The sequence below is a fragment of the Erithacus rubecula genome (assembly GCF_903797595.1).
Source record: "Erithacus rubecula genome assembly, chromosome: 5".
In the NCBI taxonomy this organism is placed as follows: Eukaryota; Metazoa; Chordata; class Aves; order Passeriformes; family Muscicapidae; genus Erithacus; species Erithacus rubecula.
Genome location: NC_136687.1, coordinates 59,532,340 through 59,643,391, shown reverse-complemented (window position 1 = coordinate 59,643,391; position 111,052 = coordinate 59,532,340). Strand labels below are relative to the sequence as shown.

General features: G+C 40.4%; 6 protein-coding genes across 9 annotated transcripts; 2 read left to right on the top strand and 4 right to left on the bottom strand.

Annotated features, from left to right (window-relative positions):
* Positions 1-3,375: 3,375 nt before the first annotated feature.
* MGARP (mitochondria localized glutamic acid rich protein) lies at positions 3,376-23,570 on the bottom strand. Of its 2 annotated transcripts, none has more exons than XR_013774337.1 (6): positions 23,415-23,570; positions 21,975-22,078; positions 20,845-20,947; positions 16,442-16,741; positions 6,681-6,809; positions 3,376-4,984 (listed from the first exon to the last, which is right to left on the bottom strand). XR_013774337.1 is itself a non-coding variant. In XM_079306312.1 (6 exons), exons 1-5 carry the CDS (start codon positions 23,497-23,499, stop codon positions 6,763-6,765), a joined length of 639 nt encoding a protein of 212 aa, XP_079162438.1. In that variant the 5' UTR covers positions 23,500-23,570; the 3' UTR covers positions 3,376-4,984; positions 6,761-6,762. The 2 variants fall into 2 exon arrangements, 1 of the variants encoding a protein (XP_079162438.1); XM_079306312.1 differs by having other exon boundaries at positions 6,761-6,809.
* A 1,070-nt stretch (positions 23,571-24,640) lies between these two features.
* On the bottom strand, positions 24,641-27,630 carry NDUFC1 (NADH:ubiquinone oxidoreductase subunit C1). Its single transcript, XM_079306320.1, has 3 exons — positions 27,135-27,630; positions 26,486-26,589; positions 24,641-25,652 (listed from the first exon to the last, which is right to left on the bottom strand). The coding sequence occupies exons 1-3, from the start codon at positions 27,271-27,273 to the stop codon at positions 25,521-25,523; spliced, it is 375 nt and encodes a 124-aa protein (XP_079162446.1). The 5' UTR covers positions 27,274-27,630; the 3' UTR covers positions 24,641-25,520.
* NAA15 (N-alpha-acetyltransferase 15, NatA auxiliary subunit) lies at positions 27,599-60,814 on the top strand. The gene is made up of 20 exons (XM_079306290.1): positions 27,599-27,743; positions 40,695-40,779; positions 41,621-41,725; positions 42,251-42,408; positions 44,129-44,263; positions 44,421-44,574; positions 44,958-45,077; positions 45,637-45,732; positions 45,867-45,973; positions 46,376-46,448; positions 47,032-47,201; positions 47,731-47,883; positions 49,546-49,674; positions 52,067-52,280; positions 53,065-53,258; positions 55,275-55,383; positions 55,720-55,818; positions 56,503-56,646; positions 57,084-57,181; positions 59,338-60,814. Exons 1-20 carry the CDS (start codon positions 27,690-27,692, stop codon positions 59,536-59,538), a joined length of 2,598 nt encoding a protein of 865 aa, XP_079162416.1. The 5' UTR covers positions 27,599-27,689; the 3' UTR covers positions 59,539-60,814.
* Positions 60,815-69,654: 8,840 nt separating this feature from the next.
* On the top strand, positions 69,655-76,490 carry RAB33B (RAB33B, member RAS oncogene family). The gene is made up of 2 exons (XM_079306311.1): positions 69,655-69,952; positions 73,615-76,490. Exons 1-2 carry the CDS (start codon positions 69,710-69,712, stop codon positions 74,056-74,058), a joined length of 687 nt encoding a protein of 228 aa, XP_079162437.1. The 5' UTR covers positions 69,655-69,709; the 3' UTR covers positions 74,059-76,490.
* A 9,055-nt stretch (positions 76,491-85,545) lies between these two features.
* On the bottom strand, positions 85,546-89,849 carry LOC306802741 (uncharacterized protein). Of its 3 annotated transcripts, none has more exons than XM_079307273.1 (6): positions 89,668-89,849; positions 88,743-88,802; positions 87,983-88,114; positions 87,042-87,188; positions 86,136-86,196; positions 85,742-85,968 (listed from the first exon to the last, which is right to left on the bottom strand). In XM_079307273.1, exons 1-6 carry the CDS (start codon positions 89,830-89,832, stop codon positions 85,871-85,873), a joined length of 663 nt encoding a protein of 220 aa, XP_079163399.1. In that variant the 5' UTR covers positions 89,833-89,849; the 3' UTR covers positions 85,742-85,870. The 3 variants fall into 3 exon arrangements, 2 of the variants coding, with proteins under 2 accessions (XP_079163398.1, XP_079163399.1); XR_013774449.1 differs by having other exon boundaries at positions 85,869-85,968; positions 86,074-86,196; XM_079307272.1 differs by lacking the exon at positions 86,136-86,196 and having other exon boundaries at positions 85,546-85,968.
* A 1,866-nt stretch (positions 89,850-91,715) lies between these two features.
* SETD7 (SET domain containing 7, histone lysine methyltransferase) lies at positions 91,716-109,753 on the bottom strand. The gene is made up of 8 exons (XM_079306309.1): positions 109,637-109,753; positions 106,294-106,423; positions 101,966-102,167; positions 100,013-100,202; positions 99,409-99,490; positions 98,664-98,781; positions 98,217-98,374; positions 91,716-97,712 (listed from the first exon to the last, which is right to left on the bottom strand). The coding sequence occupies exons 1-8, from the start codon at positions 109,674-109,676 to the stop codon at positions 97,532-97,534; spliced, it is 1,101 nt and encodes a 366-aa protein (XP_079162435.1). The 5' UTR covers positions 109,677-109,753; the 3' UTR covers positions 91,716-97,531.
* Between the last annotated feature and the right edge of the window lie 1,299 nt (positions 109,754-111,052).

Here is a 111,052-nt window from a genome sequence, read left to right as displayed (position 1 = left end):
GGATCTCTCAGAACTGGTATAAAACACAAGACTCTGGGAAGAGACATGCAGAAAGGGAGTGGGGTAGAGAGCAAGCCATTAAAGGTTTCTCATAAAATAACAGAACGTCCCTTTCTGTTGGTTTATAGCTAGAACTGAGTACTTTGTGTAACTTCTGCTGCTGCCAGTACTTGCAGTAAGTCAAGAGAGGGGTGAGACTGCCATGGTTTTGATTTCATAGAACTTCATAAATAATTTATATTATAATAAAGACATTCACATCCAGCCTCATTGTGTTCCCAGAGGCAAGAACTGTCAAGCCTTGAACACTTACTCCAGGTTTGTCTCCTTTCACTTCATAAGACCCTCAGTACCAAATATGCTCCATTGGAAATTAGTCACTTACTAAAACAGTGGAATGAAAAGTATTTGTATGACTTGGATTTTCTACAAGCAACAAATACATACAAACAAACAACAACCCCCAAACAAACAAAAACAAACAAAAACTCAAGCCAATTTTTCCAGTGGAAGAAAAGCATTATTGATTTATTCCTGTATTGTTCAGCTCCAGGTTTTGGGGATGAGGGATTCTTTCTCTGTCCCAGGTTTTAGTAATCTTACTGCTTTTGATTTACTGCCCTCTTCTGCTTGATGATGTGAGTTGTCCAATGGTTAATTATGCTCAATTAGCCCTCACTGGAGAATAACATTTCCCACTGACTACTCAGAAAGAAGATAGCTGTATGCAGGAAGAAGGAAGCCAGAAAAAAAAATCACATTGTGGGGGTGAATAATGAATCTTCATGGGCCTCAGTAACTTAATTACATTATAGAGACAGAAAGAGGAAATATTATTTAAAACATATTACTGTCTCTCTTCTTCCACTTCTCTGTATTTCCCTCTCTAATTGGTTTGCATACCACAGTCAATGCTGAACTGAGAAGAAGCTGCACAGGCAGCTGAACTTCCTGAGATAAAACACAACTGTTATACAACGATGTATAACACTTTTCCTAGGGCACAAGCAGAGCTCATGCATATTTTTTTAAAGATCCTCTGAGTCATGAAGGTTTTTAAATAAAGAAAATTATTTATCACTAAAAAAAAATCAAGATTTTTAGGTAATTAAGAGACTGCCTGTCAAATCCTATACAAATAATTAACCAATCATACAAAGAAGAGTTTTCTACTGCTCAGAAGTTTCCCACTTGTTATGCAGGATCTGCTGGGCATTAATCAAAATCAGCCTTTCAGAGCTTACTCTAGCCATCATTTCAGCTGGGTAAAATACCAAAGGGAAGTGGAGAACATCTGCAGATAGAGAAACGTCCTGTCCTGCTGCAAGGGGAGTGGGGAAGATTCTTGATAGACTTGTTGGATGACATAAAGCACAAACATAGCAATATTATATCTGAAAACTGTTTATTGATAAAGAAAATGTCCCTACCAAAGAGGGACAGAAAAGAGAGCAGAGAGAGAAGCAGAAGGACAGCAGGTTCCCTCTGAGCCCCAGGGTGCTCCTTTGGAGTCAGCAGATGGAGCTGCCTCTTGCATGTGGCAGGTGTTAAAGATCCCCACATGTGTACAGCCCCTGTTGTGTCTTTTACCCCATGCCAGAAAATGGATTTGTAACATATGCTGAGGCATAAATAAAAATTAAATTGGTTTCTCTCAATAGACCACAAGCAAACCACGCTGTTTCAACACACTCTTTAATTACCTGTCATTCAAGCAAGTAGCAGGAACAACTCCAGAACAGAAACTTACCATTTTAGCCCTCTTCCCCCTCCAGTAAAGCTGGAGGAGGCAAAATCTCCTGCAGCATCCCAAATAAAGGAGTAATTCCCAGAATGCAGGAGAATCCAGTTACCCATGGTGATGTTGATGCCTGTTGCTTGGGAATGGAATTAACTTCCATCATCCTGCACAGCCTCCATCTTCTGCAGAAGGTGAGCAGGGCAAGAAAGAAAAGCACCCAACCAAGTAATACCATTTCAAAAAGCAGAATTATCTGTGTCACAGCAGGGATGGCACCCCATGGAAATGTGCAGCACACAAAGTGAGCTCCAATGTCCTTTTCTATAAAATTCCTTCTGTCCCTGGCTGTCTTCCCTCACCCTCTGTGTGCCTCAGTCCTCTCAGTTTTTCCTAACCACCCACAGGGAGGAAACAGCACCTACAGTAGCTGATTGCAGCCATAAAAATGCCACAGAGCTGTATCATATATTTGCTTATCTGCTGACCATCACTACAAGTAACTTATTTTAGCTACTGGTCTCCTCATTCATCACTCAACTTTTTGCTCCTCCCACCTGCCTGGTAAAGCAGAAGTTGTGGTGGCTAGTTGCCTCAAAATTTTTGAGGGAAAGAGCCCACCAGGTGAGGAAAAGAATCACAGCACATTCTTGGCTGGGTTGGAATTCACTGGAATTTTGGTTTTGGTTTTGTTTTTTTTTTTGTGTGTGTGTTTCCTTCTTTTCCAGAAAAACAGATTTAAAAAGTAGTACCACATCATCAAAGCCTGTTGCACAGACATAGGAAATCTTGATTAAAGTATTTTCCTCTCAGATTTTAGAAGCAGGCTGTCACCCTTCAGAGAGGGACTAACTGGCACTAGGGGGAGGTGAAAATCCTTGCTAGCTGTTTTCACAGATAGCTGCTGACAGCAATGTGCAGTTTGGACAAATTCTGGAATCTCAAGCTTTGAAATCTCTGGCCTGTGAAGTGGATGCATTCTCAAGACCAAACCTTTCCTCCAGTTTCCTTTAGTCTTGCATTATGTCTGCTCTCTGCTGTGGCATTGTTCTCCTTAAGGATCCATTTCATCAATATCTTTCAACATATTTCATGGTTCATAACAGCTTTTGTGTGGCAACTCAAAAATTCACTTTTTTGAAAGTGATGGACAGAAAAATATTAATTTGTGTGGTATGCAGACTCCATACTGGCAAGACTGAGGCAACAATGGCCAGATTTCTGCAAATTGCAAAATATGACTTGTTACTCTAAGAGAATCAAGTGCTGAAGCAGACCATGCTGTGCTGCATGTCCTCTAGTTTCTTTTTTTTTTTTTTTTAATTAAAAAATCCTAAACAAAACAAAAGAAAAAAAAAAAAAGAGAAACTCTGGCATAAAGCACGTGTACAGGCTATTTCGGGACTCACATTTTTTTGAAATTGAAAGGATGAAAAGCTTTGGAAATCATAGTTTGTGATTCAATCATTCAGGCAGCTGTTCCAGAGGGCAAACATATTTTGCCATGTACCAGAGCAGTTCCAGAGATAAAGAGCCATTCAGAAAAGCCTACCATTTCAGAAATCCTACTGTTAGATGCAGTTAAAATAACTTTTTTTACTAGGAATCAGTGAGAATGAAGAAATAGAACATTTAAGTGCATACATCCATCACAGCATGTTTAATCTACAAGATAAATAAAAATAGACTCTTATCCAACAAAATATCAGTCTAATATTTTTATTCCAGTAGCTTTGTCTACAAAAATTGCTTTTCATCACAGAGGCTTTATCCTTTAAGCAGAAGGCTGTGGTTTGTCTTCTTGAAGTTCAGGAGCCTGCTTTTGCCTCTGCATTATTCCAGTTATTCCTAAGTAGGTCCAGAAGCAACAGGCTGTATTTTTGTTGGAACACTATTGTAATTTGCTTTATGATGGAGGAAGGAGCACGTGCTGCTTTGTGCTGTGGGTAGGAATGTCAGAATGCTATCATTTCCCTTTCAACATTTCCCAAACTTCTGCTTGAAAAGAAAGGAGTCAGACACACCTTATTAAACACACTTTCTATATAAATAGTGCATAGTATACCTTTTTTGGCTCTGCTTTAGATTTATTGCCATTCTCTGATGGCTGCAGTGGGGTCTCAGTGTTTTGTCTTAGATGCACACTCATGCACGTAGCACAATGGGAGCACAGTGGCAAACAAACCTTTTATTCATAATAAATGTATTTTTAATTAAGCTAACACTGAGAAAACAAGGTTATTTAGCCATTCAGTTCTTTCTTAGCCCCTAAGAATGCCTGTCCATTTCAACACCTGTTGCACAGCCCTTCACAGGGTTTTTTCTCTCTGTGTGCCTGTGCTTAGAGACAGGCTTTGCCATGGCATAAGAGGCTTGTGATTTGTACCAGTCTGAAGGTTTATACCAAACCTTTGTGCTGTTACACTACCACTACATGCCACAGAGCAACACAGAAAGACCCCAGCAAGCTGAATGAGATTTGGGAGGAGCAGAGCCCAGCACACCCAAGGCAGGAGCCACCACTTTGATACACCATAACACCTCCAGTGCTGTTTTTTGATTGCCATGCTACAAAGTACCTACTCCTTGTGAACAGGTTTTCTTCCCAAAGCAGGACCCTTGAAATGTTGTTATTAAATGTTATTGTGCAAGGAATGGTAGTATCTGAAATGTTTATGCAGGGGGAAAATTGATCATGTGCAGCCAGATGTTTTATGCTTACAATCACAGGAGCAAATACATTGTTATTTTGCCTGTGATCCAATTTAAAAATGCTAACAGGTATAATATTTTGTATCATTTATAATGTATAATATTTTGGCTTGATTTCAAAACCTTTTGCTTACATTTTAGCACGGAATGTTACACAGGTGTAACTACGCACAACAGTTTGGACCAAAGGTAAGAAATCACTGTACATATCAAGACAATAAAGACATAGAAGGAGTTTTTCTGGCATGGTTTAGTTAAGTCTACTGCTTCTCTTAGCACATGTATTTAGGACATGCTGAGTGGCTTGGCTGGATGCTACTTTCTACAGCAGAGATGTTAGTCACAGAAGCATTTCTCTAGGCAGCAGATATCATCTCTTGCAGCACTGGATGCTGCCTGTGATGACCAGTGTGTGGTAGGACAAACTGCACAGCTTTATATCTTCAAGGAAGAGTATGAGGTTTCACACAGGAATCAGCTGGTTGATCGCCACAAATATTTGCATTAAATTCCCAAAGGCATCCGCACTGCTTACTGGGAAAAAAGAAAAAAAAATCCGATTTAGAGGAAGCAACAATAAATGATGTTTAGCAACAGACACAATTCAGCAGGTCATTTTCTTTGTAAGCACTCAAAGCTCACTGTGAATTTGCCTGCAGGTTACCAGTTAAGTGAATTACAGAGCACACACAGCACTGATGTGTAAATCATGCTTATCTGATGGCATAAGTGAATTCCCCTGCATGCTGGACTTCTACAAATAGCTACATGCTTAACTTTAAGCACAAGGTAAACCAATTGTTTTTGCTGAGATTACTGGTACAAGTAGTCCATAGCAGCATCAGTCTGGGCCCAATAACCACACTCAGTGGAATGGCTGAATATCTTTACTAAGGCATGCTCTGAGCATCAGCTTAGGGCTTTATCTGAGGATTTAATCCATTATTACTTCCTCTATCCCTTCACCAATAATTAGTAATTTTTTTAACTAGATAATGATTTCATTCTCACATCAATATCCTTTTAATTCCATTGTATTTGTCTTGAAATCCTTAAAAGTATAATGTGTTTGCAAAGTCAGAGTTAAGTTTCATACTCTAAAGTGTTTACAATCAAAAGACACACACACAAACAAAAAACAAACAAACAAAAAAACCCCAACAAAACAACAACAAAAAAAAACCACCTGGGAATTCAATGTGGTTCTACACTCATAAATTGATCAAATCACAACCAGTATTCTTCCAGCACCAGGTAGTAAAATATTTCATAAAACTTTTCCCCCCTGCCAACAATATCAAATTGAAACTCAGTAAGAGGCCCTTTTGTAAGCTTGTGTTGTTATACTCATATAAAAAGTAATTTTTTTTTGCCAAAAAGAGTCCAAACAGAATTGAGTACACTAGTAGGAGATGAATCTATTTTTTCATCTATTTTCAGTCTGTTATATTAAAGATGTTTCCTACAGCTTGCCTTCACTTTTTCAGTTACTGTCTCTGCCTTCATTTAATGAGTTGGCTGTAGAGGGTTTGTTGTCTAAATCAAAATCTGGAATAGCAACCATTTGTAAGGTTGTCAGATGTTTACAAGGAAATAAAAAATATTCCTAACTCAAGATTCCTAACTCAACTGCCTTCTCTAAACCACAGCATTTCTGTGTTCCAGAAAAGATGGAATTTCTTGGTCATTCAGTTTTCTGATGTGGTACCTTCAGGTATCCTTAGTTATCAATTTGAACAAAAATAAAAACCTTGAGAGGCACACACTTGCAAATTTTCTGACAATAAAAAATAAAGTCACAAGAGAATGACACTAGCAAAATAGACAGAATATTATATTCAGTATTTTTCATTAGCACAAACTGAAAGTGCAGAGAGACTAATAATGAAAAAATTTATTTAAAATAAAACAGTCCAGAGGGCTATTGCTTTATTGTATAGAACAACAATCTAGAAGTATATATATATATCCAGCATAAAATTTAAACCAAATATCCAAAGAATATTTTTTGCCTGTAAGAAAGCTGCAACTCTCAGGTCTTTATCCAGTTTGCATGGGACTAAGATAAAGCTATAAATAAATACACAGCACGACAATTGACATAGGATTTGCTCCCTAGGCTCTAAAAGATGCCAGCAATGGTTCTCCAAAACTAAGAAATACTTCGATAAAGTTCTTTTTTGTTGAGAGCAGAAATACAAATTCACCATAACAGTGCATGTGCACTTACCACATGCTGCCATTGCCACTAACTGAGAACAAAAGATAGGTGAGGAGCAGAAAACCACATGCTGCAACTGTACTGTGTACCTTTAGGGCTCCTTGGCAACTTCTTCAGGTGTCTTCTCCTCCTCAGAAACTGAAAATGGAGACAAAACACCAGTGAGAAACACTGGAAATTATTTATCCAATGACATGTAGTCAAATAAGTTGTTTCCCTCAGCCTAAAGGATCCTTGGACTAAAGAGATAGAATTTACAAAGCTGTATTAGGTATGCAGACATTTTTCCTTTTAGTTTTTAAATTCAAATTTTCAAGGAAAATTAAAATCTCCACAGTGATGATTTTAACACGATTTTTTTTTTTGCATTCAGTTACATAATTCAGCTTCAATAGCAACATCAGATTGTTTATGGTTGCATCAAAGCACTGCAAGCTTTATTAATACCACATGTGCTGTCTTTTTCTTTGCACCAATGCCATTTAAGAAAATTCTGTCTTTCAAATCAAGACAGATGTTGAAAAAAATGTGTTATATGCAGCACAAGGAGAATTTCAAAGTTCACATGCAGCCACTTACTGAGCAGGGCACCACACTACTGCACACTAGTTTTCAACCCTGGGGCAGAAACCTATAAACTGGAGCTATTTTCATGTATTTAAACACAGGCAGATATTCTCTAATGTATACATTATCTCTTGCAGATATTGCTGCTTTATTTTCTGATTTCTGTCAAATTCATAGGACATTACATTTACATAACCTTGGAAAGACATCAGGGGCAGCTTTAATGTAAAAATATTCTGCAGATTCAGGCTGCAATTCCATGATTGCCACTAGCCATTTTTCAACACTCCCTTCAGCATAAAGCAACCTGTCTCTATAAAAAGCCTGTAATAGGTAATATTTAGTAACAGGCAGTCCCTACACAGATACACTCTGCAGGAAGACAGAACACATCACCCAGCAGCTGCATGTTAAATTTTACTTGAATAAATTCTCTCATACCCTGTTCTCCTAACTTTCCTGTCAGAGGTCTCCATCACCACACTCTTTTACTGCTCAGTAGGTTTATCTCTGACTTTCTGGTTTCATCCTGTACTAAGCTACATTAAACACAGCTAAGTAAACAGCTTCTTTCAAAAAATGCAGCAAATAGCAGTTTTATGGAACTAGCATCCCATACCTTTCCTCAAATATCACCTTGCAGCTAGTTAAATATAGCACATTCTGAACATCAGTTATTTAACTTTACTTTTCAGAGTGTTTGCTGGAGTTTGAAAAAGCAACAGGAAAAGAAATGCTCAGGAATTGGAATTTTGCCTTTATAGGGAAGGGCTATGCAACAGAAATAGTGCATTTGAAATTTGGAACTTTAGATATTTTACAAGCAATACTTGATGAAATGCCATATATTCTTTATGATAACAAGCTGCTGGGTTTTAGTTTGTAACATCAAATATTCAGCTTATATTACCAAAAATTCCTTCTCTGGCTGACAGTATTTTTTTTTTTTTGGTGAGTGTTTTAATTTCTTTTACACAAAGAAGATATCAGTAGGCAACAAGAGGGAGCAACATGGTCTTTTCTGCTTTTTAACAAAACCTCATTTCCTTTGGATGGGAATAGTGTTTCTTTGTCATCTACATGAATACCTGCTGGTAGCACAAAGCCTTACAAAGTTTAGGCATTTCTGCTTTGTGTTTCCCTGGATGTTAAATTTAACCCCAGTGCTATTCACACCCTGGGTTTTATTGTTGAGTTTTTTTGTTAGTTTTTTGTTTTTTATTGTTTTTTTTTTTTTAATCTGCATGCATTACATATTTTTTCAATCCAGTTTAATCTCTTGCAGTTGCTCCATGTAAAATCCTGCAGTAACACCCTATTTCATACAAGATATTTTAATCTCTGCCTGGTTCAATGGTGACTCATTTTCCATAGTCCTTGGATGAAGGATTTTCTATCTGTTCAATTATTGCAAAGTTGTTAATAAGCCTGTCATGAACTTCGCAGCAAATAATCCATGTAACTGAAATCTTTCCTAATGTTTGTTAGTTCAAACACTAAAATATTCATCTTCTTTATTTTATTCAGAACAGTTGTAGAGGAGTTACAGCATCTTCACTGGTTCTGTGTTGCTTCCTGAATGATGATTACTTTGAAAACCTGAAGTCCCTGCATTTCTTCATGCAGTGATGATTATGATCCATTTTGTCTATTTGTGCCACATTTCTTACAATTTCTACAGGCTGTAACTGAACAAAATAATCTGAATTGTGCAAATGCTTCTCTGCAATGAGGACACATGATATTTAATATTATGCTTTGCACTGAATGCCCAGCTGCTTTATTATCCTTATAGAACAATACCACTCCAGCTCCTTAACATCTTTACCAAAACAACCACTTGCAGCATTCCTGCCAAATGGATCCCAGTCAAGTGGTAATTCCATCCTGACCTATATATTTAAAGCTTGCCAAAAATTTTCTTGTTTCCCTTCATATCCACAAAAATGGGGTTCACTGAGCTCTTCCTTAATTCTCTGGGGGGAAACTTCCCCCTGCTCACACGAATCCTTCATCAAAAGCACTGGAGTTAAATGGTTTTATAATTTTCCTGATTCATTTGGAGTGTTGTGCTTCCCCCCATCCTAGTAGGATATACTACTCCACAGAATAAACAGAATATTACTCTACAGAATACACACAATATTACTCTACAGTATACAGAAGGTATAATTCACAGTTTCATACAAGGTATTATACTGGTAGCAAAAATCTCAGCCTGTATGTATATAATTAGGTATTTTTTTTTCTGAAAAGTTGATTTTCTTTTTCCTTAAGCTTTTTCACTGGTTATTTATCAATTTGCAGTTTTCTCCTGGGATAAGTAGCTGCATCCCAGTATTGTTGGCTACAGCTTTCTCCAATTTTGCCAGATATTTATATATGCACCATAGCACTTACAGGTCTGAATTAGGAGCTTATCTTTCCTGTGATTTCAACAAAAAAAAAATATAAAAGGACTTCAAGCCTCAGAGGAATCAAAGTAATCACATTTACTAACTGCAGTCAAGGGGCTTTGCAAATTGCATCACCAGCTGTTGCCAAAGCTGAAGGATTTTAGACACACCAGGGATTTTGAGGGCAAGCATCCCAAGGTTAGTTAGAGCCACAGCATACATCCACTACACAACCACCAGAGAACAACATCTGTGCAATACCCACTGCTGATGTGTAACAGGGAATCCCAACCCAATCCCAAAATACTTCCAGCTCCTGCCCAGCACAGCCACAGGCACTCCCAGGCAGTCCTCAGCTCCTCTGCTTTAGGAGATAAACATTTGGAGAAGAAGTGCATCCTCCCAAATTGCCCTTGCAGGAACAGAACATGACTGGACAGCATTACACATGCACCTAATGCAACACCAAATCATTTCTGTTGTGGAAGCACATCTGGCTTGAGTTGAATAAATAGAGAAAAGGAAATTGACTTTACAGACAAAAGAAAATTGTGGATTTGTTTTGAAAGCTTGTGTTCAGTTGTTTGCCTTTTTCTTTTTTTTTTTCTTTTTTTTTCTTTTTTTTTTTAATAAGGCAGCAGATTTAAGAAGCTCCAGTATCTTCTTAGCACAATATCCAACACTTCACCTAGAATTAAAATTTTAGGAAATCATCTCTATTATTTCAATGAAAAAAAAAAAACAACCCACCACCAAAGACTGCTTCCTGTGTAAAGTAGTAATACCTGCAGTCTTTAAAGACAATTTTTACAAGTTCTGAACTTGCAGCCCTGAGAGTGAGTGCAGAACTGTACATTCCTGTCCTCTTACAGTAGAAAACTGCCCAAAGACAGGGTGACTCTGCATGATCATGATGGTCAGTTTGAATTGTGTGGATATTTGTGAGCTCAGCATTCCCCCAGCAGAACAGAGTGGCAAGATAAGCAGGGACTTGTGTCAGGCCCTGTGTGACTGACTCATCACTGCTGCAGTTGATTGATAATAAAAAATAACACACCCAGATTGATTTTCCCCTGCTAACAATAAAGGAAACTCCCATGCAAGTGCATTGACTTCCAGAACTCAGATCTTACTGCTTGCATAGCTTCTTCCCCCAAAGCCTTCAAGCTTTTGAAACAAGACTTTCAAACTTTCCTGGGGCAGTTTTTATGTAGAATCAGCCTGGATTTTTTTTCTCTGGGATATAAATATCTAGTGCAAAATTTGGCTTGGAAGTCATGTCCTACCACCTAGCAGAAAACATGCTGTAAGATGACCTTGAAGGAAGGAGGTGGAAGAGATATAAACTAATTTGTATATTGTATTTTTTAATCTTACTGGATTTTAAACTTCCACCTTGTACTTTTAAGTGTTTTTCTGTTTTCTATATTGACAATAGAGATGAAGAAGACAGCTGATTTTAAAATGAAAGCAGTATTTAGTCTTTTCCTTGCTTAGGGAGAGGTGGGGGTTCCTTCCAGCAGGACAGAAGTTTATAGCAAGACCATACAAGATAATCCTAACCTTTTTAGGAGTAGGGCCTGTATTCTTCCCTCAGTTTTGCATTTCCTTACCAAGACATTTAAAGCTAACATACTTTTATTCTAATTCTAATTCTTTAATTTAAAAGTGATCTTTTCAGATAGAAACAACAAAACTTAAACAGGCACTGGTACCTTGCAATTTTTAAAAGTATTTTAAAATACACTTTTCTAAGTGAATCACTTTACTTAAAGAAGTATCCTTCATATGATCTTTCTTTTTTTTTTTTTCTAGGCAGTCAAGATGAGGCTGGTATCTGTAATGCCAAACACCAGGTTCAATTACTTCAAAAACATTCTTTGCAGAAGAATTTGGTTTTATAAAGCTAAAATAATACAAGTTAGCCAGCATGATACAAATGGAATCCACCTGGAGCACGCAAACCAAAGCTGGAGTGCAAAACAAGTCCTTGATATTTCAAGCTGCCTATAACATAACCAATGTCACACATAAATTCCAAAGTGGGGGGGGGGGAAGGGGGGAAAGTCAAATTGAATTGTGAAATTAGAAACAGTATTTTATTTACTGTCTTTTAGAGACCATCTTACATTAAAACAGGATGCTTTTGTTTACAGAAAGCTTCCTCAGTCAGGTCCATTGAAGGTCTCAGGGTGTCCCCTGGAATGTTAAGATAAGCAGAGCAAAATATTCCCAGTTCCTTTTCACAGTTTAAAGTCCTGATAATGAAAAACTGGCAGTGGAGTAGAAATGACTTTTTAAAAAATCAAATTCTGTCACATTTGGAAAGCAATTCAACAATTTATTTGAGAAAACCTGCAAAACACAGCACAAGAAGCAGAGGTACTTGGCTCACTCAGATCTAATCCATGGGAGAAGACAGCAGTAGCAGCAAGAAACTGTGATTCCCTTCAAGAGCAGCCTCACATATTTTGGTTCAATCAGCCTTAGGGAAAATGGAGAGGGAAATTGTCCCACCAGGAACATCACAGCACCTGGAATGTGCTCAGGACCATTTGAAAAGCTCTCACTCTCCTCTCTGGCATTTTATGCAGTGAACATTTAGGATCCCAACAACTAGAGCAAGTTACCCAACTTACTGCTTGGAAAGGGAAAACACTAACCTAAACATTCAGCTTAAAAAAGAAAAAAAATGTAGGAGGTGGTTGACCACAGACTAATGCCTATCTACAACACTGTGAAATCAGCACTTGGAAAAAATAAACTTTTTAGTTCCAAGCAGAGTCAAGGAAAGAACAATCACTCAGAAAAGCACAGATTATTTTTCACCCTGATCGTTCCTGTCCTTGAACACAGGACAGGAGCCAGTGGCTGGCAGCTGATGAGCTGTTTGTGGAACTGCCCTGGCCTGATCCTGCTCTTACTGGGACACATCAACCTCCCCCTCCCTCACCAGAACCCGTGGGCACCAGCACTTTAGTCCCTCTGGCATTCCAGATATTCCATAGGATGAACACAAACCAAAGGCTCGGTGTCACAAGGTCTTTGGGAAACTGATGAAGGAAGGAAAGCTGGGATTTCTAACAAACCTGCCACTAAACAAATATGACATCTTTTCGTTTTTGCAAGCTAGCCACAAGCAATCCAGACAAAAATCAATGAGGTCCAGCTGAGAGCTTAAACCATGGCATTACAAAGCACATTATTAAGAATAAAATTTTTCATCACTCCATACAGAGAAATATGTTCAATCAGCCAAGCACATCACAGGTTGTTTGTGCCTGATGTAGGTCACTAGCTCCCAAGAAAAGCCTCATTAGTTCCTACTAATGACCAGAAGACTCCCTTGAAGAGAGTTTATTCTACAATTCTAAGATTCAGAGATGCCTCTAATGGTCACAATAAAAGCATAACAATGAATGTCAAATTAATCCAGAATGCTTCATAGTACCTCATAAAATTTCAAGAAAATTGTTTTATATTCTGTGGAATTGCAGCAATGAGAAGCAAATCTGTTTGTTTGTTTGTTTTAAACATACATCAACCTTCAGTTACTGATTGGAATGGATCACAAAGAAAACTAGCACAAGTTAATATAAATGGTGTGTATGAAAACACCCCAATAATTTTATGTATTAAATCCTTCAGGAGTTCTAAAAAAACTTCTAATTAAGACATTTTCTTTAACATTCCTCGTACAAAGTAATGCACCAAATTTTATCCACTTACACAGCTTTTAAAGGAGCAAAGTTGTTGTTTGAAAAGATGCTTTTCTCTTATTTGGGAAATAAGAAACATTACCTAAAAATTAACACCAAAATCCTCATCATTCCCATTCTGGTTTGAACTGCCACCTCAGGAAAACAGCAAGGGGAGCCTGTTGCTGTCTCTTCTCTAAAGCAGGAGACTGACAGTATTCCTGTGGTTATTGCATTTACAGGAAAAGTTCAAACTCAGGTAATACTATGTGCAGTAAATTAAATGCTAACAGATTTTGTTGCCCAAATTGAGTTGTAGCTTTCCAATTTAAATATATACAGTTATTTTAAGTTTCTTTTTAAGTCCTGACAATGAGCTATTAATACTAGCAAAAAGCAGTGCATCTATTTTCTGCTTAATAGTGACTTTCATTCAGGCATTATTATTCACTGTATGTCCTTCTACCATTTTTGAGAAGCTACTTGCCCCCTTGTTCTAGAATAGACAAATAGGAAGACAAGTTATTTTAGGCAGTTCTCCCCCACTTACTTGTTTGCACTCTTAGCTGGGAATTTCTAGGGATTTTTCTATTTTACCAAAATCTTCCTCCCCATCCCAGTGCATGCTGTAGAATTCTATTTTTGGCTAAGCTGATGAAAACTGAACAGTCTCTCCATGCACCAACTGGGGTCTTAATAAATTTTTTTCTCAATATTATTCACTTTCTTCCAACAGAGATTTTCCAGTTATGCTGTGATGACTGATGTAAAATTCAGTTTTATGAAGGAAAAACAGGAGAAACAAGAAGAGACTAGTGGCCAGTCTATGGCAATCAGAGAGATGTAAGTGCAGCAGTCCAAGAGACAGATAAAAGAAAGTGATAAATGTGAAACAGAAATACCCAAGAGAAGGTCCTGGTACAGCTACTTCCCTCATAGAATAATATTTATGTAATTCAATTTCTTGGGGCTGAATTTAGCTAGATCAGTCTATCATAATCAGTAAAAAATCCTCATTCCTCCATCTCACACAAACAGATGCCTGGAAGGATATGTCTGCTCCACTGAGCAACATCATTCTGAAAGCCTGTGGATAAGTATGAGCAATTGCAAATCACTCTGAGGACTCTTCAGCAATTTCCTAAGTGCTAACAGTGTCAGCACCCCCAGAATTTGGTAACTTACCAAGCCAAGCCAGCGTGCACTGATTCTATCGGGTGCTTTTGTCTGCTTGGCATCACTGTGTGATGGGGTCAGCAAAAGTCCTGTCCCAAAAGCAGCAGCTCCTGCCCAGAGCAGCCTCCATTTGTTTCTCTAGGCTGCAGACAACTGGCATTGTAGTGGGTTTGAAGCTTAGCATGGAAAACACTGGCACATTCACACACTAATCCTCCCCAAACCCAGTCACTCACTCAGATGGCCTTGGAAATAACAGAGAAGAGACCGTGCCCTTCAATACTTTCAAGGTTAGGGGAAAAAAACTATGCTACAGAACTCAGGAAGAAGTCTTGAAAAGCACAGCCTAGGGACACCTTCCATTAGATCAGATTATTCAGAGCCCCATCCAACCTGGTCTTGAACACTTCCAGGGGTGGGGCATCCACAGCTTCTCTGGGAAACTGTTCCAACACCTCACCACCCTCACAGGGAAGAATTTCTGCCTAATACTTAATCAATTTATGCTCCATGTTTCTCAGGGAAGACCCTCTTCAATAAAATGGCAGAAATATTTACCATACAGAAGATCCCACCTTGTTCAAAAATTAAGTTATTCGTAGCTAAGCATTGTGAAAGGAATATACAACCACTTCCAGACACAGTCAAGTGCTAATGAAATTAAAGGGAAATTTTGCAATTGCTCTAAATACTGCAAGACATTTTTAAACATATCTCTTAATGGCTCTAATTCACCCAATTTAACATACAACAGACTACTCCCTTTCTAAATGAAATGGTCTAAATATTCCATAGAAATGGAAATTTTTAAGGCTCTAGGTATTTTAATTACTACCTTATAAATATTTCTGTATGTAAGCAGTAATAATCACTGCCAAGGTACTTACTTCTTTCTATAAACTGTATTACAGCAAATCAGATTATGTATTGTTTTAAAATGTTATTTGTAATAGATTGTTTCACAGATAAGCACAGGAACTATTAATATTTGAATTAAAATCACATTCATACCTAGACCTTTCATAAAACTCAGCAATTAGAACTGCTGCACTATTTCTCAAGTTTATTTGTTAAAAAGGCAATCAAGATGCACCCATTCCTCATTGGAGTCACCAAGGAAAAAAGTGAAAATAATTCCAAATCTGTTAACACCTTTGACAGTACTATGATAAACACCCATAATGTCAAAATACTTTTAATCTCAGTTTGATCTGTGTTTTAGATATATCCTCTCAAGATCAGTGGTAAACCAAAATTTAAAAATACTTTAAATACTTCAGGATTAAATTATAATCCTGTATCTTGTGCATTTTATGGATAATTTTGCATTTGTACTATTGCAATTTTTTTTAAAAAGCACAATAAACCAAAATATTTCAAACACCCTGACTGCTCAAAATACAGAATGTTTTACCACTTATAAATTTCAGTGTTTAACAACAATTTGATGTTTTATTGTGCTATGAAAATTTATCCTAATACATCCTTAAGATTGAGACCATGCCATCATTTTCTTTGCTATGGAAGAGTCTGTTTAAGTTATATTGATAGAACAGATATAATTATTCAGTGTATCTTTGGTATGGGTAGTGAGCTAAAGTGTTTAATTCCTTCACAAACCCTTGATCACTGAAACAACTGTTTAACTGATCACATTATAAGCTCAACTCAAGAAATAGGATGGGGTATTAAAATAAACATTTGACTCTACTTGTTTTAGACAGTAACTCTGGTGCCAGAGGCAGGATGCTTTCAGATACACTGATTTAATAAACTTAATTACCTTATGCTCATGACAAGTCAATGCCTGAATTAGCTTTCACTGTAGGACAAACTCCACTAGAAACACTGATGCTCACTCTTAACGTTCTGTAAGAGGCAGAGCTTTAGAACCCACAACACACACACTCAAAAACCACATTCATAAATTAACCTTCAACTGCAGCAGCTTCTGAATTAGCAGCAAGCTCCAAATTTGCAGCAGCTTCTGAATCAGCAGCAGTTTCTGAATCAGCAGCAGCTTCCTGCTGTGCTTCTTCCACAGCTTGGGATACCTCTGGGGGCAGTGAATCATCCTCCCCTCCAGCTTCTGGGGATGCTCCAGCACTGTCATCCTGTGCTGTGGGTCCAGCACTCTCATCCTGTGCTGCAGGTTCACCAGCAGCTGCTGCATCAGCCTCTTCCACGGCCTTCTCTGCTTCAGGGACTTCATCCACCTCTTCTCCATCACCTTCTAAGGATTTATTCAATACAATAAAGAGAGTAAAATGCATGCATGCAGCAAAAATTTCACCAACTGTTTTTTGTCATCATCCTCATTTAAATCTAAAATGGGAAGCTAAGATTTGGGATTGGAATTAACTAAAAAAAATCAGTAATTAATCCCCTGTATTGCTAACTTGGCATCAAAAAACTATGTTTATAAGTTGAGGAAACCATATCCTTAATTACTGAGTTCCATAACATGTTTCAGTGTGGTAAGAAAAGAAACTGGCTTAAAGCAAGTGTTGGAGGTGCAGGGCAGGATAACAAAGGACCTTGCCAAGTGTTGCTTCAAATCCCTCTGCTGGAAGGGCCAGTGATGGTACACACAGGTGCCAGAGGGAGCATGACTGTGGAATTACCACGTGGGGAATAAGACATTTGATCTTATATAAGTAAGAAAATAACTCATTTTAAGTGGTCAGAGCTCACTTGCTTAGAGATATGACCACTTATGACTGACTGTTTTCTTTTTACACTCAAAACTCTCTTTTAAAGACTTGTTTATACCACTCTGGGTCCAACTCCTTAGAACCTGAAAAACAGTGTTTCCCAGTCATGCATCAAATTCAGCTGAGGCAAGTTCATGAAAAACTTACAGTGCAAAGCAGCAAAGATGCTCAACCAGCATGCAAACATGCACTAAAATCAAGTTCACAAAGAAAAAAGTTATACACCAACTGTTGTCGCAGGTGCACCACTGGAAACAAATCACCACGAGAATAAAAAAAATAGAAACAGAAACAGAGTTTGTAATACAATGTAAACTATGTGAGAATTGAAACAAAATAGCTTAAAGAGACATAGTCAGAGTTTGATTGTTCTGTGTCTGTTTATAAACAAAACAGATCAATTTATTAATTGGTCTTCTTATGCCAAAAACCCTATCATTTTGTGTTCAGGTTTCAAGACTAGTCCATTCATTGCTAAAAATCAAAACTTTGCATTATGCAACTGATCATGTCCCTTTAAGAAAAAAACTTTAAAAAAAAAAATAAACTGAATCCATTACACAAAGAACAGGCTAACAGCCAAGCTCAGCATTCAGTACACTTTATTGGACAGTCAAATATAGAGTGCATTAATTCAGAACAGCCAGCTTCTCCATCTCAGAACTGCCTTCTACAAAGCAGATTCAGTAATAAGCTCAATATGGTTTGGCCTTGCAAACATAGGTAGTTGTTTTAAAGTCTCACAGGAATGGAGTTTTACAATAGAAGATATAAAGGCATCCCAAGGTAGGCTGCAATGTAAACGATTGTCCTTTGTTTGTATTTAACTTCCTCAGGTTTGGAAAGAGATTTCCCTTGTGTCTGGAAAGTGTAAAAGCAGAGTATATATTAGAAAGTCTGAAAGGTGTAAAAGCAGACTACAGATTAGAAAGATTGAATCAGCTTGTGACAAGTTAAAAAGAAAAATCATAGCTAAAATAGAAGGAAATCAGGAACAAGTTCAAGGAACACAAACAAATGGAAGGCAAAACTCAGTATTCACTAAACAAGCAAGCAGAATATCCTGCAAGCCAAACATCATTTTACATTTCAAATGATGTCCCAGATTTTCTACTGCTACTTTGAGTCAGGCTTCTTTTTAAATCCCTCCCTAATTTGAGAGTGGCTATCAGTTAAAAAGAGCCACAGAAAATTTGCTGTCAGATCTCTTTCTAAATGTCTGTTATTATTAATTAAAATACCACTAAATATAATTTCAACACTAATAAACAAAGAACCCTGGAATGATTGTTTCTCTTTTTTTTTGACAGACTTGTTCACCAAGTACAGTTCTCTTCAACAGACATTTTGGGTTCAGGCATAAGGGCAGAATCTTCCCCCATAAGAAACCACAAAAATCCTACCAAAAGAATCTTTGTTCAGCTGCTCTCTAGTATTAAGTTCTTCCACCTAGAAAGTTTTTTTACCACAGGCAGCAAATATGCCATGGAAATGCTGCTTGGCATACTGCTTTTCTATCCACCACTTCATATGGTTATCAGCTCTGGTTTAGAGCTTATTTTAAGCTTGATTTAATGTGCCCCTAAAAAAAATCCCAGAACACTTTGAGAACAGAAATTTTAACTGCTCCTATCAGCAATGCCTGCTGTGAAAAAGTATAAGGATTGAATCTAAAGAATGCAATGGCACTTCTGGGCAAAGCAATACTATGCTAACACTCTGTGACAAGATAAACACAAAAATATGACTATGCAGGGAACAGGAGAAAAAGGGGAGGAAGAGGGGTGTCAACTCTTTTGAGAATGCACACAGAGGATTCTGTAGGAAAAGTAAGAACAGAACTGACACTCATTCTTAATGTTCTGTTCTTTTGGGTGTACACAGCCGGGAATGAAGAAGGATTTTTAAAAGGAGCTGATTCAACTGTGGTTTTGTATTGTGAATTGGAATTAGCTACTCAGAAGTCCAGCTAAAAACTGGCTTGAGCATTTGTTCAGGAGTCAAATGTTGAAAATAATATAGGAGACAAGTTTCAACTGTATTCACTGAATGGCCTTAGAAACATTTTGGACTTCCTATTATCAATAAAAAGGGAGGCAGCAATCATCTGCCACTGGTTGTGACATTTTTGTGACTTATCAAGCAGCACAAAGCAGCAGATGATGGGATGTCTGGAGAGTGCCCAAGCCCAGCTCTGAGCACTCAGTACTACAGGTATTTCACTCCAGCAGGTGGGTAGGCCAGGGCCAAAACTCAGTACCTTGCAGAAGTGCACCTAAAGATAAAAAAGGGAATACACTGACATCACTGGGAATATGTTGGAAGGTTTGCTTAATGCTTCCCCATTCTCCCAGCTATGGCAGTCAGAATGTAATCAGGATAATCCTCACTTCTGCCCTGAACAGCAGGAGACCAGGTCCCTAGGAGAGATCTACTTTGGTCCTGGTCACACTTTTTATTTTAGGGACAATGAAGGATTGCAAATTGTGGCTGAATTCTCAGCATTTACTTAAACAATTGAGATTTTAAACTACATAGTGTTCAGCTGCTTTATTTTTGGAAATGAAGGTATTTTACTACTTTAAATCTTAAGATCTGTAATTTTAAAGTTCTGAAACTAAAACATGTACTGTAGAAGTTCAAGGCTAACAACTAAGGAAATAATTATAGAGGCAATTTAAACATGTCCTCACACTGAAAAAAAATTTTAAATTGAATCTACTTTATTCAAATCTATTATTTGTGTACACACAAATATACTAAATCAATTCCCTAGATGCCAACATTAAAAAAAAAAAAAAAACAAGGAAGAGCTTCAAGTGCTCTGGCTTCACTACTTTATTTATTTTTTTTAAATAACAACCAAATAAAAATATATAAAGATCCTTAAGAAATTTTCCTAATTGCTTTTCCTAGCAAGGCCATGCTTGCCAAAGTTCCACCTTTTACATTAATGCTATAACACTAATTGATGTAGACAGGGACAACATTCCATTACAAGTATTTGAACTAACAAGGTCTAATTATTCAAGCATGAAGAGATAAGTAAGGATTTGCTATATATTTAGGTAATGCCTGCATTTCATTTAACCCCAAATTAGAAAAGACAAAATCAAAGTTGTAGGACAAAAAATTGACCCAAGTTAAAACATTTTTTAAATGTAGGGGTTTTTTTTCCCTATTGAAATGTATTTCCTGATGGCATATTGCCTGAAGCCAACCTGTTGACTGAAAGATATTATCTTCTCCCCCCCCCACTGAAAACAAAAGAACAAAACTGATTTTGACAGCATTATGTACTCAGTCAAGTTTCATTAAGCTTGCAGTAAATCAAATGCCCATTATACAATTAATAGCATTCACACATCAACTCTTTCTATCCAAAGAGACTCCACAGGTGGATCAAAGACCAGATTCACTGCCTGAACATTAAGGCCACTACCAAAATTTTGTGCAGCAGCAGCTTTGCAACAGAGCAGCACCACACAACCACCTCTGTCTTCACTCCCACTCACACAGTTCAGACAAGGACTTGGACAGTGCTAAAGCCTGATTAAACAATCCAGAAATCTGTTCCAAATCCTCATGTACAGAGGGAAAAAGAGAGAAGAGCTCAACTCACCCTTCCTGGACCAAAGATTGCTTTTCTGCTCCTCGTCCCTCTCACGAAGAGCATTTGTGTGTTCAATATATTTGCTGCGTGATGAACTGACTGCCCTGTAGGCCTGAAAGAGAATTATACCTGAATTTACAGCTACATCCCCATCAATTTACCAAACACTAAGAGGGGAGAGGGGAAAAAAGGGATTTTAAGCAAGTGCTACTGCCTGTCTTAAAGTGCATGTAAAATTCATCCTAAGCAAAGTTAAAAAATTAACAATCTGCTATACTAATATTTTTAAGCTTTTCATATTTCTCCATTGTTAGAAAGCAAATACAATATACCATGCAGCTTTTGAAGTGCTGCAATGGTTCAGGAGCTGAATTCAGTGTTTTAAAAGATAATTACAATAAGATTTCTATTTTTGTAATGTGGTAAAAAATCTGACAGCAAGAGAATATGTTATTCATCCAGAAATGCAACCATACATGTTTGATATTTTGAACAAATAGCTACTTACCATCCAAGAGGATTACTTTGTGGGACAGGGAAATATGTACCTCTCTGGGGTGTGCTAGTCACTATCTCAGATCTTGGGGGAGAGGGGAAGAAGTAAGCTATAAAATGGAGGATTTAGGGATGTGAAGCACAGAATCAGATATATTTAAAAGCAGGGAAGAGAATGGTTACCAAAAAGCTTAACAAAAGCAGATGCTTACAAAACTTTAACATGCTTTCTTGAAGTAACTAATGTTCTTCTTTTGTGCCCAAATTAACAATCTTATTTCACATCTGCCTTGCCCACTTTGAGATATTGCTAATGTTTATAGAGAACAAAGACAAGGCAAGGGGTTAAAGACAGATGCCTTACTCTATCTTTGGACACACTGATTTCACATAGTTTTAAATGTGCTTTCCACTAAGAATGACCCAGCACAACTTACCAAAGTAACAGTGAAACAGGCAAGCAATAAGCTTGCAGCTTCACCAAATTCTCTTAAGCTGATTCCTAAATTAGGCTGCACTTGGCTATATGCTACAGTATCTACTTTTATTTACAGTTTGCATCTTGACCACACTCTTAAACCCAGAACACATTTTACACCATTCCAGCTCAGAAAGCACAAACAGCTCCATCCCCAAACACTTACATAAAATAAACCACCAAAAGCAGCAACACCAGCAAGGAGATAGATCATCATGCTGTCTCTAGAAGAGCCAGGAACATTCCCAGTTGACATCTGGCGAGGAGGTGCTACAAAAACCATTAGGTAAATTGATGCAAAGTGCTGCTAAAATATGATCACAAAAAAAGAATGATGAAATCTGAATCTGTATGGGAAAGGATGATTCAAAAAGGTTATAAAACAGAGAGGTACAGTTTATTAGTGAATCCTATGACTGAGTAACACAGGGTGTGGTTCTCAAATGAACTGTCCATGGCTGAGCTCTTCTTAAGAGATGTTTTTTTGTGAACTACATTGTCCACCATCAGCTTCCAAGTACTGGGCACAGTCTATAAAGACCAAGGAATGTCAAAAAAAAAAAAAAAAAAAAAAAAAAAAAGGGAATGTAAAAAAGTTCCTGACTAAGGCAGGTAAAATAATTAATCTGTCCTTATTCCTTATGATCAGCAGAAGTAACGAATTCTCTCTTCAGGTTAACAAGACGATTTTTTTAAAAAAAGCTTTTTTATTTGAATTTAACTCTTTCAGTCTCAGACTGCTGACTTTGATACATACCCTTCACCTTGTGAATTGGCCAAGAGGGCAAAGAGGTAGCATTACACAGTTTTTTACCTGAATGGGTACATATGAACTCTAACAGCAGTGCTACCAATTTATTTGTTATAAACTGATTCTTACTAATCTTGGATTCCATCTGTATATCTCAAAAAGAGACCTATGAAAACCATGTAATTCTCTCGGTCAACAAAGCTTTCTTGCTGAATTTTGTGACTTGATTCCATAGAAAAAATGCCTCGTTGAAAAAAAAAACGCTCATGAAAAATAAAATGGCTGTGAGCATTGCAACTGACAGCTGCAAAAATAATCGCAACACCAGAACATTGCCATTGTGCTCCAGATTATGTTTAGCATCATCTGTCTCATGACACATTTCTCAGGCTGCTGTCCAATAGTCGGGCACCCTAATGGATTTCCTACATCTATATTTTCCTTCAGCGGCAGTGTGTCCTCAACCCTCTCCCCCAGGGCTGCCGGCTGCAGCAGGACAGCGGGCAGTCAGCAAGCTGCCATCGCCCAAACACGGCCGGCAGATTTTTTTTTGCCACTGGTTACACAACCCCTGATGCGCCAGCAGCCGCGGATGCGGCACACCGGGTGCGCTCCCGCTCCTGCCGGCGCCGCCAGCTCCGGCTGCTGCACCGGGGGATGCGTTCCCCGGTGTTCCATAGGGAAGGGAAGGCAGCAGCGTTTTGCCGCGGGGTGAGGATGGGGGGTCGCGGGCGGCTGGGCTGCCCCGCGGATCGCGGCGATCCGAAGGATGCCCGAGAGCCGCGCCCAGCCCCCGCCCCTCGCCCGCGACCCCCGCGCCGCCCCGGTGCCCTCCGCCCGGCCCGGCCCGCGTACCACGCTGCTGGAGGCGGCTGGCGGCGGCGGGAGCCCGGCTCAGGCGGGAGGCCAGCGCCTGCGAGGCGGCCCTGCAGAAGGACATGGTGCTGGCGGAGCGGCACGGCGGAGCGCAGCCGGCTCTCGGCTGCTCGCGGCGGCGGCGCTGCCGCGGGTACCGCGGGGCGGGCCGAGCCGCAGCCCCGCCCCGCGCACCTGCACCGGGCTGCCCCGGGCACGGAGGGAGCCGAGCCCCTGCACCGGGCTGCACCGGGCACGGAGGGAGCCGAGCCCCTGCACCGGGCTGCACCGGGCTGCACCGGGCACGGAGGGAGCCGAGCCCCTGCACCGGGCTGCCCCGGGCACGGAGGGAGCCGAGCCCCTGCAGCGCAGAGAGGCGGCTTTCAGCGCACAGTACCGAGGAGAAAACGAAGAACATAAGTTCAGTATCTTGGCTACTGGCATTCGGTACTGACTACAACACGGAGTAACAGCGCGGGATTTGCCAAGGAAGATAGGGAGGAACTACTGTTTTACTTAAAAAGGAATTTCTCCAACAGCAAAAAAAAAAAAAAAAAAACCCCAAAAAACCGAGAAATCCACTAAATTCACGGCGAAGGGCAGTCGGGTTGAGCCCCGTGCCAAAGGCGTGCGGTGCTGGCAGTGAAACGCTGGCTGGGAATCGCTGCTCTGGGATCACGTCCACTGTCAGCTATGGGTGGCTCCGGGTCAGAACTGTGCAGCTGTCCTTGTCCCACCTACAGTTAGGCAGCTGCCCTGTTTCCACTCCTTTCTCCATACAGAGCCCCTTTGTCGCCTCCATGATCCAGTTAATGCCATGTGCCATTTTCCCAGCCTTTGTCCTTGACTGACCTTGATGCACAGAAGTGTTCGGAAGGCAGGGCTCACACCCACGGCTGACACGGGCTGTGCTCTCCCACCACTGTGGGCACCTGTCAGGCACAGCCAGTTCCCAAAATACTCACAGGAAAACTCATATTTTAGCATTTATACAGACCCCATCCCTATATTTGTTTATTTCATAACTTTAGTAGTGAAAGTGATGGCAGAGCAAGAATACACTTCTGGAATATTTACTGAACTTCATCTGAACTGATGTCTAATTTTGTAATATACCTTCCAGAATAGCAAAGACAGTTTTAAAAAGAAGACTGAAAAACTGTGAAATGGAAATGCCACATAGAACAACTTCAAGACCAGCAGAATGAAATATTGATGCAAAGAAAGTAGTTCCAGGTTTCTTCTAGACTTTATAATTTATTTTTAATTATGCACATGAAATGTATGAACATACAAGTAACTGGATAACTTTTAACTTCTTCTGTGCTCATTCATTTGTAGGACAACAACCATGTATACACTTTGCCCTGTAGTGCACATCTCTTTGTGACCATGTCATGAGCCTAAGAAAGAAGAGAAAAAATTATTAGCAAAAAGAAAAACAGATGTGATGGAAGTGGTCAGAAACATCTCATAACATTCTGCATTTTTATCTGGAGAGGAATGTTTGTGGGGTAAAATAACCACAGCACCACAAGCATTTCTGTAGTATGAGGAATATTTTCATGTGGCATATTAATTGCTCTGAGGCCATAATCCCCAAAGGCTTCTTAGCTGGCAGAAACACAAATTATGGTTTTTATACTGAAAAGGGACAATAACCACATACACTGCCCTATAGTACACAACTACAGGGTCAATGTAAATTTAGTGTACATCATTATATGTGTAATACAGAGGTGTAACTGAGAAAAAATACCCCACTGTATACAAGTTAAAATAAAACACAAGGTGAAAAGATAAGCTATTGGTAGTCACTCTTATTTTCTTGCCACTGAGCCATTTATAGGTATTCAGTTTACAACCTTGATTTATTGAAAACACTAAGAGATGTGTCATTTCCTAAGAGTCTGCATATTCAAGACAGAAAGCTGAGAGGGAATAGGCACACAAGTGAATATATGAAAACACAGATCAGCCACTTTATCATTTTAAAACTGGGAATGAGTTACAAGAATAGCAAAAACCAAAATGCAAAGTATTGAGGATAAAAAGAAGAACACAAGTCAGTTCAGTATCTTGACTCCTAAAAAATGTCAAAGTTCTTCAGAATTTGTGTTGAGCCAAGTCAAAAGCAATTGTATGTGCACACTTACATGAACATCCCTCACTCTTATGTCTTCTCTCTCGCTTTCTTCTTTCATATTCCATCTCATCTTCTGCATGCTCCTTGATAAGCTGTAAAATAGCAGCAATTATAAACAGCTCTACAATTCACAGCTGGATCCAGACAACAGAGTTCTACAGAATATAAACCAGTTGTTATCAGAATGCAAACCAGTATGTAATAACTGGATCCATCCAGAACACAACACATGTAAATTAACAACTGAAAAAGGTGTGGGAACAATGCCTCATAGGACAAACATTTTTTCCTGACCAGATGGAGGGGCTCCCACTGCCAATCAATTCACCACCCCTAAAAAAGGGGAAAATCCCAAAGGGAATCCATCCCACCCCAAAAGCATTGTGCTGTTTATCCAGCATGATTTTTCCTGAGAGCTACTACACTCTGCTTACTTTAACAGCATAAAGTCTGTGAGTTCTCTGAAACAGAGAATACCTGCACTTTGCTCAGGAAAAAGTGGTCTTAATCTATTGAAATCAGCCAAAACCACCTTAAACAGCTAAAAAGTAAGAAGGAAACGCATTGGTAGTCTGGTAAACTCAACATTATCTGTGCACATCCCTAGGTCTTCTTTCTCTTTAGAAAGACCACAGGGAAAATAATGCCAAAGCATTAATCCAACAGGCTTGAAGAATTTATTATGTTGTGGCTGTTTTAAGTTTGCAACAGAGAGAAGCTCAAGAGGCTGTTCATTTCTTAAAATAAGACTAGAACATAAAGCTGGGACAACATAAGTAATGAACATAATCATGCTTTGATCTTGACACCTGCTATGACCACCCATTACCCAATACACTTAGTAGGTTGCAGTCACTGCATTCTTACCACTATTATGATCTTTAAGGAATAATTAAATTTAACAAAACCAAATGAAAACACTTACAAAACCCCACAAGGCAGCACTGGTGCCAAATGCCATGCCAACTCCCAGCCAGTTTGGTTGGTCATTATTTGCTTTTTTCACCACAGATGCAGAACGAGTAAAAGCTAAAAAGGCACAAGTTACAAATGCATTAACACTCCTCAGGGTTACTCTCATAAAATCAGGAAAAAAAAAAAACCAAACCACAACGCAAACCCCAAAGGAATGCAATTATGAAATGGTCTCCATGACATTGTTACAGCTAAAACCTGCAGGATGCCCACAACTCCCTGATCCACCAGAGAGGAGACAGGGACTGCCAACTCAAAAGCAGTGCTTTTTGCCCGTTGCCCAGCCACAATAACTATTTCCACCCGCACTTTCTGCTCTATAAGGCTGCCCCTCACTGTCCCTGCCTAAAGCCTTCCCACCTCCCGTGCTCCGCTACCCAAGGCGCTCCGGGCAGGCACCACCGCGCCGAGACACGGCGAGCCCGCGGCCTGGAAGCAACGCCAACTCCAAACAGATAAATAAAAGATTAGAGCTCCCGCGGCCCCAGGTCCATGGGCCGGGACAAATCCCACCAGCCCACCCAGAAACGGCTGTCGCCCCGCCGCCGCTCACCAAGGCGCGGTGGTGCTGCCGCCACCGCCAGCCCCCAGCGCCGCACCGCCCTCAGCCCCGCCGCCATCTTGTCGCCAGGCCGCGGCTCCGCCCGCGGGGGTGGGACCAGCCCGCCCCGCCCGCGCCCCGGCACCCGGGCGGGCGAGCTCCGCCGCGCCGGGCCCGCCACACCCGCGCAAGCCCATGGCTCCCCGCCCTTCCCAGCAGCGCCGCCGCCGCCGCTCGGCAAGCACGGCGGGCCGGCCGCGGCCGGGCGGCGGAGCCCTGACTATCGGCGGGGCGGGGCCGGCGCGGGGCCGCGGCGCATGCGCGGGGGCGCCGTGACCCGGCTGGGGAAGCGCGGCGCTGCCATTTTGGCGGCGGCTCGGAGGCCGCTCGGGACCACGTGAGCGCGCCCGGGGCTGGCGCGGGGAGCCCGGCGCGCGCGGCGGCCGGAGGGGCCGGGAGGCACCGGGAAGCGCCGGAAGGGCCGGGCCCGCGGCGGCGCTCCAGCGGGGAGGCTCACGGCAGCGGCCGAGCGGCGGGGACGGGACGTAGCCCGCCCGCCCGCCCACTCACTCGCTCTCCTGGTCGGAACCCCTCGGCGGCGGCGGCGGCGAGGATGCCGTCGGTGAGCCTGCCGCCCAAGGAGAACGCGCTCTTCAAGCGCATCCTGGTGAGTGGCGGCGCGGGAGGCCCGGCGGGGAGCGGCTGGAGGAGGGCCCGGCTCGCAGCCCGAGCCGGCGGGGAGCGCAGCCCCGGCGCCACCGCCCCGCTGGCGGCTCCTCCGGGCCGGGGCAGCGGCCCAGCGCCGGCCGGTCCCGCGGGCTGCGGGCCGGGCTCCGCTCCCCGGCGCGGGGAGGCGCCCCGGGCTCCGCGAACGCCCCGCGGCCGCTTCATTCATCGCTCGCCCTTGCAGCCGCGACCTGCCCGGCCACCCGCCCTCGGTCCGCTCCATTCCTCTTTTTGCTTTGTTTTTCTTCTTTTCTTTCTTTTGCAACTCATTGTTTTGCTGTAGACCTTAACCGTGTTTCTTGGGAAGATGGCTTTCGAAGGAGGAAGTGGAGAAAGGATGAAGGTTTTTTTGAAGTCTTCCCGAAGTTTTAATTTGCAGCCGACTCCTGGGGAAATTTGTCAGTCGATTTTGCTGGCGTGTGGATGAGAGAACGTTCAGTGGGATTTAGGCAATAAGCCTGGTTTTTAGAATGGGGTTAAGACGCTCTGCAGTCCAAATACCAGCAAAGTGTGCCCAGTTCAGCTGCATCTTAAGGAACTTGTTTCAGCTTTCATGCGCTGTTACAGGAACTCTGTGTTTGTGAGGACTTGGGTTGAATTGGAATTGTCTTGAGTTTGTTAGTGAGCGACTTCAGTTTGTTTTTTTAGAAGATTCTGTATCAAGACCGAGATATCTGTATCTAGACTGTTTTCTCTCAGAAGAAGCCAACTTCGTCTAAAAATCTCATTTTGTCTTGCAAGTAGATTTACACTACTATTTTTAAGTCATTCAAAAAATCAGAAATAAGACGAGTACTCTTGGGGCAACAGCACTCTTAAGGTTCTGTACATTTCTGCCGCTTCAGTGGGAGGGATGTATGCAGTCTTCTGTCACTTCTGTTTCCAAAATATTTTGTGAAAATTGAGTGTGTAGAACTAGAAAACCCTATGAGCAGGTATGTGACCATGAGACACCCAGTTTCAGTTAGGGTTAGAAGTTAAATATGATGAGCTATAAATCTGATTTCTGCTTTGAAAGATTCAGTCATGCTTCGAGTTGATATGACCTTGTACTGAGTGTGTAGTTTTTGGTGTGTTGTGGGCTGGGAAGGGTTTAGCCTTGCTGCTCAGTGATCCATCCTCCTTTGCACTGAGGATAGTTTGTGTGATTACAGGGCACACTGAATCAAGGAGCTTGCTGCGTTTAAATCTGAGCGGGTTTGGTTGGTTTTTTTGTTTCTTTCCTTTTTTCCTTTTGCTTGGATGTGTCTGACTATTTGTGTGGCGAGCAGGAACAAACGAGGAATGAGTGTCTTTGGAGAAAGTGCTGGCTCAGCACCCTTGCATCCATAACTTGATTCAGATTAGAAGAGGTGTGCCCCAGTGCAAGCAGATTTCTGTACACTTTTTTTTTTTTTTTTTTTTAACTGAAAATCTTTAATAAGAATCGAGGAGTTTGAGGTATCTGGTCAGGCTAAAAGCAGTTGTGTCACTGTGATCTTTTCCTGTGTCTCACAGGGATGAGCCTGTGAGACAGATGTGTAGTCTGGTATTTAAGACTGCCTTGTGATGAGGTATCTTTGTAACACGTGGTGAATAGAAAAGGCTTGAAGCTGATTTTCATCACACTGACAATTTTGCTAATGGGCTGCTTGTCTGCCTGGTTATGGATAATGACTGTACTTTGTGAAGTTTTGCTTACGTGTTTGACTTGAATTAGTGAGACATCTTTTAGGAAGTCCTAATAAAAATTATTTCCCTTCTCCTGTGCCTTCACACTCTCTCATCCTGCAGCCTCTCCTGTTCTGCTGTCTGGAGCTGAGGTCTGCCTGTGCAGCTCTGAGCCCCCTGCCAGCAGAGAGCTGGTCCTGGGGAAGCCCATGCTGCTTCCTGGCCCAGCCAGGCACGTGTGCTGATCAGATTCCTTCAACAGGTGCTTTGGGAACTGGCCCCAGTGTTATTGAAAGCATGCAGTACCCTACAGATATGTAGGTACACAGGCTGTTAATAGAAGTATAAACCCATTCCCATTCTGATTTTCGTGGAGATAATAAACACAGGAGCTAACTGGATAACTGCCTCGTATTTTTTGCAAGTGAAGCATGAAATTGGGGTTTTTTCAATCTGTTTTGTGTGTGTTTTCAATTCCCATGGCCTAATTTCTTTTTTTTTTTTAAGATGTATACCTGTAACACAAACATTACCAACCTGCCCAGCTTTGCATAGCAAAGGGCAATAATTAGCTTTTAGAGTTTGGCTTTTTTTGTTTGTTTAGTAGTAAGCATCCTGCATGGTCAGTACCTTTCTCATGTGTATGGGTTTGCTCATAAGTCAGCATTTCCACTTACCTGACAAATTCTGAGTTCAGGAGCGTGTACACATTGCATGTTCCAACACAGTGTAACTAGACTAACCTCTTCTAGTTATTTTACAGGCACGTGGAGGCTCTGATAGAAACATTTTTCCATTTGAAAGGCATTTTACAATTCAGAGTTCCTGTAGTACAGCAGGAAAGAGATCTACATGATTAGCTTGAATAAAAAAAACACCCACAGGATTAGCAATCACTGTTCTCCTTAAACTTGCACTTCCATTTTAAAAAAGTGTCTAGCACATATAATTTTTATGCTTTTAACTATTTGCAGTTATCTCTATAAGGAGATGTTCTACTGCTCAGAGATTTTGAGGAGTTTAAAGCAAAAGTGAATCTCAACATCTGAACATTAAAGTAATTGAGTCCTTATGATTATTTTGAGCACACATAGTTTCTAGGCAGTGGAGAAATTACTGGAGAAGAATTCAGGTGGAGGCAGGGGAAAGGGTAGAATAGTAAACACAGCATAGTAATGGGCAAGTTGGCATTTTGGAAAAAGTAGTTTACTCCATTTCCTTCCCCACACTCCTTACTATCAACTATAGAACTAATAGTTATAGAAAGTATGAATTACTGATTTTTACTTTATTTTTAAATAAGTGTAACTGATCAACATTCCTTGACCATTCCTGGCATTTTGCCACATTATTAATCTGCTGTATCTAGTCAGGTACAGTTCATCAGTGATGTTCAGTTTTATTTCACAAATCCCAAAGATAAATATTCAATTAAGCTTTCCTTGGATGTAGAAGTTAAATATATTTATTGAAATGCTACTGAAGAAAAATTAAATGCAAAGCTGTTAGAGGTGCCATGTATTTTGTGGAAGAGTTTTTTCAGTCCCTTGAAATATCAGGATGAAGTTCTTGGAATTCTGGCAGACTAAGGTGGTGTATTTTTCACCATGCATAGTGAAGTTAGCCTTTAATGAGCAAAGAGAAAAAAGTCTATTTAAGAAGTGAAACATCGTTGTATTTTATGTTGGAAACAAGCAATGCAGTTGTGTAAGTGTGTTCAGTTCTTGTTTAAACAGTTTCACTGACTCACAACTCTTGGTGTGCTGAGGAAGAGGATGCCTTCCTGCTCTGAGCTGGTGAATATTGCCTTGTGTGAAGATCAGAGTTTGCTCTTCAGGACTGGGGATTAGCCATGGCCATTTGGACACACGGAGGCTGTTCATCTTTCCCCTCCATCAGTTTCCTTAGGTGCTGGGCACAGCCAGAGCTGTGCTCCAGTGGGGAATTGCAGCAATGGGGTGTCTGCTGCAGGGCAGGGATGTGCCACCTTCACTTGGTCATTTTTACCTGAACCTTGCAATGTTTGAGGGCATTGTCTCTGAGCTGGTGGTCTTCCTTTCCATGCTGGCTTTAATAACTGTTCTGCCAAGGGGTGTAGGAACTTCCCTGTGATAAAAAGCCTGTTGAACAACCTCTGTCCAATGCCTCTGCTGTAAATATGCCAAGTCCCTCGTGCTGGGCCATCTTCCTGTTTCTTCATTCCAGAATCTGCTCCCTGGCCCTGCACTTTGAAACTAGACAGACCAGTGCTTCTCCTTTACTAATACCTTCATCAGCATGAATCCTTTAAAAAGAATGTTCTGTCCATAGAGATTCAGGCACTGACTTCAAGATTGCTGAGGTGGCAGACTTGGAAATCTCCTCTTGCATCATCTTAATTTAAGACTTGATTTCCAGGATTTCACTTTTATCAGTAACAAAGTAAATTGGTCTGTTTGCAATCTTTGTTGCATTTGTATGGCTGTACAGTAATCAGGAATTTTACCATGTGCTCTTTCAGTTGAAATATGTAATTGCTAACAAGCAATTTTCCAATAGCTTGTCTGTTGAGATGCCAATCCACTGGGTTTTTCTTTGCCAAGAGGAATACCCTGCTTGGTCAGTAGTAGTAGGAAGAGAAATGATATCTTGGCAGAGACATTGGAATGGAAGTACAGGATAGACTTGCTGCTTTAAGCAGAATTCCTGATCTTATTTTTCACAACTATTTCTCAAAGCTGCTTAAGAAATTAATTACTGTTTGAGACTTTAGGATGACACTGAGGATTCACTTGGGCAATACATGTGTTACTAAAACCTGTTCATGAAATTAGGCCATTTTTTGTCACTGGGGCTGTCAGAAATTGTAGAAACATGAATAACTGCTGTGGATTTCTGAGGAGCAGCATAATTTTACCTGTTTAGTTGGTGAAAATAAAAGACTTATTAACAGAAACATTCTCAGTTTTAAGATTATCACCAGTCTAACATTGTTGTGGCTATAGATAATCTTAATTGAACCCAAAGTGGTTTTAATTGGGGCAATGGAGTTAAAGGGCAGAAACATATAAATGGGATTATTTTGGTTAGAGTTGGATGAAGCTGTGTTTATTTCTGGTTTTTAAAGGTTTTCTTAATGAGATTTTGTTGACTGCACTTTTTCTGGATGTCTTAGGTTTAAATCTCTTGTCTGCAACAGCACTGTGACAATGCAATGGGAGTGGGCCTAAGGAATAATTTTCTGATTTTGCTGATAAGGAATTTAGAGAAAATTAACAATTATTCATTGCCACCCTTAAAAGTGAGGCCAGTGAGACTTGTTACAGTGATTCCTGTTTGCTTATGTGATACCACAGAATCAGCTTAGCGAACCTTGTAATGTTGAACAACCTTTCTTATCTTAATAGACCCATTTAACAATTTCTCAATGCTCAGTGCTAGCAGACCTCACCTTGCATACCTCAGTGCTGAGGGTGAGGAGTATTCCAGGTGTAATGCATGAGTAGCAAGTGCCAGTAGCCTCCCCATGTATCTTGGATTATTTTGTGAGATACATGGACACTTCAACTCAGGTCTGAGTCCAGAACAACTGAGGCTCCTTTAAGAATTTTTCTGCCAGGTCTTGGAATTTGAATTGATACCCTTAGTTGTTTCAGATGATCATTAAAAACCAAATGTATCCTGTGCATACTGGATCTCTTGTGAGGTACAGTTAGTTTCTTGATGAGTTCAGGGGTGAAAACCTGAATGTAGGGGTTCCAGGGTCATGAACATGAGTCAGTGTGTTTTAGTTGGCAGGGCCAAATTCATGGTAATTCTCCCCAAGAAGAGATTAATTAGGCAAGTACAGGCCAACAGAACTGATGTTGAATAATGATTTTTTTTTCAGCAAGTCCTGTCTTCAGTAAGTGAGGATTTCTAGTCTTCTAGAAGAGTAGTTAACTATTTGTCAGCCCCTGTTTCCAGCTGAATTTTGTTAAATATAGGAATGAGACCAACTCAAAAGCATAGACATAGCATAGATTTTTTATTTTTTTTCTGCCTTAGTATTATATGAGAAGGTACACATATTTTTTACATTTTTCCTAACCAATTTGAATTTTGACTTTTTTGGTTCATCTGGTTGTATGCTAACAAGCACTGCTAGTTAGGAAGATATCAGTGGCTTCCAAAAGGCAAGGCATGCTGTGCAGAGGAGGATTTATGAATCCTTTGAACCATTGCTGAAGCTGTTTGTTACACTGAGCAGTTCAATTAATTAACACTTCAGAGCACTGAAAGAAAATAGTTGATTTCAGTTTGACAGCAGAAAACTATGCAAGTTTGTTCCAGAGTTTTTCAGCATTAACATAGCTGAAAGATTTGTGTGGTTCCTTCAGTCCTTGGTTTATACATCTTGTGTTTTTTATAAAATTGAATCAATGTGGTGGAATATCTTTTGCCTGGAGCTCCTGAGCTATTTGGTATGGTTAGTGCTCAAAGGAGCCACTAATTCATGGTGAGTAGTAGCTCCTAATGCTTCCAGCTTTCAGAATCTTCTTTACTACATTTAGCTTGAATTAGTGCACCTTAGTGACTTGACCTGATCTCGTCTACCTGTAGAGAGAGATGAAGTGTGAAATCAGCCTTGAGCTGCCCAGCACCTGAATTTACTGTCTGGTGAGTGCTGCATCTGAACTGTGCTGGAAGAAATAGATAGAATCAAGAGTGGCAGATGTGCATATCCTGTGATGTAAGTGCACACCTTAGGTAATGCAAAGGCCAAGGATTCCAGTGCTTCCTGCTGCTGCAGGTCTCTGAGCATGGTTGGCAGCATTGCCCCAAGTGTACATCCATGACTGCCCCTGGGAGAAGCTGTGGGGTCCCCTAAGAGCACACTGCTGTAGCTGTAGTTTGTCAGAGAATCATAGAGTAATTTGGGTTAGAAGGGACCTTTGAAGGTCATCTAGTCCAGCTCCATGTCCACCATGGAGTGGCTCAAGCCACAAAACCCTAGGGAAGAGAACAGCAGTGTCAAATCTGTGAAATGTTTTGTTTGAGCAGCCCCTTCATTCATTCATTCCCCATTCCTCCTGGGGTCTTCAGATACAAGTAAAACAAACCTATGCCCATGTGTAGATCATCTGTCCTGGTAACTCTTGTATGTGATGGGGAATAGTCTCCAGTGTATTTCCTCTGGCTGAGGGAGAGGAGCTGAATACAGTGAACCACAGAGAAGTTCAGTTTGCCACTCTGTCTTTTGGGGTTTAGTCCCAATTTTGACACTCATTTGGTGAAGAACATCATACACTTCAGCTGGTCTGTCACAGCATTGGCTAAATTAGGATGTTTGCTTTTACAGCATTACTTATGGGTGAGAAGTGATTTCCTGTGGGGGTTTTGGTGGGGCTTTTTGTTTGGTTGGTTGTTTTTATAGGGGCATTAGGTAGTTTCCATTCATTTTACTTCAGTTAAATTGCAGATGTGGGGTGTTACATTGGAGTGAAAAGCTTGACCTGGTAAAGCACAGTCTTAGAAAACAGTTACAAGTTCTTCATACTGTTTTTGTTAAATTCTGTCTCTTTAATGGAAATAGAACACTATTTTTGGTTCCTGTTCAATTTCAAAGGGCATAACAATTGGTAATGTGATCCCATCCCACCCACCTGGTTCTGCTGTATGGATTTTATTCTCACACCGCTCTTTTGTATAACCAGTTGTGCTGATTCAAGTAAGAATTAAAAAAAAAGTCAATAATGCCCCAGTGCTCCCACTTGTGAGCTTGGGGAGTAGATGGTACCTTCTTGTCTTTGATAATTACTCATGAGGAAAAACCTCTAGTTTTGCTTGCTTCAGGTGAGAAGGGAATGGTGGTTTTTCCTTTTGTGACTGTCTTCATCTTACTAATGAAACACTTTTGGGTCTGCTTCTCACCTGTTTAATCAGCTGCAGAATCCTGGCTGGATAGACTCCTATGAGACTTTTGTTTTACTGATGCAAATTAATTTTAAAACACTGTTAAATCAGCTAGGTTGTACCAGTGTATTTTCTCAAGTGTCCCTGCTTGAAAGGGAGTTTTCTGTTTTATGTTGTGATGGAGGTGATTCTCTGTGTAGGTTGAGTGGCATTTGGTGGCAGTGTAGATTCACTGTGAAGCTTCTAGTCAGGCTCATGGAAATTCCTGGTGCTCTGCTGAGCTAGAGCTGTTGAACTGATCTTAACTATTGATGTTACTGAACATGCAACACACTTCAGTCTGCAGTGTAGTTATTATAAAATGTCTTAAAATAGCATGTATAAGTCTGAAGAGCTATTAAATTATTTACCTTAGTTAAGTGCTTGCAGGTTGTGAAGACAGCTTTGTGATAAAAGAGGATTTGCATTCCTGGGTGTGAATATGTGCAAAATATTTCATGTATAAATGGCAGAGTCCAGTCTGCTGTGTCCTGTTTATTTGATCCTGAGGGGCACACCTGCATGTCAAAATGCTGCCCTTGACTATTATCCTTTAGTTTTAGTTGGAAACACATTTATTTGACCATTAAAATGTCTATTTGAGAGGGAAGAATTACTTGGGAGGTAAAATATGCTGCTTGCTTACAGGTAGCTGTCATGGGTTTGACACTGGCCAAATGCCAGTGCACCTATGAAAAATCATTGACTCATTCTCCTCTGCTACAGTTGAGCAGAGGTGGGGGAAAGAAAAATTAAAAAGTAGTTCATGAGTTGAGGTAGGGATTGGGAAGAAGCATTTTAAGGGCAAAACAGGCTTAAAACTTAAAAAGGTATGAAGAAAAAATTAGTAACAGACTTCAAGAGTATAATGAGAATAAAAACGATTAAGAGAGCCTGCATTTAAAAAAATATAAAATTTTTAAAATGTTCTTGTGACAATGTGTTTGTTTACACTGCATACAAAGGAAACAATGCTGAATTAGGTTGGGATCAAAGTAATTTCTGCTATGGTAAGCAGCTCTTAGAGCTACTGTAATGCATGGGCCTTGTATAACAACCTTGTGGTTATTTGATTCAAGAATCCATGTCAATGTTCACTACCTGTAGGCTTGGCAGCAAGGTTTAGAGAGTAGATGGGAAAAGATTCAAAAATGGGGCAAGGGGAAAATATACTCTGTGTGGCCATGAGCTGTGGCTAGATATAGGCAAGCTGGAAGTAGTGGGAGTCTTTTTACCTTTCTTCATGGCAGCCACCAAAGAAGAAATGTGGAGGAATTCATTCACATTTGACACAGTGAGCCATGTGCATGTGTAAGGCATCTGCTGGCCAGAGGCTAAGTCTGCACAAATCCCTTAATACAATTTAGAGAGCACCAGAATACAAGCCCTCCTTCCACCTCAGACTTGGGATTCTAGAGAATATGGGCTATCTCTGTTCATTAAAATTTTCATGTCAGTCTGTCTAGTAATTGCTGTGTGTTCTGATCCATTGAATAAATACTTGGTGAGGGAAGTGATGCAAATGCAAATTGTCACTTCCCTCCTATAGTCTTGATGATTTTGATGGAGTCATACTTTCCCTGCCCCATCTTACCAATTCTTTGTAAAATTGTATTAAAGCAGATGTTATTTCCTTGCTGTAAGGATAGAAAATCAGTTAAGGGGTATAAAAAGCATCTTGGTCTGTTTGGAATAGGATGTAATTCTGGCCACAGCATGTGTAGATAAGTTTGGTAGATGTCTTAAGAGATCTGGTAACTTATTAAATGAAAAACTTCGAAGGGCAGAAAATGTATGATAGTTTCAGTACTGAAGTCAGATTCTGCTCTTCTGCAGCATTAGCCTTCTTAATTTTGCTCTTTTAAAGTTTAGCTTTTATGTTTTCTCATTGCATGATGTCACAAGTCGTAGCTGCAGCACTTGTCTGTCAAGCATCACAAGCACGCTCTCACTGCTGGCTTTGAAATTTATATGTGCAGGAATTGAGCTTAGTGCAGGCAGCTGTGCCCATCTAGACATCTCTGAAACAGAATAATATGTTACTTCTGCAGAACATCTGTCCTAAAGCAAGGGTTGGAGCTCTGGAAATGATTGCTACAAGCTATTCATCTGGGAGGAAACAAGCTACCCAGATGAATAAAATTCCTGTTTCCAGAAAGCCTGTATCTTTATATCCCAGGAATACTTGACATGTCACCATTCCTGCTTCTGTGACCTTTTTTTTTTTTTTTTTTTTTCCTTTTAAATTTAAATTGCTGGTTCTTTTATCTTCTCTTAATTAGAAATTACTGACTTGCTTAAGGATCTTTTTTCTCAGGCTGTGTATATATTTTCTGTCTCCTTTTCAGTAAAAGTTTGTTGTTTGAATTGTCTCTTCCTTGAAACAATAGGTGCACTGAGGTTTATACCAGCCATGGTTGCATATGCTTCTATCCTGACTTCCTTCTGTCTCATTCACACCTTAATTTAAGCTTGTTAGCCCATAATCTCCCTGGAGAATGGGTTAAGTATGTGCACAGCTTCAGGCAGGGGAATCTCAATGAAGCTGTTGGGCCCACTATGAAGAAAGCTTCTTTTGAAGAAGAAAATGTGACCTCAATTTCATATGTTCCTTTCCTTGCATTGTCAAAACATACAGTGTGTACATAGAACACATACACAGAATAAGGAAACTAGTAAAACAACTCAATTTGAAATGTTTGCATTATTAGAATGAAGAAAGCTTGAAAGTATTAGCTAGAAAACTTGGAGAAATTGTATACAGGAAATCATTCCAACTTGTCTTGATCCAGAAATAACGTGTCAAAGGAGACCTTTGGTGCTTTACTGCGGAAATATACAGAGCTATATTGTGGAGATAAAAGTATATCCAGATTGTTTCCTGATAATTTGTTGGCCCTATCAAAGTAGTTTCTGGGTTATGAGAATCTTTCTGTAGATGTAAATGGATGTAAACTTGTAAGTCTTTCCTCCATGAAGCCTAAAGAATCTGTTACAATTCTCAGTGAGTTTGCTCTGTTCCAAACTACCTTGCATTATAAGCTTTGTATCACCCCAGAAAAATTTATGTGCAAATATTTCCTGTCTCTAGCATATATCCCATCTGGGATATATGACTTTGCTTAAACTTCAAGGTGAGAGCCTGGTTGTTAGAGTACAATAAATGGAACCATTTAGTGATAAGATTTCATGTTCCAGCCAGCATCTGAGCTAGGTGAACTCAAAGCCAGACTGCAAAACCCCAGAGTGCTCCATCTGCTTGTGACAGTGCCTTAGTTACACTGCAGACTCATTCTTCAGTTCCTGTGGCTGCACCACTTCTGTGACAGGTTCTACTGCTTTCACAGCTACCTGGGTGGGGGAAAATGGCACCTCTACTTTTTAGGGAGGAGGCTTGGCTGGTAACCTTTATGACTGATGGTTTCAATTAAAAAAAAAAAAAAAAAAAAGAAAAGTCTGTCAGCTTTGACTAGTGGCTGATTATAGTGACTCAGCCAGCTATATGAAAGTTGATAATGACTGGAAGGTGTAATACCCAGTGAAGTTTAATTGGAAAAAAAAAAACGTTGTCTGTACAGATTTTCTCTTACCTAACCCTTAAAACTTTCTACAGCTACGTGCTTGCAGTGCTGACTTTTCCTGTCCTTGGTGAACAGAGGGAGTTGTCTCTGCAAGTGTTCAGAGCCAGGGTTGGATGGGGCTTTAAACAACATGTGCAAGGTGTTTCTGCCCATGGGGGTGGGTGGAACTCGGTGGTCTTGGAAGGTCTGTTCAAGCTGAAACCATTCTAATTCTTTTGTTGATCTGTTCCTCTTTGATTACATATTGCTTGCTCTCTCTGGGCATCTTCCTTCTCCCTCCTGTTCATGCAAGCAATTCCCTTTCTCCTAAGAATGGTGACATTGTAGAGAGAGCAAGACAGGTGGTTTGTGATGCATCTTGGTCTTCAGTCATATTATTTCAACTGTATTACTTCAATACTAGAAAATAATACATGCACTTGGTATTTTACCATTTTTTGCACCTTTGAAGTTTATTATTGGTATTTGCAAGAGAAATAAAACTAAATAGGACCTTTCACCACTAAACAGCATCTTTCATTTTGGAGAGCAGCATAAAACACAGAAGTTGTAAATATGCCATTTTCTTTTTCAGGCATTTCCCCTAACATTCATGTAACTTTTTAAAGTTTTATTTTTAGAACCTTCTTGAAGGGAAGACCCCTTGGGTCTGCCTTTCCTAAATATTTTTGTTGAGAGTGCTTTGAGAACACATGGTGTCCATATGTGCTTATGAATGCTCTTGGATAATTGCTTTGGAGCAGCGTGAGGAAAGATGGAATCCTGAGCAACAACTTATTTAGAAGGACTTGAAAGCTCTCAGCTGTACTAAATTTTTACACCCCTATCAGCCATCCTGCCACCAGAATGGATCCACCAGAGCAGTGAGGTCCTGTTATGAATGATTTTGTAATTAATAACAGGATTAATAGGATTTGGGTGGGTGCTCAATCAGTGTGTGCTTCTGGGCTCATAAATGTTTATTTCATTACAACAAAATTAAATGTAAGAGATTCCAAACATTTGCTGAACTGGCCTAAAATGTATGAATTTGTGTTTATAATGTTATTTCTTTTGCCTTATATTTAAATATGAGCACAAGAAGTAGTAAAATACTCAAACTGGTTTTAAAAGTTCACACTGTGTGTTGTTGTGCATCATGGTCACCTTACATAAGGAATGAGGCTGAGACAAAAGACTTGGACTAAGAAAACAGTAGAGGAAAGTTTAAACTTCCAGTATGGCAAAATAATGTTACTATATACTAATTGTGGAAGTTTGGATGTATGAGATGCATGTTGTAATAAAAATGATGGTGAGAGGTTGCTTTCAGAGGTACTTTAAACCAAGTTCCAGTGATTTATGTCTTTCCAGCTTGTGTGATTGTTGGAGGCTCATGGGGTTGCTGTCCAGGATAATTGGCCAAAGTGGGTTCAGTGCTTACCAGTGTTACAACATAAGGTTTGCTTTCATGTTAAGGAAGAGTTGAATCTCTTTAGGCACTTAAGCTTCCTGTAGTGTCTTACCTGAGAATCTGCTGTATGATTATATATCTTCACTTAGACATTTAAACTCATAATGTTTCTAACTTTTTTTTTTTTTTCTGGCAATGGAAAGAATTTTTAAATACAGGAAGCTCCAATAAACAGAGTTCATTAAAATATTACTACCTTTTCTAAAATCTGTAGATGTACTGATGCTTAATTTCAGGCATGCATAAATACTTCCACTCTAAATATTTTGAATAAACTTATTTTGTTCTTCAACAGAGGTGTTATGAACATAAGCAGTATAGAAATGGGCTGAAGTTCTGTAAACAGATCCTTTCCAATCCCAAGTTTGCAGAACATGGAGGTAAGTTTTCAAATGACATGTGCTCTCATTTTCACTGTACTTTGCAGTAAAGTAATTATTTTAATATTTTATACCCCTTCACTGCTAACTTTTTGCCCATAAAGCAATAAGAACATTCAGGAATGTATATTAAGCACTTACTGGTAATTTGACTTACTTGTCATTTTAAAGACTAATCTTATCAGTAGTCATAGCTTCCTTCTTTATCATTCAAGTCTGAGATTCATGGTGCAAGTTTCCTAATACAAGTATGCATTAATTAAAACACTATTCCAGGGAAATTGATATTCACTCACATAAAAGTGAAAAGCAAAAGGAAGAGGCTGAATGTTGTTCAGTACTCTGTCAGCTCTGTGGGCTGCTGTTTTTCTGAAGGTACAGTTGTATTTTAAAAGAAGAAAAAGGTGTTTGTTCCTTCACTGCATTTTTAGTCAGCTTGTAATACTGAATTGAAAGTCTCTTTGCACTGTTCAGAAATGCTTTGTGGGTTTTTTGCAACTTTGATATGGGTGGAGGTGTAGAAATATCAGAGTTGTGAATAAATACTTGAGTAGTTAAAAGAATCTCCAAATGCTTGTAGAGCAGACAAGTTTAAAATGAAACATTGCTTCATATTTTGATGGAAGTAATATAAAAGGTTTATTGCTGTGTATGTTATACTTAAGTGAATAATCTGCCAGTATTTTCCATGTGAGAAAAGAATGTGAAATCGTGATTGTGTGAACTGAATCTAAATTTGCATTTATACTATATTTAGGGTTGCTATATGTTGCTTAAAACCCATGAAAATGAATAACTGATACTTATTTGATCTTTTTTTTTTTTTTTTTTCCTTTCTTAGAAACCTTGGCAATGAAAGGACTGACACTGAACTGTCTAGGGAAGAAAGAGGAAGCTTATGAGCTTGTGCGCAGAGGCCTAAGGAATGACTTGAAGAGTCATGTCTGTATCCTTTTGGAAACAGGGCTTTTGCTGATGAATTGGAAAGGTTGATTTCTGCAACTACTTGATTTGTAGTGTAGCAATAAAAGCCAGTTTAAACTTCAGACTGGAAGTTCAGAATTTTCAATTTTCAATAAATATTTTGTCTGAGTTGCTCAAAGGGGGCAAATGGTTTGCAGTCCTTGCAGTCACAGTTAGTTCACATATTATTCTGGCATGTATTGTGTATTTTTATCATTAATCTGCAACTGTGAACTCATGGTGGGCATTTAAGCACGTGATTTGCTTTGGAAGCATGAGTAGTTGCCATTACATTGATGATCCTGTTACTTTATTTCCTCCCCCAGGTGTGTGAAAAATAACCTTTACTATTATATAGACATGTAACTGGCAAAGTTCTGACAGAAAGAATCATAATGTCCATTTATTAAACAGCTTGAGAGCTTGTTGCCAGCTGTTCTATCACTGCCATGTTGGTGCTGATTTGTCCCTGCTCAAATTCAGTGGAAGCCTTAATAGAGTTTTCCAGGTTGGCATGTCTATGGCCTTCTTCAGAGGTCAGACAAGAAGTATGATGAAGCTATCAAATGCTATAGAAATGCACTGAAGTGGGACAAAGACAATCTTCAAATCTTGAGAGACCTTTCTCTGCTACAGATTCAAATGAGAGATCTTGAAGGTTACAGGGTAAGTATGAATACTGCATTTAATTACCATCTAGGGAATTGCAGCAGAGGTGGCAGATTGGTTAATGACACTTCAAAAAAGACAGTAAGTCCAGAGGGTTAAAACTGTATGCAACTCTTCCACTTCATGAAAGTAAAAGCAGATGTGCTACTGAGCAATTTCTATAAAATACAAAGATTTAATGGCAAATTAAATGATGCATTTTCAGCTCAGTGCAGAATCACCTGCCTTAGTAGGGTTTGTATTTTTTTGATGCTGTGTAACTCAGCTGTAGACAATATCCAGTTTTGTTCTTCTCTTGAAAGGATTCCTGTAGGTAAGAGTAGGCAATCTGTTCAGAATGTGACTTATTCAGGTAAAGGAGTTTGTATTTTTTAGTAACTTTGTACTATATATCCCTCCTCCTTTACATCAGTGGCCCCCTGTTTTCTCTTAGCAGTAGGTAAAGCAGAACAGTGTGCTGCATGAAACATTTTGGTTCCTGGCCAACTTGGGCATTAGTGATTGACAACTCCATTTTTTCATCAGGTTTTCATCTTTTTAGGTTTCTCTTTCACCTCTAAAATTGTGTTGTTTAAAACATATTAGTTGGTCTCTTCATGTATCACTTTCAAATTAGGGTAACATAAGTATATCCAGGAGCAAGTTTTGTGGTCAGAATTGTGTGAAACCATCAGTTAGCACAGACCCTCAGAACTTATTCCTGAGTCAGGACAATTCTTAATCACTGATTTTTATTTTTTTTCTTAGTGATTTAGAAATTTGATTCCACTCCTTTTGAGACAAGATAGCTGAATCTTAGTGTAGGAGCCAAAATGCACATTTGTAATATGTGTTTGCAAATTTCTTTTTTCTTAGCCTCTGAATAAAGACGAATACAGATTTTGTAATCTCTAAACATACAAGTAGCACAGTTACTGAATGCCTTAGGGATTAAATGTTAGGATGCTTAGAAATCAGTAGTTTATGGCTCTCAAAATTGGGAATACAGTAGTGTTTTGGTTGGGGTTTTTTTTTTCCCTTTGCTTTGAATTCCAGCCTCTCCTACTTCAAAATATTTTGAGTGATCATCATTCTGTTAAAACAGCTGTAACTAGTTTTACTTCTTTGTTAATCCCTACTTCTGACAGGTTAGGCATTTTCAGTAGGAAGTAACTTTTTTCCTTTAAGTTACTTGAAAATGCCTGTCAGGAGTCTGTAACAAAACAAGTTACAACATTTTCCTCAGATGAAAATTGCATGATACCAAGCAAATATGTTGTCTTTTCCAGCTGTAATTATGTTCTTGCCAAAGAATAGGGATGTGTTTGCGTGACCTGTGTTGCCTAAGAACACTTCCAATTATTTAAATACATATGTACTTTCAAGGTTAATTTGAAACACCAGTAAATGTTCCTGCAATTCAAACCAGGTATCCTTAATTATGTTCTGTTCATAAGTGGTTAGACAGGAAAAGCATGTGTGTCATACATTAACAAAATTAGTCTGACTCATCAGGATTTGGTTGGACATGTTATTTTGTGAAGGTTTATTTTTTTTTAATTCAATGAACACCATTATAGTTCAAAGTTGATTCTTTCTCTGGTTAATAAAATGCATATACAAAACTATTTTGCAGTGACTTCCTTAAATACTAGAATATTGAAGGCAGAGTATTGCCTAATGGGTTCTACAAAGTATCAGAGTAAAGTCAGGAAAATGAGCAGCTACTTTTTTGCAGGAAACAAGATACCAGTTGCTTCAGCTCCGACCTGCACAGCGAGCATCATGGATTGGTTATGCCATTGCTTACCATCTGCTGGAGGACTATGAAATGGCAGCAAAAATTTTAGAGGAGTTTAGGAAGACACAGCAGGTAAGAGGAGAATGTGAAATTGGTATATGGAGTGCTGCTTAAGCCAAAAAAAAACCCATTCCTTTCATGATGAGTAAACTTCATGCTGTTTGTTTTAGTCAAATGGGTTTGATCCCAAATTTTAGAACTGTGTCCTGTGTTTGGCTTTCCTGTGTAGACATCTCCTGACAAAGTGGACTATGAGTACAGTGAGCTGCTGCTCTATCAAAATCAAGTCCTCCGGGAAGCAGGGCTGTATAAAGAAGCCTTGGAGCATCTTTGTACCTATGAGAAGCAGATCTGTGATAAACTGGCTGTTGAAGAAACTAAAGGTAATCACTCACTTTCTAAAGATGCATTTAAACACATAGCATGCAATGGGATGTACATACTGTCAGCTTTTCCCATCTTTTGGAATTTTGATTTGTTTTTAGCTTAATAAGTGAGGAAAAAAAACCCCAAACCATGAGCATTCTGCATTAAATTTTCAAGTAAACTTTCAGGAATTACAGGCCAAATTGTAAAATCCTACTAGAATTGCAGCTATTGTCAAAGTAAAAGCATATCTGTCAACTAGTTTGTAATGCTATATGTAGTGCTTATTTTTTCTAAGAAATTTGAATCTGTAAGGAGTTAAGGATTATGTGGAGTGATAAATGTTACACTGCTTTAGTATCTTGTTACCTTAATTTAAAACTTCTTGTTTTTCACACAGGAGAACTCCTGCTTCAGCTTGGCAGACTTGAAGAAGCAGTTGAAGTCTACAAGGGACTGCAAGAAAGAAATCCTGAAAACTGGGCCTACTACAAAGGCTTAGAAAAGGCACTTAAGCCAGGTAATGATGTGATATCTTATAGTAAATAAGTTTTTTCTGCATCTTTGAAATTCATATAGGTATTAAAACTTGTATTGCTTTAAATAGTAAAGTCCCCATTTAAGTTTTGTGTTTTAGTCATAATGTGTACATATGGTCACAATGTTGGGGTTTGTTAAGAATGACTAGAAATATTTATTGCATTGTTGTTACCTTGTTTTATCTAAAATCATAGAACCATAAAAATGCAATAGTCTTTGAGTGTGGTTGAAAGAAGAGAATTATTTCTTAGATAACAGTTTTAATTTGGAATTTTTCCATTACTATCTGTTATCTTATGTTGTAGCTGGTACAACTGAATGGTCTTCTTTGAAGGTTTTAGACAGTGATAAGGCAGGAGCTCTTTTTAAGATGAGAGATAAGCAGGTAGTATTCTAGTGCTGGAAGAAGAATTAACAGATACTGAGTACCTTGGAGTCATTCAATTCATTAGTTTTAGTAAGAATGAGAGGAAATTATGTTCTTCAGAAAGGATATAGCCATTATATGTATTATATAAAATTGTAAAATTCTCTTCCAGCTAATATGATGGAGAGACTAAAGATCTATGAAGAAGCCTGGACTAAATACCCCAGGGGACTAGTTCCAAGAAGATTACCATTAAACTTTTTGTCTGGTAAGTGCATTTTTTGCTGAGCAGGTAGTGATCAACACTTGTGTTTCTTAGATTCTGATTTAACAGTATAAACAATCTGCAATTGATGAGTAATGTCTGGTAAAACAAAATCAACAGGTCTTTTTCCTCTCAAGGTGAAAAGTTTAAGGAATGTCTGGACAAGTTTTTAAGGATGAATTTCAGCAAAGGTTGCCCACCAGTCTTCAATACTTTGAGGTCACTATATAAAGACAAGGAGAAGGTAAGTGTTCTAACCAGTTCTTACATGTTCTGCCTCATAACTGTGATGTATTGAAGAGATGAAGGAAACCATTTTCTTCAGTGTTCACTCCATCAGCACTGCTTTAGATGACCTGGTATAGCTGGGAGAAAAATGAAGTACATACACTGGGCATGCATCTGCCAAGCTGGTAAATTAGAAAATTTAAGATTTAGAATTTTAAGTGTGTAAGTGTTCACCAAGGAGGCCTGGTCTTAATTTGTTAAAAATAGATTGAGTACATTCTCAAGTGTAATGTAATTCAGGGTATTGCAGAGTTTTCTTACCAAAATAACTAGTTTGGGTAACACCAAGGAAATCAAGTTGAAATAAAATACTATCTGGCCCACAGATTCTTTTTTCTGTCTCGTCTTGCATGTGTAGGTGGCAATCATAGAAGAGCTCGTGATAGGTTATGAAACCTCTCTAAGAAGCTGCAGGTTATTTAACCCAAATGGTGAGTGCTGAAACTATTGTGCTTCATGAAGTAGTGCCTGGTTTTAAGCATTGTGTGTCCATTCAGAGGTGGGGAAATAGGGAGTGAAGAAACAGAGGTGATGTGGGTTTTTTCTGGTTTTCCTCTAACACAGAACTGAACCATGGCTGTCAAATAAAAAGTCTGTATTCAAAATTGTTCTAAATTTTTTTTCCTGCATCCATGAATTTAGTCATCTCTTTGCAGTTTTGAGTTCAAGTATGCTATTTTCAGGACTTGAGTTTATCACTGTTCAGGAAACTGAAGTTTGAATGCTGTTTGAATGCTGTGTCAAATATAACTACAGAAATGTCAAACAAAAGGCAATAGTACAATCTTCAAGGAGAGGTGTAGTTTTGGAGCTTTTGGTGGGGACTAGGTTTTGTGTTCTTGGAGGTTTCAAAAGCTCATGTTCCAAACCTGGAGCCAGTTGTTTGGAAGCTCTCCTGGGTCTGATAGAGAGGCAGGATTAACTTCAGTGGCTGTGTTCATAGCATTCTACTTCTGGTGTGTTGTTTTAGTAATAAACTGAACAAACAACCTCTCTCCATTTTGCTGCTGCCAGATGATGGTAAAGAAGAACCTCCAACCACTTTACTCTGGGTCCAGTATTATTTGGCTCAACATTATGATAAAATTGGACTGCCATCCCTGGCTCTAGAATATATAAATGCTGCTATAGAAAGTACTCCCACTTTGATAGAGCTCTTCCTTGTGAAAGCAAAAATCTACAAGGTAAGTTTGGCTTTATTCTTAGTGACCAAAGGTTATTAGTTTGTTAGGAATTGTAGTGAATTTCTAGGTAAGGGTATTGTTTAGCTACTTGAGGTGGGGTTTTCTGCTGCATATTAAAAAGCCACTATGTAGGTTTTTAACTCAGTAAAGGAGAAATGTGCAGCAAAATGTGACTTCTCAGTTTACAAATCACACTGATAAATTAGATTGAGTCTTTCATCTGTTCTTATCTCCTGGTTTTTTAGCTGCTTAAAAACTTTCTCAAGTGCACTGTGATCTTGTATCAGAATGGGATTATCCAAACTGGTTCTTTAAGCATTTTCAGGAGAAACATTCAGTGCTAAAAGACCAGTAATTCCATAATGAGGAAAGATATTTGACTACTTATTTTCTTTAAAGATATTTTGCTTTTGAAGAAAGCTATTTGTTTTTAAAAAGTCTAAAAAAGCCTAGTTATATCAAGCAGTGAGTTGATAAAATGTGTGTGTTTTGTAATTACTGAACCTGACTTAAATTTCTATCTTTATAGCATGCTGGAAATATTAAAGAAGCTGCAAGGTGGATGGATGAGGCTCAGGCTTTGGACACAGCAGACAGATTTATCAACTCCAAATGTGCAAAATATATGTTAAAAGCAAACTCCATTAAAGAAGCAGAAGAAATGTGTTCCAAGTTTACACGGGTTTGTTGCATTTAACTAGAGGTCTTTGGAATAATGTGGGTCTAATCCCTTGTGGAATAACTTTTTGTTTTTAACTTTGCACTTAGCTTCAGTATCATGTTTAAGGTCTGTTTCAGAGCAGCTATGGTTGCTTGATTCAGTTGTGGTAGTGCATAGCAAGGTTAGAATTAATCTTGGATAGGCATGATTTCATAGTAGTAAGTGAAAACTGGATAAAGGTTTGGATTTGGTTATTTTTGCCAGGTAGGAAAAATTCAGCATGCCTGTTAGAGAGAACTTCTGAGAAATAATTTTTGCACAATAATCTTTGAGTTTAATATTTATTCTGTAGGATATTTTAAAGATCTAGTGCAGTTGTTCATGTCTCATTTTTCTAATGGTAGTAAGAGAATTCAGAATTCTCTTGGAACATTTTTGTGTAGCTAGCAGCTTGATAGCCTTTGTTCACACAAGGAAGACACCTCACAATGTTTCATCCCCAAATCCTTGTTTATCAGTGGTGAAGGAAAGCTGCATGGTACACCTCTTTTATTTTTCCATAACCAGGTATCTGGAAGAAAAACATTATGTTATGTAAATTGCATAATTTTATACATTACTTTTTGTCCCTGCAGTAACCCCATTTTGATAGGTTTGATGGTCACACAGGTTAATTACTTTTTAAAATGTACTTATTTGATACTATTCTGCAAGTCCAAGCAGCTCAGTGAAGTCTCTCCAGACTATTTGTCAAATGACAGTTTTGCAATATTGGCAGTGTCATTTGTGTGTTGTCTATGGGAGACTGGCAACAAGCTGATGGGATCTACCTGCAAAAGTAAAGCCTTTTCTGTTTGTCCTATTTTCCCCTCTCTTAAAGAGCAGGAGAAACCTGGAATGTAAGGTAGATTGAACAGAGAGAAGGGGGAGTGGTGTTTATGAAGGAAATCTGAAGGATCTTGTGAATGCAGGCTATGTGCAGGCAGACAGGGGAGGGGAATTTCTGTTTTATATATGCTCAGTAGCTTTATGTGGGAGTTTTGATGCAAACCCACTATGAATTTAGGTTAATTTGGTTGATTGGTAAATTAATTTAATTTGGTTGATTAATTTGACCAGTTGACACCTTGGTACCTTAAGCCAGCTCTAAGATGATGCTGAAAAGAAAGCCTATCAGTTACCCAAAACTGAACTTGAAAAATATAATTTGGTGATGTTGCTCTTTAGAATCTTATTTATCTGCATTTGATCTTGTGTCTTGTGCTCAAATACAGGCTTCTTAATTAAAAAACAATAATTACTGGAGTCCTAGATTAAGCATAATGAAAATAGAACTGACACTTTTTAGTTGCCTAAATCAGGCTATTTTGAACACTGCCTTTCTCTTTCATTGCTAAATCCTAAGGTTTCTCCTAAACTAAAGATGAGGAACTGTCACAGTGAAATAGTCACTGCCTGGCTCTTTGTGTCTTCCTGACTCTTCCAATAGGTATAACAAAAAATTGTATTTTAATTAATCAACAAATCTAGTAAATTTCAACTGTGGTATTTCCAACTCTCAAGACTCCAGTTCTGAGATTTAGCATTCTTTATTTGTGCTTTTAATTAGGATAAGATAAAAGAAATACCAGCTTATGGATCCAATGAGATTTAATTTTTGTGTAATGCTATTTTTGCTTTTAGGAAGGAACCTCTGCAGTAGAGAACCTTAACGAAATGCAGTGCATGTGGTTTCAGACAGAATGTGCACAAGCCTACAAGGCAATGAACAAATTTGGAGAAGCACTTAAGAAATGCCATGAAATTGAGAGAGTATGTATCCAACTCAACTGCTTAGGTTGGAAAACACCAGTTTGTGTACTGTGCTGATATATTACTTTTCTGAGCAGTAAGGGTGCATTTCATGTAGCTTCTGGAGAGATTTCATGTTGGTTACTGGCAAATTTGTATGGTTGCATTTCCCTTTAAAAGTGCTGTTGTAAACTGTGTATTGTGAAAAGATTTTATAAAGTTACTTAGAGAACCAGACAAGAGCAGAAACTGTCAAAATAATCTTAGTTCTGGCAATATGCATAAGAAATGGGTATTCAGGTACAAACTAAGAGTATGTGAACTTTAAGTCCAAAAATAAGTGGATGAGCTGACAAGCCCATCCTTAAAGTAAAGGACTGGTGTCACTTACTATTAAGGCACTGTTTTAGAGGTACACAATAAATGCTACAAAGTTACAAAAAATATTAACTGTCTTCTCCTTTTAAAAAAGCTGCAGTTTAAAAGAAGCTATTGCAAAAATCAAGACTTGTTAAAGTAGAAATTTGATTAAAAAGGGGCAATACCTGCACATTAAATGTTGATATCCATAGTGAGATAAACAACAAAATCTGAATGCACAGCTTTAAAAAGAAGCAGGTAGGGATGTGGGTTTTTTTAAAGCACATTAAAGTAAAAAAAAAAAAAGACCAGACAGCTGAGGGTGTAAAAGAAGTGCTGAAAGAGCAGAACTTAGTAGGAAGCTGTGCAAATGTAGAGGCATTAGGAGCTTTCAGCACTCCTGCTCTTCTGCAAGGGGGACTCAGCTCCAGAATATTCTCTGGTTTGAAAAAAGTGATTATCAAACTAACCTGGCCTAGTGAAAGTGTCCCTGCCTATTGCAGAGGGTTGGAAATACATGATCTTTAAGGTCCCTTCCAAACCACACCAGTTTGTGATTTGCCATTTTGCGTGCTCAAATAATATAAATAAATCAGTGTAAAATTCTTTTGTGTAAGAAAAATTAGTCTTGTAAATTGTCTTGGATACCAGAAGAGGTCAGCAACTGAAGTGATAATTTAGGCCACCCAAAAAATATTTCTAAGGATTTAAGTTGTTATGTTTAATTTATTTATTGGAGTAATTGATTGAAGGTGTAATAAAGTTCAATAATAAGACAAGCAAATATGTTGAATTCAGAAACCATCAACAAAACTTTTCTAAGAAAAAGCAGTGCCTTCTAAATCTTTTTTAGAGGGGCCAGTTATGTGAAGGGTGCAGTCTAGTTAATAAAATGTATTCTGGTTTTTAGAAGCACTTTTGATCTCCTACTTCACACCATAAAGGATCTAAACTGTCTTAGAAAAAGTAGGGAAGTTGATCTCATGGATTTTATAACTGATTCATGGCTGGGAACACAGAGTAGGAGCAGATAATCAGCTTTTGCAAGAAAAGGAGTTTATCATGGAGATTACTAGGGCATGTCTATAGAGTCTTCATTATTGCATCAATAAATTATCACAGGAACAGACTGAATACTGCAAGGACAGCACCTGCTCTGTCTCAGTACTAAATGATTTAGCAGCCCATGAAATGTGATGTTCAACAGTGTAGTTAGTGACAAATTCTCTGCCTGTGCATAAATAGTAAAAGGTTTTAGGATAAATATTGCTGGTCAGGAATCCTGAAGCCATTAGAGATAATGCTGCAAAAACTTCTGTGCTGGTGTGGAGCAGCAGTCAAAAGGACACGTGAGGAATTAAAACTCCAGAGGTAGTACTTTTGTTCCATTATGTGAATCTGTCACACTGTGTGTATCCTGAGTGTCACACCTTCTTAAAAATGTGCTAGTAAAACACCTGCTGTGGGTCAACTTCCAAAGGAGACTGCAATTAGCTTGTTGTGCTTACTCTTCTATCCTGAGCTTTGACAAACAAAGCTGAGTTTAGGATAAAGTTATATGAGATCATAAATACTTGGAGAAGGTCAGGAGGGGAATGACTTTTTGCTGCTTCTCAAGCAAAAGCAAAGGGATACTGGATGATGTGGAAAGCAGAGCTTGAACAAAGGAAAGTACTTGCTCATATCATGTCTAATTTAAGTGTGGAATTCATTGCCATAGTATTTAGTAGAAATTAAATTATAGTTTTGAATTTAAAAATCTAGAGCAATTAATATAAGAAAGTCTTCAAATTTAGTTTAAGTAAAAATACTGTAAAACCTTTGTTAAACTGAAAATTCTCAGAGATAGTTACTTTTAAGAGACTGGTGTGTTTTGGTTCTGGGCTGAGATGCCTTCTCTCCTTTCACCATGACTTTGTTTTTGGAGAGTTTTGTTAATGTTTAACAAATAGTCTAACTATTACAAACAGTAGACTAAATCATTATTTTGAAAGTCTAGGTTAGCACCTCATTGTTAATACTTGCTAAATAATGTTGTGTTCAATTGTGACAGCATTTTGTAGAAATCACAGATGACCAGTTTGACTTCCACACTTACTGCATGAGGAAGATCACCCTTAGGTCTTACGTGGACTTGTTAAAACTAGAAGATGTGCTTCGACAACACCCCTTCTACTTCAAAGCTGCAAGGATTGCCATAGAGATCTACCTGAAACTCCATGATAATCCCTTAACAGATGAGAGTAAAGAGCACGAGGCTGATACAGGTATTCAACCCTCAGGGTTTAGTCATCATGCAGTTTCATTCAGCACGGGTATTTTAGGGAGGTCTGGCATTCATTAGGGTTGTCTGCACAACTCAAAGTAGGTAAATTGTAGCTTGGACTGCCTGGTAAAGTAGGTGCTCTGCTGGAATTTAAAGTAATGTATGCTATTGTTGTGGTTATTATAAAACAATGATAGTTGTAGTGAGAGCTGTAACTCTAAGTATAAATGTTGTGTTATGGAATGACTCCAAAAACGTGAATTTTCATGGTTGGTCCATAGAATAGGAAATTGAAGCAGATGTGCTTGGTAGTAGCTCTTTCTAAGCATTTGATCAGTGTGCAGAAATTTCACTAGATAGCAACTTAAATTTTATCATCTCTTGCTTCTGATGTAAAAAAATAACATTTAAATAATCTAATTTTTTTCTTCCCATTTCTGATTTTCGAGCAGCCTAAGCAGTTATGGCTTGGGGCACTCTAAATGGTACAAATAGATGATCCTTCAAGAGAGAATCCTTTAAGAGGAATTTGTCAAGTTTTAGTATTTTTCATCTCATTAAACTATTATTTTAATTTCACCCCCCTGATTCCACTAAGGAATTTGTGAATTATGAAGCATCAGCATAGGCTATAAAATATTCTGTCCATAGTAAATAAGCTTTTACAAAGGTAATGACAGCATTAGCAGATAGGATTTTTAAAAAGTGATGTTGTCTGACAACTGCTTGATGCTGTTAATAGTAGACATCAATGTTGTGTGGTTTTGTCCCTTGTGTGTGTACAGCAAATATGTCTGACAAGGAGCTAAAGAAGCTACGAAATAAGCAGAGAAGAGCCCAGAAGAAGGCACAACTGGAGGAGGAGAAGAAAAATGCTGAGAAGGAGAAGCAACAGAGGAATCAGAAAAAGAAGAAAGATGATGATGATGAAGAAATTGGAGGACCGAAAGAGGAACTTATCCCTGAGAAACTGGCAAAGGTGCTTACCAATATAATAATGAAGTCTCAGACATTTCTAGAGAAGTTGCAGTGAGCACACATAAAACTTAAAAGCTATTCAAATAACTTGTTTATTTTTCGGGTATGGCATCTCTTCACAGGCAGCATTTTAAAAAGAATTCCTTTCTAGGGCTAGTTTGTCAGAGACAGTGTCAGTACTGTGGAAATACAGCTTTTGTGCCTAGTTCTCAAAGGCAGCAATTGAAGTCATAAACATTTGCTACATGTGGAATTATCTCCATGTGTCTACTGCACTAACTTGTTGATTATACCCTGTTTCTAGTTGGTCGTGTGGAAGTCTTTCTATCCTGTATGTAAGGTGATTATCATTCACTCTTTTATGCCCCCTGATACTCTTTTGTTTGCATAGTCAGCCTGTGAGAAAGGAGACATTGAAGCACTGAATGCTTTAACAAGATTTGTTTGCATATATTTTGAATGGGGAAAAAAGGAATAAAGGTCTTGTAGTAGTAAATAGTAGACTAGACTGAGATGGATTTAGAGATCTGGATTAAGAAATACAGAGATACAAAAAGGAGGTGACCCAGAATTTTAGCAGAAGTTATACCTATAAGGAGCAGGAAAACACCCTAAAAATGTGAGGGAAAGATAAAATTATAGAGACTGGGAAAATTAATTTATAGTAATAGCAGTATAGATTGCAAGTCTTTATAGATCCATATTTGAAAGTAACAAGTGATCTATTTAATAACTTGACTAGTTATTATGAATATTGTTGGTGTGTCCATTGTTCAGTTCAGTGGTTGCAAGAAGCAGAACTAATTGCAGTGCTAGCCAAGTTGCAAATGGAACAGTATGTATTGAAATGGAGTTTTGCAGTAGAGGGATGTCATGGGATAGGTGTGAAAAATTTAGCCAGTCCCTAAGATTATAAGGAGTAGTTGCAGATGCATTCCTTTGGCAGATCTAGTTATGTCTTTAATACACAGATGTCAATATAATATAATTCTGAATTTAATATCACAAGCATGATATAGACACTTGCAAATGCAGTTGGTGCCAAGAGACCAGTTTTGACAGAGTTGGTCACTTGGAAATAGTTTTCCTGAATCAGCTGCCCCTAGACTTGTTTGGATATGTATCTTTGGCACTAAAGGCAAGGCTTTGAAATGGATTTTATGGGTTCCAAATAGTTCATGTGCACAGTGTGTATGTAAAATCAGCAGCACATAGAAGTGATGTGAGTGTTTTCATGACAGGTGCTGTAGTTATATTTAGCAGGAAGGTGTCCATTGTGATCTTCAACTGAAGTTATTTGCAACAAAGTGTATCATCACTTCAACGTTGCTGAATGGGTATTGGCACACAACAAGATTTGTATTTGCTTCTTAGAGAGTAGTTTTTGTTAATAAAAAATAAAGGACAACAGACAGTTCTTGTTTCAGTAACCCCAAACATCTCTGTGCAAGATACCTGTATGTAAAGAGCCCTTGCACAGAACTAATTTGTGTGAAAGCTGACCATTTACTGGATTACACTGGCTGAGATCAGGAGACCTTTTTAAATATCTAATGACTTCCAGCTTGCTGTTGGTATTTTGGCTGGGACTGTCACTATGACCTGGCAGCTTTCAGGAACCTGTCTGAAGCTCACATGAGCAGAATGTCATGGGTATTTATCAGTCATTTGCCATCCTCTCAGGCCCATGTATGTAGATTGGTGTCAGCAGTCACACTGCCCTTTTCAGGTTCAACTCCAGTTGTGTTCACTATTGGTGTTTGATAGAAGGAAAAGATCTATGTCTCTATTGCAAAACATGAGTTGTAGCCATCAGAAAGCAAATATTTTGGACTTCTCAGTTAGTGTTTAGGCATTGAGGGAAAGTTGCAAAATTTGTAACAGAAGAGGTTCTAAGCATCTTACGGCACTGCCTTAGGAGTAACTCCGATGTGAGTCAGGAATTGCTGGGTTTTGTTGTTGTAGTTACTAAGTTTGAACTTTGACTCAGCTGTGTGTTACTTCCTTGAATCTGTAGGTTGAAGCACCTTTGGAAGAAGCCATTAAATTTTTAACACCCCTGAAGAATTTAGTGAAGAACAAAATAGAGACTCATCTTTTTGCCTTTGAGATTTATTTTCGAAAAGGTAGGTGGGAACACTTAATGAAAGCAAGCAATTTGTAATTGTAAAGATGTACATTGAAACTTAAGCCTATCCTGTCATGAGACAAAACTTTTCACTGCAGCAGCACCCCAGCAATGAGCAGTTTGTGAAAAGCAAAGTTTGAACATTTGATGATTATCCACTTAATTCACTGGTTAAATAGATGCATGTTATTAAAAATAGCTTTTGCAGCACACTCAGCTATAAATTTTTCTGATCATTATAATTCCAAACACTAAATATTACTGTAACACAATGCAATGAGTTCCTACCACAGGTTTTTTAACATTTGTCAACACTTTCTTTTTTTATTTCCAGAGAAGTTCCTTCTGATGCTTCAGTCTGTGAAGAGAGCCTTTGCTATTGATTCTAGTCATCCTTGGCTTCATGAGTGTATGATTCATCTCTTCAGCAGTGGTATGTATTTGGTAGGACTCCATTTGTGTACCTACAGTCATTGGTTTTTAGCACAGTTAATTCAAAATATTTAAACCAAAATATTTAAAGCTTTTAAAACAACTGATTCATACTAAAATTAAGCATGGTTATTATGACTGCATCTGGATTTAGTTTAGGAGTTGTTCTGGTATTGCTGAGTTTTTCAGGCTCTGAGAAGCATGTGAAGCTTGAAAGAGAGAGGCAGTGAAGAAATGGAAACTGCATGCAGAGTGAGGGATGTGGCTTCTCAGCTGACAGCCTGTGTCAGCATGTAAGGAAAGGGCTTAGAATTCTGTCCTTGTTGGTAAAACTTGGAATAATTCTCTCCCTTCTCCTGCCCCAAAGGTCAGCCTTTCTGATGGGGGCTACAGAGTAGGCACTTACAAACAGACCTGTATGACATTAACCTTTGAGCCTAATAGGTTTTAGTTAGTAAGGGGGAAAGTATATTAATGTAAAAATGGCTTTTTCTAAGCATCACTTAAGTGCTGCAGTTAAGCCTCTTCTAACAACATCCAGTATTTACCTTTTCAAATTTCAAGCATCTTCCTTTGAGATCCTTTCCAATTATATTAATAATGTAAACATGAAAAATACTAAAACAAATACATAAATCATATTTTGTGACTATCTGTGCTCACCTCAACTTCTTTTTTCCAACAGTATCTGAAAGCAAGGATCTTCCTGATGCTGTTAGAACAGTGTTAAACCAAGAAATGAATCGGCTTTTTGGAGCAACTAATCCAAAGAACTTCAATGAAGCTTTCCTTAAAAGGAACTATGACTCACTGCCACATAGGTTATCAGGTATTTTGCCTTTCTCATTGTTCTGCCCTACTCTTCTGCATTTTCTGTGCTTGCCTGGCAGTGGTATCTCAGTATCAGCCCCAGTGATGTAACAATCACTCCTTTACTCTGGAGTGCTTTTCTGTGTTTTTCTGACAATGTGATTGCTAGGTTGTCTCTGTTTTTCTTTAATTTTCTCTTTGTGTTGCTGAAATGGAAATGTTGAGACCCCTGCCCCATTGATTCTAATTTTGCAGAATGTTTGTTTTAATGCTTTGTTTGGAGTTTCCCTTCTGCCTGCTTGGGTGTCAAGCTTTATGCTCCAAATTGGTACAATTTTGAAATACTACTGGAGAGTTCAGTCCCCCCTCTTCCTCATGTTATCTCTAATTTGTGTTTGTATATAAGATGGTTTTGGTAATCCACTGGGTGATAAGTTTTATTTTTTCCTCCTGTAGCTGCCAAAATGATGTACTATTTAGATCCTTCCAGTCAGAAGAGGGCAGTGGAACTGGCAATGACCCTGGATGAATCCCTTATTAACAGAAATCTTCAGGTAACATATTTATAAATTGCAGACAACTTCTGTTTTATCTGTGGAAGTTTTAAGCAAATTTTAGAGGTAAGAGGGAGATGAAATCATTGCTATGCCTTTTGGTAAAGAGGTTAAGTTGAGACAAAGGGGTGTCAGGTTCATCCCAGTTGAAATACTTAATATCCTTTTTGCACATTTAATTTAGTTTTGTGATAAAATGAAAACAGCAGCAGCAGAAATCATATTATTGCTACAGGCAATGGGAAGACTTATGAAGCTTGGGAGAATTCACTAGACAAAAAAAAAGGTGGTAGTTTGTCTGAGCTTTGGTTGCACACAGGCAGCTGCTCACAAGAAAAGGAGTGGTGCAGACTCTGGGCAGGTTTTCCATGCTCAACTTTCTGCAAGCTGTGGGAATTACCATAGGTTTAATAAAAGCTGCATTTGCACAGTTTTGCCTTAGAGTGTGGTTAAGTGAAAAGCTCACCAATTTTTGTGTCTGTGTTCCATTCTGGTGGTCATGGAATAATCTCCCTGTGACACTGCCTCTGTGTCCCTTTCCCCATTCCCCTGCTTTCATTTGGGAAGACTTGTCAGTTCTGACTTGCAATTTGCAGTAATCTGTGCACTCAATTTTTTAGATCTATTGTGAGTAAATTTGGTAAATGTTTACTTTAAAAATATTCTTTTATAGACAAAAAGTGGAGTTTTCAAAAAAATCTCTTAGGAAATACAATGGGTTTAGTAGAACTTTAATTTTGAAGGGTTTTAAATTCATAGCAGAATTTTTGGACCAGACAGAGGGAGAAAGACAATAAAGGAAAATTTGCTTTGATTTGTAGACTTGTTTAGGATATTGAAAATTCAGATCCTTTCTTTATTCTAGCTGTTGTGGTATGGGATGCAAATTCATGTTTTTTATATTCAAAGTATGTATTTAGCATTTTTCATAAACTTGTCTTGTTTGGGTGTTGGTTTTCAGCTTTGGGTTTTCTTACTGTTTGAGTGGTCTCAAAGAGCTCAATCTAGTTTGTCAATAGATTTCAAAAACATAAATTAATTTGCCTTGTAAGTGGGATGCTGGGAATTGGACAGGGGAAAAATTAAGTATAACCAAAAGTGCTTGGTTGTTTTGGAGGTGCAAACTTGTAAGATAAAAAGATGATTTCACCAACTCAGCAGTGCATACATGTCCTGGACAGTGTATTGTGATAAAACTGAAAATGTTGAATTTGAACATGTTAGGTGCCAACATTAAGGAAGAGTTGGACTTCTACTGAATTTCTAGATGAGAAATAGAAAGTACCCTAAAAAGGGAGAATCTGGAGAAGTCTAGGTGTTTGTTGAAAGGCATTTTTGTGTGCAAAGAGATTAAATTTATTATACTTCATTGTAGTGAAGACCAGCTGTCTCATTGCACACTGCAGGCATAAAACCAGATATATTTGACCTTTGGTGGATGCCAATATTACAAAGAGCAAATGTGAGGAAAAAAGGTCGTTGAGGAGAGCTCCATAATCCTACAGCAAGAGGGACAGAGCAGTTAATCCAGTACACAGGAGAAATAAAAACTACTGAATGTCAGAGAGCAGGAGAAGCCTGCCTGGCTGTGCCAATGCCTGCACACAGCCATGGGCAGGTGTTAATGCAGCCAGGCTTTAGTAGGGCTCAGTAGGTTGGTTTCTCATGTTGGGAATGCAGGCTGGAAAAAATTCCACAGCCAATCTCCTTTTCTTCTTCTAAATCATGAACAACTATGGACAGGAAACTGCATGTATCTGAAAAATGTGGTAATATCAGAGTAACTTGATTTGATTGAAAGGTGTGTTATGTGTTGGTGAAATGGTCAGTGTGTCCCAAGAATGGTGGGTTGGCAAGAATAATTTTTTTTTAGGAAAATAAGAAACAAGGGACAAATTAGTATTTAATTTTACAGTCAGGATTTCTAGCTGTGTATTAGATCCCATTATTTCAAATCAGACTACATTGGTATTTCATGCTGTGTTTAGTTAAAATGTCATTTGATGTTGATGTCCTTGGAGGAGGTTTGTGTCAGAAACACTTTTTAAAATTTGTCTTGGAAGATAAGAATAATCTCAGACAGTGGAACTGTGTTGTGAGTGTTCAGCTGAAAGTTTAAGAAACCATAACACTTCTTTATTTCTCTCTTTAATTAGACTTGTATGGAGGTATTAGAAGCTTTATGTGACGGTAGCCTTGGAGACTGTAAAGAAGCATCTGAAACTTACAGAGCAAATTGTCATAAGCTTTTCCCTTATGCTTTGGCTTTCATGCCCCCTGGATATGAAGAGGATATGAAGATCACAGTTAATGGAGATAGTTCTGCAGAACCTGAAGAACTGGCCAATGAAATATGAACAACTTTATTGGAAAAAAATGACGTTGGACCATATCTGGTGTATAATATTTTTGTCACGCACCTGCTGAATTGTTCTAACTTACACAAAGAACAGAAGGAAAAAAAAAAAAACCCCGTTGCCTTCAAATAGTTTTACTTTTTTTTTTTTTTTTATCCTGCTGACAAAGTATATATATAAAATATCTAACATATTACTGGTTATAGGTTGTTTGGTTTCTTAAAAAATTAAAAGCTGCTAAAATTGAAAAAGAAAAAATAAACAACCCTTTTCCTCACCTACCCACCCATGTTTTTAAACTAATTTATATGAGACCTGGAGGTGTGTAGCCCTCAGAGCAGGTGTGTGGCAGAAATATTAACTTTAAATTTGTCTTGTGAGATTACTGTTATCTCAGACAGCAAAACTGCTGTTTTAGCACTGGATTCTTTCACTGAGCACAAAGAGTTGATGGGGCTTTAGCATCTGACTGATTTTGATACGGGGGATGATTGTGTCCATAGGAAGTATGCAATGTGAATCAGAATATACAGAGAAACCTGCAACATACTTGCTATGTTGGGGTGCTTGGACATACGGATATCAACCAGAATTAAGAAACATAGTGTGTTCAATAAGCTTGTTGTGTCTCTGAAATTCACTGTACACGATCAGTTTGGTGTTCTTGCACCACAGTTTTTACCTGAAGGAACCAGTTAAAAATGGTCTCTCTTGGAATCAAACTTGGGGTGGGGAGAGGAGAATCACCATTGCTGTTCTTGAGATGAACCTATCAGCATAGGTTGGCCAAACTTTTTAAAACTGTAATGCAAGAACCAAATAAAATTATGCACTGTGATGTGGCACCAGTTAGAAAGATCGCATGCATTTTTCACGCAGAGTGAAAACAAAATGAGAACATACTATGGCTTGAAGTTGCAAAGAGGAAAACTCCTGACTACCATTTTGACTGATCAAGAGACTAATAGATTAAAACCTCAGCAGGCCTTGTTCACGTTATGCAGAAAAAAAAAAAAAAAAAAAGTGCTGCAGTTTAGATACCTCTGGAACTTTTCCACAGTGTCACAGGTTTGTAATACTTGAAGCCCTACATTTCTAAGAATATATTTCTTGCTCAGTTGTTTCAGGCAAGCCCAAGACTTTGTAACTTTTAAGGGGCCCAAGATTTTTTTTTTTCAATAACAGACCAGCTTCTTATTCCTGCAGTTACAGATGTAATTTCCTTTGTCAAACATAAGGTACCAAATATAATGCAATAAAATGTTTTGAAAAACAACTGTGTGAATATTTAAACCAATCTATGTTGTTGTACTTCGACAGTGAATGGGTTTGCTGGAGTGCAGCTCAGGGCTGGCTTACTGTGCTGTCCAGTCATGCTAACAATGTCACTGCTGATGGGTGGTCATTGAGTATAAAGTGCAAATGCATTCTATGTAAATACTGAATGTCTGGGAAGTCCTATAACACGATGCTTTGCTTTTAAGTTCCACCAGTGTTAGGATGAATTTTGTTTTCCAAGTCAAGCTTCAGTCTACAAGTCTACTGTGTTAATAATATAGATAAGTGCTCAAATGTTTTCTTTTGTAGGCTCAACATATAAAACAGAGCAGAAATAAACTACAGCTTACAAAGTGAGTGCCTTCTTTGCTGCAGGAGTTCAGTTACAGAGTATCTGTTGTGTGGATACACAGCCTTCCTCTTCCACATAATGGAATTCAGTGATTGACATGTACAGTTAAGAGATCCCAGGAGACTTACTGGGGTTTGTAGTTTTCTAACTGTCACAACAACAGGCTTTTGTTTATTGTGTCTTCAGCTCCACTTTCTTTTCATGGTCAGTGTATCCTTGTGTACATTTGCAGTATAGTTCCCCTCAGAAGTGTGGGTTGCTGTTTTTGTATATTTAACCTGCTGGGCTTTTAGGGACTAGAATACTTGCAGAGCCTTTAACTGACTCTGGCATTGATATCTTGATCTCAGTTGTTTCTGCAGCCTGGGATACTTGGACTGCATGTCTTCTGCAATTCCTGGAGATGGTTCAGTCTTGCCTGCACAAGCTGTGAGCTTTTGGCCTTGCCTCTTGAGTATTGCTGCCCATTTCCTGGCTGCTGATGCTTAAGCTGGAGGCAGATGAGTGTTTCACTCATAACAGATTGTGAATTTCATCAAGCAAATTTTTTTTCCAAATATGGGGGCTTTGAGTGCTGCCTATAAATGGGATTATTTCCTTTTTCACTGCCTGTTTTTGCATTGAAATGGATGAACTAAAAGCTGGAAGTTACTTACTATCTTTAATTGTGCAAATGGGGAAAAAGATGCTTCAGTGGGCCTTCCAGAAGTCTCCATCTACACATCTGTTTTGATTTCCCTAAAGACACTTTGTAACCTTGCTGAAAGGCATCCACACTGCTTCAGAGATGGTGCTTTTGGATTAAGGAGTTTACTCATCCCCTTCCAGAAGACTGCAAGCCCAGGACAGAAAAATACACCAAGAGTTTGCCTGAAGATGGAGGTTCTTTAATTGGCAAAGAAGTTGTTATTCCTTCATCTTCACGTCTGTCCTGTTAAATGCAAGGCTGACTTCTGAGGAAGAGCTTTTAAGAGCTGGAAATGAAGTTGAAATCCAGTGCAATGAGTCTTTGGTAGTGCAGAGTGCTGTGCTGCAGTGAAAGCTTTCCTTTGTGTGCTGAGATCCAAAACTGTAATCACTGCTGCTTGGCTGCCAAAGCAGGTGAGCAGGGAATGCAGTTGTGGTCAGGGACCTAGAGCACTGGCATGACACAATTTGGTTTGATTCTTCATGATTTTCACTGGAGAAGGAGGATTTCATCATCATTGGAGCCACTGGTGATGACACGTGATACGGGTATCTTTCCTGGGAAAAAAAAAAAAATCAGACAATAAGTTTTTCTTAGATAAGAGGTGGTGAATGAGAAGCAATGCCAGAGTAGATGTGGGCTTAAATTGTAGGGAACTGGAAGCTGTGGTTTTCTCTGTGATGGTGGGTGGGGTACTTGCTTCTTCCATGTAGAGACCAAAGCATGCAGGTACATGTGTGAACAAGCAGGTAAAATAGGCTCAAACTTACCTATTTAGTAATTAATTTCTTTGCATATTAAATGCCTTAAAAGCTACATTGGACTTCTTTTATTTTTCTCAGTAGAGGTCTTAATATTTGCATGTTCATAGGGGGAAGGCTTGTCCTGATGCCTGCTGTGTCAGCCAGAATGCAGAGGGAAGTTTGTCACCCAGGTTTTCCCCTAGCATGGAGAGCAAATTCCAAGTTTGCCAGGGAGCTCTCTAGGGCTAGGTGAGGTGTTTATGGTCAGGCTGTTAAATCTTCCTTTAGCATTTGGAGTTGCCAGGTCTGGAGGTGCTGCAGCTATAACAGTAAACCCTGGAAGTTGGTGTAGAAACTCACAGATTGAGTTGTGTTTTCCCTGTAGGAAAACACCCCTGAGGGCAGGGGGAGATCAGGCCTGAGGAGCCAGAGGTGCAAATACAATTTCATTATCGTGTGAGCAAGAGAAATAAGAAGGCTTAAGGTCTCTGTCTAATGTGATGCCTTTGGGGGTTGGAGCAATGTGCCATCATGCCTGCAGCATTCACATGTTGTTGCCACAGTTCTCTTTTGGGCATGTACTCACCACTGCCAACAAAAACCACTTGATACCATAATCCAGCTCAATACATCCAGATAAAATTTTTATTTTTCTCTTTTTGTGATTGCTCTAACTGCATCTCTAAGTGTTCTGTGCAGAGTATCTAACTAGATTTGAAATATTTTCCCCTAAGGAATTTTGCTTTACCAATGCCATTTTTACCTAAGTGTAATGTAAAATAGCTTGAACTATGTAGAAGTCCAAGTTACACTTATGTGATAACACAATGCTTTGGGGTCCTGTGAAGGAAAACAGTGCAAATGTAGTGTAATTAGTTGTATCATTAATTGATTTGAGCTGTCTATAAGTTCATTAATGAGAGGTGAAGTTTCAGTTGGAGGCAAGTGGTTGCTGAGCCTGGGGAAAGGCTCTTGCTTCCAGGAGCCTTCCAGTTAAAAACTGTCCTGGGATGGAATGAGGTGAGGCACAAAGGGCAAATGCTTTTACAAAACTTGTGGCCATGTCATCATGATTATACTTCCTGGAAATTAAAGCTGCAATCTGCAAACACTAATTTTAATGGCTGTGTTGGGCAGAGACACTTTCCAGGAACATAGAGCCAACAGTGGGAATGGCAAGGAGCAACTGATAGAGCAGCTCATCAAAAGAAGAGTAAAGTGAGTTATAAGGAGGTGGCATAATAGAAATTCCATTTTGGATTAAATATAAAATAGCTTTCTTATTACTAGAAAGATGAGTGAAGCTGTAAATACTATAAATGCAGTCTTCTCATGCCAAGGAAGATGTAAATGTGTATTACTTCTGGAGTGGTACAAGCAAAACCAGTAGTATGTTGACAAAGACTCTAGCTTTGTATGTTAGTCTTCATGTGAATTGTGGCAGAAAACTGGGAGGACAAAATTTGTCCACTTTATGAGAGACAATATCAAAGAGTTTGTAATAGTGCAAGAGAAATGTTGCTACAAAATCCAAAGCATCTTAGAATAGCTTCCCTAAGATGTTTGTTTTCATTTAAAAGTGTTAAACTTGCTAACTGTTCATAATGAAAGACAAAGAAGTACTTTCACAAAATATTTCTGCCTGGCACTGCCCATTCAATATCTACCTCTACTAGTCCTAGTCTAGCTTGGCTACTGCATAATTTTAGCCATTTAGCATTAAAACATATGAAAAAGTGTCATTTACCTGGTCAGTGAATGTATGATGATGGATAACATTTAGTTTTAAACTGTAATGCAATAAACCACAAAGTTAGTGATTAAATCCTGTTGTTGGTTCAGTGCAGCAGCATATTTATTGCTTCATTGCTGATCCGTTAAAAAAAAAAAAAATCTTAATTATGGACTCCACCAATTTACTTGCAATTGTACTGGGATTTGCTTTCCCTTCCAGCCTTCCTAACTGGTTAACAATGTTGTACTGTGTTTTTACGCTCTTCTCTGGTGGTAGTAAATATCAAAACTAGCAGGAAGTCAATCAAAGAATAAAAATGCTGAGTTCTGTTTGTAATTGAGTACTAGTGTTTCCTTGTAGGGTTCAGCGTCCTCCAGTTTTGTCATAAAGGATCCCTCGGCCAGTTCCCTTAATTCCCCTTGTCTTCTTCCAGGCTGATGAGCTGTTAATGGGGGTACAGCTCTCAAAAAAGGAGCAAGATCAGTAGGAAAAGGCTGTGGCTCCCTTTGGAGTCAGGCTGGAAAAGAGCCACCTTGGCAGGAGCGTCTGTCCTACCCAGAAATTAACTGTATGTACAACAACAACAAAAAAAACCAAAACATCCTTTGCTCTCTTGGGCTACAAAGAGCCAATATGGGGATTTGGATAAATGGGTGTTCAGAGACAAACTGAATGAATAAACATTTGCTGTTTTCCTCAGATACGATTTTTGGGGACTAAATAAAATAAGGCTTCCCCACCCGTAAGCCCTCCTGGTGCCAAAATTTCCCTGATTCAGTGTCCCAAAGTTTCTTGCTATTTCAATCAAATAGCATGCAAAATAATATGGTGATGCTGACAAACTGTAGTAAAAGTAGCCAAACAGTCTGCTGATACAGCAATATAGGAGCCTATAGTGGCATTTCAATGAAAAAAAAATGCTTGTTAAGGACTGTGTGTAATGAGTTACAGCTCTGATTAACCCTGTCTGCAGGGAGCACTTGCAGGGTGTGTGGCTGTGGATGCCTGCAGGGAAGGTGGGTGTGATGCTGAAGTGATGGCAGCAATATCCTCATATTTCCCTTTGGATGGGAAAGGGGAGCTTGTTGCAGGAAGAGCTCCTTTGTACCCTACAGAAAACCACCACCCCTAAATATAGAATCCCTTCCTTATCCATGTCCTCATGACTTCATTGCTCTGTGGGAGGGAAAGGGCATTTGTGCTGGGAAACTTCCTGCCTTGAACTTTTCCTAATTTGAAATTCCTGGGAACAGCTCTGTGATTTGAAGGTCTATGAGGAGCCAAGGCAGCCTGGCAGATAAGGCATTATTTTATCTGCATAAATATCTCAGTTTTGGCTTTCCATCAGTACCCCTCCACTCCATCAGGCATAAAAGATCTTCCTACCTTGTCATTATGCTTCTGCAATCTGTTCTGAAGGCCCCATGTGCAGTGGCAGAAAGACAACAGCTCTGTGTCCCCTCTTGTCCCTCAAAATGCAGGAGTGCATGCAAAGTGCCCTCTGTTCCAAATCTGCCTTCGTGGATTGAGCCCAAGGGGTGTGTCAATGCTCTTTACTCAGGGGGAAGCAAAGGGGAGCGATCATGTGGCTGTTGAGTGGATCGTGCAGCAAGATTGGCATTTCCATGGTAAGTACAAGTGGTGGGTTTGTGGGGGCTCTTTCAGTGCCTGGTATTTTCTCCTGAACTTCCCAAAACCAAGAGCCAAGGCCTCATTCTTTTAAGAAGACCACAGAGATATTCCTGAAAGTAGAAACAGTTAAGTTCCCCTGCATGTTTTTGTAGGATTTTATTGCAAAAATATGAAGCTGTAAACCAGATGCTCCCTATAAACTATTATTCTCCCTCTATTAATTATTTGCTCTTTTTTCTTACTGTTGTCTTTATAACCTGCAAGAATTTTAATAAAATTTTAGGAAAATGTCGATTTCTGACTGTTTACATCCTGTATTTCAAGTATTTCTTTTCCTCACTGGAATCATCAAATGTTCACAACTCTGCATCTCATTTCACTTGTAGTATCAGTCAAATATTTTAGTGACATGTAACTTTGAACTGGGGAAAGAACCTCAATCTTTGGTTTATTGCAGAGTGAACTGGTGTGTACTTTTGAATTCTTTTTGGTCCCCTGATGAGCATTTTTTCATCATATCCTTTATGTTCTGTTTAATATTGTAGGACTAACATGTTGAAATATTCCAGAATATTTCCAATAGAAATAACTATTCTTGAAATGCTAAGCAAGTCCAGAGACTTGCAATTATTTTCAGAATCCTGTTTCCTAGAAAATTCTACATCTGCTAAATAAAAATAGCTGTGAATTCAGGCTCTTATATGTTCACTCACTGAGCACATTAAAAGTACTTGTCCTTGCAACAGACGAAAAGCAAAAGCTTTTTCAAATGCTTTTATAACAAGAAACGTTTTTAATTTATTCTGTTATGGTAAATAAATTCAATTATATTTGCTGGTTTCCAGTTATATTAGAAAGGAAAAGGAATATCCAGAAATAGTCTGTGCTGGATGAAATGTAAGGATCTAATCAACATCTTTATTCCTTCAAATACAGCAGAAGTGATGAAATCTCTAGTTGTACACTGAAATAGCTCACATAAAAGTGTCCACATCTGAGATAAAATTTAAACTCTCAGGTTTAAATTAGGTTATTTTCTCTAATTCCATTGTTTCAGGGGCCAGTTGTGCTCCCCATGAAAGAGGTTCTGTCTGTCTCAGGATAACAGAACAGGAACTGTGGTGGCTGTTGGCAGCATCGTGATGCAAATTCAGTGGTAAGGTGTTGGGGGTGTTAATTTAAAATTAGCTGAGTACTAAAGACTAGGAATGCCCTCAGCCACTAGATGGTGTGTTGATTCTGCCATTTGAAGTCATGACTGTTGAAATAAAAGAAGTTCAGAGCTGTGGAAGAGCTCAGATCTAATTCTGGTTTACTTTGGCATAACCCAGAACAAAATCAGTTAAATGAGCTGTTGGCAGACCCTGTGAGCAGCTGTTAAACTCACCTTTTAGCACACCAGACAGAGCCCAAATCAGAGTATCCCCCACTAGAATTAGCATTTCTCTACTTTGAACATTGTGCTTCCTCTCCTTAGCCAAACACCTTTTATGTTCTGGGTGCAAGAAGGAACAATTCTGTGCAAGGAACAGTAGGAACCTGAGGGTGACACAGCCTCCTGCCCCCAGCCTTTACTATCCCTTCAACAAAATTACTCCTCTTCTTTGGCAGAATGAATTATTGAGAGCAAAAATGGAATCATCCTGTCTCAGAAGAGGACTACAGGGTGGAGGAACATCTCTACAGTCTTAGAGATTGGTCCAAGGAGAAAGGAAGTGACAAAAACTAAGATGGGCACTGTAATTGTAATTGCTCTGAACTCAAGATATTTTAATGCTTTTTTAACTTAGTCCAGTTTCTCATTTTTATATGAGTAATAATGGGTTGCTCTAAGCACTGTCCTCCAGCCACATGACAGTTGATCAATAGGATCTCAGGATCTTTTATTATTTGTGCAGTCAGAAACCCCAAGTGGTCAGAGGCACGTGTAGCAGTGTAAAGAGCAGGATTCTCCAAGGCTGCTATCAGGTATCTGACCTAAACCTTAGGAATTCTGGCTCAGCTATGGGTTTGCAAAGCCCCTGTTAGGGTAACAGCTCTCTCAACTACTGTAATCTACATTTGCTTTTCAGTGCAGTGGTTAGACTCTTTAAAAAATCTTGCTGGTGGACATTGCTTAAACTTGATATTCTGAGCACTGGTGCTGGGTTTGGCTCACATTCTTTTTCCTGTTTACTTGTTTGTTTCAGGTGATTGAAGAATGGGTTTTCCCTTTATCCAATTCCAGCAGTTTGACTTTCACTTCAAAATCCCAGTCAGGCATCTTCAGGGAGGCTTCTTTGCTTGTAGCTTCTTTATACAGTTTTTGTTATAATGAGCAAAACTTCCTATCAATGTTTGAGGCATGAACTATTTCAGTCTCTGCCACCATGCTGTCTGCAAACACTGGATTTGTTACCTCGTGTCCAACAAACCAATAATTACTGGAGAGAGACATTATCTATTTCAGATTGCACAAACCTGGTGCACCATGATATTCAACAGACCAAACGCCCCAACCCTCAGAACTATTTATACATTTATACATTTTAGCAAACATTTTACATTGTGCCCTCCCCTGGTCTGAGAACATTGAAGCCTGCCCAGCTCTAAACCTTAACAAGGCATTCCTACCAACAAATAATGGATTTGGAACACCTGCCCATCACTTAGAGCTTCTTGGCAGCTGTTTCATGGATTAATTCCCCCTTCTCATTGATTAGGCTGGAAAGCAGACTGTGTTGGGTTGAAGTGGCCAGAAATGTGTATTCTGTCACCATCTGCTGAAGCTGCGTGTGGCAGTGACCCTTATCTCAGTGGCACATACCATCTGCTCATGGGCCATTTTTAAGACTAGATGGGGCAATCATCTTTATCTTTTCCACAACCCTTCCTCCTCCAGGGGATATCATCTGCTGCTGGCCCATTAAGTATCATTGTATGACTGATAAAATTACATCATCCCACTGGGAGATGCTCCAGCCAGGGGAAGCAGCCAAGCCTTTCCTACCTAGATAAAAACTGAGATTTGGAACAGCAAGTTAATCCGTCTTTCCACTGGATTCCAGAGGAAAGCCAGACCTTTCCACATCATCCCTAGACCTTCAGAGGAAACTGCACCTTGTCCAGGAGCACTGCTCCAGCTGAACCACATCTGCCACTGCAGGAGGATGCAGCCACCATGGAATGGGACTGTGCCACCACCCTGACTGACTGATGGGTGTCTGCTTGGATTCTGACTCTGGCAGTTTTGGGATTATTCTTTGTAATACTGCATTTCTATTTTAATTTTCCTAATAAAGAACTGTCATTCCTAATTCCCCTATCTTTGCCTGAAAGCCCCTTAATTTCAAAATTTCAATAATAATTTGGAGGAAGGGGGTTTACATTCTCCATCTCAAAGAGAAGCTTTTGCCTTTATTGGCAGACACCCGTCCTTCAAACCAGGAACACAGACAAAGACCAAACATCAGATGTATAAGAAAATCTGACATATCCCACACTTCGCGACACTCTAGCCGCCAGGAAGGGGATAAATAAACCAGGAGCCCCCAGCGCTCGGCGCAGCCCCGCCTGTTCCCGGCAGTTCCCGGAGATTCCCGGCCGCTCCCGCTCCCGCCCCTCACGGCGCCGGGCCGTGCCGCAGCGCCCCCTGGCGGCGCGCCGGGGCCCCGCCCGCGGGGATTGGCCGCCGCGCTCTCGCGAGAGCGGCGCGCGCCGCGGGCGGGCGGCAGCTGCGGGCCGGGGCCGCTCCCGGGGCCGCCATGGCGGCGGCGGACGTGGAGTCCTCGCTGGAGCTGAGCCTGACGGGCTCCGGCGCGCTGCCCGGCGCGCTGCCTCCCGCCCGCTCCCGCATCTTCAAGATCATCGTCATCGGCGACTCCAACGTGGGCAAGACGTGCCTCACCTACCGCTTCTGCGCCGGCCGCTTCCCGCAGCGCACCGAGGCCACCATCGGCGTGGATTTCCGCGAGCGCGCCGTCACCATCGACGGCGAGCGCATCAAGGTACCGGAGGGGCCGGGCTGAGGGGCGGCGGGCAGCGCCCGCTCCTGCCGCTGCCAAAACCTTTCTATCAAGTGTTGGTCGGTAATTTATCCTTGCGATGGACTTGCATATACATCTCTTAGCGGTGGTTTGGTCTTACTTGTGCCGCCGAGAAATTCTGCTTCTCTCTCATCGCAGTCATTTTAACCTTCAACACCACAGACCCGTGTAGGTGCCACTGTTATGAACATTTTGCTTTGAAAATATTAGGAAGTTGAATATTGTTCAGGGTTGAGGGATGTGTTTCAACTCCCAATTTTTAGAATTCTGTTAAGTTTGCTGTCATCATTTGCAGAACACTAACAGCTTACAAGTGCAGTTTATTTACTAATATGGTTTTAAACAGAATTCCCTTCTGCTTCTGTATTACAGTTTGTTTCTGTGAGGAAGGCTCAGTTGTGCAGAAAAAGGAAGTTGACCACAGTCTTGAGCTTGTACTTGGGCATTTATTATCATCAGGTGTTATAATTACAGTAATGTAGCTGGAAGCTATAGTTTTTCCTTGCTTAATCACTGACTAAAGAAGTTATGGAGGGTATATAAGAATAGGAGAGCCACTTTGCTTTTCTGCTCCTGTGGGATTTTTATCTCATCTTCTTTTTCAGCCAAAAAAGAAAGGTGAATAGGAGTTTTTGTTGTTTTGTTTTGTTTGTAAAGCCACTGACTAGAACTTCTGACAGCTGAAATTTTCTACTCCTTTGTCCATTGCTGTCCATGACAGAGGAGAGCCCTCCTGAGGGATGTTGTCTTGTCAGCACCATCTTATTCATTGGCATTTTCATCACTCTGTGTGATGCCTGACCTTTGTTGGAGAGAAGTGAAGAACACAGGATAATCCACAGCTTCTAGATGCTTCACATAGGTTATTGTGCCATTCTGTTACGTGTGTTTTCATAGATTGTTTTGCTGCTTTTTTGAGAATATGATCTATAAAATAAACCAGTTCTGGTTGAGGAAGGTGAAGGATTGAATGAGGCTCCTGTGAGACACATTGTTTTGTAGGGATTTTATCATTGTGGCCGGGACTCTTAGTGGGAGCATTGTCAAATTTGAATTGCTTTTGGGGCAGTTTTGGCAATTTCTCTCACTCCTCTTCACCTTTCTCACATGCAGCATGAGCTCCAGCAATGCCAGTTGAACCAGCAGAGAGAAGCTCTGGTGAGCTCAATTCCTGTAGTCCTTTCTGTGTCCTGAAGGGAATTTTTCCTCTCATCCAAGTAGGTTACAAAGCAGTGCCTTCTCCCTCCCCCGGCCAGCTGGGTGGTTCTTTCTTGTGCTGTACAGCAGTAACTGTTTCTTTCACAGCTGGAAAAGTGCTGTGTCATTGGCAGGAACACAAGCACCGTTCTTCTCGCTGCCGGTCTCCCACACAGCGATTGAGGACAATTCCAAGGCACAGGAACAAGTGTATTCCTTGTGCAGAAGGGTGACAGCTTCATATCAAACACTGATGCTTGTATGTGATGTGTAAATTACAATTTTCAGCAAATGGATTTGCTGCCTTCTAAATTTTCCTCTTCCTCGATTGAGCTAAGCATTGAAAATTGAAGAAAACAATGATGTCAGTCTTCGCTGACCTACATTAAAAGAGCAAAATGCAGATGAAATTCAAAGAAAGTCTCAGCACCATGTTCTCTACCTTTGAGCTATTCCAAATTTTTTCCCATGTCTTTTTAAAGGAGACATAGCATCAAGGCCAGTTATGTTTTTTTACCAGTGTGTTATAAACAATATAAACAAAGTGAGTCCTTGTTTAAAATAGGGCATTTCTGGATCCAAAAACTGAGTCAGAAGGTGGGATGTGAGTCAGTCTATTTAATATTTTTAATGCAATTTGTCCAAGTGATTCTGTACAGTTCTATTAGCTGAATTATGCTGTTAAACCAAACATTCAAATTACATATTTTAAAGGACTGTTATAAAAACTGTGATTCCCCTGAAGATAGGTATTACTGGAGTAATAATTAAATAATGTTACTTCACCATGAACATGAACATTTTCAGTGTTGCTTTTCAGAAGAAAATATTTGGGCTGAGGGGCAGAGATGGAACCATTTCCTCAAGTTCACCTTGAATAAGGGAAAAAATAAACTTCTAAAGTGTGCAGTTTTCAACATTGGAAAAGGATTTACCTTTCAGTGCAAACGAGTCAGTTGATAATGCCCTTCAAGCTTGAATGCTGCATGTAAATGAAATTCTGGAAGAACTGTAGTTTAAGCTTCACATGCAAATTGTGTAAACCTTTGGTTTAACTTCCCCATCTTCACCCAAGGCTGGCAGTACACTTGCAGATCTCAGGTGCCTGTTTCAGTCTGATTGTGTAGGGTGGTGGAGATGTTGTCAGTTGTGTGTAGAGTGTAATACCCTTGGCAAAAAGTGGGGGTTTCTCTAAAATGAGACAGATTGCATCTGAGTACTATTTCATGGGCTCAGAGCCTTGCCTTGCTTTTCCTAGCAAGCTTAATGACCCTTTCAGAAGCAGCACACAGGTCTTTCTAAGTGCCTGGAGCAAAATCTGCAGAGACCTGGACTAGGCTGCAAAAGCAAAGCTGCTCTGATTCTCATGCAAATTCTCAGTTCCCCTGATGCAACCAGTAGCTGCCATTCCCACCTGCTCTACCTGAGGTTTTTTGAGGATGGATGGCCAGGGTTGAATATGCTATTGCAGGAAAAGTCACACCATCTGAAACATCTCTCACTCTTTGTTCTTCAGTCTGTCATATCACTGACTCATAACATCCTGTGATGGACTCGTGGATCTGGATTGTCATACATTTTAATAATTTCCAACCTGGCTGCTGTGCATTGCAGTTCCTTATCTCCTGATGAGCAAGTTGGTGTAGACATCACCCTGCACAATTCTGTAGCTTTCTCCACACATCTGAGGACTCCAAGCTTCCATTACACAGGATGATCACTGTATTTAAAATTTCTATTAGCTGTTGCTTTCATGTTCTGGTGCCACAAAGCTTTGTTTCAATCTGGACCCCAGAAATTTGAAAGCATTTCACTTCTTCTGAATCTCTTTCTATTTTGACTAAGCTTCTAGCACCTATGTTCAGTCAGATTTGGACAGAATGGTGTGTACCTGGAAATTATATAAAACTTTTGATATAAACTTTTTATTATTTTTTCCTTTGATATGTGCCTTGATACTACAAACCTTAGTATGGCCCTAGTTTAAGCACTAAACAAGCAAGTTAGATCTTCATCAAAGGAGGGTTTGATTCCAACACACTGCAGAGAAAGATTCCTTTGTCCTGTTTTTGTTGCTGATGTTGAAATCAAGCATGGTTTGATTTCTTCCTATTTTTGCATGGCAGTTAACGTCATGCTAACAACAAAATTTTGGGGAAGATGAGACTATTTTTAGCAATAACAAAAATCATGTCAGCTGAGAGTTGAATTGGGAAGTAACATATATTTAATTTTCAAATGCAAGTGCTACTGCTAAGAAAAGTCAAAGCTGCTGAAATTGCGTGAATGCAATGGTTTTCTTCAGCACAAACTTGTCACTGTGTCTAATTCAGATCTCTGTGCTTGTGTAACTCTCCTCACTAGATGTAACTCGTGTTATTTCCCAGGATGAGCAATGAATTGCTGTGCTTCCCTTCCCATTGCAGATCCAGCTGTGGGATACAGCAGGCCAGGAGCGCTTCAGGAAGAGCATGGTGCAGCACTACTACAGGAACGTGCACGCCGTGGTGTTTGTGTACGACATGACAAACATTGCCAGCTTCCACAGCCTGCCCTCCTGGATAGAGGAGTGCAAGCAGCACCTCCTGGCCACTGACATACCACGGATTCTGGTTGGCAACAAATGTGACCTGAGAAGTGCTATTCAGGTGCCCACGGACCTGGCCCAGAAGTTTGCTGACACTCACAGCATGCCACTGTTTGAAACCTCTGCCAAGAACCCCAATGACAATGACCATGTGGAGGCCATTTTCATGACACTGGCTCACAAGCTTAAAAGTCACAAGCCATTAATGCTTAGTCAACCCCCAGATCATGATGAAATACATATAAAGCCTGAACCAAAACCTATCACACCCTGCTGGTGTTAGGTCACATTGTCTTGTTTGCAAGTGCTTCAAAATTATGATCTTGGCAAAGTTCCAGGTTTTGGTAGCAATTATAGCAAATCTCTTTGGCACTTTAATGTGTTTGTTTGGTTTTTTTTAATTTTTCCTAGTGTAGATGTGCCCATCTTATGCTCTTGCACTTTGTAATTGTACTTTCTGAATTGCTGAAGTTTCACTATAAATATATGGGAACATAGTCAATTTGTCAAGTTTTGACAAAGCAATTCTAGCTGAGCTCTTGCTGCCTGAGATTGTTCTCATCACTTGTGGTAAGATTATAAATAGTAGGCCAGTTTACTAATACTTTTGGTTGCTACTTGCATTGGAATAATGTAGGAGAAAGAGCCTTTTGTGTCAACCAGGGAACTTGGGGTTTGGGTCAGCAAGTGGGGAGATTTTTGGCATATGAAGGATTATTAGGTGCCTACTAGCAAATTAGAAAGCAGGTACCTTTTTATTATAAAAGTGAAAAAAAACAGGTCTGTCAAAGTTTGGACTGCCAGTGTCAGTGCAAATTTTGGCCTGTCATTCCACTATGAACTTGGTCTGTTTCTTCATGGCAGTGGTAATGGAACTAACTTCTCCATACCTCTAGACAGTTATTAGATACTTAAAACTTCATTAATTTTTCATAATTAGCATGTGACAGCAAATTATGTTGTTTAACTCATGTTGTGGAAAGTACTGTAGCACAGGATTTAGGGTAAAATTGGTACTCTATCTGTTTATAAGTTCTCTGATCTTACTAAAATTAAATGATGTATTTCTGAAGGTGCTGTATTTGAGGTGAGTGTCTCAGGGCAAGTAAAATCAGTTGAGGAAGTAAAAGATGGGGTGAATTTGACAAAACTTACTGGTTTTCAAAGATTAGGGTTTGTGGGGTTTCTCTAATATCTTGGAAAGCCAACTTGATAGCATATTTCAGGAATGGGAATGCTTAGGAATATGGTACATTCTTAAAATATTTCCAAACACTAACTAAATGGGGTCTTGAAATATGGAATAAATCTACCAAGTAGATAATCTGCTACAGATTTTTGAGAGAAAACCTGCATGTATGATGTTGTGGCTGTATCTAGGGCATCCTTGGCATTACTAATGTGAGCTAGTAGGGGTTAGATGAGGGAAATTCTTCCTCTTGAACCACCTTTTTCTGTGTTCTCATAGTTGCAACTGCTTTTTTTCAGTTCTATCTGAAGATCAAGTTTCATAATAAGGTCAAGTTTCATAATAAAAATGGTGCTAAGTTGCACATAGTTGCATAAAGTGAAATGTAAGCCATAGAATGCAATCTGTGGCTTCATTCATGTGACTTAGTTTTGAAGTATAAATGAAGGGTTTTTTATTGGCAATGTGTAGCATGTGTTGCTTACCAGAAACTAAAGGGAAGGGCTAGTTCAGAAGCTGCCACCCTAATGGTCACATTAGAAACAAATTACTGAAACAAGATAACTGTTATTATGGACACAATTACAGTTCTTAAGATGTAATTTCATTGCAACTTATACAGAAAAAAATGCATTGACTTTTTTCTAGATTTTGAAAGAGCATTTAATTTGGTCTAATATGATTAAGATGTTTAAATAGAGTCTCAACAAAAGGTAATACTTTTTCCTGTACAAAGCTGCTTCAATTGTGACAGTATTTTTGCTTAGGAAACATTTGTAAAAGGGAGCTTTTGTATTCACTCTGAACCTTACATGACTAGAACTTACAGTTGTTTCAGAAACAATCATCTTTTTAACACTAGTGTCCTTAATGATTTCTTTAAGAAAAGGATTGATCTTAAATTGATATTTATACTATGGTAAGTAAAAATGGTTTACAGTCCTGTTGGACAGATTATTTTTCACTCATGTCCTTAATCCTTTTTCTCAGAAGGATCCTTCTTAATTATTTGTGTACTAAATATGTTGGTTTTGGTGGTGGGGTTTTTTTGTTTGTTTGTTTGGTTTTTTGTTCGTTTGTGTTTTTTAAATAAAAAATATCCCGGAATTAAGAATTTTAAAGCCAGGCAGTCAGGTTAGGGGTTGGGGTAAGAAAATACTGCAGTGTTACTGTTAAATTTTATCTGAAACACCTGCACATCTGTTAAGTTTTATTTGAGTTCTCACAACTTGTAAATAAGGGCCCTCATGTGATGAAGATTGTGTGGAAATGGTGTTCAAGTGTGTAATTCCATGTTCAGCACAAAGCATGTTTTAATGGCTCTACCATGGAGGCAGTGTGGTTGGTAATGCAGGATTCAGTGTTGCTCCCTGGCTTTCAGTGGTGATCTGCCCACAGAATGGATGTCAGAGTACTGAATACTTTGTGTGTGTATTTTCACTTTACCAGACTCTAAAGTTTTGTATGTGTTGGGGGCAGGCAAGACACAATCCCTAAGAAACCTAATAAACTGGCTTTGCCACAAACTGTTGTCACTTGTTTTCAATTATTTTAATAGGAGTGATAATATAATTCCATATGGCTAAAAAAAATGCTGTGAGGGAGTTAAAGGAGTTTCTGTCTGTGTGGGTGACAATTTTTACAAAAAAGACTGTCACAATACTGTCAGTGCTTTCTTGCAATGACTCTGGGTGATTCTGAGGCATCTGGAGCACTCACCTGATGATTTGCAGTCATGTTCAGATTCCAGAAGAATGGGAATTGATACCACAGTTACAAAAATAGCAATTACTGACCCTTGGATGCAAGACCTAAAGGGGTCCATTACTCTTCTTCTAGTCTCATCTTGTTCAGAAACAAAACCTCTTTAACTTCTATAAATTTGTTGAAAGTCATATTCCTTGTCCACTCTGTGTATTTTCACTTCCACCAGGATGTATAATTCTAATACTTTTTTTTTTCCCCAGAGTCCTTTTGAGGTCATTGAATGATGTTGCTTAACATTGCAATTCCCAGATAAATGTAGAGCCATATGTTATTTAAAAGTTACAATAATATTGCTTTTAAATGGCAGTCTGGTTTTTCTGTGCAAATCCACACTACACCAACACACGATCTTAAATCTAAAGCCATAAATAACACTAGAAGTCACCATTATTTTAGGACTCACAACAAAATGCCCCTGTTCTGAGGCTGTCTGAGGATGTGGGGTTTTTTCTCCTTCCTGTGTTGATGCAGGGTGCCCCAAGGAGGGCTCATTTATCCAGCTGGATGGTGTCAGCAGTGAGAGGGCATTGAGAGAGGAAGAATGGCTGCTGCTTTCCAGGGCTGTCCTGGGATGCTCCGGGCTCTGCACAGCCTCCCACCTGCAGAACAAACTGCTGAAGGCAGCTCCTTGTGGCTCTGGGGCATTTCCAGAGCTCTGAGGAAGGCAAGGAAGAGCTGCTGGTCATCCAGGGACATTCCCTGAGGGGCACAATCCCCGGGGGGATGTTATTGATGTCTATTTGTTTTCTGCCTTGCTGAATCATCACTGCTTAATGTGCATCACACATTATTGAATCCTCAGCTAATCATTTGAAATTAATGGAAAAACAAATCTCCCAGCAATACCAGTGATCATTAAAATAACTCCAAAACAGCATGATCCTCTCCCTGGCCTGCATTTAACAAATATTCTGCTCTTATTAGGAAGAAGTTCTTCCCTCTGAGGTGGTGAGGCACTGGCACAGGTTACCCAGAGCACCTGTGGATGCCCCATCCCCACAAGTGTTCAAGGCCAGGCTGGGTGATGCCCTGAGCACATGAAAACTCAGAGTCATAAGACCCTGATCTTAGCTCAGCACTTCCTTTTCTATTATTATTTTTTACTGTTTCACTGCCCCTTTGGAAAGGTCACAGGCAGAAAAAAATATGCTAAACTGCCTCTTTCTGAAAATACTTTGCTGCTGCAGACATCACACTGGCCCTCTAGGAGTCACAAAGCAGAAGCTGCATTTGCAAACTGTTTATCCTCTCCCAAGCCATCCCCACATCCTCCACACCCACTCCTGTGCAGGAAAAAATGTGAAAAGCTCAGGGGGCTTTGAGGAGCTCCTTGCCCTTCATATTCCTCTGTCCCTCTTCAGTTAAGGAAGGGCAGACAAAGAGGAAAGGACTGAACTGACCCTAAAATACATGAAACAGCTTTTCTATTTCCTTCAAGGTATTTTTAACACACTCATAAAATAGAGACAGTGAAGGGCTTCTGGCTTCAGCAACCCAAAGATTCAGCTGTAAATTAAGAAAAGCATGTGCTAATCAGAGGGTTTTCAAGTTCCTGTGCATCCTCATGACTACCTTGGGGTGCTAGCTTCAATTCTGAGCTAATATCTGAGTCACTGAGGTGCTGCTGTTAAAAAGAACAATTGCTGGCAGACCTGGGCCTTTGCTTCAAGGCTCACAGAGTTTTTGCCAAATTGCATCTGACCTGAAATAATTGATTTCAATACTCTCATCTGCCATTAAATATGCACATTGCATTTATATGCATGATGATAGCAGAGGGTAAATGAAGATATATAAGATATATTCTCTGTATCTAAAATGATGGCCAGAAAACATGTATATTAACATCACCATAGGCATGCATACTTTTGCATCATAATGTATGGAGGAGTGCTGTTGGAATTCAAGCTCTTTTTGATGTGTGGTACATGACAGCAGCATTGTGGAATTTTATTATGTATTAATTTAAGGGAAATACGGCTTTTAATTTTATGTTTTACTTCTGCTTTTTTGCTTTGTTTATTATTAATAGCACAGATCTGCCAATTAGCCAACATAAAACAAATATTTAAGAACTTTAACTGGTATAACAAGTTTCGATACCATAAGCCTATCCAACACAACCCCAGAAAAAAACATTCTCAACTTGCCTAGTTAGTGTGCCTGTAAATTTATGGCCAATTTATGCAAAAGCTAATAAAACTATTGAAGATAAATTAGCAAAAACGTCAAAATAGGATTTTCAAACCCCTGTTAAAATGTAAAATTAGTGTGATCCCCACCTTCCCAGAACAACCTCTAAGCCACAGAAGTTAAACATCCTTAGTTCTGTAAAAATAAACTTTTGTGCCATGTTTAATCACACAGAAAAAAATCAAGCTATAACCAAGAATGTTTCTGCTCATCATGCTATATATAAAAATCAAACTTTTTGGTATAACCACTTTGGTTCAGTCTACGTTTAGCAATGTTACTTACCAATTGCCACAAAAAATGTTTTTCATTTGTAAAGACAAAGTTTACCCTGTCATCCCAGCACACATCATAAATAAACCATGTTAGTATTACTAACTCCCAAAACAAAAAAGTCTATAAAGTATAAAATAAAAAAATTTACCCATCTCTATAAACCAAGTTGCAAAAATAATTTTAAACCTTAAAGTTTTGAGAAGAGATTCTCATCATCTCTTCTCCTACCACAATTTAACTCCACAGTAACACTAAAACAATTAAACCAATTAAAGTGTTAGCTGAATAAAGAAACCAATTCTACTTCCCTTACATTAAATGACATGCTGACAAATGCTAACAGTTATAAACTTTGCAAAACAGAGCTGCAATTAATTTTCTTTTGTTAGCACATAAACATAAGTGTAAAGATTTTAATGGAATGTGTTGTATAAATTTATCTGATCATTCAAAATCTATCCACAAAAGCATACAACTCAAAAAAGTGTAACAAAAAAATATATTATATATTATATAATATATATTATATATTATAATTATATATTATATATAATAAAACTTAGCTAAATAATCTGCTTAGCAAATTAAATTTAACATCATAAACAAAAAGTTTTTAAAAAGTAAGTTTGTACATTCTAGTTATTATAGTAGTAGTGCTAATCATAGTGCCCTGTCTCCCCCAATGCATTCAATAAATAAGTCTGTTAAGAAAATCTTTACGGTAAAATAAAAAAAAAAAAAAAAAAAAATTAAAACCAGTAATTCATATAGTCTCTATATTCTTCAAAAAAAAAAAAAAAAAACCAAAAAAACCAAACCCCACAAAAATTAAATTTAAACCTATAAATAAATTAAAATATGTTAAACCACTCACATAATATAAATAAAATAAAATAAAATAAAATAAAATAAAATAAAATAAAATAAAATAAAATAAAATAAAATAAAATAAAAGTAAGTTTAAGTTTTAAAATAAGTAAGTCAGTAAGCTTGATTTAAAATAAGCTTAAGTGCTTTTAGTAAATAAAAAGTCTCAAATGCCAAAGTAAAAGTTCTAGTAAAAGTTAAAAAACATAGTCTAAAATACTAGTGTTTTCCATAAAAACTCCAATAATATAGTTTTAAACATAATAAAGCTATACTAAAAATATTGCTTACATTTTTCAAATAAAAATAAACCACATATGTAGTTTATATGCAACCTAACGTATTAAAAACCTAAAATTCTAATAAATTAAAAAGTAGTAGTCCAAATTTGTGTCTTAACTATATATACATATAAAAAATATATATTAATATACATTAATATATAGACATATATAGACATATATAAATATATGTATATATATAAATAATATATAAAAATAATATATATATATAATGATAATATATATAACTATATATAAATTCTGTATTAAAGCATACATTAAAAGCAGCTAGTGCTTTTTGCCACTGCTTTTGCCATTTACTTTTGCTTTGCTTTACTCATCACCATCATCAGCACCCAAAAAACTCCAAAACTTGCCCAGCAACATCAACCCCACCAAAAGCAGCTTCTGCTTCTATTTAAAACTTTATACCAAAACTTAACATAAACTTTAACTTTGCTATTAAAACTAATGTGCTTCTACAATAAACAACTTTACAGCAACTATTAACTGCTTTACTCATTTATAAAAATAACCTGACACAGTTAATGCCCAAAACACCAAAAATTTAACCCCACACATGGCACAGTCTAGCATCTGCTTTAAGGCTTTGTGGGGAGGAACTGCTGAATGAAGCAAAACCTGGGACAGTCAGGGCTGGGAGACAAAATCAGAAACACAGAAGCAGCTGCTAAAGGATGTGCTTAGAGCAAAGAATTTGGAAACTGAAAACACCATCTGTCATCCTGGATCAGTTTTATGGCTATTGAGGAGGGGGGCAAGGACTCAGCAATATTTACAGATGCTGTTCCACCATAAACATAACATGTGCAGCAACTAATAGTGACTAAAGGAGAAAGTGATGATGAGTTTACTTAAACACATATCCTGGACAGAAGCCAGAGGATGAAACATGAACTGTGAAATAAAGAAATTTTAGATAAAGATGATGGCATAAATGTCAAGTCAATGGAAGAGAACACATATTTCTGTAACTATGGAGCTGTAACTACCAAAAAAAAAAGGAAGGAAGGAAGGAAGGAAGGAAGGAAGGAAGGAAGGAAGGAAGGAAGGAAGGAAGGAAGGAAGGAAGGAAGGAAGGAAGGAAGGAAGGAAGGAAGGAAGGAAGGAAGGAAGGAGAAGGAAGGAAGGAAGGAAGGAAGGAAGGAAGGAAGGAAGGAAGGAAGGAAGGAAGGAAGGAAGGAAGGAAGGAAGGAAGGAAGGAAGGAAGGAAGGAGAAAGAAAAGAAAAGAAAAGAAAAGAGAAAAGAAAAGAAAAGAAAAGAAAAAAAAAAAAAAAAAAAAAAAAAAAGATTACTGCAACAGTTCAGAAAGGGCAAGTGAAACTGTGCAGTTTGATAATGTGCTTGGGTTGGACTGACCTGAAGAGCTGCAGAACAAAGCAGTTCCTGATTTTATGGAAGTCTGGGAAATGTTATGTTTGCTTTAATGTGCTTCCCTCCTCATGTCAGAGGTAAGTTCAACAACTTTTCCCTGTACTTACACACTATTACTGCTGGAGAATCATGGAATCGTATCCCAGTTTGGGAGGGACCTATAAAGATCAATGGTTGGACTCAATTATATTAAAGATCCTTTCCAACCTAAAGAAGTCTGTGGTTCTATGATTATAGGAAAGAAGAAATAACACAGTCTGACTACAAAAAATTCATGTTGTGCTTCTTATATTAGGTGGGGTTTCTAATGAGTATAAGAAAACAATAAAAAGCAACCAAAACCCAAAAGGAATATCCTCCTCTCATCTGCAGGGAAATCCCACTTCCTATTTTCAGAAAATACCTGTATTTTGATTCATTAGTACTATTCCTGTTGTTTCCCAGCTCTCTACTGTATCCTGCCTTTCCCTAGCAGTCAGCACCATATTTAATGAGACAGATCTATGTATTCCCCACTCAACATATTTCAGGCCAGTTCATCTACATATATTGATGCTTTACTTCAATTTCTAACTACTTCATGCTAAAACAGGGCAGGCTATAGAGATACAGAACGATGACTTTGTATCCCTTGGTTTATTGTTGCCTTTTGCCAGCAAAGAAGAAACATATTTATGCCCAACAAAGAGGAAACACATTTATGCCCAGCAAAGACTGCCTTGACCCAGAGCATCAGCAGCTCAGCAGCACAGGGGAAGAACTGCACCAAACATATACATATGAAAAATAAAAATTCAGAGATAAATAAATAAATAATATTTAAAATTATATATTTAAAATACCAAACAGGCTTGTTGTCAAATAAATGCCTGAAAAGATTCCCTGATCCTCACCATGATGAAATCCCTCCCCTTTCCCTCCTCCTCTGCACCTCTTGCTCCTTCTGTTGGGGAAATGACTTCAAAAAATTCTTTGCCCTTCGTTAAACATTAACTTCCAGAATCAGCTTCCCTGACTAACCTTGATTACTCTGGGTGATTAACTCTGGCCACTGCTAATGGAGAGGCTGGCAGGGTTTGTTTTTATCCACCTGGGGATTTTGTGTGCCTTGTTCTGTGTGCCAGGGAGTAGGATACTGTTTGTTTCAGCCTACCTGAGATAGAGAAGTTTGGGGTTTTTTAAATGTAAATGCCTTGTCTTTGATTTAATACAAGCAATGCTGACACAGGGTGAGCACAAAATGCTTGGGGTCCATAACTCCACCTGACTTCCACCAGTGAAAGCTGGGGGTGACACAAGCCATGGAAAATCCCTGGAGATGCAGGCTGGCTGTGGGAAAGTCCTGTACCTCCCATGTGGAAAGGGCTGCTAAATACAGCACTGGAAACTGCAGTCAGGAATACATTTTCTGCAACACTAACCAAAGAGGAGTAACATTAAACTGATAATGAGTTTCCAGGAATTTCCATGCTGCAGCAGACATTTTTCTAGAAAAAACCCACTTTTGTAGAAAGAGCTGCTGAAATACTGTGTCTGTGAGTGATCTGCAATGGTTGTACCACTGGAAGGAGTGTGTAAAAAATAAACCAGCTTACAGCTGCTGATAAATCAATTGCACACATTTTTATTCAGAAGTAGCAGAGAGCCTAATTCTCTCTCACACCCCAAGACTTTGATGTGTGCTGCTAAAGCTGTTTCACAGCCAGAAGAGTCCCTGCCACGCCTGCCACTGATCAAAGGCTGGCTGGTACTTGGCTTGTGCCCCAGAGCTGTGCCAGCAGCACCTGACCTGCAGCAGCCACCCTCATCCCAGGAATTACCTGCCTGAGCCATGGAAACAGCAGAGCAGAGTTCCCTCTTCAACCAGCAGTCAAATGCTGCTGAATTATGCTCAGAATGTCACTCTGGAAGGGCACTTCTGGATGGGACCACAGCTCCCACCCAGAAATGATGCAGAGTGCATTTCAGCAGTGCTAAAATCTGTTTTAGACTAACCAGAGCTGTGCTGCTTTCAGCTATCAGTGAGCCCAACACCCCCTGAGGGAGTCTGGCTTTCTTTTCATGTACAAGAACAGCAGTTTGTGTTAATCAAGAAGAAACTCCCCAGCATTTCCTGGCAGATGGAGTTGTGCCAGGACATCTGAGGACAGGGAGAGCAGTCACACTCTGTGCTTTGATGCCTGCTGACAGGCACTCTTTCAGAGGAAAAAGCACAGCATTTTGAATCACAACGTTGGAATTAATGTATTAAAGCAATTCAAACATTAGCACCTCAAAATGAACAAGACACCAGCTGTGTTTTGTTTGGCAGAGGAGGGGGTGCTCCCCAGAGGTCCCTTCCAAACTCAACCACTCTGTGGCTCTGCAGGAAAGGTAGTGAAGGCATTCAGAGCCAAAGCCAGGAATAATTTGGCTACTGTGGCACAGAGTTGAGGCTGTAGTTGCCAGAGTAGGACCTGCAGGTCCAAGTTAAGCACCCAAAGGTGGGGACAGCTTCCCTGGCTGAAGCTGGGCAGTGGAGAAAGCAATATGTGACATGAAGAAGGCTGTGGAGGGAGCCTGGTGGTTAGAGCTGCTCTCTTCACCTGAGATATTTCCAGACATTAATAATTTTTATGGTTACAGTCAGTAACAGACACACTTGGCAAGCATCTTGCACACGAAGGAGTGCCAGAGTTCACTGGGACTTCCTCAATATGTGGCTCTGAGTATTTCTCTGTTCAAGGTTACAAAAAAAGCTGTGTAACCTTTTCATCATCACAGAGGCAAAGAATTGTCTGGAAGTGAGCTTAAAAATCACCTAATCCTGCCCTCCTGCCATGGGCAGGGACAGCTTCCACTAGACCAGGCTGCTCAGAGCCCCACCCTGCCTGGCCTTGAGCTTTCAGGGATGGGACATCCAAAGTTTCTCTGGGAAATCTGTGCCAGTGTCTCACCACCCTCACAGCAAAGAATTTCTTAATCTAAACCCACCTTCTTTACTTTAAAGCCATTTAGGTATTGCAGTCCCTTTACCAGCACTATGAAAAGAATTTCAGTCTTCAGAGAAAAAAAAAATAAATCAAGAACAACTCCTCTCTTGGCACCATGAAAAGCAGCTTATTGCTGCAATTAGAGAAGCAGCAATTTTATATGAGATCACTCCTGGAGTTACAGGAATGCCTCATGGTGGGCATGACTTATCCCACTACCCACTTTCTCAAGATGGGAACTTATTTTCCAGGCCCTGTTCAAATGCTGTGTTAATCTGTATCATGGGATAAGTTATCTACCACTCCCTGCTGGCAAGATAAACACCTGACAGTCACCTAAAAATGAAACACAAAGTACATATGGGAATTCCAGGTACTTGAGGAGGTGACAGAACCTGGCTGAGAGCTGTAGTACCTTGGTCTAGAGAACCAACAGAAAATACAAAACCTCTTGGTCTAGATTTGTAATAAATTCTAGCAAAATGGGCCCTAAAATAAGGATTTCTTTTAAACTTTCAATCTACAATGTAGAAATAGGAAAACTGAATTTAGAGTATTCAAGTTACTTCATAAGAGGAGCTACTGCAGCTCCAGTTCCTGCCACACTCCATAGCTCCACCTCAGTGCTAAAACTAATTGTACTGACACATGTACAGCCCACAGAAGCCACAATTTGACAGAGGTATCTGAATGGCATTATTAAGGCTTCATATAAAAAATTTCACTTGCCCCAAAAAAAAGGAAAACACTCTGAAGCTCAAGGATGAAGTGCAACCTTCCTTATCATCCAAATAATTCATGCAGTAAGAGGGAGAAATCAAGACAGTAGTTGAAGAAAAAGGAATTTTATTTAATATTTAAATGCCTAAGCACGATGAATTCTAGTGAAATAAGATATGATTTAAGTACAAAAACCAGAGGAAAAAATGTTTTCACTTTCCAGAGGCAATGAGGTATTTTCAGTGTACAAAGTCTGAAAGTTCAAAATCACCTGCAGATCTTTCCCTCTGCACTGTGATCTCTGCTCAGTGTTGGCCAATCACTGTGTGTGTGTTTTTTTCAAATGGCCAAGGAAAAGTACATAACCATCTTTAAAGTTTAAGAACTCCTTGCATCTTTTTTGCCACATTTGAACAAAATGCTCAGCCACTTTTTCAAGCCATTCTGATATATGGTGGAGGTTTGGCTGTGTCTTCTTCTGCATCTGCATCCCGGGCTGGAAACCGGTCTGTGAAAATTCTCCCCCCAGGGCCTGTGTGAGGAGAGAAAACCATTAAACACAATATAGACACATATTTGCACAAAATCCTGACTTCCTTTTGGTTATCAGGATTTTGGCCTGGGATGTAAACCTTACTGAGAATGCTCCTTCCTCATCCCTGGTGAACATCCAGATACATGGAGGCAAGAGTTACTCACTTTGTACAGCACAAACCATTTCCACAGCCTGACTTTGGTCCTCACTAGGCTGCAACCATTCCTATGAAAAAAACAGCACCATCAAATACCTCACCTGGGAATTTGTTCAAGAAGATACACCTGAACTTATTTTAGAAGTCTGTGCAGGCCACTCCTCCTAACACATTTTAGTTTGAAAGTTTAAAGCAGCCTCATGTTACCCACTCAGTGTCTTTAGTCAGGAAAGCTGCCTTGTGGCCTGCACCCTTTAATTCCTTACCAAACCACATGGCTGGATGTACATGTTTAATAACACAGCATCAGAATTGCCCCAATAAGAGAAGTAATTGGTATTTATTTATTTACTCAATAACACAGCATCAGAATTGTCCTAGTAGAGAAGTAGTTAGTATTGATTTATTTACTGAGCTCACTTAGCAGAGATGCCATCAGTTGAGGCAGAGTCCTTATGAATGAGGAATAAATTACAAATGTCAGCACCCCCACACTTCACACACAGCACAAGAAACACTTTTATTACTGAATTTGAAGTCCTAGTCTGTAAGCATCAGTAAGTCTTTGCAATGCTGCACCAGAAGCAACTGCTGGCTTAAAGAGAAGAGTTTTTGAGGGTAGTAGGAATTTATGGGAAGCAAGGCCACAGCTTCAGCACAAATGGTTTGGAAAATAGAGATAATTTATATTAGATGTGTTATGAGACTGTAAATAAGAGTGAGATAGCAAAAGGAAAAAAATATAAGAAATATAAACTCCTTCTAATATCTCATTTAATTTCTTCAAATTAGCCCAGCATGACTGAGGTAGGAGCTGAGACTGGGTTGACAGGATTAAAACACACCTCCTCCCTGTTTTCCCCTGCCAGGCACACTGAGTAGCACCAAACCTGTGCCCTGGCTGCTCACTCACCATCCCAGTGACACTGTCATAGCAGGAGCATCGGGGCAGACTCCGGCAGCCCAGGTAAGCCATGGCCAGCACAAGGGAGGCACTGCAGATGGATGCAGCCAGCATGGCTATGTTAGCACCCTTGACAACCTTACTGAGTATGACCCTCTGCAAACACAACAGGAGATGGTAAAGCCATGTTCACAAAGTGACACTCCCCACCAAAAAATAATCTGGTGACTGCAAGAACGCTGATTGCATGATAGGAGATTGATTCATAGTCAGTGCTATTTAAGGGTTTTCTGTGTTCTGAAAAACAAACCAAGTGTGAACCTCAAACAGAGCAAGCAGTGCTGATTAAATGTGAGATGCTCTGCAGTGGCATTGGGTGTGAAATAAAGCTATTTGAAATGGCTTTGACAATGAGTAAAAACCCAAGGAATGGCTGCTCTTCACACAGAATATGGGAAACATTGTCTTGCTGCACTGCACCTTTCAGCAGCCTGACATTTTGATTTGTCCTGCAATTAATGAGCAGCTCCATCTATCTGGAATGCTTTCACCCCCACAGTAAGCATTGCTGGTAGATTAGAGATACAAAAGGGCATCCTTTCTTCTCTCCAGTTTTACTGGGGGGATACACTTGAAATCACACCAGGTTTAACCACTGACCTGTACCTGCTGTAATTTTGCCACCTGAGCTGCTTGCTGAAAAGATTTGAGTCTTGCAACCTCTGTCTCAAACGAGGCCAGGGACACCCTCAGCACCTTTCCTTGAGCAGCACCAGCATTTTTTCATGGCTCAGCCCACACCACCCCTTTGCACTGAGAAGCAAAAGCAGCCAACCTGACCTACTGTCACCCCTCCTGACAGCCTGGTTCTGTTTGCAAGCCACATCTGGCTCTGTTTGCAGATCAAGGGTGTCATGTTCCCCAGTAATAATCATGACATCAATACTTACAGTATGGATAACATGGACTGGGGCAGAACTCAGCTCCTCCTCTTCACCATAGCTCAGTGTGATGGAGCTATAAACTATTACAATGAGGATGGCAACACAAGAGATTATGGAAGCAGCTATCAGTACATTCACCTAGACAGACAGAGAATTTTAGTGAGAAAAAGAAGGGGAGCAGGAATTAAAGCTGTCCTTTGGCACATACAAGCAGTACAGACAGCCTTGGACCTACCATAATGCTAAATGTCCCCAAAAGCAACAGTCACTTCCAAACACAGAGTAGTAGAGTTTTTCATAATATTGAGTTTCTGAGCTACTGAATCCTGAATATTAATCAGAGGTGCTACCTAAAGACTTTGTCATAGAGATCTCTTATTTACATACAGTATCTTCCCTTGGAGTTTACACAGCTGGAGAAACCTGTCCAGGAAATGCAAATCTCTTAAACTCATTTCATCTTTTAGTATACATAGTGCTTAACAACATGAAGGACCACCAAAAGGAAAGCAGTGATATGAAGTTTTTACAGATTTTAGCCTTTCATTAGGCCCAGTGCCTGTCTGCTGCAGCAGAAAGCAAGGTAACACTGCATCCTCCTCTTGCTTGTGGTCACAGCTGCTTTTGTGATGATAACTCAAAGAAATAAGCTCTTAATCCTGCAGCAGCACCAGTCAGCTCAATTCTCTCCTCAAAGTGTTTTTGACTGCCCCAACATTTTGTCCCTGCCCCAGACACACAAACACCCATTGCCCCTCCTGCTTACAAGAACTGGATTCTTCCTCTGCGAGGAGAACAAAGCCAGGACCCCTGGGATTCCCATCACCTGCAGGGCACAAAAGGAGTTGCCAGCTTGGGAAACAAGTATCAGATTCGGGAGATAAATTGCTACAGAGTAATGAAAAGCCCGCGTTTTCAAGGCTTGGATCAGAGCAGTTGCTGCATCAGAAATGGGCAGAGAATTGCTCATTTCTTGTTTTCCTCTGCAGCATCTCCTGGGGGCAGGACATGGGTGACAAGGCCCACCTGCTACAGCCTTGCTACCAGAGCAGAGCTTTATGGGCAGGGTAAAATAGTGAAACTGATTGAATAAGCCTGATTTAAGGTGTTAAAAATGCACATTGCTTTCCCAAGTCCATATGCATCTTGTAGGGGAAAGAAACATCCTAATGAAAGCAGGCTGTGCCCCAGAGAGAGCTCTTCAGTGTAATTTCCTTGCAGCATGGCTCAGCAGGGTAAATCAGGGTGCTGAATGTGGAGCAGGGACACCTCCTGCCCACTCCTCACTGCAGCACCAAAATTAGGGACACTGTGCTGTGGGACAGAGACCATCACCCACATGTTCATCTACCTGAACAGAGGATGAGGTGGTCCCCTCCTAATCTTTGGTGGCCTCTCTGCAAAAAAAAAAAATCCCCAGACCCTGTCAATTGTCACTATGCATAATTTTCTACACCATCCAGCAGAAATGCATTTAATTTAGTTCCTTCAGAGGAAAGTCTGCTTTACTCTTCTGCCTGTATCATGATAAGAAACTTTTATTAACTAACAAAGCATAAAACAAGGGAAAACCCGGCAAGAAATCCTGGCTTCCCTCCCACCCCCGATATGAGCACTAGAAGGCAACAGTGGGGGAAAAAAACCCAAAAACTGCTGCAAAACAGAACACAGAAAATAAAGTACAGGCTTACCATGCCAGCCCAAATTGGAGCTCTGGTTTTGCCCAGCTGAGACTCTGCTCTGAGAAAGCCATCGATGAACCCACAGGTGACACAGAGGGTGCTGAAGGCGATCTGGAACATGCCCAGCACGACCATGTTCCTCTGGTTAAAGATGAAATATCGGTACCGATCCATGGCTCCAATTCCCGCATAAACCCTGAGCACGGAGCCTGGCCAGGGTGGGAACTGCCCCTCCTAGGAGGAGAGAGAAGGGACAGGATGGGCAGGGAAGGGAAGTGTGGTAATTGAGAAGAGATTCGTGTTAGTCACAAAAGTGCTGGGGTTTGTACAAACCAGAATACTTAGGTATGAAATGAGGCGTGACACTAAGGAAAGGAAAATACATGATTAAATCATTTGGTTTTAAATCCCCCTGTTAGGAACATTATGTTTCTAAATAAAAACAAGGATTTCACACAGCCCAACAGATTCTGCAGAATCAGGTGTCCTGCCTTAGTGTAATCAATTGCAGTCTATCCCTAAGACCAGATTTCCCGACTTCTGCCATCCCTTATCTACCGAGAGCAGATGGTTATCCATGGGACTTGACAAATTGTCTAGAGACTCATGTCACCGACGACCACTGCTTACCTGGCAAAATTATGACAACAAAAAATGTCAATTATTGATGACTACAAGGAAACCATGCTATAAAAGGGAGCTGCAAACCGAAGTTCGGTGGAGCATGGAGTGGGCAGTGGCCCCATGCATCCCCAGCGCTGTCTATATAAAATAAAGCAATCTTAATTTTGCCGAATATCGAGAGTTTTGTTTCTCATTTATAACAGAAGGATCACCAGCAAACCCGGGGGGCGTGCGGGACCAGGAGCGCAGAGCTCACTGCTCCGGAGGGAAGTGGGATTAGGGAAATGCCTGGGAGTGACCGGGACAGCATTCCCGGCACTGGTGGGGCGGAGTGCGCGCTCCTTGTGCCCCGGGGGTCGCGCAGGCGGTGCCCAGGCTCTCCCCGTGTGGAAGCGCAGCTCCCTTCGGGCAGCCAGCACCGATCCCATATTCCCGGTGTGCTGCCGGCCACGGCACGCCCTCGCCAGGGGCGGCTCCGGCTTCCTCTCCCCTGCGCTCCCGTGCTTCCCGGTTCCGATCCTTGGCCGGGAAGCTCCGCGCCCTCACCTGCAGCGGGCCCGGGCAGCCGGGACAGCTCCCGCTCCGTGTCCCGGGAATGCGGCGATGCCGGAGCGCCCCGGGACAGCTCCCGCTCCGTGTCCCGGGAATGCGGCGAGGCCGGAGCGCCCCGGGACAGCTCCCGCTCCGTGTCCCGGGAATGCGGCGAGGCCGGAGCGCCCCGGGACAGCTCCCGCTCCGTGTCCCGGGAATGCGGCGATGCCGGAGCGCCGGGAGCCGCGCACGGACGGGCTGCTCCGCCCCGCCCCGCCCCGGCACCTCGGGCTGCCGGGACCGGCAATTCCACCCAGCCCTTCACCGCCGCAATTAACCCTCCTTCCTCTCTCTCTCTCTTGTTTTTTTTTTTTTTTTCCTCTTTTTTCCCCCCGCAGCTGTAAGTGCCGCTTCACACGATACTGTGAGTTAGGGAAAAAGGTCCTGTTGGATGCCCCATCCTGAAAGTGATCAAAGCCAGGCTGGATGGGGTTTTGAGTGACCTGGTCTAGTGGGAGGTGTTGCTGCCCGCAATGGGGGAGCAGAACCAGATGTCCAAGATCTCTTCCTATCTAAACCTTGTTGTAAGAGACCATGAAACCCTATTAATGACTTCTGTGATCAGTTTCTTCAGACTGATACGCACAGGATCGTTCCCCTCTGGCACACTGGTTCCCACCCTCTGTTGGAAAGAGCAAAGGAACCTGTGCTGTTGGACAGAAAAGAGCTTGGGAGTGCCAAAGACACAGCATGAGCAGAGGCCAAGGGCCTTCTTAGCTACCCGGGCACACACTGGCCCATGCTGTGCATCACCCAAAACTGGTCACACAGCACACACGGCAGGGGGAGAGGTCAGAGGATGCCCCAAACTGTGACACACAAATAACAAGGAGAGACAGTGGTTTTCTGTTGAATATTTTATTTTTGCATTGCCTCCATAGCGCAATTAAAGCAATCTTTAAAATTCACTTATTACAAATGTTTGTCAAGTCTGTTTTTCTCCAGAAACACTTTTCTTGCTTCCTTGCACATACGCCCAAACACACTATAAAAACCTCATTCATAACATCAAAAGGAAGGGCAATCATCATTCATGTAAACATCTTTCTTAGAGTTATCCATTTTTTAAAAGTCATGAATAAACTTACAGATGTTCAGTAAGGCTCATAGTTCGAGTACAAATGTCGTAAAACACCTATCAAGTACTGTACACAAGTTAAACACTCCGGGGTTAACTGTTAACACGTGTATAAGCTTACCCCAAAGATTATTCTTTAGCACTTAGTTCTTCAGAACAGAGACACCCAGTAATTATGGGCTAGAGTATTAAAATAGCAGAAGGCCCAGCAGAAACTGTTAAGTAATACACAATTTTAGTCTGGTTCATAGCTCAGAGTTAAATCAGCTGCAGTAGGAAAAGTTTTCTAGAAGGGGATCTACAGAAAGGAGGGATGGGGTGTTTGTAGGATATCATGAAGAGAAAAAGCTGAGAGGTACTTCTTGAAAATGGGACAAGCCTTGCTATTGCAATTATTTATGGCAGCTGCATGTAATGCTGCATAAACACCTCCCCAAATAGCAGAAACAACCATTTGTAACTGTAAGGATTATTTGTTGCATCTCCCCCTAAAAAAAAAAAAAAAAAAAAATCTACTTACTGGTATTCAATTACACTTGCATCTTACAAAAAGACATCCCTTTAAATCTGGTTTAGATCTTACTGGAACTTTTTTTTTTTTTTGTTTAAATATTCATTCAACCATGAAAATATTTCATACAAACATCATTTTACATACAAATGTTAAAACCTGTGAAGCGGGTCTTCCCACACTCATGATTTTATGGCTTGAACATTTAATTGCTTATCATTTTTGTACATATATTTCTCCTAGGGCAAAAAAAGAGAATTACAGTAAAATGGTAAAGAGAAAAAGGGCAGGAAGTTCCACTGCCCAAAGGCAGAGGAGGGTCCATTCAAGAGTGACCTTAGTGTTCAAAACCTTTGATCTGGGGCAAGTAAACATGCACTTAATCTTGCATCTTTTTTCCTTAAAAAAAAAAAAAAAAAATCCCTTATAAGACTGCTTAGAAATTCTTTATCAAAAAATACATTTCTCCTGTTTCCATTACATGAAGCAAAAGAACAAGTTCACTGCAGGTGAAGCCCATTTCACTCACAGATGAAGCTGCTCCCACGCCTGCTTTCCTCACTTGGATGCTCTTGGCACACAGCAGTGCAAAGTGAGGAACAGGCAGCACCCCAGCATGGAAGGAGATACTTCAGAACCATTGTTTCCAAAGCAATTTGGTTTTTTTTAAAGTGCTTGGAGGTGAAGTCCTCAGGCACCCACAGCTCCATCAGTTCTGCTGGGCCACAGGAGAACAAGGCAGCAAATACTTGGCTCTGTGAAATGTTACCTCATCACAACAGCAGCATTTTCCTAAAGCCCATCAAACTGAGTGGAAGGACACAAATCACAGAGCTCTCTGGGACAGAAGCAACACCCCTGCACCCCTGGCACAACCCAAGTGGTGAGCACTGCTTTGACTGGAGGACAAGGGCAGACAGCTGGGAAGGACAAAAAAGAGTGGCAATTTCCATAATTTCTGAGTTTCTCTTACCAGATGGGATATATTGGCCACTCTGCTCCTCCAGTGCCTGACAGAGGGTGAGAAATCCCCAGCAGAGCTCTTGCTTCTTGTAGCATGCTGCTTCTAGCTTCTAACAACATGCTACAAGACCCCTGGGAAAAATCCCACTGCCATCTGTGTGCAACACTTGTGCATCCAGAAAGGCTGTGCCAAGGAGAAGCCTCACCCCATGGCCTCCCAAAGCCCCCAAAACCTCCCCAGGAGCTTCACCTGATTAACAGCATGGGCCATCCTAGTAGATACTAGAAGGAATTGTGGCAACTATGGAAAAAGTCAAAAAGCTCTCACAGCTGAAAATACATTTCCACGTATTTCTTTTGACACTTCCAGCAGTCAAGATTTACAGGTATTTATGTAGGGTAAATTTTTTAAATGACTATTTTAAAAAAAGGAAAACAAAGCCTTTTCAGGTTTGTTAAAAGAAAATCAGGATCCCCAAAAAGTAAAACTCAACTTCTGACATCCCCTCCACAGCCTAAACCCTTTTCCTGTTCCTTCTCATCCAGTAGAGTGACACCAGCAGCAGGCGACTCTCAGCTGCAACTCTTCTGGCTCTGTCTCCAAGAAAAACCACTTCCAGAAAACAAAGCTTCTTTATTCTTGGTGACAAAACTCTGCCCCTGAAGATCCACTTCAGGTTTTATTTTTTGTTAGAGAAACCATCAGCAGCCTCTAATACAGGCTTCTCACAAAGGAGCTCAAGTAACCCTCCCAACACAGAGAAGCCACGTGCAGCACTGCAGACCACAGGCAGATGCTGGGAACTGATCTGTACCTGAAAAATGCAGCAATTCCAGGTTTCCCTATGCTGTTCTTTAGTCATAATGGGTATCTTGAGAGCCAGCCTCTCACTCAGGCTCAGCTGACAGGCATCAGCTCTCCTCCCACCCTCTGTTCTGACAGGAAAGGTCTTTGGCCAGACTCTAAGAAGTGGAGCTTCTTTACTTATTGCATATTCACCAGTGGTCAGCTGCATCCTACAGACCCGAGAAGATTGCTGTGCAAGGTGATGCTTCCTCTGCCCCAAATGAAAACCATGGCTGGGTGTGGGTCTTGTGTCTATGGATATGTCATCACGCTACCAATGAGGAGCTCTGTGAAGCTGGTCTTGCTCTCTAGTGAGCCCCAGAAAGTGAGCTGCAACACACTGACCAAGTTAAGGCATTATTTGGAGTTCTGTAACTAACCTGTGTTTGAACCAGGGGATGCCAACTCACACCTCTGAAGGACACAATGAGCTCTTTCACCACCCAGTGGCAAAAGCCATCCCTGCCACCTCCACTCTAACAGACCAGGAAGAGAGAGAAAACAAAGAAGAGTTAAAAGGCTTGGTCCTGAATCAAGCCACAGCAGCTCCGTAATCACAACTTTTACAGAAGGTTGGTCACTAAAGAAGGGAGCTATAGAAGGACCAACAGATTCTACAGAGCTGAGGACAGCAGAGGTAACAGAGACAACAGCCACAGCTGTGGCATGCTACCTACTAGGCTACACACATGTACAAAAGAATCTGCTTGACTCTCACCAAATTTTTGAGAAGCCACAGGACACCTCGGTGTCTTTTTTACCCTAGAATTTCCCTATTTTAGGATACAATCTTCAAGCCTGATACACAAAGAGCACCTGTATTCTATTTATCTCAAAATCAGGCAATATGAAGACTGACAAACCTATTAAAACATAAGCAACTCCACACAGATTAGCAGAGGAATCAGAGGCTGAAGAGAAATGAAGGCAAAGGAGCTCTAGAGATCAGAACATTTGAAGCACAATTCCCCAGTGAGCACAGAGAGGCCAACAGTCCAAAGCAGGTTATCAAGATTGTGGAAAGAGTTACCATCCTTTCCCAGCAGGGTTCAGTCACATCTTCCCTCTGCTCTTTCCTGCACCTAATCTCAAACCTCAGCTTTGCCAACTTCATGATCCTGGCACGATAATCCCCAAAATACACATAAGAGCACCCTACCTGTGGCTTTCCTGCAAGTGGCTGTGACCCATGTAACATGGGCAGGTAGGGAAAGATGAAGCCATGCATTTTTTGAGAATCATTTACTGAAGCTGAGCAGCTGGCTGACCTCTGCCAACTCTCCCTCACCTGTGAGGTTAGTTGTTTCTCTGCACACTCAGGTGAGTCCCTGAGCTGTCACCTGTGCCGTGGGTGAGACGTGGAGCTGTGGCCCGAGTGTCCAGCACGAGGAGATGGGAGGTGACACAGCTCATGTGCAGATCAGACAGAGTGTCACAAAACCCTGAGCCTGCCTGTCCCCTGCCCCAGCACGTGCACAGAGGAGCTTCTGTGCACACTGAAATGGTGAGGTGATGGGAAATGTTTGTGAGCAGCCACAGGGACTAACCAGAGCCCCAGGTTCTTGTGAGTAATTCCTAACTTTCCTCAGGTACCAAAGCAAGGATTCTCAGACTGCACACAACAGCAGCCTCATCCTTCTACCTTGCAGGCACCCAACACATTCTCCCTGCCCAGCTCCTCAGACAGCCAGACACCTCCAGGAGTCCAAACAAGCAACCAAAATGTGTTGCAATAGAAAGGTAGGTCTGATTCCCAAATCATTTATGTTACATATATACAAACTTTTTAAACTACAAACATCTAAAAGAAAGTGTTGCAAATGCATTTGTGTTTCTCCTAAGCTGCTAAACCCAAAAGAGAACATCAGAGTCCCAGAAAGGCTCCAGTACCCAGACCAAGACAAAACATTATTTCTCTCTTATACAGCATTAGGCAAGACTGGTACAGCATCTGAAAAACCACACAATTTCCCCACCCCTGAAAAGCCCCAGAACATAGCCCTGCAGATGAATATTCAAAGGCCCCCACTGCTGGCTGCAACAAAGCTATGGATTGACTGCTGCCTATAAATATGAGCCACGAGAGATGTTTTTACATTCATTGTTTGTCTTTCAAAAACAATCTTTTAATATATTTTCTTTTCTTTAAAAAAAATCTTATTTTGATACCTCATATTATATTATTTTGCTGTGTCATAAACCAGAACTACTAAAAGATGGCTATAAGGCTATGTTGTTCTGTCAAGTGAACACACAGAAAAGATACAGCTCTCCTTCACCAAGGACTACAGTCTGCCCCCAGATACATGCACCTCCTTTCAGAGAATCCATGGGAGATCCAAGCATCTCTTGCCTTGAGAACTGCCCACTTGAACAGGTGAAATACACAAACCAACTCATGAACACTGATGCAAGTAATGTGCTTGCCTTCCAGAACATGTACTTCTGGAAGTCTTTCAACAGCAAATCTGTTTTATCCTTTTCACAAAATCTTCATGCAAAGAACAGCTTCATTTGCATGTCATAATAATAAATTAAACAAAATAAGCCAGCCGTACAGGCTAGATAAATATTAGGTTTAGACATGTTGCTATACTATTTAGAGAGCCACAGAGACCAACACACAGCACTCTCACATACACACAAAAGCCTTTCCACTAGTTAGAAAGGAATTTCTCCTGCAAAAGAGGATTTGTAGAAAGAACAACGTTCAGACAAGAGGAAAGGGGAGTTAAAACCCAGCCTCCTATATGCTAATAAATAAACTGCTCTATTGCAAGATTCAGATCAAAGGTTTAAAAAGGCAAAATTATGCTACTATTAGAGAATATCAAAATATTACTGTTATCATCACAAGTGGCATGTATGCAAAATGCAGTTGCACAATAATGCCTAGGCAGATAGAGAGCAACACTAAGTCTGCCGACTAAAAGTGAACGGATACACTCATTTTAGTTTCTTTCTAGTCTTTTGGCATCTTTGCATATGGTGCAAAAGCAGAAGCTACCAAAGAATACCACATCTTGTATAGAATATTAAATAATTTCTTCAGATAAGACTGGTGCAATGCTAGCTAATTTTTAAATCTGCTATGAGTAACACAGTCAAACCTAGTTAGTATCCAAGGAACTTATCTCTTAACACAGAATGCAAGGTTATGATGCAACAGCATGAACAATCCCTGGTTGTCCAGTTTTCAGTATAAAGGTAGTGCATAGATCCAAGTTTCAGTTTGCTGAACGGAGAAGGTGCTGCCATGTCACTTTTGCTGGGCAGCCTGGAAAGCTTTCAGTTCCAGCTGGTACCACTCTGGTGCTTCAGGCCCATTCTGCCCCACAGGGTTGTGGTCGTACCCATAAGCCACTGTCAATTCCTCATCCTTCTCCACAGCCCTGATGGTACGGATACACTTGATGGGCCCAAAACGAGGATGAACAAACCTAGGGAAAAAACATCTTTGCTAGGCTCAGCTGTCAATTCACACACTCTGCCAGCCCCCTTTACACTTCCAGAATTCACTCACTTCACAGCAATACTGCATCTGATACTGAATTAGCAGACTTGAGTCAATCCCGCAAAGATTTAAGAATGTGAGCAAAAAAATTGATTTATCAAAGCATTGGCAGTTCAGCAATTACAGCACAGTTCTAGCCAAGCTAGGATTTAGAGAGCTGTGATTATGCATTTTACAGTCAAGAAGCAACTCATAAAGTTGATGACAAAATGAACAAGTTGCCAACTTCAACATACTCCATGGTGTAAGTCGCAACAGAGATCAAGCAGCCATCGTGCTAGCCCATTTCCAACTCAGCCTAGGTGAGCAGAAACTCCTCCAGTGCCTCAACTCTTGACTCCCAGCCCACTTCTGCTCCTCACCCAGCTGCCCAGGGAGCCCCTGTGAGGCCAGGCTGCAGCTCCTAGCTGAAGCCCAGGGCTGTACTTACGGCTCATAGGTGCAGTTAGGAGTGAAGGAATGGTTGGCCTTATGCCCCAGCGAGGCACAGTACTTGGCAGCGTGGTTGTAGGGCTCTGGCACGTCTATAACAGTTTCATCATCCAGGGATATTGTATTTCCATTGAGGGCCCAGTCTCTGCTGTCTACCTAGTTTGCAAGGCAAAAATCCAATGTCTGTGTGGAGGGGTCAACTTTGTCAGCAGTTTGAAATCCAACATTCAAAATATATACAAATAAAGCTTTTCATGGATGTGCGTCATTAAAAAAAAAAATCACACTTTTAAAATCTGTACATAGGTGAGCATGCACTTTCTTTCAATTAAACTTCATCATGTTAAATCAAAGGTGGGAAGGTAGTGGGTGTTAGATCCTACAATGAAAAGTGAATTTCAGGAGGAGCAGTGAAAATTCAGACTGACTTTTTTCTTTTCTTTACCTCCTGGTGTGTAATTCGCACTCCGTTATAGAAGGACATCACTGTACTGGCTTCTGCTGCTATTTTTGAAAACAATCCTTCTCCAGCACTGGAAATGAGAGAGACATCCACATACACCCTGCAAGAGAAACAGGGCATGGAATTAGTGACTGGCTGCAGTTTCAGTTTTCAATTTCAAAGCCCGATACTTCAGTACAACAATAAAGCTAATAACAATAAAAACAAGAAAACCTAATTATTATTATTGTTGTTATTATTAGTAGTAGTATTCAAAACCTCTTTATGGAACTTCTTCCCTTCCTCTCTTCCACATGTTCTCCCTATTTTGTCAAAACTGAGATTTGGTGGGAAGTGTGGGCTGACTTGAAAATCTTTCTCTTTTTTTTTTTTTTTAAGTGCAAATCTACTATTGCTCCACAACAATGGATTCAATTCAGGAACAGCCTCAACAACCCATCAGAACTCCAGCAGTCCCCACCAAGCTGGGGTTGCTGAAATGTGCATGCACTGAGGAGCAAGAGCTCTCAAGGTGATGCACCACTCAATGCAAATGAAAGCAATTTACTAATCACTCATTTAGATATTTCAGAGCATCAGAAAGAGCCTACAGCTGAGGTACAAACAGGGATTCCATTTTACAAACCTTTACACATCTTTTAAGTTTTAGATGAGAAAAGGTTTGCAAAACTAGACCCTAAATAGATAACAGCAAAGAAATATGGGGAGAAGGAAAAAAAGAGTTTACCTTTCTGATTCATAAGGATCAGGAAGAAGAGCATTTGTAGAAATGCAGGATGAAGTAGATTTGTCAAAACTGTACACTGGGCCTAAAAAAATCAGAAATCAACGAAGGAAATAAACTAATTGGTAGTACTGAGAGGAAGCAATCCTTAACTTAATCAAGACATTCAAAAATAAAATTTTAATGGCTGCAAAAAATGTTACACTTCCAGAAAAAGGCATTAAACAGAACTGCACTTGTAAAAATCCTTAACTGAGACAATGCTTCTTGATTATTTCTTCCCCTCAACATTCTAGAGTAACAGTAGTAACACAAAAAGGTGATACATATGTTCTTCAAATGATGAGCAGGACTGTGCCCATGGGCACAGGAGTGAGAGAAGGGCTGTGAAATGCAGCTGGGCAGGACCACACAGGGGGCACTTCCCATCTGCTCCCAGGACAAAGCCCACCTTCCCCTCTGCCCAACTCTGGGACTTGGAGAAAGGGCCCCTCACTAACAGCCTGTGCCACCACAGCCAGGCTCCAGTGAGGAACACCACAGGAACCAAGCTTTCTGCAGCAAAGGGCTGGTGGAAGGAACACAAGTGTGTGTTAGCTGAACTTACTGCCTGGTACTACTTCAAACTGAGGTTTCCCATCCTCAACAGATGTCAGAGTTGCCAGTTTTGCTTCTATCATTTCTCCATCTATGAACCTTCCAGAATATGCAGTCTTTCCATCAGGATACACATAGGCTATTTTCTCTCCAGTCATCTCCCCATCTTCATTCACTTCTCCCACAAGGCTGCCTCCATCCTGAGAGCACAGGCAAGAAAGAAAAGGCAAAGCATTTAGTTATACTTTACTATCCTTGGTGCCTAAGATCTTCAGCTTTTTACCTTTTCCAAGCATTTGTAGCTTTGTAGATTGCAAATGCATGGCTGTCATTTCTATTACCTTCTCCTATCCTTTTCCCCTACATTTAGGGACAATGAGCTAACCCTCTAAACACATTCCTAAAATATTCTTTAGTCTTATTCCAAGAAAAGCACCAACTACAAGAATGTTCTGTTTTCCAAGCAGTGTCTGGACATGACCTAACAAAAGTGGGGCAAAAGAAGCTTGTGGACTGCTTCCAGTGGGGCAGAGCCTGAGGAATTATTACCCAATCAATTAACCTTTTAATTTGGCAATATGACAGTTATACTAATCAACAAACCTTAGAAAATGGTGAATTTACTGTACCACGTGTGGTTTTTGCCATATTGAGGAGGGAAGGAGGGTCATATTTTCATATTCTAAGGGAGGCTCCTGCCTTCCTGTCTTTCAAACCTAGACACCACTTAAGGCATTTATTTCAAAAAAGACAAGGAAGCACCTCCAAATAACACCTGGAGCAAGACCAGCAGGTGTGTTGTGGAAACAAACTGATTTATATCAAGACCACTGTGCACAGGCTCTATTTCAAACACACCATTTTGTTCAACTCCAAGGATGAAACAGTTTCAAGCATGTTGTAACAGGGAACAGTGGACCTTAAGCCTGGGAAAAAAACTGTGCACATAGAGTCATGAGGAAACAATTGGTTCCACTTCCAAAAGGTACAGCAACACTTTGCCAGCTGGAAGATGGAGCAGGACATACATGAAGTGAAGGATCAGCTGTGTGTATTTTATACACTAGGACTGAAAAACTTTTGGCAGCATACACCAAGCATGTGCTGATCCTAATACATGCTTAATGACAACAGTGAAAACCAGTAAATAAATTGAACAGCCAGTGGTGGTAAGCATTTAGAAATCAATCTGCAACTAAAGCTTGTGCCATATGTAGCACAGAATTGGACTGGGTTTTGACCAGCAGCTTAGTTACATGCAGATGTTACCCCCCATCTTGGTACAAGGTAATATTGAAAGGTTAAACTCTGCTGTGTAAGGCTGAATAGGAATTATACATATTTTTTTTAATTTGTATCAAAAACTCCCTAAAAACTATACAACAGTCACTGCCTTAACTAGCATGGTTGTAAAAGAAAATCAAAATTCAAAAAGATAAAATACTGGCTTGCTTAATTAGAGAATCACTTGTCCACAGCTCCACTCAGAGGTACAGCTCTCACACCAGTTACATCTGATGTGTTGGGCAAAGCTAGATTTCACAACATATCCAGCAGAAGTGGAGACAAAGCCTCTCCTCCTACTTTAATAAGAACAGCAGGTTGCAATAACTGATATGGCTTCCATGCTCCTCACCTGCAGCCAGCACCACAAAGTGGCAAAACCATTAGAGTCCAGCCTTCCCAAAGAGCTAATGCATACATTATTAGACATCCTGTTTCTACACTACATACAAAATATACATAAATGCACTTCCAAGGGACTGGGTTTCCTGGAAGACGAAAATGGTGCAGGGCAAACACTCCACACCAAAACCTTTTAACTTTGCGTTGGATCATCCAACAGCAGAACGCCCGGATCTTTAACCAGATCTGTGCGTGCTGATTTTTGGGTGACAGTGGGGAGAACAGCCAGGTCCCTGACTGCAGAGCAGGGTCAGGGTCAGTAGCAAACCCCACATACTGGGTAATAGATCCAGCAGACTCCGTGGCGCACGTTGTCCCTGTACTGGCCCTTGAATATCAGCCGCCCGTCGCTGTCGTACTCCTGCGCCGCCCCGTTCAGCTCCCCGTCCACGTAGGTGCCGTGAAGCACCACCCCGTCCTCGTAGGTGTAGATCCCCTGGCCCTGCAGGGCATCATCGACGTAGTATCCCTCCAGGGTGCTGAGGAACAGAGAGAAAACAGCAGTGGGAAACTGCTCACCTCTCAGGGGTGAGCTCAAAGCCTCCACTGGAATGCCAAGGTGAAAATCAGCAACTTGTTTCTATGGAGCTCCAAAGGCAGAAAACAACTCAATCCTTTCATGGGCACAGCAGCACTCATCTCCATCACATGCTTGGCATTTTCTGTAGGCTGGAATAGCAGGCTACCCTCACCTTAGGATGTTCTACCTGCTACATGTGGACCTTCACTGACATGTCTCTGGAGAGATGAAATTGAGCTGCTGTACACACAAACTAAAACCTGCTACAGTTCAGTGTCAGCTCCCCAGCAATACACTTAGCAGCCATTTGTACAGGCCCTGCTAAAAACAACCATTTTTCATGTTATTTCTCTTAAAATCAAACACAGCCTGTCAAACAGAGCTAGTGCTGCACTTGGATTTAAACAAAAAAACATTCCATTTCAGTTTTATCTTGCAAACCCTTTACCATCACCATAAAAGGGTCTATTCAGATATTTCTTTCTCATGTTAGGATTAGCATAAGGGAACACAACCTGTTTAGCTTTTGCTTCAGCACACTTAGCTAACAGCCAGCTGTCAGCACACACATTATTTTCACTGCATAATTATTTTTCAGATGCAGACATCTAAGGTATAAGCTCAGTGCCTTGTGAGCACATTACATGTTTTACCACATTTTTGCAAGAGTTGTGGAAGGAATGGTTTTTTTTCAGAATTCACTTTCTCATTTCTAAAGCTTCATGTTCTGTTTTTACATAACTTTGGCAAGATGGATGAGGTTTCCATGGGAAAACACATTACAGTAAAAGCCTCAGTGTACACCAGATGCAGGAAAACTATTTTGTTTTTCAGTCAAATGGATTTCTTGGTCCAGGTTGCTACACAGCTGCACATATAGTTATGGCACTACAGCACAGGGAACCACCAGGAACCAGTGCTCTTACTTAACTATAAACTATGCCACTTTCCCCTCTAATTTATCACAGATCACTAGTTTGAATTCCATTGTAGTGACAACACACATAACATGCACATGGAGGATTACTCTTTAAAAGAAGCAGCCACCCCCAGTTTATGTAATGAAAACCACCAAAAATCTTTCCTTGTTACCTTTAATTGCACTAGTTGAAGCTACAGCATTGCTGATGTACAACAGTGCTTCAGTCCTGGAAAGAATTCTTTTCTTTTACTATAACTCAAACTCCTATGTTTTCTCTTTTTGTATTAATCTCCAAACAGTGACCAAAATATCCATCTCATCAAAGGAAATCAAAAGGATGACACCTTAAAAAAGAAGTCTATCTCCTTCCAGCTCACCTAAAAAGTCAGGTTCAGAAACTTTTATGCTGTTCACAGTTTCAGAGTGATTTCCACCCTGCTCCTCACTTCACTTTTTTTAGGCTCTCAAGGTAGGGTGTCTGCAGCCAGACACAATAATTGCAACTAAGACTTGACCAGCACAAAGATGAATAAGTAGCTTCTGTGTCCTCCATAAGCAAAACCTTTTTAATACAAACCCTGAACTAGCCTGCACTTCTCTTGTTTGCTTCTTAGATGATCATACTTCTGACAACATAAACTCTACCAAAGTCAAGATTTATCTGGTGTACTGTCTTCCCATTATCCACTATGCCTAGAAGGGACTGAAGATACTCCTTATCTAAAAATTAAACCAGTTATATGAACTGGGGGGAAAAAATTACTCCAAATCTTACTCCAACATCCTTCCAGGGATTAAGTCAATATCAATAGACACTGATCCATTTATCTCTTGCTCCCTCTCTATGGGAACATGGAAAACTTTTTCCCTGAAAAGAAAATAATAGTCATCCACTGTGTTCTGGGAGATGTCAGTTTACAAGAGTTTCCAATTAGGGAAGAAGGGCAGCTGCAGCTGCCAAGCATGGCTCTCATGCCTGCCTTTATAGTGCAAAGTGTTCTGCAAAGCACACCCCAGAACCACTGGCACCAAGGAAAGTTCAAGTCCACAATCCAAAACAGGGAGTATGCCAGAGGTGAAACTTCTCTCTCTTACAGAATATGCTGTGATTTGTGGTGTTTCCTTGAGGGAGAAGTTAAAAAACAACTGATATTTCATTCCAGGTTTCCATTCCCTTAAATAACCAACAGGAAGGGGGCAGCTGTTCCAGTAAAGGGAAGAGTTTCCTTGACCAAACAAGGCAGCCAGTCCTATTCCCCAACACTCACAAAATGAGAATGCTTACTCTGCAGCCTGTCCTGTATCTGACAGGACTCAGCTGCTCCCCAACAACAGAGGTAGAGCAGTACAGCTGTCAGCCTTTGCTCAGCAGCCTGCCAGGGAAACACACCCACGAGTGCTGAAACCAGCGAGCCTACTGCACAGGATTCTGCAAAGGGAGAGCCTGTTTTGAGACTTTTTTGATATTTATTGCTCATCTTCATGAGCACTCAGCCTTGCCCATGGCACACTTAATGGAAACAGCATGTCCTGTTTTATGCCAGGTCATTCTTACAACATGCCATGAATCCTGAACCATCCATTTCAGAAATCAGCTTAGTCTTGCTAGCTGGGCATAGCTAGATAAATGACATCTTCAGCAATTAACTACTGCTCAGTTAAGGCTGCTTTAACTAAATTAAAATATATAATAGTTAATGAAAATATCCCATTTTCCAAAACCACACTGCAGACTATTTTTACATATTTTCATTCTGCTAGTTCCTAAAGTCATCAGAGCCAGCTATTCCAGTTTCTTAAGAGTTATGAAAATTGAGAGAGGGGAAAAAAAACCCAAACAAACAGAGAAGAGTTGGCAACACTTAAGCAGTACAGAAAAGGCTCAGCAGCAACCTAACTCTTCCCACTAAATACTGCCTGTACACTGGATTACTTGGAGGAGCAGCCCTACAAACAAAATTGCAGGTCAGTTCCTCTGACTGTACAATCAACAACTACTCTGCTGAGATCATCCACCAGCACAGAAACATTATGTACATGTGTCCATTGAGATGCTGTCTAATAACTTAAACCAGAACTGTTTTAGAGAACTCAGCTGCTGGGCAGCACTGATTTTCAGTTACTCAGAGAAGATTGAATAAGGCCATTTCCAACAACAGTGAGGATTTTTCTTCATTCAAGCTTGGAGGTCTAAATCACTTTCTACATAACTGAATAAATATATTATCTTTCTCATGAAAAAAAAAACCCACAATCCCCAGTATGAAGCAAATGCAAAGGCAAGTACAGACAAGGAGCTGACTCACTGAGCACAATACCTCTGCTCCTGCTCAGACTTTTGCTGAGCAGGAAGAGTACACCCAGCACAACTGTCAGTAAAACAGCTGCTATTCAGAGTGTCACCAACAGCTGCAAAACCCTAAAGAATCGTGTCATTTTATACATTTGCTGCTCCCTTGGAGGAACTTCTGAGCAACTGCAGACAGGAATGCTGCAGTGGTGGTGGGGCCAGACTTATAAGGTGTGCATAATGAGGATCAGAGAAGAAAACATGGACACAGACTAGCCTGATTTCACTGTCACAATTCCCAGGGAAAAGAAGGGAAATTATAGGGGCTTTTCTGAAAGTAAATCAGGCCACAAGCAACTTGCAGAGGATTAACTAGAGTTGCTAACAAACCTGTATTTAACTCAGTCCTTTAACTGATAAACAATCTGACAAAGCAGAAGTCAAGCCTCTCTGTCAAGGTCCTATGTCTGTGTGTGAGGGCTGGCACAGTGAGCACTCTCCAGTTTTACTCTCTGTGCAGCTCTGTAAGGCAAAGAAATCCACCTGAAGTCATGAACTTTGATGTCCAAGTCATTGTCAGCATGGTTTTCAATAGTCTTGACCAATTCCCATAGCTTGTAAGTTTTAAACAGCTCATAACCTTACAGTGCTAAAAGAGCTCACACCATTTTCCCTCCAGGAAACAACTACAGGCACCACATTACACACCAAGTCACCACAGGAATGGCTACAGCAGCAGCAAACTTTTCAGCTACAGTTTTTAATGAGAAATCTCATCCAGAAACTCAGCAGTATAAAATCAATGTTGATTAGTTTTGCACTCTACAAGCAGAAGGAGGAATACAGAAGAACAATCAGAGAGTCAGAGTGTACCTTCCATCAAAAAAGAAGAATTTGCCACGGCCATTCTTTTCTCCATGCACAAAATTTCCTTCAAATCTGTCTGTTGATGAATAGGTTACTGTACAGAATCCATGTGGCAGCCCATCATCATCTAGATGCCCTGAAATAAAATCCAAACAAAGAGCAACAGAAAACATTAGTTATTATACAAGATTTTAAACCTGCTCTCATTATGTAGCTGCTTGAAATGCAGTAGCTCCCCAGTACAAAACAATAACTCAGAACATTGCTGTTAGGAACAGTGATCAGACATTCTGTAGAACTGAAGTTGGTACTTGTGTAACACACAGCTTAAAATAAAATAAAAGGAATGAGAAATGGCGAGAGAAGAGAATAATAAACAAAACCTGTTTCTGAAAGAAACAAGGTTTATGTTATTCTAACTTGTATTAATATTCATCTTCAAAAGTATAGTAACTCTTTATCTAAAACATGTATGTATTGATGAGAACAAGATAATAAATGATGTTTTTCTTTTGATAAAAACACATGCCTTGTGATAATGTGGGTCTGCCACTGTACAGCTGTTTTCACAGGAATTTAAAGAAATAAAAGTGTGCAATATCCACAATGCTGTGCCTTGTCAGTCAACTTGGTATTTAATATTTTAAATGCTGCTCTCCACTGCCTTTCTGATGTGTTCACTTTATATCCTGTTCCCACCCCTAGCCATATCAGTTTTCCCTGTTACAGCTGTTGCAGAGGGAAAGCAGAGACAACACACCTGGACGCTCACCTGCATGGTTTGTGTTTTACTGAACATAAATGGCCAACTCTACAAAGTTAAAGCATAAAAAGGCTCCTACTGCACCTCTAACTGCCTCCTCAAAGCCAAAGGAAAATGACAGAGACATGTTTTAATGATGGTTATTGCCTGGTTTAGCTGGCAGCTCTCAGCACAGGGACACACCTGAGTGCTACAGCTCCCACAGTGACATTTTACCAGCTATAAATTTTGCATGAAAACTATCACATAAATAACAGCTAGCCTGTATTTATGCTCTTCCATGCTTCCAACTAAAACATTATCTCTGATTCCCACAGTATCCTGGTGATGCATGCACAGCCTGTTAGAGATGAGGGACAGTGTATGCATCCACTTCTTCAGGCTTTGGGTCAAGCTCTTCCCTGAACAAATCTGCCCTAAACTGAAAAGGTTCATCACACATCTGGAAAGGCAGAAACAAACTTCAGATTACAGATTTACAGAGAGAACCAGCTGAGCAGACTTTTTTGAGTAAGGAAATGCACCTAGAAAGGTGTACAGGAGAAAGCAACAGTGAGGAATCTGAATTCATCCCTCATCCCTCCCTTGCCTGCTCCACCAAGTATCTCTCACACCTGCACATCACTGCTCTCACTTCATATCCTAGTCCAAACCACATTGTAAACAGTTAAAAGTTTAAGAAGTCAGTAAAAGCAATCAGGCACTGCTTATAAATTCAAAGAGAGAAATAATAGAGTAAAAAGAGCAAAGTGTAGAAGGAAAAAAAGCTCTATCACTAAAAGCTTTTAATTACTTTGAAAATTTCAACAGAAGCTGCTCTTTCCAAAGAGAAGGAAAGCTTTTTCTCCTCCCATTGTCATGACACCCCTTTTTGTAGAAAGGACAAGTTTTAGTTAAATTTAATCGATTATTATTAATGGTTAAATATTAATAACCAATAAATTAATGATGAATTTAACTAAAAGGTCAGTAACATTTCTGATGTGGACATCTCTTTTAGACCAAACTTTGTTCTCTGTGATTATTCAGCTTTGTCAAGATTTTGCTGGAATGTAAAGCCCAACACAAAAGCTGCCGTGCTTGTAGAGAGAACACACGTCAGGACTTTTGCACAGTAGGATACAAACTACCTCAGAGATTTAAATGGTCAGCTTTGATCCAATGGCCTCTATACAGGGTCTTAATCTCAGCCACAATACAAAGAATCCAATTATTCTAATGTGCTAGAAGTTTCTCCTTACTAAAAAAAATAAAAAAGAAAGCCATGTCCCCACCGCTGCAACAAAATAAGAAACATAGTCTCTCTTGGTTAATAACATGGGAAAAAACACAATTTCAAGCCTCATAATGTAAATACAACTTATTTTTTTGTATGGTTGATGCCTTTGGCTCTAATTCAGTTTCAGATCAAGTCAGCTGAAAAAATCCTCATTATTTCATGGGGAGCAGTGTGTTCCACCTTCCTTTCTCACCACTCTCCTCCATTTGCAAAAATACACCCAAAACGCCTAAATCTATTTTTAAATTACTGCAAAACCTCACTTTTGCTGCTTCATTAAGGATCTCCCAATATTTCCTCTTAAGCTCAGACAACGAACTTTTCAAGAAAAGGAATTACCCTAATAGGAGCTAGCTCACAATGGAGTCACTTACCGAAACCACTGATGTACACAAATCAAAGATAAAAGCCCTTTACGGTCAGGATCACTATTACTTAACAGATGACATATAACGTGCATCATCAATAAAAGATTCTGGCCACAAAGATGCCAGATGAATGTCTGGGGGATAACAACAACAAACCAAACTCCCCCTTACAAAAATAAAAGTGCCGATTTCTACATTTCTAACTTCCTTTGGGCAAACGCAAAATCCTGTTCACCCCCAAACAGCATCCTGCTTCTATCTCACCCAGAAAAAACATGAGCATACATGAATGTATATTCATATACACTGCTGAATAAAAGATGCTCTGAAGATTTGATTCCTTAACCCGTGGGGATGCCAAACAGATCCAGGATGGAGCAGACCACTTTATGTGTGACATAAGGATGAAACCCATGGGTTCAGAGCTCTTCAGGGGTCTCATCCAGCCCTGCTGCCCATGGATATGTCTTCTTGGAGCCGCTCTTTCTCTCCCCTTCCCCACCTGCTGTGGCCGCAGCCCCGGCTGCAGGGACGAGCATGCCCATGTCCCTCAGCCGCCGCGGGAGGGAGGAGCGGGCACCGGCCAAGCAGCGCGGCCTGAGGCCACCGCCCGCACGGGGGCACAGCGGCGGCACGAAACCGCGGCCGCGGCTTATTTTTGACAAGCGGAGCCGAGCAGCCGCCATCCCCGCGGCCGGGTGCGGGGCTGGAAGCACCCGAGCCGCCCGCCCGGCGCCGGCGCGGCCGCGGCTGCCCCGAACCCCGAAGCCAACACGTGCGCGGCCCCGGCCCGCTCGTTGCATAAGCCCACTGATGTCATGCGCTGCGCCCGACCCCGGCCGCCCGGCTCCGGCTCCGGCCGCCGCCCCGCGCCCCCACAGCCGCCGCGGCAGCGCCCGGCGCCGGCGCGCCCCGCTCGCCGAGCCGCGGCACACGCACCCTCCACGATCTCCTCCAGCGTCTCCTCGTCGCTGTCCATGGCGGCGGCGGCGGCGGCGGCGGGCGCGGGCACGGCGCAGCCGCGGTACCGGGGGCGCGCGCGCCCCACGCCCCGCCTCCGGCACGCGCCCGGGGGAGGGGCCTGGCCCCGCCCCTCAGGGAAATGGCGGGCGGAGTCTGTGCTGCGTGTGCCCCACACGCGGTACCGAGTGCGCTAGAGCGCCGGCCCGCTCGGGTGGGTCACTCTATTGTGGAGGAAATAATGTTGGACAAACAAGACTCGCCCCTCATGGTGTTGAAGGATTTAATTCATAAAACTCACACAGAATCACACTCTTGGATCTCGGTGTTGCAGGAAGGGTGTCAGCCCCAAGCAGAGGGTGCAGTTTTGGAACACTTACCCAGGGGATGTAAGGATGGTGCTTTGTCATTGTCATGTCTCAATTTACTGCGGTGACCTTCCTCTCCACCACTCGACAATATCCAGGCATCACGTTAAAGGGAAGGCAGAATGTTTCTGTCTGCAGAAACTGAGCCTAGAAATCTTTGAACTAAAATAATGAGGTTGGTATTTGACCTAATTGACATGAGAGCTTTTTAATCTTGAGAGCTTTGGGGGAGGATTTGATTTTTTTCAAACAGCTTGAGCAGAACAGAAGAGCATGTATCATAAGTGGTTAATTTCACTAAACAATTCTGATCTCAACCCTCTGAAAAGGAAAGAGTAAATACTGAGCACAGTAGGAACCCCTATGCAAAGAACCTGGTTTGTTTCAGAAATTGTGAGTCCCTGAAGAGACTAATCCATCATCAGCACATACATAGTGTTGGAGTTATCAAAGATGATGTGCTTAACTGTGAACATTACTAGTAGTCAGAAAGGAGATGAGGCTGTGGGGCTGGAGCTGAAGTAGCATCCCTTTTACTGGAAAATAACAAGAGTTCAGGGAATACATCAGAAAGCAAGGAAAAGGGCATGCTGTGACTTACACACACAGAGTGCAGACCAACAGGACCTTTAAAGACGGCAGTGTGGTGAGCACTCATTGGGAAATGAGGCAGCAGCATTCAGACCAAATGCACACCTTTTGGCCAAAACCAGACAGTGAAAATGCTGAAGTTACAAGTTCTCCAAATAAAATAAATCCCTCTCCAGGTGCAATGTGCCCAGCTCTGTGCACAAGTTCTCCTGCCTTTATCTGCATGACCACATACTCTCTTTTAGCAGGTCCATGTCTTGTTCTGTGATTACAGTGCTTCCTTTCTGCCCTGATCATTCCACATACAGCCTCAGGCCTTGCTTATTTTATTTCCTACTCTCCATTACATACAAGGGTGACAGTGGTGAGAGTTTCTGTGCTTCCTTCTCCATGGCACCCAGCTTCCTCCCACATTAATTAACATATTTTTGCAGCA

Bases quoted from the DNA above. Each gene is read 5' to 3' on its own strand.
- MGARP (XM_079306312.1), bottom strand. From the start codon at position 23,499: ATGTCCTTCTGCAGGGCCGCCTCGCAGGCGCTGGCCTCCCGCCTGAGC. The intron at 20,948-21,974 runs GTAAGTGTTTGG...ATTCTCTTTCAG, and splicing joins CTTTTGGTGGTTTATTTTAT to GCCTACAGGGCAGTCAGTTC. The intron at 16,742-20,844 runs GTGAGTTGAGCT...ATAAATCCTTAG, and splicing joins CAATCTTTGGTCCAGGAAGG to AAGGTGATGGAGAAGAGGTG.
- NDUFC1 (XM_079306320.1), bottom strand. From the start codon at position 27,273: ATGGGCTTGCGCGGGTGTGGCGGGCCCGGCGCGGCGGAGCTCGCCCGC. The intron at 26,590-27,134 runs GTGCGGCGCTGG...GTGCCTTTTTAG, and splicing joins TGGCGGCGGGGCTGAGGGCG to CTTTTACTCGTTCTGCATCT. The intron at 25,653-26,485 runs GTAAGTGTTTTC...GCTATTTTACAG, and splicing joins GTGCTGCCTTGTGGGGTTTT to CTTATCAAGGAGCATGCAGA.
- NAA15 (XM_079306290.1), top strand. From the start codon at position 27,690: ATGCCGTCGGTGAGCCTGCCGCCCAAGGAGAACGCGCTCTTCAAGCGC. The intron at 45,733-45,866 runs GTAAGTGCATTT...TTTCCTCTCAAG, and splicing joins ACCATTAAACTTTTTGTCTG to GTGAAAAGTTTAAGGAATGT. The intron at 49,675-52,066 runs GTATGTATCCAA...CAATTGTGACAG, and splicing joins AATGCCATGAAATTGAGAGA to CATTTTGTAGAAATCACAGA.
- RAB33B (XM_079306311.1), top strand. From the start codon at position 69,710: ATGGCGGCGGCGGACGTGGAGTCCTCGCTGGAGCTGAGCCTGACGGGC. The intron at 69,953-73,614 runs GTACCGGAGGGG...TTCCCATTGCAG, and splicing joins TCGACGGCGAGCGCATCAAG to ATCCAGCTGTGGGATACAGC.
- LOC306802741 (XM_079307272.1), bottom strand. From the start codon at position 89,832: ATGGATCGGTACCGATATTTCATCTTTAACCAGAGGAACATGGTCGTG. The intron at 88,803-89,667 runs GTAAGCCTGTAC...TGTGCCCTGCAG, and splicing joins CTCCAATTTGGGCTGGCATG to GTGATGGGAATCCCAGGGGT. The intron at 87,189-87,982 runs GTAAGTATTGAT...TTGTGTTTGCAG, and splicing joins CAGTCCATGTTATCCATACT to AGGGTCATACTCAGTAAGGT.
- SETD7 (XM_079306309.1), bottom strand. From the start codon at position 109,676: ATGGACAGCGACGAGGAGACGCTGGAGGAGATCGTGGAGG. The intron at 100,203-101,965 runs GTATGTGGGGTT...CTGTGCTCTCAG, and splicing joins TCTGCTGGATCTATTACCCA to GATGGAGGCAGCCTTGTGGG. The intron at 98,375-98,663 runs GTAAAGAAAAGA...CTTGCAAACTAG, and splicing joins TGCGAATTACACACCAGGAG to GTAGACAGCAGAGACTGGGC.